General features: G+C 50.1%; 3 protein-coding genes and 2 non-coding genes across 7 annotated transcripts in view; 2 read left to right on the top strand and 3 right to left on the bottom strand.

Moving 5' to 3' along the window:
- LOC144951365 (parathyroid hormone/parathyroid hormone-related peptide receptor-like) overlaps window positions 1-4156 on the bottom strand; it is a 69990-nt gene extending 65834 nt beyond the window's left edge. Inside the window, 1 exon segment of the mRNA XM_078881590.1 lies at window positions 2873-4156. Coding sequence (XP_078737716.1) covers window positions 2873-2950 — 78 coding nt within the window. The 5' untranslated portion in view covers window positions 2951-4156.
- Window positions 4157-6860: 2704 nt separating this feature from the next.
- Window positions 6861-6933, top strand: TRNAM-CAU (transfer RNA methionine (anticodon CAU)). The gene has a single exon. It is a non-coding gene; the product is annotated as a tRNA-Met (tRNA).
- An 8470-nt stretch (window positions 6934-15403) lies between these two features.
- On the bottom strand, window positions 15404-43798 carry LOC144951430 (transcription factor CP2-like). Of its 3 annotated transcripts, none has more exons than XM_078881673.1 (15): window positions 43516-43798; window positions 40468-40619; window positions 38159-38235; window positions 35717-35822; window positions 34716-34822; window positions 33168-33320; window positions 31358-31468; window positions 26190-26329; window positions 25799-25853; window positions 21201-21300; window positions 20753-20843; window positions 19448-19575; window positions 18923-19065; window positions 17150-17201; window positions 15404-16481 (listed from the first exon to the last, which is right to left on the bottom strand). In XM_078881673.1, exons 1-15 carry the CDS (start codon window positions 43635-43637, stop codon window positions 16444-16446), a joined length of 1575 nt encoding a protein of 524 aa, XP_078737799.1. In that variant the 5' UTR covers window positions 43638-43798; the 3' UTR covers window positions 15404-16443. The 3 variants fall into 3 exon arrangements, with proteins under 3 accessions (XP_078737799.1, XP_078737800.1, XP_078737802.1); XM_078881674.1 differs by having other exon boundaries at window positions 21201-21297; XM_078881676.1 differs by lacking the exon at window positions 43516-43798 and adding an exon at window positions 42421-42443.
- An 11801-nt stretch (window positions 43799-55599) lies between these two features.
- Window positions 55600-136353, bottom strand: LOC144951370 (CLIP-associating protein 1-like). The gene is made up of 39 exons (XM_078881599.1): window positions 136118-136353; window positions 121026-121104; window positions 119184-119287; window positions 118372-118463; window positions 117576-117651; window positions 115129-115229; window positions 111929-111993; window positions 111145-111291; window positions 109885-109961; window positions 107647-107739; window positions 105167-105312; window positions 104276-104411; window positions 103102-103172; window positions 100842-100901; window positions 99125-99202; window positions 97689-97847; window positions 95491-95549; window positions 93888-94058; window positions 92121-92222; window positions 91470-91655; window positions 90605-90703; window positions 89232-89294; window positions 87920-88029; window positions 86583-86606; window positions 84219-84493; window positions 83807-83870; window positions 81076-81239; window positions 80183-80261; window positions 77905-78048; window positions 77070-77216; window positions 75779-75888; window positions 73083-73214; window positions 72338-72479; window positions 71179-71497; window positions 69619-69812; window positions 69223-69351; window positions 67684-67890; window positions 63430-63546; window positions 55600-63282 (listed from the first exon to the last, which is right to left on the bottom strand). Exons 1-39 carry the CDS (start codon window positions 136301-136303, stop codon window positions 63205-63207), a joined length of 4785 nt encoding a protein of 1594 aa, XP_078737725.1. The 5' UTR covers window positions 136304-136353; the 3' UTR covers window positions 55600-63204.
- Window positions 126601-126731, top strand: LOC144951520 (U4atac minor spliceosomal RNA). Its single transcript, XR_013640509.1, has one exon. It is a non-coding gene; the product is annotated as a U4atac minor spliceosomal RNA (small nuclear RNA).
- Window positions 136354-144179: the final 7826 nt, after the last annotated feature.

Genomic DNA, 144179 nt, shown 5'->3' with positions numbered 1-144179 from the left:
TACTGCCATTGTCTTTGAAGGTTGCATTTCGGTCTGCCATCGCTTCCTTCCTGAGTAAAGATCTCAAATGCACCCCCCCCTCCCACCCATCCACCCACCCCCACCATTGATCCGTCGCCTCTAGATATACTCAGAATCGGACTATTTATTCAAACTGGTGGAATCCGATGAGCCGTAAATCTCTTTTCCACATCTTCTTGGTTCTTTCGGTAAAGTCACGTAGAAGGGAAATAATAAAATAATAAAAATAAAACGTAATAAAATAATTCTCACGACGTTTCGGCCACAACGCAAGCAGCCGTCCTCAGGTGAAGAACAGGTCTGTCGGGAAGACAGCGTCTGAATGAAACACCCCAGGCTTGGAGCGTATATTTAAGCTGGATTGGAGGGGGAAGAGCGCCTTGACAAAATAATTTGCATATCAAGAGGAATTTAGCATATTTATGGGAAATGCAGATATGGGATTAGTACTACTTGTGAAATGCGTAGGAGGTGGGCGGGGGGTTTCAAAGTCATATTATGCCCGTGCATTATGCAGGATTAGCAGCATCAAAGGGAGGGTATAGGGGTAGCATTAATGAAGGGAAGGAATGTTAATAGTTCTCCGATCGGGGCGGTAAGAACGTTGCAACGGCAAAACGACACAACAACACAACAGCAGTGCAAAGTACGGCAAAGGTAAACTAATCACTTTAAAAATAAATGTATATACTGTGTCATGAGGCCTCCTTTGCCAATAGCAAAATATAATAATAGTTTTTTTAACCCTTTTTTCTGGCAACAAGACTAACATCTTTTTACAAGTGATCATGTTTGCATCAAACCACAATACCTGCCGACAGAATGCAAACAATGTATGCATTGTCCTTGAAATTGATTGGTCCACACCGGAGACAGCTTTTCTTAGAGCCACACACAGAGAGAGACATAGATAGAGAGACACACACAGAGAGAGACAGAGAGACACACACAGAGACACACACAGAGAGACAGAGACACACACAGAGAGACACACACACAGAGACACACACAGAGAGACACACAGAGAGACAGAGAGACACACACAGAGAGACAGAGACACACACACAGAGACAGAGAGACACACACAGAGACACACACACAGAGACACACACAGAGAGACAGAGAGAGACACACACACAGAGACAGAGACACACACAGAGAGACACACACAGAGACACACACACAGAGACACACACAGAGACACACACACAGAGACACACACAGAGAGACAGAGAGAGACACACACACAGAGACAGAGACACACACAGAGAGACACACACAGAGACACACACACAGAGACACACACAGAGACACACACACACAGAGACACACACAGAGACACACAAAGAGAGACACACACACAGAGACACACACAGAGACACACAAAGAGAGACACACACAGAGACAGAGACACACACACAGAGACAGAGAGAGGACGCTGAGAGGCGCCAGGAGTGTGAACTGTTTACGAGCAGCTGGCAGCAGTCAAGGCGGCGATGACCCGGCCGCTACCGACTATTTCCCGAGCTCTGCTGTCCTCCATATACGAAGGTGTTACTACTACTATTACTACTACTATTACTACTCACTGAATCGCAATTGATACTATTACTACTATCTGTGTGTTTCTCTATCAAGGACCATCAACCCGTCTCGTATTCACCACCGCAGTGGATGGTTGCCTTCTAGAACTATTGAGGGGGGTGGTTGTTGCTGTTGCTGTTATAGAATTTGACAAATGTCCAGTGCCGGATTAAGCTAAGTGCGAGGCCTATAACATATGATGTTATAAAGGGGCCCTAAATAAAAAAAAACACGTAAATATTAAAACACATTTTTTTTACTTGCATAGCAAAGTCATTGTATTTTGTCGTTTGCTATACAGCCACGTAATACGAAAACCCGCTAACCTTAAACACCCGGTCGTTCATAAAAGTTGAAGGCGGTATAGTACTATAGTAATACAGCAAGTGCAGAATCACTGAATCGCAATTGATAGCTTCAAAGCATTTGGCGCGGGGCCCTTGAAAGTGCGGGGCCCGTAGCTAGTACTACACGTGTAGTAGCTACTACACGTGTAGTAGTAGCTACTACTACACATGTAGCAGCTACTACTACACATATAGTAGTAGCTACATGTGTAGTAGTAGTAGCTACTACACGTGTAGTAGTAGCTACTACTACTACACATGTAGCAGCTACTACTACACATACAGTAGTAGCTACATGTGTAGTAGCTACTACTACATGTAGTAGTAGCTACTAATACATGTAGTAGTAGCTACTACTACATGTAGCTACTTTTGCGACTGGGATAATCCGGCACTGCAAATGCCTCTTCTTTTCTTGTTGGTTTTCCTACCCCTGGGTTTAAGAATTCGTCAGCCACCGTTCCGTATGAGGGCATCTGCCTGTCTCGGTTAAGGTGCGCAAGACAGCGAGGCGTGTACACACACACACGTGTAGACACACGCGTAGACACGTGTCTACACGTGTGTGTATCGTGTGTGAACACGTGTGTACACACGTGTGTGTATCGTGTGTGAACACAGACGTGTCTTCACACGCGTGTACAACGGACAGTAGCCAGGAGCAGCAGCATCAACAGCTGAATCAACGGACCCATCATAATGAGACTATTTATTTATACTCGAAGAGTAATCCGATGAGATATGAAGCGCTTTTTTTTTTATCAGACGTCCAGGTAGGGGCCACGGGATGTCAGAACTTTACAACAACAAACTTAAAAACAGGATGAGGGTGCAAATCACAGACGAGGTAAACAAATCACTTAAAGCACATTTACAAATCCGACTCAACTCACCACATGGGTGAAGGTAGTTCTACTCACCAGAGCAGCAACAACGGAGTGTGAGAGACGCGTCAACTCCAGGATGAAGATCGTGTTGAGGATCATCTCAGCTCTCATCTTGTGTGTCTTCCTTTCTTCCCGAAGCCGCCGATGTTGTCTCTCCCCCCGGTGAGAAAACGATGATGATGATGATGGTGGTGGGGTTTCGTATTTGGAGCGGACCTCGGGCGAACTGATCTTCGTCTTCGTAAGACTTCAACTTGTGAGTCGAGGAGATGTTGAGCGTGTGTGGCTTGTGCGGATATCCCGAGTCCACGATGTTTATGTGTGTGTATATGTGTGTGTATGTATGTGTATGTATGTATGTGTGTATGTGTGTGTGTATGTGTGTGTATGTGAGTATGTGTGTGTATGTATGTGTGTATGTATATGTGTATGTATGTGTATGTGTGCTATATGTGTGTGTATGTGTGTATGTAAATGTGCGTGTGAGAGAGAGAGAGTTTAGATACGTAACTTGTCCGGTGTGATAGCGGCTGGTCTCCCCAATCGTCGCCGCATTTGTCCCTGGAAGGAATCGCCCGTAACAGTTGTCGCTTCTTGACAACGCCGATGATGTCGGGTCAATTAAGGAGCCGATCCATCTCGGCGTGACTCACACACGCGCACGCACGCCCACGTCAAAAAAAAATACAATAAAAGTCAACGATGTCTGAAATCATCTAAAAATTAAAATAAATTCAATCAGATCCGTAGCAGGAAATCCACCGCCCGCCACCAAAAACAATGTTAGTACGTAGTTTAAAAAAAGCTGAATAAATGTGAAATAGAATATATTTATATTCGATATAAAATAAAGATACAGGGTGCAGCCCTGCAATTCCCTTGCTACAGGCGTTAATTCCGTCCAGGAGAAGGACGCTGCACATCCACCATCTCCAGGACGAGATACTGAATGGAGCCTCTGTCCGAGTCTTCAGTGCGCGTGTGTGTGTGTGTCTGACACCGCACACACCGATATATACATATGAAATATACCATTCACAGATCTGTAGACATAGCCATACGCCACGGTAATATCCACATCAGTGTCGAGCGAACTCCAGCCGACAAGCGCTTTTAAATGCAATCGAGCTCAAGGCATCCAAATTTGCGTAAAAGAGCCTGCTGCTTTACAAGTGGTTAGAATAACAACAACAACCTGGACTGTTGTTGCTGCTGCTGCTGTTGTTGTGTGTGTGTGTGACTCTCTGTCCCTGGTATGAGAAGAGCAGGGAGATCGAGAGCCGAGCGAAGTGGCGTTCACACCGCGTGTGGTTTAAAGTCTCCAGGGCTGCTTGGGTTGCAGACGCGTCGTGGTTGGATCTGGGAGTCATTGGGGGGGAGGAGGAGCGGTGGGGCAGTGGTTAGCGCCGCGCTGCAAAATCTTCGGCCGACCACGCGAGTTCGATTCCCGCTTGCGGCCACAAGTCCTGGGCATCCCCCACTAGGTCGACTCAGCCTTAAACATGAGTATCCTTGTGCAGTGGGTAATACACATCGCCGCAAGGGAGACAAAGGCAGCCCCAGGCGTGGTTGCTGTTCCACCCACCCACATCGTGTGGTGCCACAGAAGCCGGCCTTCGTAGGTGCTCGCTAACAGCACTTGCCCCGACGGTCCTGTCAAGGCTATACGGGAGATCTTTGTCTTTGTCGTGGCATTGCTTAGCGCTGCGCTGCAAAATCGTCGGCCGGCCACCTGAGTTCGATTCCCAATCACGGCTACCAGCACCCCCGATGACGATTATATCTTGAACCGGTCCTGGGGCCTCCGCCTAGGTCGACTTAGCCTCAAATGAGGTGGGTTAACATCGGGGAGACAAAGGCGGCCGGGCGTGGCGTTCGCCCAACCCATCCTCCCTGAGTGTGCCATGGTTGGCCTTCGTAGTAGCTACTACTACACATGTAGTAGTAGCTACTACTACATGTGTAGTACCTGCTACTACACATGTAGTAGTAGCTACAACATGTGTAGTAGCTACTACTACACATGTAGTAGCTACAACATGTGTAGTAGTAGCTACTACATGTGTAGTAGCTACTACTGCACGTGTAGTTGCCACTCGCTAACAGCACTTGCCCCAACAGTCTGTTCAGTGCCGGATTATCCCAGTAGCAAAAGTAGCTACATATGTAGTAGCTACCACTACACGTGTAGAAGCTACTACTACTGCAAGTGTAGTAGTGGTAGCTACATGTGTAGTAACTACTACATGTGTAGTAGTAGCGACTACATATGTAGCTACTACCACATGTGTAGTAGCTACTACTACTACTACACTACTACTACACGTGTAGTACTAGTAGCTACTACACGTGTAGTAGCTACAAATGTGGTAGCTACGGGCCCCGCACTTTCAAGGTCCCCGCGCTATGGGGCCGTCCATAAATGACGTCACGCACCTAGGGGGAGGGGGGGGTCAGACATGTGTGACGATGTGTGACGAGGGGGTTGAGAAATGTGACGTCACATCAAAATGCGCAACTTTAAATTAATATAGACAACACGTTCTACTTAATTCAATAGACTTTATAATAAATGTTTTCTCCTACAACATCAGAGTGCAGCGCCACATTAAATACGTACTACGATGACAATAGTTTAAAGCGATTTGAAGCATGTTTTATTTTGGGGGGGGGGGGCAGAGCTTTGTGACGTCATATTTGAGGGGGGGGTCTGACTTTTTGTGACGCCGTGTGACGATGGTGGGGGGGGACAAAAATCGTACAAAATCGCGTGACGTCATTTATGGACGGCCCCTAAATGCTTTCAAGCTATCAATTGCGGTTCAGTGATTCTGCACTTGCTCTATTACTATAGTACTATACCCCCTTCGACTTTTATGAACGACTGGGTGTATAAGGTTATTGTAGTGCGTATTTAATGTGGCGCTGCACTCTGATATTGTAGGAGAAAACATCTATAAAAAAAAAAGTATATTTAATTAAGTAGAACGCGTTGTCTATATTTATTTAAAGTTGCGCATTTTGATGTGACGTCACATTTCTCACCCCCCTCGTCACACATCGTCACAAATGTCTGACCCCCCCCCCCCCCCCCTATGTGCGTGACGTCACTTATGGACGGCCCTTTATCATTTGGACATTTATCGCAGAAAAAGTATCTAAATAGTCTAACGGACGCGCGCTTTATAAATGTGGCGGGGAAAACCCGGAGGACCCAGAGAGAGAAAAAAAATCCACGCGACCACGGGGAGAGAGGCACCAACAAACTCCAAATATACAGCAGCAGCAGCAGCAGGCGTCAGGGTCGGGATAGAACCCACGACCTCCTGCGTAGCTAAATGTTAGACAGTACATCTGTGCTACCCCCCCCCAGCCTTCACCGATCTGCAACTAAACACCAGCGTGACCCAAGTTTTTTTTTTTAATCAAACAATCCTCACCTCCCCTCTCGAGTACGGCCAATATGTTGCATTCCACAGGGAGAGAAATTTTCATGCAGCAAAACGTCGTGATTTTATTGTTTTTATTTTTTATTAATTTGAATTTCATTTTTTACCTACGTGGCTTTACCGAAAGAACTAAGAGTATGTCTCATTTTTTTCGATTTAAAGCTTTCGTGACCGCAGGGATTCATCTTCTTGGTTATTTCGGTAAAGTCACGTAGAAGGGAAGTAATAAAATAATAAAAATAAAATATAATAAAATAATTCTCACGACGTTTCGGCCACAACGCAAGCAGCCGTCCTCAGGTGAAGAACATGTCTGTCGATGAGACAGCGTCTGAATGACTCAGACTGAATGACTCAGACTCTGTCTTATCAACAAACATGTTCTTCACCTGAGGACGGCTGCTTGCGTTGTGGCCGAAACGTCGTGAGAATTATTTTATTATGTTTTATTTTTATTATTTTATTACTTCCCTTCTACGTGACTTTACCGAAAGAACTAAGAGTATATCTCTATCCAGCAGTGGATCGATTGACACAAATGGGGCTGCACATGACGCCTTTGGAGCGGAGGGGCCTCGTTGGCGCAGTAGGTAGCGCGTCAGTCTCATAATCTGAAGGTCGTGAGTTCGATCCTCACACGGGGCACTGCGATTATTTTTTTTATTTCAACATTCGCAGCAGCAACAGACGACGACGAGAGGCCGACGTTGCCCTCTGCTGGTCGCTTCGCCGCTATTGCAACCCCAACACGAACCTGTCGAACCATTTCGGGGCCAGTGTTCCCCCATTCTTCAATACATTTGAGCATATTCTTTGAGTACTCTCAGGTTTTGTCGGTAAAGTCACGTAGGTAAAAAATAAAATAATAATAGAAATAAAATAATAAATCACGCCGTTTCGATCGCAACATGAATTATTATATTATTTCTATTATTACTTTTATTAATTTAAATTATATTTTTTACCTACGTGACTTTACCGAAAAAACCTAAGACCATGAATCCTTGCAGTCACGAAAGCTTCAAATATAGAATTAATATTTTTTGGGTCTTTCTGTAAAGCCACGTAGATAGAAAAAAATATCACGACGTTTCGATCGCAACACAAGCAATCGTCATCGGCTGAAAATATTTTTACACCTGATGTTATTTTTTTTTCTATCAACGTGGCTTTACCGAAAGACCCACAGAGTATGGATTGCTGCAGTCACGAAAGCTTTAAGTCAAATGTTGGCCGTGTCGGGTGGTGACGGGTTTAATTCTGAAGGTCGCGAGTTCGATCCCCACACGGGGCACTGCGATTATTATTTTTAATTACAAGATTCACAGCAGCAACCTTCACACGTTTTCAGAGACGGGGGGGGGGGCTGTCACTTGTTAGACATCATCAGTGCGAGGGCCACCACCCTGGGCGGAGTTTGGCGAGAGGGAGGGGGGCACTGCCCCCCCGCCCCCGAAAAATAACTCAACACAGATATTCATATATTTATTTTCAATATAATAGAAGTTTTTTTGGGTGAGATCACGTAAATATATAAATGTGTCGTTAAAACCCGCCACCACCCGATACAGCCAACTAGTAAGGGGTTAGTGATGGGTTTTACCCTTTCAACTGGTACAAAAACGGACACCTTTATACAAGGCATCATGTTTGCAATAACCACAACACAGTCAAAATGCAAACAAAAAGAAACAACTATGATAATGATATGCACTGTCCTTGAAGTTGATTGGTCCACACCCGAGACAGCTTTTCTTAGAGCCTAGTTTCCAGTCGCAAATATGCCCGACTGTGAGGGCGGGCACAAGCCGGCGTGAGTAGGTTAAACGTTGAGTTTTATAAGGGCACCACGGGGTGACCAGCCCCTCCCCACCCAGCCCCACCCCTCCCACCCAGCACGGAAGTCACGCAACTGAACTTTGTTTCGTCAAACCACTACCACGTGTTTATTAACATTGTTAAAAACATAATTACGATCGAGAACCCAAAGTAAAGGTTTAAGAATTACCGCCGACTTACACTGGCCCGGCTAAACCCCGCTTTACATCGGGGGGATGCGTTCCCGCGAGGCGCGACGACGTTGATCGAGACAACGTAAATCAAAAGGCGTTCATAGCGAGCGTGTCGGGCGGAGGCGAAGATGCTGATGAGAGGGTGGCGAGAAATGACGGGATGAGGATGTGTTGCCGGCGATGTGAGTGTCTGGGGGGGAGGGAGGAGGGGTGTTTCAGTTTGAGGCGTAGGAAAATCGGGTAGAGAGGTGTGACGGAATTTGCGAAACGACGTACAAGTGGAAAGACCTCAATGGGGGTGTTTCTTTAGGACCCCGACGAAACGTAGCGTGGAGAAAGCGGTCCAGAGATTTGCTTCTGCCGACATCGAACTCTGCCGGCCTTAACAGGTGCTCGCGAACGGCACATTGCCCCAACAGTCTGTTAGGAGGTAATATTGTGGGACTGCTTTGTCTTTGTGTGCTTATGTCTCTGTGCATGCGAGGCCAGTCGCCCTCCAACAACAACGGAGGGCAGAGGAGCGACGCTCACGAGCGGAGCGCCGTGCGGATAAAATAATGCAGCAAGTTGGCACAGTGGGGGGCAAGGCCGTAATTATAATATATTGGAGGGGTCACATCCCCCCCAATATTCAAATATGCTAAAAATATCCCAATATTTTGCAATTTAAAAAATTATTGCTATGCTATGTAAATAAAAAGAACAATTTGCTAAACCTTGGCCACAATATCTGGACTTGTCCTCATAAATCAATGCTTAGATTTCTGTTGATATGATTCTGGTTATGGTTGTACTTTATTAATCCCTAATCTCTGCCATTACATACAATGAAACAAGAAATGGTAAAAAAAAAGTTAAAACTTTTTGTAATACACCATTAGACATTGTTGTAAATAAATAAATAAAAGTCCATCCCATGTGTTAGTGCATTTTTAAATATTCTAGGCAGAAAAGGAGTTTTCAAATTTACATTTTTTTTCTGGGTTGGGACCCCCAGGACACCCTGGAAGATTTGCCCCCCCCCCCCCCCCCCCAATGTTGACTCCATGGCTACGGCCTTGCTGGGGGGCACAGCTGGGTGCATCTGCCTCGTCGTCTTGGTCAACCGAAGGCACCTGCAGGGTCTGTCCCGTGACCTCCTCCGTCAGCGAAGCCTTCGACACTTCACGTGGCAGCTTCAAAGTGCACCTGGCCTGGCACCGTCACCGCCACTTAGTGGCGAATGGCGCCTGTTGTTTTTTTTTGCTCGTGCCAACGTGCACCCTGTGTGGTGTGGTGTGTGTGGGTCTCGAGGTGTCCGACTACGCCACTGGTGGCTAGCACGAAGACATCTGGGAACGCGAATGGTGTTCAGTCCCTAACTCACCGCGTGCAGGTACAACTTCTTTCGCGCCGTACGTAGGCAACCGTGCTGTGACTCAGGACGCGAAACCGCTAACCCCCTTACACGCAATTCCTTTGCGTGCAAAAAATAATGAATGGGGTGAAGAAGAAAAAAAACCCACACACACGATCTCTGAATCGACATCGATTCGCAAATGCACATTTATATATATGTAAAAAAAAGTCGACAATTGGACACAGATTCTCTGAAAAATCTGAGACTTACAATGTGACCCGAATCGTTTTTTTTACACAGTACAATGTAACACAAACCATTCCGACGAGTGACAACTTCAGGGAAGAGGGCGGATAATTAATTGATTAGATCTGCCCCCAATGCATTGTAACCAGCCGGCCTTCACAATACAAATGTATTGGCATATCATTTTAAACGGTTGCACGTGACACCAAGTCATCTCTCCGTTTCTTTTTTAAACAGATCGGGGCGCGCCTTATACGACGCAGTTTAATAATAAAAAGTGCTCACACGTAACTCTTTCCTAGCGGCTGCCACTTCTCTCACTTCATTCTAGAGTTGAAGTTTGCGTGACTGCATGGATGCATACTCTTTTTTCTTCTTAGGTTTTTTCGGTAAAGTCACGTAGAAAGTAAAATAAAATAAAAACAAAATTCACGACGTTTCGGAGGCAACACAAGTCTCCGTCATCAGGTGGGACCGTCACAGCCAGATTAGCTGTATCAAGTGAGGCAATGATTCAAGATGTAATCACTTGATACAGCTAATCTGGCTGTGACGGTCCCACCTGATGACGGAGACTTGTGTTGCCTCCGAAACGTCGTGAATTTTGTTTTTATTTTATTTTACTTTCTACGTGACTTTACCGAAAAAACCTAAGAAGATAATTCCTTGCAGTCACGAAAGCTTCAAATCTAGAATGCATACTCTTTGGTTCTCGTAGGTGAAAAAATAAAATAAAAAAAATAAAATAAATAAAAATCACGTTTCGGTTGCAACACAAGCAATCACCGTCAGGTGTGACAACCACAGCAAGGAAATTTTCGCGATTTAAATTTTTTTCTTTAAATTTTTTCACCGACGTGACTTTACCGAAAGAACCAAAGAGTACTGCTCTGACTTTTTGGAGAAAACCGAACTTCAGAAGAACACAAAAAAAGAAACAAGCATGTGAGGTTATTGTTGTCGCAACGTTCCGAACGCAAGCTAAATCAAAACCCCCAAAACTCCACAAAACAAACGGCGAAATTGGCCGGAGCCACCCAAATAAAACACGCGATTCTTGTAAAGTATTTAGAATCGGTGTCATCTTCCTCCATCAAACCACAAGTCGCAGGGACACACCGCGCGACACCGTCCCAACGTTTTAAAAACACCTCGCGGGCCCTGCAAAATGTCTCTTTGCTGGACGAATATTTCTAAAGTAAGATCTACCGTGTACCTTCTTGCCAAGACGTCTGGCCCGCATGGCATAGTAGGCCAAATACCCTGACTAGACGGATGGGGGGGGGGGGCTCTTTGGAGCTCCCACGAGCAGAAGTCCCCTTCTGCCATCAGCAGCGGGCAGCGCACGCACGACATTGCAGGGGCTGCGCTTTAACCTTTTTAAATCCTTTATATTAAGTCCACTTGCTTGCTTGCTTGCGCGCTTACGAGCGTGCAAATCTTTCGGTCGTTTTTTAACCCACTTCCCGTGATCCAATCGAGCTGACATTTCGCACACAGACTCGTTGTGCGTGACAATTTATTTTCGTGAAAATAAATTTTCCTAAATTTTACACTTTTAGGATTTTTTTTTTAAATATTTAATTACCAATTGCTTAATGGTGGCAGGCAATCATCTGCCCCATAGGTGGCAGCCATCTCAAGCCAGAGGACGAGAGGACTCTAGACGCCCGTTTCAAAGACCAATGTGGGCTGGGTTGTGGCCCACTGAACACGCATATAAAGGATTTATAGTGAAAAACTTTGTTTTTACGGGTAAATTTTTTACATATACCGTGTGCAAGTCGTTACAAGACAATAAATTACAATGGCGAAGTGTTTCACCGGCCGAGCAACAGCAACTCGTATTCTTGGTTCTTTCGGTAAAGTCACGTAGAAGGGAAATAATTAAATAATAATAACATCATTATTATGTTTTATTTTAATTTTATCCTTATTTCGGTAAGTCACGTAGAAGGGAAATAATAAAATAAACATAAATTATTTTTTTTATAATATAAACTAAACATCATAATTATGTTTTATTTTTATAATAAAACATAATGATTGTGTTTATTTTATTATAATTATTATATTTATTTTATTATTTCCCTTCTACGTGACTTTACCGAAAGAACCAAGAATATGAATCCCTGCAGTCACGAAAGCTTTAAATCGAAAAATAGCAACTCACTTAATTATTAGGGGATTTTGCCGATTTGTGGATAAATTTGGAGGGGGGGGGGGTGGGTGGGGGGTGGGTGGGTGGGGGGGAGGGGTGGTGGGTAGGGGGGTGGGGGGGTGGGTGGGGGGTGGGTGGGGTAAATACTTTTTGAAAAAATATTCCATCATGGGTCTCAAATTTTGGACGGTCCGAAATGTCGCTTCGTTTCGGATTGACCCGGGGAAGCAACCGTCGTGAACGTCCAATCATAACGCGGCACCGCGTGCCCGCACAACAACAGGTGGTTGCGACGTCACGATGGTTGGTATGAATACTTTTTGATGGCACATTCGTATAGGTTACCACCCCAACAAAAAATAAAAAAATAAAATCGTAAATTGTCCTTGGAAGATGCAGAAATTCTCTACGTTTTCATAAATCCTGAAATCCCATCACCGTCGTCGTTTATTGCTGCGGTAGTTTTACTCCGTTACTCGGAAAGGGGAAACAGTGGAGGGGCTGGTGGGACTGGTGGGGCTGGACTGGTGGTGGGGTGTGGCAGTGCTGGATTCTGCTAGGAGCAAAAGTAACTACGTAAGTAGCTACGGGCCCCGCACTTTCAAGCTATCAATTCCATCTTCTTGGTTCTTTCGGTAAAGTCACGTAGAAGGGAAATAATAAAAATAAAACAATAAAATAATTCTCACGACGTTTCGGCCACAACGCAAGCAGCCGTCCTCAGGTGAAGAACAGGTCTGTCGGAAAGACAGCGTCTGAATGAGCAACACCAAGCTTGGCAGCTTAAATATAGCTGTTCGTCACCTGACGGCTGCTTGCGTTGTGGCCGAAACGTCGTAAGAATTATTTTATTATCTTCAATTTGTATTATTTTATTATTTCCCTTCTACGTGACTTTACCGAAAGAACCAAGAAGATGAATCCCTGCAGTCACGAAAGCTTTAAATCGAAATATCAATTCCGGATCAGTGATTCTGCACTTGCTCTATTACTATAGTACTATACCGCCTTCGACTTTTATGAACGAGTGGGTGTTTAAGGTTAGCGATTTGCCGTATTATCCGGCTGTATAGCAAATGAAAAAATACAATTACTTTACTATGCGAGTTTAACATTTGTGTTTTAATATTTATGTGTTTTAATATTTGTGTTATTTAAATTTAGGGCTCCTTTAGAGCATCATATGCTACAGGCCCCACACAATTAGCTTCATCCGGCACTGTGTGTGTGTGTGTGGGGGGGGTAAATAGACCAGCAGGCAGAGCCAGGGCCAACACAGCAGAACAACAGATGTATCCGCGACAAATTATTGCGGAACCATCCATGGGGGTGAACGATGACGACGGGGCAACGCGGCCGGAGCTATTTACACAGACCCAGCAGGACATCGGCGACGTTCAAATCGCCTGGGGCGCGCGGGGGGGGGGGGGGTGATCAGTACCCCCTAAAAAACTGAAAAATAATCATTGAACGTGGCACGTGACGTCTTGTGCCAGCTGCCGCCACCCCGCGCTGAGGTCGGTCGGGTTGTAAATAAAAACGTGTCACGTGACCCCTCCTCCAGCCCACACGGGCACCGCGGATGCGACGAGATGAACGCGGAGTCGCCAACGTGGCCAGTTTCATTGACACAGCAGCAGGAGCAGCAGGAGCAGCAGCAGCAGCAGGGGCAGCAACAGGAGCAACAGCAGCAGGAAAAACAGCAGCAACAGTAGCAGCAACAGCAGGAGAAACAACAGCAGGAGCAGCAGCAACAGCAGCAACAGCAGCAACAGCAGCAGCAACAGCAGCAGCAACAGCAGCAACAGCAGCAACAGCAGCAGCAACAGCAGCAGCATCAGCAGCAACAGCAGCAACAGCAGCAGCATCAGCAACAGCAGCAGCAACAGCAGCAGCAGCAACAGCAGCAGCAACAGCATGAACAGCAACAGCAGCATCAGCAACAGCAGCAGCAACAACAGCAGCAGCAGGAGCAGCAGCATCAGCAACAGCAGCAGCAACAACAGCAGCAGCAACAGCAGCAACAACAGCAGTAGCAGCAGCAGCAGCACCGCCACCGTCGTCGTCGTGGTCGGAGAGCGATCTCACGCCGTTTTTAAAATGTCAAGAGTGCCGCGTGTCGGGTGGAGGAGGGCTTTGCAACGCACGTTATATGTACCACGGATGACCCGACGGCCGTAGAAAATAAAACTCGTCGTGCATCTTCGACGGCGCTGTAACAAGACGGACAATCGTCGGTGCAGTGCCAGCTTAGTCCTGCGCGACCCAATGGACTGCGTCCTCCAGGACGGGCGAGTGATTTGATGAAAATAGCATCAGGAGCTGTATAAACTGTTAAACACAGTGTAAATAATAGTACGCGATGCAAAACGGGACAGCTGTATTTCAACCTCACGGCAATAACGGTGCCGGGTTTGCCGTATTACACCAGTGGCACCACACATCCTGAACCATCCCCAGCATCATCGACGAATACACACGGTGGGATACAACGCACGGAGCGGATCGCACACAAAATACGACCATCATGAACCCGTCCCGTCCACGCTGCAATAAAAACACGGCACCGTACCGCGGCGGTGCATACTGCGCACATCAGCGTAGCGCACGCGCTGCTCCGTAAGGTCTACAATTATTTTGTACATTCCACGTTGGTGAAAATCCAGGGTTCGGCCCGCGTCTTACCGCCGCGCGTCACTCGCCATGCTTTGCGTCCGGGGGGGCACACTCGCTCCCTATGTTGGCGCGCGGTCCGGAGCCCAAAATAGTGCAAGCCGGTCTTCAGTCCGGCTCCATAACCCACCTCCGGGGCTCCGCACCAGGGTTTGCCCCAGGAATGAGGGGGGGTTGACAAAAAAAATAAAACAATCTCGGCGGCCCCTCCTCGATGCGCTCTGAAGAACGGCAAACTCCCCGGACTCCGTCTCGTTTTAAGGCAATTCGTTGTTGTCATTGCCGGACGTTGCTTTTAGACGGCTTGTTTGTGCATGCTACGGTGAACTCCATTCGCCACCGTACGTAGCCAAACCGTGCCAATCGGAGGTGGGGATTTATTATTTTTTTGAACCCGGCTTGCGTTCGTTTTTTGTTTTCTCCAATGCAATAACAGCACGCACACAAACGCTGCCGGCACTGTTCAACAGCTGCAAGAATCGAGTCGCGCCTGGACAGGACGGGGGGTTTCCCCACTGGAGAGCAGGCAGAGTCTGGCAACGCAGCCACGGGCAGACGATGCCCTCGCCGTGGGCTCACGGTTTTAGCAAATTCCGACGGAGCTCACCGGTTCGAAAGTTGAAACAGCATGGGGGGTAAAGGTTTAGAAAATCCCATACCCTCCCCGCCCTCCCACCCGGCAGCCTCCGTCCACCCGGCAGTGTTGAATGGATTCTCCGCAGTCAAGAGCTCCCTTCATTCGGCAAATTGGCGGTGCACCTTCATCTTTTTGTTGCTGTTAACTCCGGCGAGGGCGGGCACGCACGAGACGCCAACGCAAAGTCGGTTGGCCGCTGTTGGCGAGAGTCGTTGCCGAGCTCACTGCAGACGCGTCGGCACGAAGCAGCCCCCCCTCCCCAAATCTCCTCCCGCCGCTCGCTTCCGGCACGTTGACAATCCGGTGGGGCTCGGTGCTACGTGCTAATCGCTCTGCTTTCCGCCGGTACAGGTCTCCTGTGTGTGTGTTCGGCGGCACTTGAGTGGTGGCTAGGAGATGTTAACCGCCTCGCCTGGTCTACAGGAGGCCGTGGGTTCGATCCCGACCCTGACGCCTGCTGTATACTTGGAGTTTGCGGTGTCTCTCTCTCATCATCACCACGTGGGTTCGATCCCGACCCTGACGCCTGCTGTATATTTGGAGTTTGCGTGTCTCTCTCATCATCATCATCATCACGGTGGCTCGGAGATGTTAACTACCTCGCCTGGTCTACAGGAGGCCGTGGGTTCGATCCCGACCCTGATGCCTGCTGTATACTTGGAGTTTGCGTGTCTCTCTCTCATCATCATCATCACGGTGGCTCGGAGATGTTAACTGCCTCGCCTGGTCTACAGGAGGTCGTGGGTTCGATCCCGACCCTGACGCCTGCTGCTGTACATTCGGAGCACGTAATGTCTTCTCTCTCGCTCTCCCCGTGGTCGCGTGGATTTTTCTTCGGGTCCTTCGGGTTTTCCCCCCTCCACATTTAGAATCCGCGTCACGCGTTTAGAGTGCTTGGCTGCTATCTGCTATGTCCACGTGATGAGTCACTCCGTTGAAGCGATCATTTGTTTGCCGGGTCGCTTCCGCAAAGGATCTACGTACAGCCTAGTTTTGCCTTACCTGGTAATATAAAAACAGTTTACGGTAACGACGACGGAGAGATGCCTTGCGCAAGTTGTTCCTGGACGAGGTTGCGGTCGCGGACTCATTTTAAGATGATGTGGTATCCCTCCGTGTTCTCCGCTGCAAGAGAGGAGGACATTGACACACGCGTTCCTAATTAGGATTAAGTGGTAAGGGGCAGTCCATAAATGACGTCACGCGATTTTGGACGATTTTTGAACCCCCCCCTCGAATATGACATCACAAAGCTCTGCCCCCCACAAAAAAAAACATGTTTCAAATCGCTTTAAACTATTGTCATTGTAGTGCGTATTTAATGTGGCGCTGCACTCTGATGTTGTAGGAGAAAACATTTATCAAAAAGTCTATTTAATTAAGTAGAACGTGTCGTCTATATTTATTTAAAGTTGCGCATTTTGATGTGACGTCACCATTTCTCAAACCCCCCCCCCTCCCTCGTCACACATCGTCACAAACGTCTGACCCCCCCCCCCGCCCAGGTGAGTGACGTCATTTATGGACGGCGTGAATATTTCCCGCCACCAGCGGCAACGTTCAAAACCGGCGGCCGGTTTTGAACGTTGCAAGGAAGGGGGGGGGGGGTTGAGTCAAGGATGCAGCGCGTGGGGTAAAAGAAAATGTGATGGGGAAAGGGAAGAGAGAGGTGAGCAGAGAATGGGAGAGATGAGAGGGCAAAAGGAATTTCTGTGGCCACGCACAAGCCGTGGAGGGGCTGATTTAGAGAGAGTTAGAGATGGTAATTGTTGTTGACGATTGCGAGGGGTTACCTTTCAGAGTGTCGAGGATGAAGCACGTCTCGTCCGGGATATTTTGTACCATCTGCAAGAACGCGGCAACAAGTCAATCGAGCGGCAATCCCACACAGCAGCCATCGGGCGCCCCCCTACTGTGAAGGACATTGGGGGGCAGGACCCCCCTGAAACAAACGAGCAACGAGACTCGGCAAGGATTGCGTGGGTGGCAGAGGTCGCAACCGGGTACCCGATACCCGTACCCTACCCGATACCCGTTTGCGACCCTGGTGCGGCCAGGTACGGGTACGGGTAGGCCGTGAGTCACTGGTGAGTCACCGTTTGTCACGCATTTCAGGTAGGATACGGGTACGGGTAGGGAACGGCTACCCATACCCGGCCGGGTACGGGTACGGGTACCCATTTGCGACCCTGGTGCGGCCAGGTACGGCTACGGGTAAGGAATCAAAACCCGTTTGTGACCTCTGGTGGGTGGACAAGCGCGTCGCCAAACTATATCCAGAAACGGGGTTTTGCTGGCTGGCTGGCTGGTGCACGGGACGGGTTCTTGCGTTACGCAACTGCCCCCCGCCCGTCCCACAATCTAACACCTCCTTCCCCCTCCGCCCCCCCCCCTCTCCCCTCCCCCCCACCCATCGTAGGAATGAGGAGGCACTTGCGATGCTCCGGGAGGGAGGGAGCTGGGAGGACGCGAGCGGTCCCCGAGGTAATTGGCGAATTTGTTTGAGAGGACATTTTTGGGATGAAGACGGCTCAGTGGTGGTCTCCGGATGTCCAGTTGGGGGGGGGCAAGGAGGGGGGGGGGGGGCAGGGGGTGGCCGGGGGGGGGGCAGGGGGGACACAAGAGAAGTTCCGATTACAGAATCGCTCTTTGCCGGGTCGTGGCTCTCCGCATGGCAGCGCCGGTCACATGGACCCTGCTCAGTCGGCGCTTCCCGCCACCCCCCCGTTCCCTGCCCCTCTCATCTTGCAGCCCCTCCTTCACCCCCCCCCCCGGCTCCCCATTCCCCTCCACCCCCCCCCACCCATTGCCCACCGACCGCGGATCCAGCGCAAACGCGTGGGCGGTGTTCGTCATTCAACGAAACGCGAACGCGGCGAGCGTGAACCCCACCAACTCCCCGATCGATCGAGAGAACGCAGATCGATCAATCGATCGATCCGTATTTGACCACATTCGCAATATTCGCCGTCTAATGAAGTGGGCGTCAAGCGATTAACAACGGAGGGGGGGGGGTTGCAGAGATGCAGAGACCCGACCGTGGAGACGTGGACTACCGCGTGCGTGTCCACAGAGCAGCAGGTTCACATGGGGGGGGGGAAGCCACATTTAACACAGCACAAATAAATAATGAGATTTTTTCAAATGAATTCCGCGGCAATTCATTAAATCGGGACATGCGGAGCAGGCGGGCGGGCGGGGGTCGGGGGTGAACCGATATACATACTCTTAGGTTTTTTCGGTAAAGTCACGTAGGTAAAAATAATTAATAAAAGATAAATATTAAAAAATAATAGAAATAAAATAATAAATCACGACGTTTCGGAGGCAACACAAGCTTCCGTCTTATTTCTTCTATTATTTTTATTATTTATCTTTTATTAGTCATTTTTTACCCACGCGGGCCCGCGGTAGCGCGGGCCCGTTGCAACGAATGAAATGGCGCCTCTCCCGTTCGGAGCCACTCCTCCGGCCGCGCGGTTCCCACGGTGTCAGTTGCACCGCCTGCACAGATCTCGGCGGCTAGCGGGGGGGGTGGTGGGGGGGGAGTGGGGAGAGCATCACACCTGGTCGCTGATGAGCACGTGGATGCCGGTAGGGCCCTGCCGGTAGATGTGCTGGATCAGGCGCGGGGAGATGTTGAACAGGGTGGCGAGCTTCTCCTGAAGCTCAGCGGCCGTCAGCTCCTCCAGGAACACCGCGTGGTAGACTGGAGGGAGCGAGCGCACACGCCGCGCACACGCCACGCACACGCACACGCCAAGCACACGCCACGCACACGCCGACCGCAACGTTACGGGGGCTATTTCCCGTCATCGTCGTCAGCCACTCGCTACCCGCGCGCGTCGCGGGGGTGAAGTCCCTCCCCCCCAAGCCGCCACCGCCACTCCTCATCGATCCCGCGACGCGACCCGTCCCAACCGAACGATCCGACCTCGTCGCTCCACCTCGTCTCGTACGCACGCCCGCCCGTCCCCCAACGCGCGCGCCCCAAACGAAGGAAGTTGTCGTTTTGTTCGTGTAACTCCACACGCGCCATCCGTCCCGGCGACCCCGACGACCCCGGCACGGGCGGGCGAGGTTCAGCTCACCGTAGATGGCGCTGTGCGGGGGGCCTCCGTTTTCGGTGACGGCCTGCGAAGGCTGCGTCTGCGTCGCAGCCTTCTTGGAAGGCTGGGTCTCCTGGCACACGTACATGGTGAGGCGCGGGCGCACAGACCTGCACGCACAGGAGACACAAGATCGCCCCCCCGTGTAGGCTTTTAACGGCAGCGCAATCAACGAAGACGGCGGTCACCGCATCTCGCGCTCTCAGACGCGCTTCTGCGGCCGTCTGGAACGCTCTTCCTTCCGATATTAGGAAGCCACTGGAGCTGTGCAACTTTTAAATCATCATCTCGATTGACAAACTCATTTCTTTGAAGTAGTTTTTTGTGTTTGGTTTGTTGTCCTTCCCCCTCGCCCCCGAATAGCGTCATTGGCTACGTACAGTGCGAAAGAAGTTCAACAGACAAATATCCCCCGTGAAGCCTTAGCAGACTGTTGGGGCAAGTGCTGTTAGCGAGCAGCACCTATGAAGACCGGCACGGCACACGAGGGGGTGGTGGGGGGGGGGACTGTGGCCAGAAACAACGCCCGGCCACCTTTGTCTCCCCAGTGATTGATGGCTTACACACAAACGCACACGATTGGGCAATTAGCATGTAAATGTTTCAGCATTGGGATGTGTGGCCAATGACAGTCTGAAATTGAACCCAGGAGATTCTCGCCGCGAGTATTCCCACTCTGCCCCATTGTTCCGCCCAATGAATTTACGTTATTATTCATCATCATTATTACAGGGTGTCCTCTACTTACGAACTTTCAACTTAAGAACCTTCAGAGGTACGAACAAAGCTGTCCGTATGTCCAGTTGCAGCTGTTCGAACTGATAGTCGTAAGTTCAACCGCCGCGCAATAGATGGCGGTGGTGGCATCTACATCTGCAGAACGTGAAGAACCAGTGGCATCTACATCTGCAGAACGTGAAGAACCAGTGGCATCTACATCTGCAGAACGTAAAGAACCAGTGGCATCTAAATCTGCAGAATGTGAAGAACCAGTGGCATCTACATCTGCAGAACGTAAAGAACCAGTGGCATCTACATCTGCAGAACGTGAAGAACCAGTGGCATCTACATCTGCAGAACGTAAAGAACCAGTGGCATCTAAATCTGCAGGATGATTATACAACGTTTAAAGCCATCCCCCGTATTCAGTGTACAAGCCGTACAACGTGTTTGGAATCGACAGCAGGAAAGTTGGACTTACGAACAAAATCGACTTACGAACAGTACCTCTGGAACCTAACTCGTTCGTAAGTGGAGGCGTCCCTGTGTTGTGAAACAAGTTGTTACCTGGCCTTGACGGCATTGTAGAGCCTAATGCCATCGGCTGCCCCGCAGATCTGGACGAGGTCATCTCGAGACAGCTTGAGGAGGTCGGCACCTGCACGCGCGGCGATCCGGCACAGCAAGCGAGAACATTTGTTATTGCGCGCTCTTACACGAGTCCAGTCCATCGCGAACGTGCACTGATCACACGTTGAAGTGGGCGGGCTCTTTGAAGCAGCAACAACAACGTATCGTATCGTGGTAATCCTAAAATGAAATCGCTAAAGCTACGTATCACGCATGCATTGAACGTACAGTATCGTACCTCGTTACGTCGCTGCGTTTATACCTGCCGCGCGAAATTACAAATATTTAACAATTTTGCCGTATCGCTTTCGCCGTCGTAAGATCGAAATATCGTAAGTCGGACCCCATCGTAACTCGGGGACTGTCTGTATATCCATAAACTGACCTGTGAAGTTGGAGAAGAGGCGACTGAAACTGGAGAAACGGTGTTGGTGCAGCCACTGCTGCATCTCTTGGATGGTGGCCGTAGGTGACAGCTTCTGCTGCTGCCAGGGACAAGTTGCAGACGTAGAATCAGAATGTGTGTACACACACGGGAAGAGTCCGATGAGCGACACGGTAGAACCCTTCCTAACGAGCACTTCTGTTAGCGACTAAACGCTGAGCGACGGGCCTCCCTAGAGCCCAATGTGTCGTGTATAGTAGTGTAGTGTATAGTGGTGTAGTGTATAGTAGTGTAGTGTATAGTAGTGTAGTGTATAGTAGTGTAGTGTATAGTAGTGTGTATTAGTGCAGTGTATAGTAGTTTATAGTAGTGTGGTGTATAGTAGTGTAGTGTATAGTAGTTTATAGTAGTGTAATGTATAGTAGTGTAATGTATAGTAGTGTAGTGTATAGTAGTTTATAGTAGTGTGGTGTATAGTAGTGTAGTGTATAGTAGTTTATAGTAGTGTAGTGTATAGTAGTTTATAGTAGTGTAGTGTATAGTAGTTTATAGTAGTGTAGTGTATAGTAGTTTATAGTAGTGTAGTGTATAGTAGTATATAGTAGTGTAGTGTATAGTAGTGTAGTGTAGGTAGTGTATAGTAGTGTATAATAGTGTATAGTAGTGTAATGGATAGTAGTGTAGTGTATAGTGGTGTAGTGTATAGTAGTGTAATGGAAAGTAGTGTAGTGTATAGTGTAGTGTATAGTGTAGTGTATAGTAGTGTAGTGTATATTGGTGTAGTGTTTAGTAGTGTAGTGTATACTAGTGTAGTGTCTAGTGTAGTGTATAGTGTAGTGTATAGTGTAGTGTATAGTAGTGTAGTGTATATTGGTGTAGTGTATAGTAGTGTAGTATATAGTGTAGTGTATACTAGTGTAGTGTCTAGTGTAGTGTATAGTGTAGCAGAGGTGTGGACTCGAGTCATGTGACTTGGACTCGAGTCAGACTCGAGTCATGAATTTGATGACTTGCGACTCGACTTGGACTTGCATAACAATGACTTTGTCCCACCTCTGTAGTGTAGTGTATAGTAGTGTAGTGTATATTGGTGTAGTGTATAGTAGTGTAGTATATAGTGTAGTGTATAGTGTAGTGTATAGTGTAGTGTATAGTAGTGTAGTGTATAGTGTAGTGTATCGTAGTTTATAGTAGTGTAGTGTATAGTACTGTAGTGTATAGTGCAGTGTATAGTAGTGTAGTGTATCGTAGTGTATAGTAGTGTAGCGTATAGTGTAGTGTATAGAGTTGTGTATAGTGTAGAGTAGTGCCTCCATAAGAGCCCAATGTGTTCGCTTACCAACGTTTCCCCTGTTAATGACGGGCAGTTGTAGGTACAATAAATATTACTTAACACATTGATTAACCGTGTTTATTTTAACATTGTGTTGATGTTGTTAGCATCTTAATGTATCAATATCCATTGCTTAAATATTATAAAGTCCGGTTTTTTTGGGGGGGGGGGTAAAAAGGGGTAACTTTCGACGCTACCAGAACGAACTACGCCTTTAACGTGCATATCCTAAACTCGCTTAAGCGACCAAACATCGCTTGACGATCGGTTTCGTGGAACCAATTACCGTCGTTAAGAGGGCTTCTACTGTCAAGCTCTTGTTCACAGATGTCCAAGCAGAGGCACGGGGTCAGAACAATACAAAAACACGACAGCAGTTCAAAGAACAACGGTGAACAAATCATCTGCGAGCACACACGATCGAGATATTGCTGCAGAGTTTGGTAGTACATGTTGTTCACGCCGTTTATTGTGAAAATTCGGTCACAGTTCCCGTGACCACCGTTTCATTGCTTTTATGGCTTTATTTTGGTGATTTTCGAAAAGTTTTTTGGTTTGGCCATGTTTGTTTGTTGTAGTACAGAGTTAGACTGATGGCCTTAATCTAAGTTGTCTTGTGGTTGTTGTTGTTGTTTGACTTGCATCCCACTGGGATTTTTGCACATTTTTGTGTACGGTGCTTTTTCTGCAATATTTTACTGTCTTTTCTTGGATTTTCTGTTTGCACTTAAGTCACATATTCACTTTAAGATGTTTTTTGTTCATGTTTTTTTTTTTTGTTGCGGTTGCACCCGATTCAAGAGCCGAACTGCAATTTAATAGAAAGTTTTTTCAGGAAACAATCCTATCTGCTATAAAAAAAAACTTTCAACATGCATTGAACGTATCGTATCGTGGTAACCTTAAAATGAAATCGCTAAAGCTACGTATCATACATGCATTGAACGTATCGTAACGTATCATATTGTACTCTACCCACCAAGATTCTGTCCGTCGTCTGCAAACTTGAACGCTGTTAGGTTGTTAATGGCAATTTTGTCATATCGCTACCGCCATCGTAAGATTGAAATATCGTAAGTCGGATCCCATCGCAACTGGGGGACTACCTGTATATGTACGCATGGAGGTAACGTCGAACTTATTTCGCACCGTACGTAGCCAACCACGCTAAGAGAGGAGGTGCGGGAGGAAGACAACAACCTACGCCCAGGCTTAAGGCCTTCGTGTTTTCCTCTGCCAATGACGAGCTGAACTTAACACACACAAAGGATCGTCATTTGCTGGGGGAATCCCAATTCGGTTGCAGAATCGATCATCCCTCCTTCCGCGTCCGCGCAGTCATGTTTACACAATCTGTCTGGAACGTTCTGTTCAGCCTTGCTTGTTCTATTAGTGTAAAAGTTCAGTGAACATATATATACAGGGACTCCTCTACTTACGAACAATTCGACTGACGAACTTTCAGAGATACGAACAAACCTGTCGGGATGTTCAGTTTGCCTGTTCGGACCGAGAGTCATAAGTTCAACTGCCTTGCAGTAGATGGTGGCGGTGGCATCTACATCTGCAGAACTTGAAGAACCAGTGGCATCTACATCTGCAGAACGTGAAGAACCAGTGGCATCTACATCTGCAGAACGTGAAGAACCAGTGGCATCTACATCTGCAGAATGTGAAGAACCAGTGGCAACTACATCTGCAGAATGTGAAGAACCAGTGGCATCTACATCTGCAGAACGTGAAGAACCAGTGGCATCTACATCTGCAGAACGTGAAGAACCAGTGGCATCTACATCTGCAGAACGTGAAGAACCAGTGGCATCTACATCTGCTGAATGTGAAGAACCAGTGGCATCTACATCTGCAGAACGTGAAGAACCAGTGGCATCTACATCTGCAAAACGTGAAGAACCAGTGGCATCTACATCTGCAGAACGTGAAGAACCAGTGGCATCTACATCTGCAGAACGTGAAGAACCATTGGCATCTACATCTGCAGAACGTGAAGAACCAGTGGCATCTACATCTGCAGAACGTGAAGAACCAGTGGCATCTACATCTGCAGAACGTGAAGAACCAGTGGCATCTACATCTGCAGAACGTGAAGAACCATTGGCATCTACATCTGCAGAACGTGAAGAACCAGTGGCATCTACATCTGCAGAACGTGAAGAACCAACGGCATCTACATCTGCAGAACGTGAAGAACCAGTGGCGTCTACATCTGCAGAACGTGAAGAACCAGTGGCATCTACATCTGCAGAACGTGAAGAAAAAGTGGCATCTACATCTGCAGAACGTGAAGAACCAGTGGCATCTACATCTGCAGAACGTGAAGAACCAGTGGCATCTACATCTGCAGAACGTGAAGAACCAGTGGCATCTACATCTGCAGAACGTGAAGAACCAGTGGCATCTACATCTGCAGAACGTGAAGAACCAGTGGCATCTACATCTGCAGAACGTGAAGAACCAGTGGCATCTACATCTGCAGAACGTGAAGAACCAGTGGCATCTACATCTGCAGAAGGTGAAGAACCAGTGGCATCTACATCTGCAGAACGTGAAGAACCAGTGGCATCTACATCCGCAGAACGTGAAGAACCAGTGGCATCTACATCCGCAGAACGTGAAGAACCAGTGGCATCTACATCTGCAGAACGTGAAGAACCAGTGGCATCTACATCTGCAGAACGTGAAAAACCAGTGGCATCTACATCTGCAGAACGTGAAGAACCAGTGGCATCTACATCTGCAGAACGTGAAGAACCAGTGGCATCTACATCTGCAGAACGTGAAGAACCAGTGGCATCTACATCTACAGAACGTGAAGAACCAGTGGCATCTACATTTGGAGAACGTGAAGAACCAGTGGCATCTACGTCTGCAGAACGTAAAGAACCAGTGGCATCTACATCTGGAGAACGTGAAGAACCAGTGGCATCTACGTCTGCAGAATGTGAAGAACCAGTGCCATCTACATCTGCAGAACGTAAAGAACCAGTGGCATCATCATCTGCAAAACGTGAAAAACCAGTGGCATCTACGTCTACAGGAGATTATGTAACTTTTAAAGCCAGTTCCCGTGTGAAGTGTACAACTTGTTTGGAATCGATGGGAGTAAAGTTGGACTTCCGAATACACCTCTGGGACCTAACTCGTTCCTAAGTAGTCACGTCCCCGTACTCATTTTCCGTGAAGTCACAAACGATTCAACGCGATCTTACGTGCGGGATTTCGGTGTGTTTCCTACGTTGGAACGTACCTCGAGGATGGCGTTATTGGACACGTCGTTCTGATGGTTTGGCGATGAGCAGTCACTGCAAGGCAGGCGGACCAACAACAAGCACCACACCCCCCCTACACGTGAGTTGCGCCCAAGAACTTTCGCAGACACATCATGAACAAAACCACGTTCCCCCATACTCTTTGGTTCTTTCGGTAAAGTCACGTAGGTATAAAATAAAATAGATCACGACAACCGGTATTCTCCACTAAGTGTCGGTGATGTCACCGCGGCACTTGTGCCAGGCCATGTGCACCTTGAGGCCACATGAAGTGTCGAACGCCCGCTGGGAGGTCACGGGGCAGACCCAGGTGCCACGCACACACACCACACACACACACCACACACACACGCGCACACACGCACACACCTGTCGTTGACGACGAAGGTGGTGGCTGCGGCGGAGGAGGTGGCCGGCTGGAAGCTGCTGGTGGCGGCCACCGTCGTGGTGGTCGTCGTGGTGGTGGTGGGGCTGTTGTCGAGGTACGTCGTGTCTGGCCACGGCGAGCACTGTCCGTCGAGCAGCCCCAACAACAACAAAATAAACAAAGCGGCACGCGCACAGAGGAGAGACGGCGAAACGTTCAATGACATTCAACGACGACGTTTGCCAACAACAACAACTCGCAGAAGCGAGACGCGAAAGTCGCACGGCCACTCGCCGATGTGGGACCGTGGCCAGTTGCGTTAAAACGGTCCTGCAAGCGTCGTTCTTTACGTTCTACCGAATTGCACGCAGAGCCGCTCTGTCAAACGACTGCCGAATGGAGGCCGTGCCGGTCGTGGGAGTCGTTTGACCGCAACGGCCGGCGCGGCGAGGCGTGGTCATGGCGGGGAGGGGGGGTTGTTTGGCGGTACTTCACCGTGCTGCTCGGTGTGGGTGGGCGAGGGGGGAGGAGGAGGAGGAGGGGGCCACAAAAATATCGTGTTCGGATGTCACGCGCGCCACCGATGCGATTTGTAATGCCGCATTATAAATCGCTGCGTGCGTGCCGTTCTTAAAACACCGATTCAATAACCAAAAATTAAAGGGTTTGACGTTATTCATCAAGTGCCGGCCTTCTTGCATTCCCACGTAAAACATCGTCAACACGCGGCGACGAGCGTTAAGAAATGCGTTCCGACAAAAACGGGAGCTGTGCCTTCGTGCAGTGCAACAATTGAACGGGGGACACGGAATCGCTGGGCAAGGTTCACAATTGCCTTGGGAGACTAAACGCTGTCGCTTGGCCTGGCCTCAAGGGCGCCCTCTCAGATCGTGAGCCACATTCGCGAGAGGCCACGGCTACAATCAATAGGCGCTCTTCGCTAACGATTTATTTCGCGCAAACTGACTGCGTCTCGACCGTTGTGGATTCTGTTGCAGGAATATCTCCCAATACGCGGCACTAGTCGCGTTATTATTTTTTCGCTTTGCACGATAAAAAAAATCAGCTTCGTGCAGCATTACATCATATTCTCCGGACTATAAGGACACTTTTTTTTTAACCCCACGTTTTAAAAGTAACATTTTATGATAATAATAATAAGTGTCAAAGAGTGTGGCGGTGACGCTGCACAGCATTCGCTCGCTCTCCGAGAGACGGAGAAAGAAAGAACGGCACGAGAGGCGGGAGCGGGAACCACGATCACGCGGGAAAAGGAACGCAGCGGCTGGAAAGGTGTATCGGGTGCTACCAGCAATCGCCCAAGTTCTGCAGTCCTCTAGGAAAAAAGTTGCGTGGTTGGCATCTTATGCGATCCGGTAGGTGTGTCGTGTGTGTGCGAACAGAATTGAATAACTTTATTGAAACAAACTTTACGGTGCTGTCGTACTTTCCAGAGTACCTCATAATCCAGAGAACACGGTAATTATTTTCAGGCCTTTTTTGTTTTTCTCGCATCCCCCAGTTGTAGAATTAACAAACACTCCAACTGCCGTATCGACCGCGTGACCAAAAAAAAAAAAAATCGCTGACAGCGGAGAGACGTGCGGAGAACGCCTTCCCGTCAAACCGAGCGCCGAAAATTTCAACCCGCTAGATTTTTGTTCCAGCAACGTTCCGCGCCTTGCAACGTCAAAGGCACGGCAGAGAAGGCCCTGCAAGTGCCCACTCGTGCCACTGCTGGCAGAAGGGCCACCGCCCCCCCCCCCCCCCTTCCACGGTGAGGCAAAGGGAATTGTGGGGGACTGTGCCTTTATCTCTCACCGCTTAGCCCGGCTACTGGGTGATAAAGACCTGCAAGCGAGTCATGGCATTTATGATTAAACTATCATTTAGATTTCAGCGGGTAAGTCCCCCCAACTGTTTGAGAAGGGACCCTGGCTCTCGCAAACGATAGCTCGCCGAGACGTAGCCGACGGTCGTGCGGAAATTTAAGAGCAGCCAAAAACTCTTAAGCGCGTGATGTCAATTCTAAAATGTGGAGGGGAAAAACAGGAGGACCCGGAACAAAATCCACACGACCATGGGGAGAGAGAGAGAGAGACGCGCAAACTTCAAATATTACAGCAGGCGTCAAGGGTTGGGATCGAACCCACGACCTCCTGCATACCAGGCGAGGTAGTTAACATCTCCTAGCCACCACGGAGCCCCATTAACCTCGTTATTAAAACCTCGCCGTCCATCCTGGCACAGTCCGCTCGGACACGGTCAACGGAGCGTGGCCAAACCGCACGGGCACAGCTCCTGAACACCCTTCAACGACCCAAGGTGCTTCCGATCACAAGCCAAATAAAGTGTCAAGTGTCGTATAATGAATAGGAAGGTGGGGGGGTGGTGGGTGGGGGGGCGGTGGGGGGCGGTGGGAGGGGGGGAAGGGGAGGGGGGGCTTACAGAACTGCCTCGCTTTGCATGATAATCCCCGACTTCGACTAGCATAGTCCTCTTAGTCGATTTTTTCAGCTCATTCTCATGCGCGTCTCCACCATTAGTGCTGGCCCGTTTCATCTGGAGACACCAGACACCACCGCACAGGCAAGCAAGGTAACCTGACGTCATCGATGCACCTCTTTGTTGGTGATAGAGCGCCGGAGGGTCGCTGCGCGGACCTCCCCCCCCTCCCCCAATCCCGATTTAACAAAAAAAGTAAAAAAATAACACGTTGGGTTATGTCGCCACGCGGTGAGCGGTCGTTGGTGTGATCCCTGGCGCGGTTACCGTGGCGATGTCTACGTCCGCTGCGGACGTCGACAACGCCTCCACAACGCCTCCGCGTAGGGATGGGTTTGAGGATTTAAAAAATTTTGGGGATTAAAAAAAAAAACTTTTCGGTACCATTGCCGCTTTTGTCACGTGGGGTTTTTCCCACGACCGACTCGAAATTTTATTTCTTTCGGGTTGCACCGTCGCGTAGGTACGGCGTACAGTTGCTGTTTTTACACGATGGCCCTCCAACCGCCCCGGACAAGAGCCCATCGAGTCGAGTTGTCACGTCGCGTGGGCAAATGCGTGCCGATTGATTTGGTTTTACCGGCAAAAAGAAACGGAATGTCGCGTTTCAACACTGTGCGTGGGCAAACGTGCTCGACCGAAAGCCTGAGTCCTCGCGAGCACCGAAAGATGGTGGGTGCGATTTCCCGCAGAGCGCCAAGGAAATTTTGACCGTTTTCCAACATTCCTCCTCCCCTCCCGCAGTTTTGCTGGTAAGCCAAATCAATTGGCACGTTTTGCCCCGAAGCTCCGATAAGCAGTTTGGCGAAGTACGGTGCGCCATAGGAGTTCAACGTACACACACGCGACATCTCGATTTCATTGGCCGTGTCTCGCTGGGTGGTGGATGGATCATAGTTCACAATTTTGTATTTTCCCAGGTAAGGCCAATCGATGCTGCGTGGCTCTTTTTCAGAAGCGGCCCGGCCACAAATGATAGCTCAACCAAGCGGCTTAACATCACTAGCAGCCAAATACTCTGAACGCGTGCTTATAACTGTGGAGGGAAATAGCGGAGGATGCGGAGAAAAGTCCACACGACCACGGGGAGAACGTGGAAGCCCCAAATTAACAGCAGACGTCAGGGTCGGGATCGAACCCACGACCTCCTGTATACCAGGCGAGGTAGTCGACATCTTCGCGACGACACAACCCAAAAGAAACTATTTATAAAATCACTTACTTGTTTATTTAATATTTACATACCCGCACGTCAACAGCATCGACGTCACGTGCTTCTCCACCACGTTTTTGGCAGGAAAAAGCGCAGACGTCAAATCCGGATTGCGGACTGATCAGATAGCAAACCCCCCCAAAAAAATCAATACAATATTCTACCGTTTTAAAGCTTTCATGACTGCAGGGATTCATCTTCTTGGTTCTTTCGGTAAAGTCACGTAGAATGGAAATAATAAAATAATAAAAATGAAACATAATAAAATAATTCTCACGACGTTTCGGCCACAACGCAAGCAGCTGTCTTCAGGTGAGAACAGGTCTGCCTGGGGTGTGTCATTCAGACTCTGTCTTCTCGACAGACCTGTTCTCCACCTGAGGACGGCTGCTTGCGTTGTGGCCCAAACGTCGTGAGAATTATTTTATTATGTTTTATTTTAATTATTTTATTATTTCCCTTCTGCGTGACTTTACCGAAAGAACCAAGAAGATGAATACTCTACCGATCGTTCCAAATTGTGAGATCCAGTCCAGATTTTCGAATGAACCAAAATCGAAAAACACATCCCTACAATGTGAGGAGTGCAAGGGGTGGGGGGGGGGGGGTCACCCCCACAACCATACTTCCCCAGTTCTGGCTGAGGAAGCCTAGCATGCGAGTGCATGGTTTTGGAGGGAGAAGTGGGGGTAAGCGGTGTGATGGGGGAGGGGTGACAGGGGGGGGGGCAGGGGGATGATCACATGGGATGGGAGGGAACTTGCAGGCGACCGTCTTGAAACTCACCGTGGCTTCAGTCTATACGCAACTACAATTCGTTCTTTTGTGGAGCCCCATCGCTCAAATTAATGAAACGCACGCACTTTTTGGTCCAGTACGTCGCTGGCGGGTCCCGAATAACAAAAGCGCTTGAAAATATGTAACAGCGCGAGGTTATCTTCTTGGTTCTTTCGGTAAAGTCGCGTAGAAGGGAAATAATAAAATAATAAAAATAAAACATAATATAAAACATAATAAAAGACAGCGTCTTTCCGACAGACCTGTTCTTCACCTGAGGACGGCTGCTTGCGTTGTGGCCAAAACGTCGTGAGAATTATTTTATTTTATTGTTTTATTTTTATTATTTCCCTTCTACGTGACTTTACCGAAAGAACCAAGAAGATGAATCCCTGCAGTCACGAAAGCTTTAAATCGAAATTTTACGAGGATTGAGTGCCACCGCTTCACTGCCGCCCACCGCGATTCATAAAACTCACGGCATGCGATCGTCGTCACTTTGTTTTTTACCGCCGATTTCAAAGACGCTGGGCGCAACTCGAGCGTTAGACTGGAACTAAGCAATTCAATGAAATCGGGTCCATGGACTAAAAGAGAACTTCTGTACTCGACAAGACAAATGAATAAATGTAAAAAAAAACGGGGAGGGGAGGGAGCAAGAGTCTGCGGCCTCACCTCTGTGAGGATGGTGGTGTCGTAGGACAGCTGGTATTTTTCCTTCTCCAGCGGCGTCCGTTTCTCCATCTTATCGCGGTCCGTCTTTTGTTTCCTATCCGCACCTTTCGGCTGAGAGGTCACAACGATCAGACGCGGGGGGGGGCCCATTGGCCAAACACACAGAGCTCGACAGATCAATGGGTGTCCTTGCCCCCCCCCCCTCCCCCAACCGCGGGGAGGGGTGGGGGTGGTGGGACTGCCGCAACGTAAGTTTGGAACGACGTGCACGTACAGACGACGCGTATTGCATTTTGACGTGAAATTATACGGATTCGTGGCGAGCCAGACTTTAAAAAAGCAAACAATTTTTTATTTTTTTTATTTTATCAGGTAAGGCCCACTGAGCTGTGTAGCTGTTGGCCATCACAAATGATAGCTGAACGAGAATGTGGCTTATCACGTGGAAATCTGTAGTCGCAGGCAAATACTCTTAACAGCGTGTTTCTTAATCTCGGAGGGTAAAACCGGAAGACCCGGAGAAAAATCCATGCAACAACAGGGAGAGAGACACGCAAACTCCGAATATACAGCAGCAGGCGTCAGGGTCGGGATTGAACCCACGACCTCCTGCATACCAGGCGAGGTAGTTAACATCTCACCACGGAGAGAGACACGCAACTCCGAGTATACAGGGCATTGTCAGGGTTGGGATCGAACCCACGACCTACTGCATACCAGGCGTGGGAGCTAACATCTCCTAGCCATCACGGCGCTCCTTGTCAGCAAGCCGGGACCAACTTCTCCCATGCTACGAGTCCAGCGACACGGGATTTTTATCGCTTCACGGGCAATCAGAAATCGGAAGATCGATACCTCGCTGATCTCGTCAAGGAGCATAAACCATCGTCACGCAAACTCCGCTCATCCTCGCAGCAGCAGCAGCGGCTTTGGCTAACCCACGGACAAAGAGGGCCGTCTGGACCGCTCTTCCATCCGATACTAGGAAGCTACTGGGAGCCATGCACTTTTCAATCACCTCGATTGAAAACCAATTTCTTTAGAACTGCTTTTAGTGCGTTGGTTTGTTGCCCTTCTGCCCCCCCCCACCGCACCTCCGATTAGCTACGGTTGGCTACGTACGGCCCGAAAGAAGTTCAACACACGTACACACACCGCACCTCCGATTAGCTACGGTCGGTTACGTACGGTGTGAAAGAAGTTCAACACACGTGCACACACCGCACCTCCGATTAGCTACGGCTGGCTACGTACGGCGTGAAAGGAGTTCAACGCACGTACACATACCGCACCTCCGATTAGCTACGGTCGGCTACGTACGATGCGAAAGAAGTTCAACGCACGTACACACACCGCACCTCCGATTAGCACGGTTGGCTACGTACGGCGTGAAAGAAGTTCACCGCAACTTGCATACTGCGGCATCGCCGTGGCGCAGCAACCTTGGTACGGCATGGCGGAACGCCCGTGGGACAGAGGTTGCAAACGGGTTTTGATTCCTTACCCGTACCCGTACCCGGCCGCACCAGGGTTGCAAATGGGTACCCGTCAGGTACGGGTAGCCGGGTATCGGGTAGGGTACGGGTATCGGGTACCCGTGCATTACCCGAAATGAGTGACAAACGGTTAGTGACCAGTGACTCCCGGCCTACCCGTACCCGTACCCGGCCGCACCAGGGTCGCAAACGGGTACCCGTACCCGGCCGGGTAGCCGGGTATCGGGTAGGGTACGGGTATCGGGTACCCGGTTGCGACCTCTGCCGTGGGACACCGACGACGACGCGGACGCGTGGCGATGTGCCGCGGGCACCTTGAAGACCTTGACTTGGCAGCTGGCAGAGTGCAGGTGCTCCGTGTACTCCCCGCCGTCGTTCTGCTTGAACGTGTCGATCTGAACGCGGAATGGCACTCCCTTCTCGCCCCCGTGCTTCCGGGGCGTGAACTCCGTGCTGATGCAGTTCACCTTGGCGGCGGGGCACAAACGACAAAGGTCTTTCACGGAATTGTCGGGGCAAGTGCTGTCAGCGGCTAGCGCCTATGGGGGCCGAGTCGACCTAGGGGAGGCCCGGGACCCGGTTCAGATAATCGTCGCCGGTGTTGGCCTTGAGCGGGAATTGAACTCGGGGTCCCACACCCGCTCCCGGGTGTGGTGCTGGCCACCTACCCCCTCGTGTGCCGTGCCGGCCTTCATAGGCGGTGCTCGCTAACAGCACTTGCCCCAACAGTCTGTTAAGGCTACACGGGGGATCTTTGCGGCGGCGCACACACACACACCAACGCGGGTGGTGCGACTAGCGATGAAATACGACGCAATCAAAATTTATTACAATTTAACGATTCACGGGAGGGGGCAGTGGGGGGGGTGATGGGGGCAAGAGAAGGCGGGCAGAACCGGCGTCAACAATTGTCCAACCTCTGCGGTCCTCTGCATATTAAGTCGCTATCGGCCAATTAATGAGCGCGTACGTGCGGGATGAAACCAGGGCAACCGGAGAAAACCCACGCGTGTGCGAGGGGGAAACACTCGATCACACACAGGCGGAGCAGGTCTAGACCACATATTTGCTCCACTGCCTTCTAGCGGCGAGCCAGGGTACGGGCAACATCACCGACGCCCACAGTAAGGCCGTTTTACAACATCCGTGCGGCCAGCCCGCGCTGCTACCACCGCCTCCACAACGCCTGGATCGCATGCAGCCGCGTAGCGACCACCGCCACCGCCCGGCTATCCACCACCGGATGACGGGCCCTCCCCAAACGGAAGGTGGACCCCCCGAGGTTCTCCTCCGTAGCAGAGGTCGCAATCGGGTACCCGATGCCCGTACCCTACCCGATACCCGGCTACCCGTACCCGGCCGGGTATTGGGTAGGGTACGGGTACGAGTACCCGATTGCGACCTCTGGGATGAAGCCATGTTGCAGGCGCGGGTGGGTTGATTCTAGGAACTTGAATTGTGAGAAGAGACAAGACGTTGGGAAATGAGTGACAAACGGTGACTCACCAGTGACTCACGGCCTACCCGTACCCGGCCGCACCAGGGTCGCAAACGGCTACCCGTACCCAGCCGGGTCACTCATTTCCCAACGTCTTGTCTCTTCTCACAATTCAAGTTCCTAGAATCAACCCACCCGCGCCTGCAACATGGCTTCATCCCAGAGGTCGCAATCGGGTACCCGTACCCTACCCGATACCCGGCCGGGTACGGGTAGCCGGGTATCGGGTAGGGTACGGGTACCCGTTTGCGACCCTGGTGCGGCCGGGTACGGGTACGAAATCAAAACCCGTTTGTGACCTCTGCTCCGTAGTTGCTTCTGTCGACGCGTGTCAAGGCGAGGGCCGCGTGGAGCCTCTTCCCACCTGGATGAAGACGGACGAGCGCTTGGCAGGGTCCCACAGAAACTCCACGGTGTTGAGAAGCGTCGGGTTTGCCCTCGGGTCCACGATGCCCACGGACATTGGCATGTCTGTGGGCAGAGGCGTTCATTTTATTTCGAGAGGCGTAGTAGTGGCGCCATTCTTTTTAAAGGCATCGTTACTCACCGCGGAGAACCGTAGCGACACGACCGCCGCTCTACGATAGCCGGAGCCAACACCGTGCCACACGCGCCCTCCCCGCCCCACATGGCCTTGTGGGAGCCTCCGTGGCGATAAAAAAAGTTATTTAATATTTCTTCCCGTTCCGTTCCCATGACGTACGTACAGGCACGTCATCGCAACGGGGTTGAGATGCTCACCACCGTGCGGGCTGCGAGGGTAGGAGATACTTGGGAGGACGAGAAGCTTTTGACCATATCGTGACTGCAGGAATTATTCTTTGGTTCTTTTGGTAAAGTCACGTATAAAGATAAAATAATAAATTAAATTAAATACTAGCATACGCCCCCCCCTTTCTCTATTTAAGGCCTCGACACAGAGGCGTAGTTTCTCTTTGTGCCTATGTTTGCTCTCTCTCTCTATGTATCTCTGTGATATCTGTCTGCTTATATGTCTGTCTATGTTTCTGGTTCTGTGTTTAATCTCTCTCTCAAATTTAGCATTCTCAGGAAGAACGTAATCAACCAGATAGGGTGTTGACTGTTATGTTATCCGACTCTCTGTTGTGTTACATTACATTTCTAAGTATACTAGATTTGTGTTTATATTTAATTTATACCTGATGATGATTGCTTGTGTTGCAATCGAAACGTCGTACGCTAGTATTTAATGTAATTTATTATTTTATCTTTATACGTGACTTTACCGAAAGAACCAAAGAATAACTTTTGACCATACTTAACCCCGTGAAAAGATACACGTATAACAAATAGAAAAGCCACTGCATACATAGATAGGCATGAGCGCGATCGCGCCGGGCTCACCGATATCGAGGATGCGATCCCCAGGACGATTCCACTTCCAGCTCTCCAGCTGCTGGTGCTCCGTGTACTGCAGACGGCGGTCGTGAAACACGACGCGCACGATGCTCTGCCAACGCCAGCGGGAGAGAGAGAGAGAGAGACGGCGCCGGTTTGACGGTGGTGCGAAGGAGCGGTCACGGCGGACGCAGCGGGGCGCGCGTCGCCAGTTTAACGCGGGAGGCTTTTGGCGACCAATAGCAGCGGGTTTAACGACGCATTATATTCACGCGATCTAACCCCCCCCCTCCCCCCCCCCAAAAAAAACCCCCTCTATTACGGCGTGCGTAGCGTTCACAGCCAACACGAAGCGTGCACCGACCACCGCTGACTTCGTGCTGTCATTATTTATCGCTTGTTTACACAGGGATAGCTTTGTTGGGTCTCAAGGCTCGGAGATGTTAACTCCCTCGCCTGGTATACAGGAGGTCGTGGGTTCGATCCCGACCCTTACGCCTGCTGTATACTGGGAGTTTGTGTGTCTCTCTCATCATCATCACGGTGGCTAAGAGATGTTAACTCCCTCGCCTGGTATACAGGAGGTCGTGGGTTCGATCCCGACCCTTACGCCTGCTGTATACTGGGAGTTTGTGTGTCTCTCTCATCATCATCACGGTGGCTAAGAGATGTTAACTCCCTCGCCTGGTATACAGGAGGTCGTGGGTTCGATCCCGACCCTTACGCCTGCTGTATACTGGGAGTTTGTGTGTCTCTCTCATCATCATCACGGTGGCTAGGAGATGTTAACTCCCTCGCCTGGTATACAGGAGGTCGTGGGTTCGATCCCGACCCTGATGCCTGCTGTATACTGGGAGTTTGCGGTGTCTCTCTCATCATCATCACGGTGGCTGAGATGTTAACTATCTCGCCTGGTATACAGGAGGTCGTGGGTTCGATCCCAACCCTGATGCCTGCTGTATACTGGGAGTTTGCGGTGTCTCTCTCATCATCATCACCACGGTGGCTGAGATGTTAACTATCTCGCCTGGTATACAGGAGGTCGTGGATTCGATCCCGACCCTGATGCCTGCTGTATACTGGCATCGTCTGCTGCTGTTGTAAAACTCACCCAAACTGGATACAAATTGAGCAATCATTGGAAGGATGTTATTAATTCGAGATTTGAAGCTTTCGTGACTGCAAGGATTCGTACTCTTAGATTTTTTCGGTAAAGTCATGTTGGTAAAAAATAAAATAAAAAATTAATAAAAATAATAATAGAAATACAATAAAAAATAAATCACGACGTTTCGGAGGCAACACAGTAAGTCTGGCTGTGACGGTCCCACCTGATGACGGAGACTTGCGTTGCCTCCGAAACGTCGTGATTTATTCTTTTCATTTCCATTATTACCTTCATTAATTTTTAATTTAATTTTTTACCTACGTGACTTTACCGAAAAAACATAAGAGTAGGATGTTATTAAGCAGGTAAAACCTGAGCTGCTTTAAAGTTTGCCTTCATATCCGCATCTCCAGTTTCTTACTCCCGTCACTTGCAAATTTGCCGTGCATGTCGAGCTTGCAGATTTCCACTCCCCTCTCCCCACCCCACCCTCTCTACCCCGTCTACTCCCTCCTGCCTCATCTATATAACCCCTTGTTTACTAGCAGCTCTTTTGCCCACTTCATCAATTGTTTCTTTTCGATTTAAAGCTTTCGTGACTGCAGGGATTCATCTTCTTGGTTCTTTCGGTAAAGTCACGTAGAAGGGAATAAAATTATAAAAATAAAACATAATAAAATAAAATAATTCTCACGACGTTTCGGCTACAACGCAAGCAGCCGTCTTCACCTGAAGAAAGCAGCCGTCTTCAGGTGAAGACGGCTGCTTGCATTGTAGCCGAAATGTCGTGAGAATTATTTTATTTTATTATGTTTTATTTTTATTATTTTATTACTTCCCTTCTACATGACTTTACCAAAAGAACCAAGAAGACAATTGTTTCTTGCTGTGCTTGTCCCACCTGATGACGGACGCTTGCGTTGCGCCCGAAACGTGGCGATTTAATTTATTTTAATTTATTTTATATTTTATACCAACGTGACTTTACCGAAAGAACCAAAGAGTAAGCTTCATAGCTCATCGGATTCCTCCTCCAGCCCAAACAAAGATGCCGATTCTGGTAATAAACGATGACGACGATGTCACCGACGTCACCATCGTCATCAATGACGATGCTTGGGGTGCCACGCGTTATTCGACGGCCACGTCACGGCACGGCGCCAGCCAACGCCGCGCGCGAGCGGGCAGCTGCCGACCCACGTTCAGCCGGTGATCCGTTGGCAACTGCGCGCCTGTGGCTGCCTCTGTGCAAGGGGACACCTGGGGGTTGTGTCAAAGCAACGTCATCGAGCGAACCGCCCCGCGGCAATGACATTGGTGCGTCCGCCGCCCCCCCGCACCTTGACATATTTGCCGTTGATCTCTGGGAGTTCTCCCATCTTCCTGTTATCCAGCATTCTCAACTCGTACGACTGACCTGCCAACACACGGACACACGCGCGCGCGCCACACACACACAAGGGTATGACGGTGGCGTCAGCGCTCCGGACGCGGACAGAAGCGTGTCCAAACATCGGCGCGAGCCGCAATTGCGATGCCCGTCGAGCGTCGGCGTGGTTTCCTGCTCAAACGAACAGCGGGACGGCGCCGATCTCCCGTTGGAGTTTCCACATTCCTGCGGCGGGTGCAAGTGCATCCGAAGGACGACCACTCCGCAATTCCGAAGATTGCGAGTTCAAATCCTGGTGGTCGGGGGAGGTGGAAAGGGGCTCGACTCGGCACCATCATCTCTCTCCCTCCGGAGTCAACACAACGAGCATCCACACGTCGGCGAGTCAGCGGTGGTTGTCCTACGGCTAGACTCGCCGCGGACCCCCCCCTCCTACCGCCCCCGCCATAGGAACGTCGAGTTTCCGCCACTGGCTCAAGAGGAGAGAAATTTGCTCTGACTACCCCCCCCCCCGTCCCCCGACGCCGGCAGCACGCGAGTCTGGTCCGGCTGGGGCGGTGACGCGGACGTGCCGAGCGGGATCCAGCGGAAACCGCAACGATGCAATGTGGTCCGCTCCACCGGGACAAGGACTGAAAGGGGGCGACCGTCGTTTGCGCGAACTCTGGGTCGCTGTATCGCGGCGGACGGAAAACGTGTGGGCAAGACTCTTAAGAAACGCGCGTTCGAAGATTGAGTATCTCTGGCTCTCTGCTATAAATTTCCACGCGTGAAAAAGCCACTTCTCGTTGGGATATCATTTGCGATTGCAAGGTCACTTCGGAAGAAGAGCCACCACGTGGGTCAAGTGGGCCCTTACCTGGTAAGATAAAAATAGATTTCAGTTTCAGCATGTTCACCTACGAACCACCACCGGAGATCCAAACGCCGTTCGGTAAAGCGTCGGCACACATCCCGACCGTCGCATATCCACCCCGACCGATTATATTACCTGCCCACACCGAGTGCGAGGTTGGCTACGTAAGTTGCGAAGGAAGATCAGCGCACATGCATACATCGCTGTGGTCATCCAGACCAGAGCGTACAACATACAGCGACGCAATGCCCGGTCCCACAGATACGAAGGAGGCATCACGGCGACACGTTGCTCCGCTGCGCTGACAGCGGTTGCCTGGCCCGATCACCCGAATGTGAAATGTGTCGTTTTCTTGGTTCTTTTGGTAAAGTCACGTAGAAGGGAAGTAATAAAATAATAAAACATGATAAAATATTTCTCACGACGTTTCGGCCACAACGCAAGCAGCCGTCCTCAGGTGAAGAACAGGTCTGTCGAGAAGACAGCATCTGAATGAGCTGTCTTTCCGTCTGAATGAGCTGTCTTTCCGACAGACCTGTTCTTCACCTGAGGACGGCTGCTTGCGTTGTGGCCGAAACGTCGTGAGAAATAGTTTATCATGTTCTATTTGTATTATTTTATTATTTCCATTCTACGTGACTTTACCGAAAGAACCAAGAAGATGAACCCCTGCAGTCACGAAAGCTTCAAATCGAAATTTAAATGTGTCGTTGTTGCGCTGTAGACGCAGCCGTACCAAGAGATAAGAAGAATCGCTTGTGACGATTACTGTACACAATCTGCAACTGCAATCGACCGTCCCAGCCAGGTCTGCCGTGAGCCACCCAAACGCCACACACACACGCACGCGCTTGTGTGTGTGTGTGTACGTTGGTAGGAACGGCCCCCATGGGGCATTGGGATGGGTTGGTTGTGGTTGGCGTTGGGTTTGGGGCTGTGGCTAGGGTTGTGGTTGTGTCTGGGGTTGTGGCTGGGGTTGTGTCTGGGGTTGTGCCTGGGTTTGTAGTTGTGTCTGGGGTTGTGGCTGAGGTTGTGGCTGGTGTTGTGGTTGTGGCTGGGGTTGTGGCCGAGGTTGTGGTTGTGACTGGGGTTGTGGCTGGGATTGTAGTTGGAGAAGTGGCTAGAGTTGGGGTTGTGGTGTGGTTAAGGTTGTGGTTGGAGTAGTGGTTGGTTTTGTGGTTGGGTTGTGGTTGGAGTTGTGGTTGGAGTTGTGGTTGGGGTTGTAATTGGGGTTGTGATTGGGGTTGTGATTGTGGTTGGGGTTGTAGTTGAAGTTGTGGTTGCAGTTGTGGTTGTAATTGTGGTTGAGGGTGTGGTTGTGATTGTGGTTGTGGGTGTGGTTGGGGGTGTGGTTGCGGGTGTGGTAGTGGTTGCGGTTGGAGGTTGTGGTAGTGGTTGCGAACCTTGGTTGAGGTAGGTGAGCGTCTCGTCGTGGAGCTTGATGGCGGGCGACGTGGCGGCGCACAGCACGTACTGGAAGGGGGGCTGCTTCGCGTCGCTCTCGCTCGACAGGTTCGACTCCTCCTGCTTGAAGATGGGCAGAGCCAACACGTCGCTGCAACATGTAGCACGGCGGGGGGCAAAGTGGGGGGGGGGGGGGAGAAAGTGGTGGGGGGGGGGGAGAAAGTGGGGGGGGGGGGGCGGTAGGGTGAGAGGGGGAAGACCAACGCACAGCTGAATTAAAGATGGGACGGCGATATTATCGTCGAAATTATCGTCGATATTATTGTCGAAATTATCGTCGATATTATCGTCGAAATTATCGGCAAAATTATCGGCGATATTATCGGCGTTACCGCGACCTTCCACGGTGCCAGCTGACGACTCCGCAGAGAGCGAGCGAGCGAGAGGGCGAGCGTGAGGGCGAGCGTGAGAGCGAGCGTGAGGGCGAGCGTGAGGGCGAGCGAGAGGGCGAGCGAGAGGGCGAGCGTGAGAGCGAGCGAGAGAGAGTGCGAGCGAGCGAGAGGGCGAGCGAGCTAGCGAGAGAGCGAGCGTGAGGGCGAGCATGAGGGCGAGCGTGAGGGCGAGCGTGAGGGCGAGCGAGGGGGCGAGCGAGGGGGCGAGCGAGGGGGGCGAGCGAGTCTTCCTCGTTAGACACCTCCTGCCGCTGGGGATGAGCAGTGAAGCCATTGTTGCTCCACCTGTTTACAGCCACCCCTCCCCTCCCCTCCCCCACCCCCTCCCCTCCCCTCCCCCACCCCCTCCCCTCCCCTCCCCCACCCCCTCCCCTCCCCTCCCCCACCCCCTCCCCTCCCCTCCCCCACCCCCTCCCCTCCCCTCCCCCACCCCCTCCCCTCCCCTCCCCCACCCCCTCCCCTCCCCTCCCCCACCCCCTCCCCTCCCCTCCCCCACCCCCTCCCCTCCCCTCCCCCACCCCCTCCCCTCCCCTCCCCCACCCCCTCCCCTCCCCTCCCCCACCCCCTCCCCCACCACCTCCAGCTCCCGACCCTGAGCCGGTGGTGGAAATTACACGTTCCTATGGCGAGGGAAAAGTCAGACACGCTTCCTTGCTTCGACCTCGTGCCGTAGTCACCCCCCAGCTCTCCCTGCAGTGTCTCCCTCATGCCGTGGTCAACCCCAGCTCTCCCTGCAGGCTCTACCTCATGCTGTAGTCACCCCCAGGCTCTACCTCATGCTGTAGTCACCCCCACCTCTACCTCAGGCTGTAGTCCACCCCCAGGCTCTACCTCATGCTGTAGGCTCCGGCCCCCAGCTCTACCTCAGGCTGTAGTCCACCCCCAGCTCTCCCTCATGCTGTAGTCACCCCCAACTCTACCTCATGCTGTACTCCATCCCCAGCTCTCCCTCACGCTGTAGTCACCCCAGCTCTCCCTCATGCTGTAGTCACCCCCAGCTCTCCCTGCAGGCTCTACCTCATGCTGTAGTCACCCCCAGCTCTACCTCATGCTGTAGTCACTCCCAGCTCTCCCTGCAGGCTCTACCTCATGCTGTAGTCACCCCCAGCTCTACCTCATGCCGTAGTCACTCCCAGCTCTCCCCGCAGGTTCTACCTCATGCTGTAGTCATCCCCAGCTCTCCATCATGCTGTAGTCACCCCCAGGCTCTACCTCATGCTGTAGTCACTCCCAGCTCTCCCTGCAGGCTCTACATCATGCTGTAGTCACCCCCAGGCACTACCTCATGCTGTAGTCATCTCAGCTCTCCCTGCAGGCTCTACCTCATGCTGTAGTCCACCCCAGCTCTCCCTGCAGGCTCTACCTCATGCTATAGTCACCCCAGCTCTCCCTCAGGCTCTACCTCATGCTGTAGTCATCCCAGCTCTCCCTGCAGGCTCTACCTCATGCTGTAGTCCACCCTCATGCTGTAGTCCCCCCAGTTCTCCCTGCAGGCTCTACCTCATGCTGTAGGCCCCGGCCCCCAGCTCTAACTCATGCTGTAGTCACCCCAGCTCTCCCTGCAGGCTCTACCTCATGCTGTAGTCCACCCCAGCTCTCCCTGCAGACTCTACCTCATGCTGTAGTCCATCCCAGCTCTCCCTGCAGGCTCTACCTCATGCTGTAGTCCACCCCAGCTCTCCCTGCAGGCTCTACCTCATGCTGTAGTCCACCCCAGCTCTCCCTGCAGGCTCTACCTCATGCTGTAGTCATCCCAGCTCTCCCTGCAGACTCTACCTCATGCTGTAGTCACCCTCATGCTGTAGTCATCCCCAGCTCTCCCTGCAGACTCTACCTCATGCTGTAGTCATCCCAGCTCTCCCTGCAGACTCTACCTCATGCTGTAGTCATCCCCAGCTCTCCCTGCAGACTCTACTTCATGCTGTAGTCATCCCCAGCTTCCCCAGCTCTCCCTGCAGACTCTACCTCATGCTGTAGTCACCCCCAGCTCTCCCTGCAGACTCTACCTCATGCTGTAGTCACCCTCATGCTGTAGTCATCCCAGCTCTCCCTCAGGCTCTACCTCATGCTGTAGTCACCCTCATGCTGTAGTCCACCCCCAGCTCTCCCTGCAGGCTCTACCTCATGCTGTAGTCCGCCCCAGCTCTCCCTGCAGGCTCTACCTCATGCTGTAGTCACCCTCATGCTGTAGTCCACCCCAGCTCTCCCTGCAGGCTCTACCTCATGCTGTAGGCCCCGGCTCCCAGCTCTCCCTCAGGCTGTAGTCACCCTGATGCTGTAGTCACCCCCAGCTCTCCCTCATGCTGTAGTCACCCCAGCTCTCCCTGCAGGCTCTCCCTCATGCTGTAGTCACTCCAACTCTCCCTGCAGGCTCTACCTCATGCTGTAGTCACCCCAGCTCTCCCTGCAGGCTCTCCCTCATGCTGTAGTCACCCCAGCTCTCCCTGCAGGCTCTACCTCATGCTGTAGTCACCCTCATGCTGTAGTCACCCCCAGGTCCACCCCAGCTCTCCCTGCAGGCTCTACCTCATGCTGTAGTCACCCTCATGCTGTAGTCACCCCCAGGTCCACCCCAGCTCTCCCTGCAGGCTCTACCTCATGCTGTAGGCCCCGGCCCCCAGCTCCTGCCCGATGCCCGACAGGCTCGAGTCAAAGTCGTGCGCCAGCCCCGACTCGATGGCCTCGTCAGGCAGCGGCAGCTTCAGCGTCCACGCCATGGCGGGGGAGGTCGCCTGAGGCCTCTCTCGTGTCTCGCTCCCACACCCCACTCCACCTCCTCGTCCACCACCTCGTCCACCTCGCTCCGTCTCCGCGCGTCTCGCTCCCTCACCCCGCCTCGTCCACTTTAACTCTTCTCTCGCCGTCTCTCTCACCTCACACCTCGTCCCCCCCCTCCCCTCGTCCCCCCCCTCCCCTCGTCCCCTCCCCTCGTCCCCTCCCCTCGTCCCCCCCCCCCTCGTCCCCCCCCCCCTCGTCCCCCCCCTCCCCTCGTCCCCCCCCCCCTCCCCTTGTCCCCCCCCCTCCTCCCCCCTCGTCACCCCTCCCCCCTCCTCCTCGTACCCCCCCTCCCCCTCTCGTCCCACCCCCTCCCCTCGTCCCCCCTCCCCTCTCCTCGTCCCCCCCTCTCCTCGCCCCCCCCCCCCTCCTCCCCCCCTCACCCTCCTCCCCCTCGTCCCCCTCTCCTCGTCCCCCCCCTCCCCTCGCCCCCCCCCTCCCCTCGCCCCCCCCCTACCCTCGCCCCCCCCTCTCCCCCCCTCCTCCCCCCCTCACCCTCCTCCCCCTCTCCTCGTCCCCCTCTCCTCGTCCCCCCCTCCCCCTCGTCCCCTCTCCTCGTCTCCCCCTCCCCTCGTCCCCCCCCTCCCCTCTTCTCTCTCCTCGTCCACGACGCGGCGATGGCGCCTCCAGGCCTCTCTCCTCCCGCCTCCCTCTCCTCACTACCGCCGCCGCCGCCGCTGCTGCTGCTGCTGCCTCCTCTCGTCTCACTTATTCACTTGTCTCTCTCTCATCTCTCCCTAACTCTCGCGTGTAGCCGCAACAACAACAACAACAGCAGCAGCAGCAGCAACCATCGGGGATTGTAAACGACCCAACGGCTGCGTCGCGCCAACGAAAACAGCAAATAACACGCGGCCCATTGACCAGCAGCGAGCACATGGCGGAACTCTGTGACGGCGTGACGTCGTCGCCGTGGGCGGGGCTAACGTGAAATATGCTAATCAGCTCATTAACAGGACCCTGCGGGGTGGGCTGGTAGGAATAATACTTAGTACCGATACAGGGATATCGACCGGGTATAGAGGAGTTAAAGAAAAAATTACTGTATTCTGGTGTAACGTTAATTGAAAGTGTTTGTTTTGACAAGAAACGCTGTGAGATTTAAAGACCCCCCAACACCACCCTCAATACCACCCCCCACCACCAGCCCCCACCACCACCACCCACCACCACCTTCTGCACTAGGCCTCGCGAAGCCTGCCGCACTAGGCCTCGCGAAGCCTGCCGCACTAGGCCTCGCGAAGCCTGCCGCACTAGGCCTCGCGAAGCCTGCCGCACTAAGCCTCGCGAAGCCTGCCGCACTAGGCCTCGCGCCGTGCTTTTCGTGCACAAATAAGGCGATTAAATGTATCTCGTCTCTGTGTTAATAAATGTTTCTTGTCTCTGTGTTAAAAAAACGTGCTGTGTTTCAGTAAAGTAATTTTTTTTTTAATAAACGTGCTGCATTTCATCTCTGTGTTAATAAGCCTGCCGCACTAGGCCTCGCGAAGCCTGCCGCACTAGGCCTCGCGCCGTGCTTTTCGTGCACAAATAAGGCAATTAAATGTATCTCGTCTCTGTGTTAATAAATGTTTCTTGTCTCTGTGTTAAAAAAGTGCTGCGTTTCAGTAAAGTAATTTTTTTTTAAATAAACGTGCTGCGTTTCATCTCTGTGTTAATAAGCCTGCCGCACTAGGCCTCGTGAAGCCTGCCGCACTAGGCCTCGCGCCGTGCTTTTCGTGCACAAATAAGGCGATTAAATGTATCTCGTCTCTGTGTTAATAAATGTTTCTTGTCTCTGTGTTAAAAAAACGTGCTGCGTTTCAGTAAAGTAATTTTTTAAATAAAGTGCTGCGTTTCAGTAAAGTAATTTTGAAGCGAAGTTTAAAGTTTTGCCGTGATGCGCCGGAAGCGACGGCCATCTTGTTTAATTCACAGATTGCAGGGGGAGCGGGCGGCCATCTTGTCGGACAGGGTCATGCCAAGTGTTTGCAGTAGGGGGCGATGTTGATACACGGACGGACGGACGGACAAACGCGGACGGACAAACGCGGACGGACGGACGGACAAACGCGGACGGACGGACGGACAAACGCGGACGGACGGACGGACAAACGCGGTTGGACGGACGGACGCGGACGGACGGACGGACGGACACATTAATCTATTGGTGGTCTGGTCCACTTCGTTCCGACCAGTATAATATTATAATTATGCCATTGTAATATGCTAATCAGCTCATTGTAATATTGGAATTGCCTCATTGTAATATTATAATTGCGTCATTGAAATGTTATAATTAACTCATTGTAATATTAGAATTTTCTAATTGTAATATAATAAAAACATGTACTATTATATGATAATTGTTTTTTCACCCTTCTATCTGGCAACAAAACTGACACCTTTTTTACAGGGAATCATGTTTGCATAGACCACAATACCTGCAGCCATAATGCAAACAAAAAACATCACTGATAATATATGCACTGTCCTTGAAGTCTCACATGGCTTGGACTAGATGACACCATGTGAGACTAGGCTCTAAGGAAAGCTGTCTCGGGTGTGGACCAATCAACTTCAAGGACAGTGCATACATTATCAGAGTTATGCTTTTTGTTTGCATTATGACTGCAGGTATTGTGGTCTATGCAAACATGACTCCTTGTAAAGAAAAAAGGGTGTCAGTTTTGTTGCCAGATAGAAGGGTAAAAAACCAATTATCATATTTTTCACTGGCAAATGAGGTTCCAATGATGTACTATTATAATTTTGCATTGTAATATTATAATTAGTTCATTATAATATTATAATTGTCTCATTGTAATATTATAATTTTAGGGTTGTGATATTATAATTGTAGCATTGTACTATTATAATTGTAGAATTGTAATGATAACATTGTAACATTCTAATTATAACATTGTAATAGTATAATTGATAACGGTATAATATAGTAATGGTTCCCAGTGGCTTCCGATTATCGGAAGGAAAAGAGCGTTCCAGACGGCCGCGGAAACCCATCTGAAAGCGTCGCGCGATGCGGTGACCGCCGTGTTTGTCCGATTGGCTGAGTCAAAGACGCTACCACGAGGTTTGCGATGCGAAGTCGAAGTCATCGTGAATCAAACTTGATTACTTCCCGCCCCCCCATGATTCCATTAACAAAACGAACAAATTTCGATTTAAAGCTTTCGTGACTGCAGGGATTCATATTCTTGGTTCTTTCGGTAAAGTCACGTAGAAGGGAAATAATAAAATAATAATAAATACAACTATTAAATTCTGACGACGTTTCGATTGCAGCACAAGTAATCGTCATCAGGTGTGAAAACCACAGCAATAAATTTAGAATAAAGTGGGCGTTTTTTCTTAACGTCACTTTTTTCAAATTTTCTGGGTGCTGCTCGCTAACAGCACTTGTCCCAACAGTCTGTTGTTAAGGCTACACGGGGGATCTTTGTCTTCTTGGTTCTTTCGGTAAAGTCACGTAGGCATAAAATAAAATAAATCACGAAGTTTCGGGCGCAACACAAGCGTCCATCATCAGGTGGGAAAGCGTGGTCTGCTGCTGATGCAGACTGTTTTAAAAACTGTTTTAAAAATTGTTTTTAAAAAATCATGACCCATCCATGTCATCATAAGGTGGGAAAGCATGGTCTGCTGCTGATGCAGACTGTTTTAAAAACTGTTTTAAAAATTGTTTTTAAAAAATCATGACCCATCCATGTCATCATCAGGTGGGAAAGCATGGTCTGCTGCTGATGCAGACTGTTTTAAAAACTGTTTTAAAAATTGTTTTTAAAAAATCATGACCCATCCATGTCATCATCAGGTGGGAAAGCATGGTCTGCTGCTGATGCAGACTGTTTTAAAAACTGTTTTAAAAATTGTTTTTAAAAAATCATGACCCATCCATGTCATCATCAGGTGGGAAAGCATGGTCTGCTGCTGATGCAGACTGTTTTTAAAACAGACTTTTTAAAACAGTTTTTAAAACAGTTTTTTTAAAACAGTTGCATCAGCAGCAGACCATGCTTTCCCATTCTTAGTTTTTTTCCGGTAAAGTCACGTAGCTAAAAAAATTTAAATTAATAAAAATAAAATGATGACATGGATGGGCCATGATTTATTTTATTTTCTACCCACGTGACTTTACCGAAAGAACCAAATGGATTCCTGCAGTCACGAAAGCTTCAAATCACAAACAGAGCAGTCGACGTTTTCATCAGGCTCACCGTAGGTACGTGCTGGCGTGCTGCTGCTGCTGCTGAAGGTGGTGCTGTTGGTGCTGCTGCTGCTGCTGTTGATGATGATGATGCAGCATCATCAGCTGCTGTTGCTGCTGAGCATGTGTGGAGGTGGGCTGCGCGTACTCATCGTGCCACAGCATCAGCTTGGAGAGCCCCGGTGGTCCCTCCATCACCGCGTAATCTCTGACAACGACGAAAGCCACGCGCGTCATCGGTCAGTGCCAGTGCCGGATTAAGCGAAGTGCGGAGCCTGTAGCGTATGATGTTATAAAGGGGCCCTAAATAAAATTAAAAAAAACACGTAAATATTAAAACACGAATGTTTAACTCGCATAGCAAAGTCATTGTATTTTTTTCATTTGCTATACAGCCAGATAATGCGACAAATCTCTAATCTTAAACACCCATTAATTATAGATTTGAAGCTTTCGTGACTGCAAGGAATCATCTTCTTAGGTTTTTTTCAGTAAAGTCACGTAGAAAGTAAAATAAAATAAAAAACAAAAATCACGATGTTTCGGAGGCAACACAAGTCTCCGTCATCAGGTGGGACCGTCACAGCCAGATTAGCTGTATCAAGTGAGGCAATGATTCAAGATGTAATCCCTTAAAAGCGAGTTGAGGGGGGAGGGAGAGGGAGCGGGGAGCTCATCAGACTATGGTAGCCAATGAAAGGAACGTATCGGGAGGGAGGGGGGGCGAGGCCAAAAGGGTGGGCGATGGACGTGGAAGCGCTTGTGCCCAAGCGGCCAATTACTGCACACGCCAACACCATTGTGTTGGCGTGTGCAGTAATTGGCCGCTTGCGCCCCCCCTCCCTCCCGATACGTTCCTTTCATTGGCTACCATAGTCTGATGAGCTCCCCCCTCCCTCTCCCTCCCCCCTCAACTCGCTTTTAAGGGATTACATCTTGAATCATTGCCTCACTTGATACAGCTTAAACACCCAGTCGTTCATAAAAGTCGAAGGTGGTATAGTACTATAGTGATAGAGCAAGTGCAGAATCACTGAACCGGAATTGCTAGCTTCAAAGCCTTTATCGCGGGGCCCTTGTGTGGTGCATATGTAGTAGCTACTACTACATGTGTGGTAGCTACTGCTACATGTGTGGTAGCTACTGCTACATGTGTGGTAGCTACTGCTACATGTGTGGTAGCTACTGCTACATGTGTGGTAGCTACTACTACATGTGTGGTAGCTACTACTACATGTGTAGTAGCTACTGGCCCCGCAACTTTCTAGGGCCCCGCGCTAAATGCTTTCAAACTATCAATCGCTGTTCAGTGATTCTGCATTTGCTCTATCACTATAGTACTATACCGCCTTCGACTTTTATGAACGACCGCGTGTTTAAGGTTGGCGATTAGTCGCATTATCTGGGCTGTATAGCAAATGGAAAAATACAATTACTTTACTACGCAAGTAAAAAATGTATGTTTTAATATTGATGTTTTAATTGAGGAAGGACCCCTTTATAACACCATATGCTACAGGCCCCGCACTTTGCTTCATCCGGCACTGACCTCAGCTGCTGGTTGGCACAAACGCGCTACGAACCCCCCGGCCACCGGAGTTCAGATTCACGCTCACAGCCACCACCAAGCGGTTGAAGATTATATGCACCCGGTCGAGGCCCCCCCCCCCCCCCTAGGTCGACTCAGCCTTAAAAATGAGTGGGTAAAAATGTATTTAAAAAAAAAACCCATCCCCGATGGGGAGATACAAATGCGGCCGGGGCGTGGTTCCGGCCACCTCCCTCCCATCTGACCCTTCGCGTGCCGTTCCAGACATTCACAGTGGCTGCAATTCGCTCACAGCACTTGCCCCCGCAACAATCTGTCAAGGCTACAAGGCACTGGTGGTGTTGGTGGTGGTGGTGTTGGTGGTGGTGTTGGTGGTGTTGTTGGTGGTGGTGTTGGTGGTGGTGTTGGTGGTGGTGTTGTTGGTGTTGTTGGTGGTGTTGGTGGGGGTGTGTGGTGTTGGTGGTGTTGGTGGTGTTGTTGTTGGTGGTGTTGGTGGTGGTGTGTGGTGTTGGTGGTGTTGTTGTTGGTGGTGGTGTTGGTAGTGTTGTTGGTGGTGGTGTTGGTGGGGGTGTGTGGTGTTGGTGGTGTTGTTGGTGGTGGTGTTGGTGGTGGTGTTGGTGGTGGTGTTGTTGTTGGTGTTGTTGTTGTTGGTGTTGTTGTTGTCGTTGTCGTTGTCGTTGTCGTTGTTGTTGTTGAATATTTGCCATTAGACTCTGCGTATCCGCTTGCAAGTGCTTCTGCCAACGCCACTGACGTGCCTCACGTCATGCTGCTGCTGCTGCTGCAGCTGCTGCTGCTGCCCGGTCTGCAGCACGTGCGTCGGAGTCGTGGACGCCGCGGCCACCGCTTCTCCCGTGCAGTGCTGTCCGCCGTCGGCGTAGGGCGCGTGGCGGTGTTCACCGCGCACGGGACGAGCCCTGGGGCGCGCGGAGTCCTTGGGCTGCCACTCCGACTCCGAAGCCGAAGCCGAGAGACGCGACCACTCGCCACCGTCCCTCCGTGCCACCGCGTGGTCCGCGCGCTGAGGCCAATCGCCCCGCGCGTACGAAGAGGTCGACGCGGATGATGATGACGCTGCTGTTGCATCGCTGCACTGCGCAACGCCGAGCGACGGCTTGCGGAGGCCTTCATCCAGCAGTGGATAAATCACGGCTGCTGCTGCTGGTGGCGACGGGGTCGGCTGGTGACTCATCATTCTCCCCAAAATCCAACGTCGAGTTCCAACAGCGGCTGGTTAATTCCACGTCCCCAAACTCTCTCACTCTCTCTCATACTCTTAGTTCTTTCGGTAAAGTCACGTAGGTAAAAAGAATTAAATTGAAATTAATAAAAAAAATTAAAATACAAATTAAAAATCACGACCTTTCGGAGGGAACACAAGTCTCCGTCAACACAAGTCTCACTCACTCACATCATCATCATCGTCGTCGTCGCCGCCGACGAGACCAAACGAGTGTCCAAGAGGAGAATTTCCAGTCCGTGCCGGGAGCTTTTATCGCAGGACCCGTTTCTGCCGTTGCATCACCGCCAAAGCTGAGACGCGTGGGCCCACGGCATTGTCAGCTGTGACCTCACCTGGCCCGCTGGAATAAACCGGCAACAGGTGCCCCCCCCCCCCCCCCGGTGACCATCGTCCCTCTGCTTGGAGCGGAATGATCCGCCGAGAACCCGGAGAGCGCCGCGGCGTGTTTACCCTTCAACAACCACCACGGCCGGTGATACCCGCAACACCGAACACGACCCAGATGCCCAATGTGGCACTTCGCAGACTGTTGTGGGCAAAGGAGGGGTTCGGGTGGAAGTTATCGAGTAAGCAGCAGCAGCAGCAGCACCTATGAAGGCCCGGAAGGGCACACGAAACGGGGGGGGGGGGGGGTGGCCAGCACCACGCCCCGACCGTCTTTGTCTCTCCCCAGTGAGCGATGTTTACTCCACGCCGCATCAGGTAATTCATTTGAGGCTGAGTCGACCTGGGTGAGGCCCGGGACCGGTTTTCGACACGTGTGCGCCTGGGCTGCGTTTGTAGGCAGGGAAATATTTCCACAGATCGTCCAGAGAATTCTACTCAAGCGGCTGGGTGAGAAGTCAAGGGGGCCCATCAGAGTGACCCTGGGTGTGACCCTGGGTGTAGAGTGACCCTGTGTGAGTGAGTGACCCTGGGTGAGTGAGTGACCCTGGGTGTGAGAGTGACCCTGGGTGTGTGAGTGACCCTGGGTGAGTGAGTGACCCTGGGTGTGAGAGTGACCCTGGGTGAGTGAGTGACCCTGGGTGAGTGAGTGACCCTGGGTGAGTGAGTGACCCTGGGTGTGTGAGTGACCCTGGGTGAGTGAGTGACCCTGGGTGTGTGAGTGACCCTGGGTGTGTGAGTGACCCTGGGTGAGTGAGTGACCCTGGGTGGGTGAGTGACCCTGGGTGTGTGAGTGACCCTGGGTGAGTGAGTGACCCTGGGTGTGAGAGTGATCCTGGGTGAGTGAGTGATCCTGGGTGTGTGAGTGACCCTGGGTGTGTGAGTGACCCTGGGTGAGTGAGTGACCCTGGGTGTGAGAGTGACCCTGGGTGTGTGAGTGACCCTGGGTGTGTGAGTGACCCTGGGTGTGTGAGTGACCCTGGGTGTGTGAGTGACCCTGGGTGAGTGAGTGACCCTGGGTGAGTGAGTGACCCTGGGTGTGAGAGTGACCCTGGGTGTGTGAGTGACCCTGGGTGTGTGAGTGACCCTGGGTGAGTGAGTGACCCTGGGTGTGTGAGTGACTCCGGGTGTGTGAGTGACCCTGGGTGTGTGAGTGACCCTGGGTGAGTGAGTGACCCTGGGTGAGTGAGTGAGTGACCCTGGGTGTGAGAGTGACCCTGGGTGTGTGAGTGACCCTGGGTGAGTGAGTGACCCTGGGTGAGTGAGTGACCCTGGGTGTGAGAGTGACCCTGGGTGTGTGAGTGACCCTGGGTGTGTGAGTGACCCTGGGTGAGTGAGTGACCCTGGGTGTGTGAGTGACTCCGGGTGTGTGAGTGACCCTGGGTGTGTGAGTGACCCTGGGTGAGTGAGTGACCCTGGGTGTGTGAGTGACCCTGGGTGAGTGAGTGACCCTGGGTGTGTGAGTGACCCTGGGTGAGTGAGTGACCCTGGGTGTGAGAGTGACCCTGGGTGTGTGAGTGACCCTGGGTGTGTGAGTGACCCTGGGTGAGTGAGTGACCCTGGGTGTGTGAGTGACTCCGGGTGTGTGAGTGACCCTGGGTGTGTGAGTGACCCTGGGTGAGTGAGTGACCCTGGGTGAGTGAGTGACCCTGGGTGTGAGAGTGACCCTGGGTGTGTGAGTGACCCTGGGTGAGTGAGTGACCCTGGGTGAGTGAGTGACCCTGGGTGTGAGAGTAACCCTGGGTGTGTGAGTGACCCTGGGTGTGTGAGTGACCCTGGGTGAGTGAGTGACCCTGGGTGTGTGAGTGACTCCGGGTGTGTGAGTGACCCTGGGTGTGTGAGTGACCCTGGGTGAGTGAGTGACCCTGGGTGTGTGAGTGACCCTGGGTGAGTGAGTGACCCTGGGTGTGTGAGTGACCCTGGGTGTGTGAGTGACCCTGGGTGTGAGAGTGACCCTGGGTGTGTGAGTGACCCTGGGTGAGTTCGTGTGCTGATAGGGAGCGGTTTGCTGCTTTCTGCTGCATTCCCAAATGAGCAAAGATTGTGATGGCTTTCGATTAATAATTCCTATATTTTGGGTCAGATGGCGCTTTCCCCTGGCACCTCCGAATGATCAGACGACTGCGTGGCGCTTTGCGAGTGAAATTAAATCCTAAGATTTGGCCTCCTGCAGGGATTCATCTTCTTGGCTCTTTCGGTAAAGTCACGTAGAATGGAAATAATAAAATAATAAAATAAAACATTATTAAATAATTCTCACGACGTTTCGGCCACAACGCAAGCAGCCGTCCTCAGGTGAAGACCAGGTCAGACGCTGTCTCCCCGACAGACCTGTTCTTCACCTGAGGACGGTTGCTTGCGTTGTGGCCGAAACGTCGTGAGAATTATTTAATGATGTTTTATTTTATTATTTTATTATTTCCATTCTACGTGACTCTACCGAAAGAACCAAGAAGATTTTGCCTCCTTTTGAAAAATAAAAAAAATCTTTTTTTTTACCTTTCTGGCAATGCAACAGCCACGGGGTGACCAGCCCCTCCCCACCCAGCCCCACCCTCCCCACCCAGCCCCACCCTCCCCACCCAGCCCCACCCTCCCCACCCAGCCCCACCCTCCCCACCCAGCTCCACCCAGCCTCTCCCCACCCAGCCCTACACTACACACCACACTATACACTACATTACACTATACACTACACTATACACTACACACCACACTACACAAAACACTATACACTACACTATACACTACTATACACTACACACTAATATACACTACACTATACACTACTATACACTACACTATACTAGTAACTAACTGGCGTTTTGTTTCCGTAACAAATCCCTTACTAATTGGCCGTGTCGGGTGGTGGAGGGTTACGACACATTTACACTTACGCCATCGAACCCAAACACCTTTATTGTGAACAATAATATTGGTCGCTAAAGTCCACCGCATGTTAATACTCTTCACTACTAACCGCCTGTCACTCCCCTCCCCTTCACCTATTTTAAATCTCCTCCTATTCTTACCTCTCCCTTCCCTTTCCTTTAAGATCCTACTTGCTTGACTACCCGGCTTCGCCCGAGACTTGGATTATTGTCTTGGATTAATACACGGCCTACGCGGAGGGTGAGGATGCGTGACGTCAGCAGGCACACTGCGTGACGTCGGCAGGCACACTGCGTGACGTCATCAGGCACACTGCGTGACGTCGGCAGGCACACTGCGTGACGTCGGCAGGCACACTGCGTGACGTCAGCAGGCACACTGCGTGACGTCAGCAGGCACACTGCGTGACGTCATCAGGCACGCTGCGTGACGTCGGCCGGCACGCTGCGTGACGTCGGCAGGCACACTGCGTGACGTCGGCAGGCACACTGCGTGACGTCATCAGGCACACTGCGTGACGTTGGCAGGCACACTGCGTGACGTCATCAGGCACACTGCGTGACGTCAGCAGGCACACTGCGTGACGTCATCAGGCACACTGCGTGACGTCAGCAGGCACACTGCGTGACGTCATCAGGCACACTGCGTGACGTCAGCAGGCACACTGCGTGACGCTGCCGCATGCGGGTGACATCACAGATGTGACGTCACCGCTCACTTGCCGTGCAAAATATATCCATTATTGCGCCCACTCCCCCCCCGCCCCCCAAAATACAAAAGTCTATTTTTATACTTTGTGCATTGTGTACAGTCGGGAAGCTGCCCACATGCCAAATTTCAAGTTTGTAGCATGTCGGGAAGTATTCTAAACATTTCGAACAGACACGCACATTCACACATTTGCTTTTCATATAGTTTTCCAGATCACAGCAGGGGAAGGGGGGGGGGCATGCCCCGCCCCCCACTTGCTGTACCCCGACTGAATGAACGCATAAGACCGTGCGAATAATCACGTGATGGGTCGCGCAAACGGTGCTGTCATTTCTATCCTTTGGCGCGGAGAGAGACAGACAAGACATCCGAAAGAGACAATGTTTTAGGTGTCTGCGTGTTACCGGTGTGGTCACGTACGGACACTTCTGTGTGTGTGTGCGCGCCCCAAGGGTGGTGCTGTGGTTTTCCCCGGCGAGGAAAAGGGGTGGACCGACGCGATCGGTACGTGACGATGTGGAGCTGAGTGGACTTGCCGAAGACTGTTGTATTGTATCAGCGATATCAGGATCGGCCTCTGCGGAGGAGGCTCGTGAAAGGACGCTGTTACTGGACAATTGGGAGCGACGATCACAACAACGAGCGGAGTGCCGGGCGGCTAAAACACAGCAAGTTGGCACAGTAGGAAAAGCACAGGTGGTGTATCTGCTGGTCTTCTCAGTCAACTCACAACACCCTCGTCTTTCCCGTGACCTCCTCCGTCAGCGAGCCTTCGACACTGTCGGCTCAAGGTGCACCTAGCCTGGCACAAGCGCCGCGGTGACGTCAACGTCACTTGGGTGGCGAATGACGGTTCGCTGCTGCGGTTGTGTTTTAAAAAAAAAATATAAAGCCAGAGAGAGAGACCGTGAACAAAGACAACGTGATACGTAAGAATTTATTCTGTACAAATACAGAAATTAACGCCCAAGTAAGTGTGTGTGTGGTGTGTTGTTAAATAACCTGGAAGATAGCTGTTGAACCCAACTATTGCGCAGAGGTCGCAACCGGGTACCCGATAACCGTACCCTACCCGATACCCGGCTACCCGTACCCGGCCGGGTACGGGTACCCGTTTGCGACCCTGGTGCGGCCGGGTACGGGTAGGCCGTGAGTCACTGGTGAGTCACCGTGATTGTCACTCATTTCCCAACGTCTTGTCTCTTCTCACAATTCCAAGTTCCTAGAATCAACCCACCCGCGCCTGCAACATGGCTTCATCCCAGAGGTCGCAATCGGGTACCCGTACCCTACCCGATACCCGGGTAGCCGGGTATCGGGTAGGGTACGGGTACCCGATTGCGACCCTGGTGCGGCCGGGTACGGGTAAGGAATCAAAACCCGTTTGCGACCTCTGCTATTGCGGCAACAGGCATGAACAGGTCCGACAGGAAGAACCCACTGCACATGAAGCACTCGCCATTGCAACCCGTGTGATGCCCGCACACGGAGCAAAAAGGAAAAAAAAGAAGGCAGAGAAATTGTAAATGTTGTGGGTTCACTCTCCAACACACAACCGGTGGTTGCTGTGCTGGTGACGAATTGGCCACGTGTTGTTTCACGTGACAAGCCCTTACTAGTCGGCTGTGTCGGGTGGTGGCGGGTTTAACGACACATTTATATATTTACGCGATATAACCCCAACCCAAAAAAAAAACCGCACCTCTTGTGGAGGCAGAGAAAGTCGAAATGGGGCGGATGAGCTGGCCACGAAGGTCACAGCAAAATAAAATAAATCTGTGCTTTATATTACTTGGGTATTTCGCTATTGTCAAGTAGAAAGGTTCAAATAAAAGAACACATTCCTGATGACGACCGCGTGTGTTGCGATGGAAACGTCGTAGTTTTTTTTGTTATTTTCTTTGAACCTATCGACGAGATTGTAGATTTAAAGCTTTGGTGACTGCAAGGATTCATACTCTTAGGGTTTTTCGGTAAAGTCACGTAGGTAAAAATAAATAATAATTAAATAAATTTCGACGTTTCGGAGGCAACACGAGTCTCCGTCTTCAGGTGGGACCGTCACAGCTAAATTTACATTCTGATAAGCTCCCCCCCTCAACTTGTATTTAAGAACTTGCATCTTGGAATCCCTGCCGCACTTGATGCAGCAAATCTGGCTGTGACGGTCCCACCTGATGACGGAGACTTGTGTTGCCTCCGAAACGTCGTGATTTTTTTTATTATTTTATTTCTATTATTACTTTTCATTTCATTTTTTACCTACGTGACTTTACCGAAAAACTAAGATTATGGTTTGGAACCATTGGCCCAACGTTGGCTAGTGATTTGGAACACTTGACGCAACGTTGGGCCATGTTTACTGGGAGGCGGCCACTTCACCTCACCAATGTGTGTTTTTAAATCCTTTATATTAAGTTCACTTGCTTGCTTGCGCGCTTACGACCGTGCAAATCTTTCGGTCGTTTTTTAACCCACTTCCCGTGATCCAATCGAGCTGACATTTTGCACACAGACTCGTTGTGCGTGACAATTTATTTTCGTGAAAATTTTTTTACAAAATTTTACACTTTTTAGGAATTTTTTTTTATATTTAATTACCAATTGCTTAATGGTGGCAGGCAATCATCTGACCCATAGGTGGCAGCCATCTCAAGCCAGAGGACGTGAGGACTCTAGCCGCCACGCATATAAAGGATTTATAGTGAAAAACTTTGTTTTTACGGGTTAATTTTTTTCATTGAACCCATCCATGGTGAAGTATGGTCAACCAAGCTGCATGGACATGGCGTGGAATGGGATTGACAAAGGGCTGTATATAATTTAAGTTGTTGCGGTGAACTGTGACCTATTAGGACGAGAAATTGCCGTTCACGTTAATATAAAAAGACGCGTAGTTTGTTCAAACCTTATTAAAACTGTGAGCGTGTATTAATTTTCTCTGCCTTTTTGTGGAAAGAAAAGGTTGGAAAAGGACCGTGGCCTTTCGTGGAACGGACATTAATCGGCGATGTAACGTCATTGTATTACGAGTCCATGAATATAAAATCCAATAGTTTCTATGCATTGATATAGCAACTTAGTTTTTTTTGCTAATATTCTACAGTGCACAGCAAGCTACGGGGAACAACATTGTATTGCGTTACATTGCTACGAATGTCGGCCTGCTCATACAACAATTACACGAGCTCCTTAAAACATCCGTGAGTTTGCAGCCGTTTCGTTTACGTCTTGAGCGTTTCCAACGTCATATTGCTATCGTTAAGTCCAAATCTCGATCACGGAAGCTTGGGAAGGAGGGAGGATGGAGGAGGAGGAAAAAAAGTAAGCAGCTGTAGCTTTCCATTTATAAAAACGTAGAATTAATTTACGTGACTGAAATGGGCATACGAGGCTAAACGTGTTTTCACCTTCATGTCTACAAATGTACATTAAACTTACAAAACAGAAACGGCAGGGAAATGTAACTACCACGCAGTCGCCGTGCGACAATTATACTTCGCAGAATGCACGTCCACTAGCAATCTCCGCGTCTCAAAACCCGGCGGCGGCGGTTTTCCGGCTTCCTCCGGCAATGTCTCCGCGTGTCCACGGCAGAAGTCGCAACCGGGTACCCGATACCCGTACCCTACCCGATACCCGGCTACCCGTACCCGGCCGGGTGTACGGGTAGCCGTTTGCGACCCTGGTGCGGCCGGGTACGGGTACGGGTAGGCCGTGAGTCACTGGTCAGTCACCGTTTGTCACTCATTTCGGGTAGGGTACGGGTAGGGAACGGGTACCCGTACCCGGCCGGATACGGGTACCCATTTGCGACCCTGGTGCGGCCGGGTACGGGTAAGGAATCAAAACCCGTTTGCGACCTCTGCTCCACGGGGGCGGAAGAAAGTGGCCGTCAAACCGGAGCGCCACGCGCGCGACTCTCTTTCCGCAACGGCGCGACCACGTCGGAATGATCGACAAGCAACGGGTGTTTTCACAGTCGTGTAAGGAATGTTTTATAAACCGAGTCAACCGGGAAACACCACGTGAGCGGCGGAATGTTCAACGGCAAACAGACGTTTCGGGCTCTATCTCGCCCACAAAACACTGGACCCCGAAACAAGACACGAGCGCGGAGGGCAATAAAAAAAACTGCCCGGGACCGGAACACGCAGACGCACGGCGCTGGGTTTCCGTGCGTGTGTGGAGTGACATCGCGGATCACCGAGGGGCGCGTTTCTCGTAGCCGACGCAGATTGAAACAACAACAAAAATGTTAAATCGCAAGACGGGGGAGAGACGGCTTCGGTTCCTAATTACACGCGGGGGATGGATCACGAAGCTGCGGGGATAGAAACGCGTCGATGAGGTGTGGATGAGGTGCGGATGAGGTGCGGATGAGGTGTGCATGCGGAGTTTGCAGGGCTACCCCCCGCCCAGAGTTTCGTGAAGTTCCAGGGGCTGGAGGCGCCTCAGTGAAGATTAGCGGCATGGTCACAGAGGTTCGTTGTGAGCCCTCTAAATAATCTCTCTCTCGGGGGAGGGGGCCCCAATGTCCGAATTTTTAACCTCTTCAATGCGCGTGCGTTCTCGGCGGCCCCGTTAGGTAAGGTCGCAATGATGACATAGAGCAGCGATGAAGAAACTTGTGGCCAAGCGCGCGGTTGCGTGCCTGCCTGCCTACCTGTGGAATGCTCACGACAAGTGTTGCGGAATAAGGTTGAGGGTAAGTAGACGTGAGTGGAGGTTATCAAACATTATATTTCTTGTACACATGGGAAAGGGGAGGGGGGGGGTGTGCATTGTGGGGTAAAAATGTGAATTCGGTGGTCGGTGTGATTATTTTTTTAGTTAAAATGCCATTCTAAAAATGTTGTAAATGACCATACATGTGTGTGTGTATATATACGAATTCCATTTTTACAAAAGCATTACGAATATCACTCTTGGTAAAGTTATCTATAAAATACTCCCATTAAATATCTAATTTTAAAACGGATGATACCCCCCCCCCCCACCATCTCTGCGTTTAAAATCACTGCGATACTTCACATTAGAATCATTGCGTATCATGTTTTTCTTTCATTATCCTAGCTCCCCCCCCCCCCCCCCAATAACAATTTTTCTTATTTCGGAGCATTTTTACAACTCTTGAGAATGACCACATTTGTTCGGGGGAAAAGGGGTGGGGGGGGGAAGAATTGAAACCGCGCGCAAAACTACGTGACGCAGTTTCGCTTGCTTCGCACTTGGCTGCACGTGGCGGCGTGGGGGTGAAGGGCGGGCAGAGGGGGCTGGGGGCGTGCGGGGGAACGGACGCCCCTTGTGCTCGGCCAACGCGTCGCCGCAAGAACCCATCCGTCATTATAAAACCGCGGCGGCGGGGACAGAGACGATTCGTGGCGAAGGTTGAGGCGCTCGCACGCCGATCGGAACTGTCCGTCGCCCCGCGGCCGTCGCGGGTCGCCGGGGTTTGAACCGCTTGCGGCTCTCGACACTCGGAAAACGTCGGACCGCGCGCGCAACGCAAATGTTCGTTCCGCCGAGCGGAATTAAAGACTGACGACGACGATGATGATAAGCCTCTAAGCGCACAACGCGAACAAAAAAAACCCTAACTCTACGCGCGCGATTTGCCGTGTTATTTAGTTGTCATCAAAACTGCGGTTAAATGTTACCCTGAAACAATGACTGCGTGTGCTCGGAAGTCCCACCTTCGTGGAAGTGTTCACGATTCACCCACCCCGGCGGTTCTATGAATCGCTGCGATTCAGGGTTCATATTAAGTTTTAAAAATGTTTTTTGTTGTTTCAGTTCTAAATCAACGCGAATGTAAGTGGCCTCCAGTGATTGCAGCCGTCACGTTAATCTGTTAAATGCAAAATACAGAGGCGGTAGTCCACATGGCCCCGGCTGTAGCGTGTCCACAAGCTTGCCGCAGAGGCTCGTGGTTCGACTCCAGCGGGCCGCCCTGGTTAATACTGCGGTCGTATTAATCTTAAAAAAAGATGCAACGCCCTCGGCTCTCCTCGCTCACGGTTAGGACGTAATGATATCCCGTGATATCGCTCACAAGAGTTGGGCCGTTGCGTGCCGTTGTCATGGTTCCAAGAATTTTGCCAAATTAACCACAAATTAAATTCGCTGGGAAACGTATCGCGATGGTCATCGCCGAATGCGAAACCTCGGCGGGACCCTCCTGAAACAAAAGACACTTGAGACTCGGCGAGGCCTTCCCCGGATAAGCAAGCGTAATTATTATAATTATTATAATGATGATGCTACAAATAGTGATACGTCAATGCTTAACCGCACGCGATCGGGGGCGCGTGTCGTCACACCTCTACTGCCACACTGAGTTAACGATGAATACCAGGGCCTCACCAGTTCACTCCTAACTACTCGTGGCTATGTACATGTAACAGCCGAGAACGACGCAGCTCTATGTACACGACCGAGCACCGCGCACGCGTCCCTTGCTGCCGATGTGCGGCGAAGCGAAGCGTGATTAACGTCTATGTACAATGCTCAGCAGGGACGGCGTGGAAAGGTGACGCACGTAATATAAAACACGCACGCACGCACGGCTCTCATCTCGTAGATGCGTCACTGGGGGGGGGGAGACAGTGACACGGCCCTTGCGGTGTGCGCCGCCTTGTTGTTGGCAGAGCTTCACGGCTCTTCGAATCACAGCGGACGCCCCGGTTATTTTTGTTTGCGCGCAGCAAGCGAAAGAAATACCACGTTTTCCCCCCAACTCCCCAGCGCACACTCCGATTAGCACGGTCGGTTGGCTACGTACGTCGCCAAAAGCAGCTCGACGCATGCGGGGACGTTAGCGATCGCCCCGAGGGCAAGGCTGCCGTTGCGTTACGGAGTCTACGGTGCGCACGTTGCGAGAGGTGACACGGCAAGTGACTCAAGTCGGGATTACGCGCAGGAATCGCCACACCCCACACCACCCACTCCCTCTTCAGGAACCTGGCAGGTTTCTCCTAAAAAGAAAAGTCACGTGGCTCGGCGAGGCTTTCCTGGGTGAACAAACGAAATTATTACGGCGAGTTAACTGCCAGGGACGAAGTTCGATTTCGTATTTCAATGTATTGGGGGGTTTTTAAGGCATTCAATTGTTCATCGGCTAAATGTGCCGATTTTTATTTAACGATAAATGTAATAATTCTAAACACGAACCAACGAATTTCCATTTCCATCCATAAAACCATTTTAATGGAAGTTATTTTTACACTTTTACGCCAAAGTGACGCCAACGTTGACATCAAAATGATGTCACGTGATGGCACTTGTCGCGAAAAAAGCGCTGAAGTGACATCACGTGGCACCACAGTCTGAGACGCAACGAAGAACAATGTTCACTTTTATCATTCTCCGAAAAAAAAATAGGGAACGCATCCCAAGTACCTAGGCCGTGTCCTGAGCTATCCGGACTTGGTCTGCAAGCTTTGTCAATCGTAGCGTTGACTTTTTCGCGACAGTAATTGCACGCCCTTACGGCACTCAGGTGATGTCGTGTCCGTACGGTCTAATATTACGTCGACGCAACGACAAGCTATGAATGTGACTTCAAAGTCTTTTTCTTTTCGTTTCTTTGCTCGTTCACAAAGCTTCAAACTTGCAACGGAGAACGTGCGACAGAACCTAGGCTATGCGTCTACGACATAACAGCTGTCCCGTCAACCAGATCGCGTCTTCCGCTGAAAGGGCTATGAACAATACTGCCACGCGGCCTTTGTGAATAACAATCGCAGGCACTCAGCTGCTGGGCACAGGAGCGGTGTTGAATGCAATGCGTTAGGGTGCGTCTTGCATTGTGAACTTTACAAGGGCTCCAACCAACATGGTCTTCGGTTGTTCATACAGAGGGTAAAAAGCACTATCATTCCTATTATTTGGTAAGTTTCAATTGTGGCTGTCAGACCACCCGCCCGCCCACATGGCGATCCTGTCAGAATATCCACTACTGTACAGAAATGTCTCTATCTTGTAATTAAAAAAATCACGCGTGAACACACGACAACAACAGCCGCCATTCGCCAATAAGTGGCGGTGACATCGCCACGGCGCTTGTGCCAGGTTAGACGCACTGCACTGTGAGGCCACGTGAAGTGTCGCAGGCTCGCTGGCACGAGGTCACGGGACAGACCCAGGTGCCATGGGTCGACCGATCCGGAGCGAGGCCCCCTACACACACACACACTGGCTGACACACGCTGCTAGAAATGAACCTGTGTATACGTGGCAGGCTTTTCGCTTTTACACTTTCGAGGTGGGAACAACAACGGACGTTACAGCAGCGTTCCTGCCGAGTCCTGCAAATCGCAACTTTTTTTTTTTTACAGATTGTCACTCGAAACGTCACCCGACACTTGACTCTCGGCCGTGGGGGCATCGAGGGGCTAACGGCGTCTCCCGTACGGTCGCGCATTTGCCATCGGTGACGGCAGTGGGGGTGGCGCCCACCAACGATTAACAGACAAATCATCGCGGCCGCCCGAGGAAAGGCTTCTCGGTCGCGAAGAATCTTCAGCTGAGCATGGGGTTGTCGCACTCGGCACTGCTGTTCTGAGCGGCTCGCTTGATGTACAGGTTGAGCAGCTTCATCTGCGGAGAGAATGGACGGGCGGCGGGGGGTTAAACGTTGCGAGGTTTCGGCAGCCTTGACCAAAAGTTCACGTTTTGACGATTTTAATCAACTATTTTTACTTTACCGGCTTCACCGCCCGCCCACGCCCGGCCGCACCCCCTCACCTTGCTCCCCGTGAGCGAGCCCAGGTAAGGCTTCAGCTCGTCGCCGACGACGGCGTGCACAGCCACCAGGCAGAAGACGCTCGCCTTGCGCACGCTGCTCTCCGCGTTGTCGTAGCCCTGCGCGTCGCGGGGACGAGAACGGCACGCGCGGTCAGCACAATTTGTTGCGATGAACAAAAAAACGATCAAACGTAAGTAATTCTCGGGTCTTTCGGTAAAGTCACGTAGAAGGGGTGTAATAAAATAATAAAAATAAAACATAATAAAATAATTCTCACGACGTTTCGGCCACAACGCAAGCAGCCGTCCTCAGGTGGAGAACAGGTCTGTCGAGTAGACAGAGTCTGAATGGCAAGCCCCAGGCTTGGAGCGACTATTTAAGCTGGGATGGAGGGGCGAAGAGCGCCTTGACAAAATAATTTGCATATCAAGAGGAATTTGGCATATTTATGGGAAATGCAGATATGCGATTGATACTACTTGTGAAATGCGTAGGAGGTTTGGCGAGGGGTTTAAAGTCATTATGCCCGTGCATTATGCAGGATTAGCAGTATCAAAGGGAGGGAGTAAGGTTAGAATTAATAAAGGGAAGGAATGTTAATAATATGGCGCCGCAGCAACTAATATGCTTATAGACTATACATTGCACTATTACACTATGTTTTATTCTACCCAACTGATCAACCACAATGATATACGATTTCAACAACAGACATGATTCCTTGCAAAAAGGTTTCTGTTTGATGTTTTAACATCTTCACACCTCCTGTTTTATTGCCATAAAGGGTCAAATCTATTTTTATAAATAAATAAATAACCACATTTCGATGTAAAGCTTTCGTGACTGCAGGGATTCATCTTCTTGGTTCTTTCGGTAAAGTCACGTAGAAGGGAAATAATAAAATAATAAAAATAGAACATAATAAAATAATTCTCACGACGTTTCGGCCACAACGCAAGCAGCCGTCCCTCAGGTGAAGAATGAAACACCACCAGGCTTGGAGCGTATATTTAAGCTGGGTTGGAGGGGGGAAGAAGAGCGCCTTGACAAAATAAAATCAAGAGGAATTTAGCATGTTTATGGGAAATGCGTAGGAGCTGGGCGGGGGGTTTCAAAGTCATATTATAACATGACTTTGAAAGAATAACATGACCGAAAGAACCAAGAAGATGAATCCCTGCCGTCACGAAAGCTTTAAATCAAAACGTAAGTAACTAGTTCATTGCAGTATCCATACCGCACCTCCCATGCAGTTTTGAGATGATTACCCCGCAATGGTTAGAATCTGCGTACGCCATCTTCGTCCCACAGTCAATAAACACGCTGTTCTTTTAAAGGAACGGGCCAAGCATCCTTAAACTAAACTATAAACGTTGTATTTTACCAGCTAAGGCCCACTGAGCTATGTAGCTCTTATTCAAAAGTGAACTGGCTATCACATTTTGATTTAAAGCTTTCGTGACTGCAGGGATTCATATTCTTGGTTCTTTTGGGGAAATAATAAAACAATATAAATATAAGACATTAATGTTTTATATTGATATTGTTTTATCATTTCCCTTCTGCGTGACTTTACCGAAAGAACCAAGAATATGGCTATCACATATTATAGCTCAACAAAGTGGCTTATCATCATCACAATTTAAAGTAGCATTCAAATACTCGATAAACACATGATGTTGATTCTAAATGTGGAGGGAAAAACCGGAGGACCCGGAGAAAAATCCACGCGACCACAGGGAGAACACGCAAACTCCAAACGTACAGACGTCAGGGTTGGGATCGAATCCACGACCTCTTGTACACCAGATACATTTATAGAGCATCTTTCGTTAAAGGCGTTTGAACGTAGTTTAAAAAACAGTATAATGCAATAATGATTTAGATATATGTATGTTGAACTGCTTTAGCACTGTATGTGTGAGTATGTGGGTCTCTATGCGAGTCTGTGAGTCTCTGTGCGAGTCTGTGGGTCTCTGTGCGAGTCTGTGGGTCTCTGTATGAGTCTGTGGGTCTCTGTGTGAGTCTATGGGTCTCTGTGTGAGTCTGTGGGTCTCTGTGCGAGTCTGTGGGTCTCTGTGTGAGTCTGTGGGTCTCTGTATGAGTCTGTGGGTCTCTGTGTGAGTCTATGGGTCTGTGTGTGAGTCTGTGAGTCTCTGTGCGAGTCTGTGGGTCTCTGTGCGAGTCTGTGGGTCTCTGTATGAGTCTGTAGGTCTCTGTGTGAGTCTATGGGTCTCTGTGTGAGTCTGTGGGTCTCTGTGCGAGTCTGTGGGTCTCTGTGTGAGTCTGTGCGTCTCTGTGTGAGTCTGTGGGTCTCTGTGCGAGTCTGTGGGTCTCTGTGCGAGTCTGTGGGTCTCTGTGCAGGTATGTGGGTCTCTGTGCGAGTCTGTGGGTCTCTGTGTGAGTCTGTGGGTCTCTGTGCGAGTCTGTGGGTCTCTGTGCGAGTCTGTGGGTCTCTGTGTGAGTCTGTGGGTCTCTGTATGAGTCTGTGGGTCTCTGTGTGAGTCTATGGGTCTCTGTGTGAGTCTGTGGGTCTCTGTGCGAGTCTGTGGGTCTCTGTGTGAGTCTGTGGGTCTCTGTATGAGTCTGTGGGTCTCTGTGTGAGTCTATGGGTCTCTGTGTGAGTCTGTGAGTCTCTGTGCGAGTCTGTGGGTCTCTGTGCGAGTCTGTGGGTCTCTGTATGAGTCTGTAGGTCTCTGTGTGAGTCTATGGGTCTCTGTGTGAGTCTGTGGGTCTCTGTGCGAGTCTGTGGGTCTCTGTGTGAGTCTGTGCGTCTCTGTGTGAGTCTGTGGGTCTCTGTGCGAGTCTGTGGGTCTCTGTGCGAGTCTGTGGGTCTCTGTGCAGGTATGTGGGTCTCTGTGCGAGTCTGTGGGTCTCTGTGTGAGTCTGTGGGTCTCTGTGCGAGTCTGTGGGTCTCTGTGCGAGTCTGTGGGTCTCTGTGCGAGTCTGTGGGTCTCTGTGCGAGTCTATGGGTCTCTGTGCGTGTCTATGGGTCTCTGTGCGAGTCTGTGGGTCTCTGTGTGAGTCTATGGGTCTCTGTGCGAGTCTGTGGGTCTCTGTGCGAGTCTGTGGGTCTCTGTGCGAGTCTATGGGTCTCTGTGCCAGTCTGTGGGTCTCTGTGCCAGTCTGTGGGTCTCTGTGCCAGTCTGTGGGTCTCTGTGCGAGTCTGTGAGTCTCTGTATGAGTCTATGGGTCTCTGTGAGAGTCTATGGGTCTCTGTGCGAGTCTATGGGTCTCTGTGCGAGTCTATGGGTCTCTGTCTGAGTCTATGGGTCTCTGTGCGAGTCTATGGGTCTCTGTGCGAGTCTGTGGGTCTCTGTGCAGGTCTGTGGGTCTCTGTGCGAGTCGAGTCTGTGGGTCTATGTGCCGGTCTGTGGGTCTCTGTGCGAGTCTATGGGTCTCTGTGTGAGTCTGTGGGTCTCTGTGCGAGTCTGTGGGTCTCTGTGGGAGTCTGTGGGTCTCTGTGCCGGTCTGCGGGTCTCTGTGTGAGTCTATGGGTCTCTGTGTGAGTCTGTGGGTCTCTGTGCGAGTCTGTGGGTCTATGTGCGAGTCTCTGGGTCTCTGTGGGAGTCTATGGGTCTTTGTGCGAGTCTATGGGTCTCTGTGCGAGTCTATGGGTCTCTGCGAGTCTATGGGTCTCTGTCTGAGTCTATGGGTCTCTGTGCGAGTCTATGGGTCTCTGTGCGAGTCTGTGGGTCTCTGTGCAGGTCTGTGGGTCTCTGTGCGAGTCTGTGGGTCTCTGTGCCGGTCTGTGGGTCTCTGTGTGAGTCTATGGGTCTCTGTGTGAGTCTGTGGGTCTCTGTGCGAGTCTGTGGGTCTCTGTGGGAGTCTGTGGGTCTCTGTGCCGGTCTGCGGGTCTCTGTGTGGGTCTATGGGTCTCTGTGTGAGTCTGTGGGTCTCTGTGCGAGTCTGTGGGTCTATGTGCGAGTCTCTGGGTCTCTGTGTGAGTCTGTGGGTCTCTGTGCGAGTCTGTGGGTCTCTGTGTGAGTCTATGAGTCTCTGTGTGAGTCTGTGGGTCTCTGAGTGAGTCTATGGGTTTCTGTGTGAGTCTGTGGGTCTCCGTGCAAGTCTGTGGGTCTCTGTGCGAGTCTGTGGGTCTCTGTGCGAGTCTGTGGGTCTCTGTGCGAGTCTGTGGGTCTCTGTGCGAGTCTGTGGGTCTCCGTGCAAGTCTGTGGGTCTCCATGCGAGTCTATGGGTGTCCGTGCGCGTCTATGGGTCTCTGTGCGAGCCTCCGCGAGAGAAAGCGGGGAAACCTGGAGGAGGCCGGGGATGACGTCGGGCAGCAGCTGCACGAGAGCGTCGCGCGAGATGCGCTCGGAGGCGCGCGTGAGCATCTTGATCGCCGCCAGGTTGATGGGGAAGTCGGCCGTCTGGACCACGGGGCTCAGAACCTTGACGCTCTGCTCGGGCGAGATGGAGCACACCAGCGCCGTGGCCGCCTCCTCTGCCGCACGCAGCACCTGGACGGAACGACGATGATAACGACAGCAACGATAATTATAAATAATTAATTCTAGATTTGAAGCTTTTCGTGACTGCAAGGATTCATATTCGTAGGTTTTTTTCGGTAAAGTCACGTAGGTAAAAAATTAAAATTAATAAAAGTAACAAAAAAAATTACGACGTTTCGGAGGCAACACAAGCTTTCGTCTTCAGGTGGAACCGTCACAGCCACGCTTGCTGTATCAAGTTCCACCTGAAGACGGAAGCTTGTGTTGCCTCCGAGACGTCGTGATTTTTATTTTATATTTTATTTTATTTCATTTAAATTTTTTACCTACGTGACTTTACCGAAAAAACCTAAGAATATAAATAATTATAAAAACGACCTGGACAGCATCGCACAGTTTCCGCTCGCTCTCGAAGGCCGAGCGATTCGAAAGGCGCGAGGAGGAATCACAGACGAAGCCGGCAAGGGCGGCAGCAGCCACTGGGCCGGTGAGCCGACGACAGCAATTGTCCAAGCTCTGCGGTCCCCTGCATATTCAGATGTTCTTAGGCGATGGATGGGCGTTCATGCTCGTGGGAGGAAGTCGGGAATACGTGTGCGACGCCGTAAAGATGGACACGGATGTAGATTAATCCACCCGCTAATACTCCCTTTCTTTGCAGCGCAAGACCAATGTGACACCCACGAGTGCGACCGAGGATAGCGCAATGTGAAAAAAAATGTGAAAATAATTAAAAAATTTGTTGCAACTTTACAAAAACGCTGCAGTATTACGATTATGACACCCGCAGTTATAACCAGGGGCAGCCACTCGATTCGAACTGCGAGCCTCTGCGACAACGAGCGGTACCAGCTGGGGACGAGCGTCAGAGGTCGCAAACGGGTTTTGATTCCTTACCCGTACCCGGCCGCACCAGGGTCGCAAACGGGTACCCGTACCCATACCCGTACCCGGCCGTACCCGTACCCTACACCCGTACGGGTATCGGGTACCTGATTGCGACCTCTGAGATGAAGCCATGTTGCAGGCGCGGGTGGGTTGATTCTAGGAACTTGAATTGTGAGAAGAGACAAGACGTTGGGAAATGAGTGACAAACGGTTACTCACCAGTGACTCACGGCCTACCCGTACCCGTACCCGGCCGCACCAGGGTCGCAAACGGCTACCCGTATACGTGACTTTACCGAAAGAACCAAAGAGTAATTCCTGCAGTTATGAAAGCTCCAAATTCAAGATGGGTACCCGTACCCGGCCTGGTACGGGTAGCCGGGTATCGGGTACCCGGTTGCGACCTCTGACGAGCGTCACCGCCCCCGCTTCTCCCTGGGGGGGGGGGCTCACCTCCTTCTGCGGGTCACGGTGCGCGTCCAGGATCTTCATGATGGTGAGCTCGGCGTAGTTCTTGAAGCGCGACGGCTGCGTCCTCAGGATTTCACGCAGCACGCGGAGAGACAGCGCGCGGATGGACGGCTGTGCGGGCACGTGGGGAGAGCGGGCACGTGGGGTGCGCGGGCACACACGCAGGGCAGTGCTGTTAGAAAGTTTTCTACCAACGGCACATCGGGGGGGGGGAGGGAGGGGGGCGGGCATCGACACGACGCGTTGCCTCTCCGTCTGCGGGGTCCGTAGGCGCACCGGGAGGGGCACGCACGCACACACACACACGCACACACACACGCACACACACACGCACACACACACGCACACACACACACGCACACACGCACACACACCCACCTCGCTGTCCACGAGAGCTTCCAGGAGGAGCAGCAGCACGGTCTTGAAGTGGTCGTCCCAGAGCCCCATGACGTTCTCGCGCGTGACCTTGAGCAGCTCGAGCAGGGCCGCCTGGCGCTCCTCCACGCACTCGCCGCACTCCGACAGCTCCCGCAGAAGCTCGGCAACCTTGTCCCCGTGCTCCAGCGGGATGTCTGCGACCGGGCGACAGGGCGAGGGGGGCGGCAGCTCTCAAGCCTCACGGCAACAAGAAAGGGACCTGGGTCAGAGGTCGCAAACGGGTTTTGATTCTTTACCCGTACTCGTACCCGGCCGGCACAAGGGTCGCAAACGGGTACCCGTACCCGATACCCGGCCGGGTACGAGTAGCCGGGTATCGGGTAGGGTACGGGTATCGGGTACCCGGTTGCGACCTCTGGCCTGGGTTCGATTCCCAACTCGGGCGCCTTTCGCGCCACCCCACCGCCCGCATATTCTCCCATGTATGTTGAATTTGCTCGATGCAGCTTCGTCTGGTGCAGAAGTACCCCCCCCCCCCCCCCTGTGTGCCCCTCTTGCTCGTCTTGTATGTTCGTACGTATGTAGAACTTATTTCGCACCGTGCGTAGCCAACCGTGCAAATTGGAGGTGCGGAGAGGGGGGGAAAGGACAACAAACTAAGACACAAAAAGCAGTTCTAGAGAAGTTAAGTTTTAAATCGTGACGATTTAAAAGTGCATAGCTGCAGTGGGCTTACTAATATCGTAGCGGAGCCACCACCACCGCCGCCGCCACCGCCGCCCGGCTATGCGAGAGTAGAGAGAGCTAGAGGACAACTCAGCGGGCAAGGCCCCGTGCCAACGAGGGTAAAAGCGCGGTGGCGAGATGTTAACTACCTCGCCTGGTATGCAGGTCATGGGGCTCAACGCCTGCTGTGTATTTGGAGTGTGCGTGTCTCTCTCCCCGTGTTCGTGTTGATTTTCCTCCGGCTCCACTTTTGGAATGAACGTCACGCGTTTAAAGAGTGTTTGGGTGCTATACAAATTCACACGATGATAAGCCATTCGTGACTGCAGGGATTCATCTTCTTGGTTCTTTCGGTAAAGTCACGTAGAATGGAAATAATAAAATAATACAAATAAAACATAATAAAATAATTCTCACGACGTTTCGGCCACAACGCAAGCAGCCGTCCTCAGGTGGAGAGCAGGTCTGTCGAGAAGACAGAGTCTGAGGACGGCTGCTTGCGTTGTGGCCGAAACGTCGTGAGAATTATTTTATTATGTTTTATTTTTATTATTTTATTATTTCCATTCTACGTGACTTTACCGAAAGAACCAAGAAGATGACAAGCCACTTCGTTGAGCTATCATTTGTGACAGCCAGCTCGCTTCTGAAAAAGAGCTGCATAGCTTGGTGGTGCCTTAACTGATAAAATAAAAAATAGTTTCATTTAGTTTTAGCACAACAGGGGGGGGGGGGGGGGGGGGACGACACAACAAACAAGGCGATCGGGGCCCAACAAGTCCCACCCTCGGGCGGTCCCCGGGCACAGGACGGGCGAAAGAGGCGATTGCGCACCATCCTGAAATTGCTCGATGTCGTCGTCGAAGATGGCCTCTCGCAGGGCGGATTTGTTGAAGGTGGCGGGGGATCCGCCAGGGGCGTGGTTGCGGGAGCTCGTCAGCAGGCCGTGCTGCGACGGAGTGTTGAGCAGCGACGTCTTGTTGTCGAGCGCCGGGCGGCCGCAGTCCGTGCCGTCCGGCACGTGGTTGTGGTGGTGCTGGTTGTGGTGGTGCTGGTTGTGGTGGTGGGGGATGCGTTGCGGCTCGCTCGAGCACACGGCCGGCGCCGGAGCGGAGGAGGAGGACGACGAGGAGAGTCGTCCGTCGCGGGACAGCTGCGAGTCGCACACAGAGAGGGTCGGAGGGGACGGGTGACGGTTCGCTCCGCCCGGCGATTCGATCGAGCGCGCAATTCGATCCGGGGTGGATTATCGGAAATATCCTGTGAGGCTTACAAAGCTCAACCGCGGAGCGACTTTGGTGACGACGTTTTGCGCTGCACGAGCGGCGCAAATAGCACGTGTCTTTAGTTATAACGGAGAAGGGGACAGCCATGCCGCAATAGTCGAAAAGTCCAAGGGACGAGATTAAGGAAGAGAGAAGAGGAAGGCTCTCCCTCTCACCGCCGCCACCACTTCCACCGCCACCGCCACCACCACTCCCACCGCCACCACCACCACCACCGCCACCACTCCACTCCCACCGCCACCACCACTCCCACCGCCACCACCACTCCCACCGCCACCACCACCACTCACAGTGCCACCACCACTCCCACCGCCACCACCACTCCCACCGCCACCACCACCCCCACCGCCACCACCACCCTCACCCCCACCACCACCACCACTCCCACCACCACTCCCACCACCACCACCACCACTCCCACTCCCACCACCACCACCACCCCCACCACCACCACTCCCACCACCACTCTCACCCCCACCACCACCACCACTCCCACCACCACCACCACTCCCACCACCACCACCACTCCCACCGCCACCACCACCCCCACCGCCACCACCACTTCCACCGCCACCACCACCGCCACCACCACTCACAGTGCCACCACCACTCCCACCGCCACCACCACTCTCACTCCCACCACCACTCTCACCACCACCACCACTCCCACCACCACCACCACCACCACTCCCACCGCCACCACTCACAGTGCCGCCGCCGTCTCGCTTGATGGGTTCAGCGGCGTCCTCCTGGCTGCGGAAGCGGAAATTCTGGATGGCCTCGGTGACGCCGCGCAGCGAGCTGTAGATGTCGTCCGAGTTCATGTTCTCCGTGTCGTAATCCGGTGCACTGCACGCCAAACCACACCAAGCCACGCCACACCAAACCACGCCACCACCACGCCACCACCACGCCACGTCACGCCACACCACGCCACCACCACGCCACCACCACGCCACACCACGTCACACCAAACCACACCACGCCGCACCACGCAACGCCACGAGCTGGATCAAGCCATGGCATACAAGTCAAAACGATCGCCGTTAATCTCCCCGACAGGTTTTGGGTTGTGCTGGGTTGTACTCCGGCACGACGTCTGACGTCTCTCGCTCCACGTGCCGCCAGCTTTGTCGAAGTTATAAATTCGCTTTCACGCGGCACAAACCCAAAACGCATCGGGGCACCTAGACAGCACAACCGCTGCTAAGAAAACCTACAAAGCGACGCTAAGCATTTATATTTCTAGCGACAGGGCGTGACATAGCGATAGAAGCTTTTAGTTGCCGTCCAACATCTTAGCCGACGACGACCGTACCTACTTAGTCCAGCCTACGACAACTACCGACGCAAGGGGCGAGCGAATGGAGCAAGCGGTTAAAGCGTTCGCGCTCAGCAAAGGGGACAGCCACAGGGAGTAACCGTTAGGATTGAGGTTAAGACCGGCGTTACCTGGGCGAGGAATTTCGTCGCAAGCCACAGCTGTAAGAGGGGGTGGTGCTGGGGGAGGGGTTGGAGGGCGTTTGGCCGGGGGAGGGGGCATGCTTTACCAGCCCATTGACCGCACCCCAACCCCAGGGGCGTCTGGAATTAGGGACGCAGGCAAACACCCCGGTGAGAGATGGAAGGGGGGGGGGGTAGAGAGAGAGGAAGTCAAAAGAGGCAATGTCAACGCAGGCAAGGTCGAGGGTTATCAACGGTTAAGGGGGGGGGGGGGGGGACGCAAGCATGGCGAGGTACAACCGGAGGAAGATGTTAAGAGACGACAAGGGGGAAAACGCATTTGCAGATCAACACAAATGTAGGCCTTTTTGTTACCGAAAGAACCAAGAACATGAATTCCTGCAGTCACGAAAGTTTTCAGCATAAAAGAGTGAGTTTGGTCCCTGCATTTATATAGCAACGAAAGCCTCGCCGAGCCTCCGGGTCCTGCTGATATTTCCAAGTAGGGGCCCCATAACCGATTTGTGTTTTCAAATCAATTAAACGTGGCAAAAATTTGGACTATGACACCGGCAAATGCTGTTAGCGAGTAGCACCTATGAAGGCCGGAACGGCACACGAGGGGGTGGGTGGTCAGCACCACGCCTGGCCGTCTTTGTCTCCCGAGTGGAGATGTTTTTACGCACCGCACCAAGGAATAATTTGAGGCCGAGTCGACCTAAGGGAGAGGCCCAGGACCGGTTCAGATAATCGCCACCGATGTTGGCCGTGAGCGGGAACCGAACTCGTGTCGCCGGGTTCGTAGCGCTAACCGCAACACTGCCGCGCGCAGACATTGCGTATTTCTCACGGTCAACACGCACGGGTGGCAATTCACCAGGGCGGCTGTAGCTCCGAGCCGAGAACCGCACCACACCTGACCATTCTAGATTTGTTTAGCTTCTTTTTTCACACGCTGGTTTCCTGCTTTAAGTTTTACCCACCAAGCAACGTAGCAGGAGGCTGTTTCTTCCTGACCTGCTTTTTTGCATTTACCATCTACATGGCAGAGGCGCGGTCCCATTAGCAGCAGCCGCACTTTAACAACTCTGGCCCCCCCCCCCCCATCAGCGAGTCTACATAACAAAGGCTCAGTCCTTTGTTATGTAGACTAGCCTTAGCTTTAGCCGCACCAACCTTACCATAATAATAAAAAACTCCTATCCAGGGGCCTGCCCTGGCTCCTCCCCCCTCAACCAGTTTATATATACGGGGTCGGATCTCTTGGAATTTCTCATTTCCTTGATACAGCTATCGTGCTGTGACGGTTCCACCTGAAGACAGAGGCTTGTGTTGCCTCCGAAACGTCGTGATTTTTATTATATTTTTTATTTAACTTTAATTAATTTTACATTTTTACCTACGTGACTTTACCGAAAAGAAAAAAAACCCAGAATATCACACCTGACCAGCGGCGCACACGCTAGCGCAGAGGGGCCCTGTCAAGACCTGGGGTCGATAACAATCGTCACCGTGCCATGTGCAATGAGACAATTACAATGGTAAATTACAATCGTAATTGCCATTTCAGATGACGCCAGCTGCCGCAATTGTTCGTGTAAAGAGGCTTGTACGTCATGAGCGATGGAACTCCAGTCCTCTCCGAACCGCGTCACGCCAGCATTACCTTACGCCGCTGCCGAAGGCTCAGCGAGGCTTTCCTGGATGGTTGTGCGTGTGTACGCGTGTGTACGCGTATACGTGTGTGTGTGTGTGCGCGGAGAGTGGTGGTGCAGCGATTGGCGCACACTGTGCCACGAACGTAGCGACCGGGAATTCATTTCAGCGGTAATGATGTGAAACCGGTCCCGACCCCCCTCAAGGTCTACAAAACCACAAATGAGGACCTGCTGTCGTGTCTATGTTAAACTTCTTTCGCACCGTACGAAGCCGATTGTAGCTAATCGGAGGTGCGTAAACAGCAGAAATAGGGAGACACAAGGTGGCCCGGGGTAATTCTGGCCACAACTCCTCTTCATAGGTGCACCGTGCCAGCCTTGATAGGCGCTCGCTAACAGCACCTTGATGCGCACAGTCTGCGTGGGATACACGGGGGGTACCTTTGTTCATTTGTGCAGATGACCGCATGCACGTGCGTGTGCGTGCGTGCATGTGCGTGCGCGCGTGCGCGTGTGCGTGCTTGTGTGTGTGCATGCATGCGTGCGTGCGTGCGTGCGTACGTGGGTGCATGCGTGCGCGCGTGCATGCATGCATGTGTTCGTGCGTGTGTGTGTGCATGCGTGCGTGTGTGCGTGTGTTCGTGCGTGTGTGTGCATGCGTGTGTGTGTGTGTTCGTGCGTGCGTGTGTGCGTGTGTATGCATGCGTGCGTACGTGCATGCATGCGTGTGTGCGTGTGTGTGTGTGTGCATGCGTGCGTGTGTGCGTGTGTGTGCATGCGTGCGTGCGTGGGTGCATGCGTGCATGCATGCGTGTGTTCGTGCGTGTGTGTGTGCATGCATGTGTGCGTGTGTGTGTGCGTGTGTGTGCATGTGTGCATGCGTGTGTTCGTGCGTATGTGTGCGTGTGTGCATGCATGTGTGTGTTCATGCGTGTGTGCGTGTGTGTGTGTGCGTGTGTGCATGCGTGCGTGTATGTGTGCGTGCGTGCGTGCGTGTGTTCGTGCGAGCGTGCATGCGTGTGTGCGTGCGTGTGTGTGTGCGCGTACCCAAGGGACAACGAATCCTGGGACGACGCGCTCCCTGGAGATGTCAGCGGCCGCGTCCGCCCTGTGCCGGACTGCGACGAGGGGCGGTGCGCCACTCCGCTCGCCCACCCCTGGCACGGCACGCGACACCGTCGCCACGTCGGTGAACGCCGCGGTCACGGCGGCAACGACGACGACGGCGTGACCCCCGACCCCCCCCCCGTCCCCACCCACCCTGCTCAAACCCGGCGACGGTGAGCAACTCGATTACACGGCGAGGGTCGGGGGGGGCCGTTGAGCCGGGGTTGTGGGAGACTCCACCGTGCCACAGTTGGCAGCTTGTCTCTCTCTACATCCGGTGACCATTACCGACTTGCCACGACGTGGCGCGTATTTTTTTATCATCTCTCGTCGGGAGGTTTATTTTGTGCCTACGACGGAATTGCCCTCAACTAACCCGCGTGCGGTCAGATCTCGCCTGGTTAAACAAAAATGAACAGGACACTGGGAGCTGCGCACGGATGCCAAACTGGGTTGCGCACTGCGATCCCCGCGTGTGCGCATTGGGGGCGGGACTCGGTGCCTACCAAGCAGAGGTCGCAACCGGGTACCCGATACCCGTACCCTACCCGTACCCGGCCGGGTACGGGTACCCGTTTGCGACCCTGGTGCGGCCGGTTACGGGTACGGGTAGACCGTGAGTCACTGGTGAGTCACCGTTTGTCACTCATTTCCCAACGTCTTGTCTCTTCTCACAATTCAAGTTCCTAGAATCAACCCACCCGCGCCTGCAACATGGCTTCATCCCAGAGGTCGCAATCGGGTACCCGTACCCGTACCCTAGCCAGGTATCGGGTAGGGTACGGGTACACGTTTGCGACCCTGGTGCGGCCGGGTACGGGTACGGGTAAGCAATCAAAACCCGTTTGCGACCTCTGCTACCAAGGGGACATGCTAAGGGTGCCCACGTGATGCCCCCACGTGGTACCTGCGAAGAGGACATGCTAAGGGTGCCCACGTGGTACCCCCACGTGGTACCCCCACATGGTACCTGTGAAGAGGACATGCTAAGGGTGCCCACGTGGTACCCCCACGTGGTACCCCCACGTGGTACCCCCACGTGGTACCTGCGAAGAGGACATGCTAAGGGTGCCCACGTGGTACCCACCCCCCCCCCCCACGTGGTACCTGTGAAGAGGACATGCTAAGGGTTCCCACGTGGTACCCACCCCCCCCCCCCCCCCACGCGGTACCTGTGAAGAGGACATGCTAAGGGTGCCCATGTGGTACCCACCCCCCCCCCACGCGGTACCTGCGAAGGGGACATCCCCGCGGCACGGATGTGCGAGTTCAGCAGCTTGGTGGCGGCGGCCTGGAAGGTCTTGGGGAGTGCGCCGAGCAGCATGGTGAACTCGGCCGTGTTGAGCTCAAACAGGGAGATGAGCACCGTTTGCGCCGCCTGCGATCCCCACCGAGAGACAACGACCACCGCCCCCCCCCCCCACCACCACCCCGTAGAGATTTAACAGAGACGAGGCTCTCAGAGTATAACGAGACAAAGATCCAGATTTGAAGCTTTCGTGACTGCAAGGATTCATGCTCTTAGTTCTTTCGGTAAAGTCACGGAGGGAAAAAATGAAATTAAAATGAATACAGATATTTTGCTGTGACGGTTTCACCTGAAGACGGAAGCTTGTGTTGCCTCCGAAACGTCGTGGTTTTATTGTTTTATTTTTATTAATTTTTATTTCATTTTTTACCTACGTGACTTTACCGAAAGAACTAAGAGTATGAGACAAAGATCCCCCGTGTAGCCTTAACAGGCTGTTGGGGCGAGTGCTGTTAGCGAGCAGCACCTATGAAGGCCGGCACGGCACACGAGGGGGTGGGTGGCCGACACCACGCCCGGCCGCCTTTGTCTCCCCGGTGGCGATGTTTACACATCGCACCGGGTACTCAATGTAGGCTGAGTCGACCTAGGGGAGGCCCAAGACCGGTTCAAATAATCGTCACTGGTGTTGGCTGTGAGCGGGAATCGAACCCGGGCCGCCAGGTTCGTAGCGCAGCGCGTCGACCGCTGCACTACTGCTCCCCTAGACGTACACACACACACGCACGCACAGAGAAAGAGAAAAAACATCGCTCACCTTCCTGATGTCGGAGCTCTTGGGCTCCGTGGTCCAAGTGATGATGCGAGACATGGCGAGCCGCGCCTCGCTCGAGTTCACAAAGTCCGTGGGGTCCATCTGCCGCGATAGGCTCTCGATGTACTTTAGGATGGCGATCTTGACCTGCGGGCAGCGCGGAAAAAGAATCATTATAATTGCGGAACGAGGAATGATTTTTCGCTTTCAGGTCGGGTAAGAACACACCCAGTTGTGAAAGATAACAACAACAATAAAAAAAATTAACCCGTAAAAACAAAGTTTTTCACTATAAATCCTTTATATGCGTGGCGGCTAGAGTCCTCTCGTCCTCTGGCTTGAGATGGCTGGCACCTATGGGTCAGATGAATGCCTGACACCATTAAGCAATTGGTAATTAAATATAATTAATTTTTTCCTAAAAAGTGTAAAATTTTGGAAAAATGTTTTCACGAAAAAAAAGGTATCAGTTTTGTTGCCAGATAAAAGGGTAAAAATTTGTTTTCATATTATTTCTTCTGGCAAACGAGGTTCCAATGGTGTAAATGCTTACCCCGAGCTCTCATACTCTGATGGTGCATTGTCTTTGAGTTGTGCGCCTTTTGGCATCATCTGGTCCAACACCATGTGAGACTAGGCTCTAAGAAAAGCTGTCTCGGGTGTGGACCAATCAATTTCAAGGACAGTGCATATATTATCAGAGTTGTGTTTTTTGTTTGCCGACCGCAGGTATTGTGGTCAATGCAAACATGACACCTTGTAAAAAAAGGTGTCAGTTTTGTTGCCAGATAAAAGGGTAAAAAACCAATTCTCATATTTTGCTACTGGCAAAGGAGGTTCCATGGTTATTTTTCATTGCAAAAGATTTACGTGCTATAAATGAGGCCTATTTCTCCCCAAAAAGCATCACAGGGTACATCACATTTTTTTTTACATTTCTGAGAATTTACAACAACACCACAAGACATGTGCCTCCCGGCTCTGGAGACCACCTGGAGAAGATTCCAGGCACGCGTTGACAACGATGGCAAACAAGTGGAGAGTCTTATCCCCTCCCTTTGATGCTGCTAATCCTGCATAATGCACGGGCATAATGACTTTGAAACCCCCCGCCCACCTCCTACGCATTTCACAAGTAGTACTAATCCCATATCTGCATTTCCCATAAATATGCAAAATTCCTCTTGATATGCAAATTCTGTTGTCAAGGCGCTCTTCCCCCTCCAACCCAGCTTAAATAGACGCTCCAAGCCTGGGGTGTTTCATTCAGACTGTCTTCTCGACAGACCTGTTCTTCACCTGAGGGGACGGCTGCTTGCGTTGTGGCCGAAACGTCGTGAGAATTATTTTATAATGTTTTATTATTATTATTTTATTATTTCCATTCTACGTGACTTTACCGAAAGAACCAAGAAGATGAGTCTTTACTTTTTGAAGCTATTAACATTACATTTGTTATCCTGTTACAGTGTATTATCCGTTCTTTTTCCTTTAAAAACGACAGTCCCACGTAAGTGTTAAATGTTTGAATCACCCTGTATGTTTCCTTCCAGGGCCACACGCCGTTCCTATGATCACTGTTACATTTTCTTGGTTCTTTCGGTAAAGTCACGTAGAATGGAAATAATAAAATAATAAAAATAAAACATAATAAAATAATTCTCACGACGTTTCGGCCACAACGCAAGCAGCCGTCCTCAGGTGGAGAACAGGTCTGTCGACGGCTGCTTGCGTTGTGGCCGAAACGTCGTGAGAATTATTTTATTATGTTTTATTTTTATTATTTCCATTCTACGTGACTTTACAGAAAGAACCAAGAAGATGAATCCCTGCAGTCACGAAAGCTTTAAATCGAAATTCACTGTTACATTGTTTTTATAGCTTTATTTTGGCGATTTCGAAAACATTTTGGTTTAGCCATATTTGTTTGTTATAGTAACAGAGTTAGACTGATTACTTTCATCTCAATTGTCTTATGGTTATTGTATGACTTGCATCCCACTGGGATTTTTGATATACGGTGCTTTTTCCCGGAAGACTTTGCTGGATTTCTCTGTCGCGCGTCGTCACTTTAAGATGTTTCTTGTCCGTGTTTTTGTTTGTTGCGGTTGCACCCGATTCAAGAGCCGCATGGCTCACAGGGCTATACCTAATACATGAACTGAAAATTAACTGGCTGATGAGCGTACGGGTGCCCGGCTCAACCACGTGGGGCGGGGGCCCCCACATTGCGAGGCGCGATAATAATTTTAAAAAATGTCGAAGCGTCCCGTTTACAAACCTTGAGGCTCGGGGTCTGTGCGTGATCCACGATGAATCGCATCAAGATGCTGAACTGCTGGTCAAAGGGAAACAAGGTCCTGCAATGCAAAGTAAAAATATAACGCACACACGAATTAGGAAATAATAATAATGATGATGATGATTCTATTTCTCTCGTTATTTATGTACAGTAAGGTCTCAGGATTACGCGGACCTGCTCGTACACGACCCCCACCCCCACCCCCCCGATTCGTGCTCGCACTTTGCAACTCGTTACTTTGGCTACTACACGCACGGGGCGGGAAGCGGAGGAAAAACCACCCCGGCCATCACAATAAAAGGCAGATGAGAACCACCGCCTCGCCACTCATTTTCAACAAAGAAAACCACCTCCTTGCCATTCAAAATAAAACACATTCCTGCGGAGGGAGCTGGTAGGAACGTTGGGTTGCTCGGTCAATGGTCAGGGTCAACGGCGGCGTGGTGTATTGCGCAAATATGCCCGACTGAGAGCGGGCACAAGCCGGCATGAGTAGGTTAAACGTTGAGTTTTATAAGGGCACCACGGGGTGACCAGCCCCTCCCCACCCAGCCCCACCCCTCCCACCCCACCCAGCCCCTCCCCACCCAGCCCCTCCCCACCCTCTCTACCCAGCCCCTCCCCACCCTCCCCACATAGCCCTTCCCCACCCTTCCCTCCCCACCCAGCCCCACCCTCCCCCCCCAGCCCTTCCCCACCCTCCCCTCTCCACCCCTCCCATTTTTGGATGCACGACGGACGGACGGACAGAATAATCCCCTGTGGGCTGGTGTAACCAGGAGGTTACTACCAGTAAAAAGAGTACTTTGTGAGTCAATCCGACAACGACGACGATGACAACGACGACAACAACAATAAACCACGGAGCTGACCGCGTGGTGTCGAGGGCCTTCTGCAGCTTGGCGTGCACGGACACGAGCAGGTCGGCCCCCGTCTTCTTCAGCAGCTGGGTGAGCAGCACGGAGAGCCACTCGTGCAACTCGTTGTGGTGGACCGCCACGAACTCCACCAGGGTCTCCACAAACAGGCTGAACACCTGCACGCACGCGACGCACGCGACGCAGCCCGGCATCGGTCCCCGCGCCTCGTCATCGCCGCCGTGCGCGCTTCTAGGCGGCCGTCTGGAACGCGCTCTTCCTTCCGAGAGTAAGGAAGCTGCTTTTAAGTCATCTCGATTGTAAAACTCACTGATTTTTTTAACTGATTTTTGCGTTTAGTTTGTCGTCATTTCCCCCGCACCTCCGCTTGGCATGGTTGGCTACGTGCGGTGAGAAAGGCGTTCAACGTACATACGCTGCTGTTTACTACACTGCATTATACACTACACTACTATATACACGACTATACAATACATCAAATTAATATTTATTTACAAATTTTTGCTCGTCTTGCAAAACACTCGCAGACCAAGTTACTCGCAATCCAAGGTTTTTACTGTGCATACATCGTCGTCGATGACTCAATACTGACACCGCGCCCCACCCGTTGCAGTACACCCCGAGGTTGCCGTGCGATAGGGGACCCCCCCCCCCGCCCAAGTGGCAAAATCACTGTGCGGCACAAGGTCAGATAAGCAACGCCGGCCTGCAAGGCGGCATTAGTCCGCCCATCGGGGGCTACGTCTGCAGCGTGGATGTTCTCAGTTCGAAGCAAATGGCCGGTCATTTGAGAAAGTTCGTGACATTTTGACATCTTCTTGGTTCTTTGGGTAAAGTCACGTAGAAGGGAAGTAATAAAATAATAAAAATAAAACATAATAAAATAATCCTCACGACGTTTCGGCCACAACGCAAGCAGCCGTCCTCAGGTGAAAACCAGGTCTGTCGAGGCGACAACATTCAGACGCTGTCTCCCCGACAGACCTGGTTTTCACCTGAGGACGGCGCTGCTTGCGTTGGTAGCCGAAACGTCGTGAGAATTATTTTATTATGTTTTATTTTTATTATTTTATTACTTCCCTTCTACGTGACTTTACCGAAAGAACCAAGAAGATGAATCCCTGCAGTCACGAAAGCTTTAAATCGACATTTGGACAGTTCGATAAACTGTGATCCCACGACACTCTGCCAGCGGACCCCGACACCTCACCAAGGCAACCGATCACTCCACGGACTGCCCAGTCGCGCTTCGTTGCAAAAACACGAACGCTAGTTCGCGAAAAGAACGGCGCTGACGCGACGCCAAAAAGAACGGATTGGTGGCACTTACTCTCTGTTGAGGATGTCGGGACAGCGACGCATGGAGAGAAAAAAAAGACATACGCACAATACTGATGAGCGCACGAGACCAACACAAGAAAAAGACACGCAACAAATAATTACGAACGCAACCACGATGCGTCCACAGCACTCGGGAATTGAGAGGCAGTGTACCCATGCTGCTGTGCATGAGAGGGTCGTGATGGCGTGTGCATTACGAGTCAGTTTGCGTTGGCCACCTAAGGCGCCACCGTCATATTTACACGCGATCATATTAACAGGTAAGGTCCATAAGCTTGTGTTGCCTCCGAAACGTCGTGATTTTTATTTTATTGAACTTTTATTAATTTAAATTTTTTACCTACGTGACTTTACCGAAAAAAACTAAAAATATGAATCCTTGTAGTCACGAAAGCTTCAAATCTAGAATTAATGCCCTCTACGGGGAGGAATTCCACCTATCTGTTAGAGTTTTTAACAGACGAGACAAGAAGTCACAGCTTCTCGAGACGCTGGCCTTCCTCAAGAGATGCCGAGATAACAAGGTAATACCCATCACTTTCACACTCACATCCGCTGCTGTGTCCTCACCGCCGCACCTTACCATAATAATAAAAAGTGTGCCGTTCCTGGCCCTTCCCCCCTCAACCATTATATATACGGAGTGGTATCTTTTGTGATCTCTCATTTACTTGATACAGCTGTCGGGCTGTGATGGTTCCACCTGAAGACGGAAGCTTGTGTTGCCTCCGAAACGTCGTGATTTTTATTTTATTTTACTTTTATTAATTTTAATTTTTTACCTACGTGACTTTACCGAAAAAACATAAGAATATAGCTATACAGCAAGTTTTTTGGAAGAGACCCATCACAAACGACAGCTCAACAAAGTGGGCTTATCATCATCAGGTGTAAAGCAGACAAATACTCCAAACGCGTGATGGTGATCCTAAATGTGGAGGGAAAAACCGGAGGACCCGGAGAAACATCCACGCGTCCACGGTGAGACAGTCATGCGTCAGGGTCAGGACTCACGACCTCCTGCATACCAGGCGAGGTAGTTAACATCTCCTAGCCACCGTGATGATGATGAGAGAGAGACATGCAAACTCCCAATATACAGCAGCAGGCGTCAGGGTCAGGACTGAACCCACGACCTCCTGTATACCAGGCGAGGTATTTAACATCTGCTAGCCACCGTGATGATAAGAGACATGCAGACTCCAAATATACAGCAGGCATCAGGGCCAAGATTGAACCCACGACCTCCTGTATACCAGGCGAGGTAGTTAACATCTCATAGCCATCGCGGGTTGCCTTGTAGCAACCCTCCTTAGACGCAGGGATGGAGCCGAGAGCTCGTGTCCATCGTGTAACCGCATGGAGCAGGCCGGACACTGTTTACCTTGCTGTGAGGATCTGAGAACATCCTGGAGAAGATTTCGCAAAGCCTCTTCATCTCGACTCGACTGCAAATGCCCAAAAAAGAAACGAACGCACGAGAGAACGTAAAGCAGACATCGAACCGGAGAAATACAAAAAAAAATACGGAGCAGTGTGCAAAGGTTACTGGGTAATGCGTCACCCGGTCATCCATTGTAAAATCCGCACCTTAACGTAAGTTTGTGTTATCATTGTTGTTGTCATTGTTGTTGTCATAGTTGTTGTCATAGTTGTTGTCCTGACCACTCTCAGGTACCAGGGTCATTGTTGCTGTCCTTACCACTCTCACCCGAGTCAATTGTTGTTGTTGTCGTTGCCCCCACCACTCTCACCCGAATCGTTGTTGTTGTTGTTGCTGCCCCCACCACTCTCACCTGAGTGGCCGATGGCTCTTGAGGATGTTCTGCAGGCCCATGAGTCCCTCCTTGCGCTCCGCCCAGTTGGGGCTGGCGCAGTGGTTCAGCACCTCGGCCACATCCTCCGCCGGGCGGGCACCCAGCACCGTGCCCAGGCCGCCGACGCCGCCCACACCGCCGCCGCCGCCGCGTGAGCTGTACGAGCGATCCGAGCACATGCTCGAAGTCTCGCTGTTGGCGTCGTCGTCCGAGCCGAGGCCGTAGTCGTAGCGCTTCCGAACCGGCTTCCGCTGCTGCCGCCGCCGACAAGGGATCGTTGTTCAAGTTCCCCGGGGGGTGGAGGTGATCGGAAGCAAATCGTCGCCGCGATCGCAAGAGGGGGGTGGGGGGGGGGAAAAAGAAAAAACGGCTCCCTCGTGAAGACGCGGGTCACCCATTTACGGTACCGGTTTTTGCCGGGCCAGCCCAGAGCCGTAGGCCGGTTGCCTCCAACTTTCTGGCATAGGAACCGACCGTCTAATCCGACGCGTCCAAGTATGTTAATGATTTTTTGTGGGCTATATGCTTTTTGGGTGTACACGTGTGAGGTGTACGTGACCTTTATTTATAACCAGGGTCAACAAGCTCATTGGGACCAACGAGGACAAGCCGCTTCGCGTTGAGCTATCATTATGATAGCCAGGTTGCTTCTGAAACAGAGCTGTGCAGCTCAGTGTAAGAGGTTTTTGGGTTTGAAATGTAAATGATGTAGGTTTACTCTCAAACACAACGGTGTGCTGAACTAGTAACGTATTGGCATGTTTTTTACTTTTAAGTGACAAACTTTGCTGATTGGCTTTGTTGAAACAGATGATTGGCATGGCGGGTTTTAAGGACACATATATATAACGCGATCTAACCCAAAAACCTCTATTATGGATAATATTGGTCGCGAAAGCCTACGTGTTGGGCCTCGCCTGATAAAATAAAATAAAAGTTTAGTTTAAATTACACGAACGAAGCCGGGATTCCGATGTGTGCCCGTCAGCTGTAGCTGGCGAGCAAGCGCACGGCTTTCCGGCTGTGATGCACGGGTCAGAAACATCGGACGATGACCAAAACCGAGAAAGAAAACACAAAAAAAATCATCTGAAATGTGCGCACCAAAAAAATAAAAAGCGTGCGACGAGACGCATGGCCCTCATTTTCACCGAGCGAAAAGAAAGCGGAACGCGTGGGATCTGGGGAACGAGCGCTAAACGACAAACATTACGGTGTGGGTTCGGATAAGTGAAGCGAGCGGAGCTTGGACAGGGACATGTCACGGCCGGACGGGACGATGGGCAACGGTGGATACCCGACCATGGAGTGGCAGCCGAAGGAGAGGGGGAACGTGCCCGAGAAAAGGCCCGCGGCGGTGAGATCGGCTCGGGGTGCGAAAGAGAGAGAGAGATGAATGGTGGCATCAGCCAGACAAACCGTTGGCATCACAGCACTGGTTAGAGTTGGTATCAGTCAGACCGATCGTTGGCATCACAGCACTGGTTAGGGTTGGCATCAGTCAGACCGATCGTTGGCATCATAGCACTGGTTAGGGTTGGCATCAGTCAGACCGATCGTTGGCATCATAGCACTGGTTAGGGAGGCATCAGCCAGACCGATCGTTGGCATCATAGCACTGGTTAGGGAGGCATCAGCCAGACCGATCGTTGGCATCATAGCACTGGTTAGGGAGGCATCAGCCAGACCGATCGTTGGCATCATAGCACTGGTTAGGGTTGGCATCAGCCAGACCAATCGTTGGCATCATAGCACTGGTTAGGGAGGCATCAGCCAGACCGATCGTTGGCATCATAGCACTGGTTAGGGTTGGCATCAGCCAGACCAATCGTTGGCATCATAGCACTGGTTAGGGAGGCATCAGCCAGACCGATCGTTGGCATCATAGCACTGGTTAGGGTTGGCATCAGCCAGACCAATCGTTGGCATCATAGCACTGGTTAGGGAGGCATCAGCCAGACCGATCGTTGGCATCATAGCACTGGTTAGGGTTGGCATCAGCCAGACCAATCGTTGGCATCATAGCACTGGTTAGGGAGGCATCAGCCAGACCGATCGTTGGCATCATAGCACTGGTTAGGGAGGCATCAGCCAGACCGATTGTTGGCATCTCAGCACCGGTGACATCGGCAGGGTGAGAGGGCTTTCATCCAGAAATTGAGAGACAACAGCTGATGCTAAAGACAATGACGATGAATGTAAATGCAAACACCGAGTTGGCGCACGCAAAAGAATGAAGAGCGCGTTCTCTTGCCATCAGACAAACCATGTGAGAGCACAATCACGATTACGACGATGGCCTCGCGCTGCTACGTTTAAAGCCAAGGGAATCCAGAGCAATACCTTTCTGATGGACACTCTGAACAGCTGAACGCAGCAACCACAACGGGAGGTAGAGGTTCAGTGAAGAAAGAGCAAGGTCGTTCACATTATGCACACCAAGCCGTGTGCCCGGGGGTCAATAAACGTAGACAGATCTGGTCTCATGCACGCACACACACAGCCACCTTGATTATAAAATGCACCACCCAACTTTGGCCTTGCTGACATCTGATGATGCTGGGTGTAATCTCCAGAGTTCGCTTTTCAGCATGACGGGATCCGCAGTTCTGACATTTAAACCCACACGTGACGCTAACCCCAATATAAACTAATTACGAATCACCATTGGAACCTCCTTTGCCAGTAGCAAAAAACGATCATTGTTTTTTTTACCATTTTATCTGGCAACAAAACTGACACCTTTTTTTTTACAAGGAGTGATATTTGCATTGACCACAATACCTGCGGTCGGAATGCAAACAAAAAACACGACTCTCATGATGTATGCACTGTCCCTGAAATTGATTGGTCCACACCCGAGACAGCTTTTCTCAGAGCCTAGTCTCACATGGTGTTGGACCAGATGAAGCCAAAAGGCGCACAACTCAAAAAAAATGCACCATCATAGTATGAGAGCTCGGGGTACTCAGATGGTGCATTGTCTTTGAGTTGTGTGACTAGGCTCTGAGAAAAGCTGTCTCGGGTGTGGACCAATCAACTTCAAGGACAGTGCATACATCATCAGAGTCGTGTTTTTTGTTTGCATTCCGACCACAGGTATTGTGGTCAATGCAAACATGACTCCTTGTAAAAAAGGTGTCAGTTTTGTTGCCAGATAAAAGGGTAAAGAACCAATTATAATTACGAATCGTTATTTTAAATTGTACGCTCGGCAATGTGTCAGTGGGATGAACACGCGTCCGTTCGCCAAACGGAGCAAAGAAACCCCACGCTCCGAAACGTTTTTGCCGACATCAAACTCCAAGAAGGATTGGAAAGCTGCAGTTTATTGGTCAAATATCGTGGGCAATTGTGTTAATCCTATGCGATATATTTCATGCTGCAAATCACAGCCAATTACACAACAGCCAAAATAATATTAATAACAACCATCGCACAAAGACGGTCACTGCATCGCGCGCTTTCAGATGCGCTTCTGCGGCCGTCTGGAACGTTCCTCCTTCCAATATTAGGAATCGACTGGAGCGATACACTTTTATATATAAATTGAAAACGAATTTCTTTAGAACCACGTTTTCTGTTCAGTTTGTTGTCCCTCCCTGCAACACTGTTGGATACGTACCGTGCAAAAGAAGTTCAACATACGTGCGTAACAATACAACAAAGCGGGCACATACCAGGGCGTCCGCAAAGGCAGCTTCGATCTCCGGGCTGGTGTTGAGGACCCGCATGGCGTGCAGGGAGGGCGGAAGGTAGGCTGCCTGATCCAACCCAAACCGGTCAGCCACTGCTCACACACGATGAGGGGCGCCACGGACACGACAGGCACGCAACCTCCGCAGTCAGCATCGCTCCGGTCAACTTATTTAGGGTTAGTTAAGGGTTTTATTTTGTCTTCTTGGTTCTTTCGGTAAAGTCACGTAGAATGGAAATAATAAAATAATACAAATAAAACATAATAAAAAAATTATCACGACGTTTCGGCCACAACGCAAGCAGCCGTCCTCAGGTGGAGAACAGGTCTGTCGAGAAGACAGAGTCTGAATGACACACCCCAGGCTTGGAGCGACTATTTAAGCTGGGATGGAGGGGGGAAAGAGCGCCTTGACAAAATAATTTGCATATTTTATAATGTTTTATGTTTATTATTTTATTATTTCCATTCTACGTGACTTTACCGAAAGAACCAAGAAGATGAATCCCTGCAGTCACGAAGGTTTTACTTTGGCGCAGGTGTCATAAAAAAAGAAAACATTGGCCAATAAATGCTCTTTTTCGATGGCGCACATGTAGTTTCAGAATCAAGAATGTTTCTTGAGAACTGGAGGAATCGGATGAGCTAGAAAGTTATTTTTTTTCACAGATGTCCAGTAAGGGGGGGGGGGGGGGCGCGGGTCGGCAAGTAACATTACATTACAAAAACCTGGTTACAGCAACAACACAAAAAAGTAAACAAAACAACGCAACAACAAGGGTGCGCGAACAAGATCGGAATGGCAATGCCGTGCATCTAGCATCACGGTACAAGCAGCGCAAGATTATCTGCCGATGCAGAGCGTTTACATCACGTCTGATCTCAAACATTTGAAAGGGCACACCCAGTGGCAGATCTCCAGATCGGCACAAGATGACTCAGAACTTGGCCTGCCAGTAGGTGGTGGGGGGGGGCGATGATTGCTATGCGTAATTTATTAACTTTTGGTAAATTTTGACCCTGACAAATCTGCATGTAGATTTGCATATAATTTCGGCATGCGAAATGATATGCGTTATCATTTTTCACACACGGACGGATAGGGCGCGACCCCTGCATTGCGCGCGGCTTAAACCCACCGCGATCGATGGCATCGTCGATTGCCCATTGAACACAACGAGCGTCACGAAAACGGGAAGTGAAAGTGACGGACAGCGATGTGGGGGAGGGGAGGTGGGGGAAGAGGCGGGTGGAAAGTGAAGCAGTGTCTGGCAAAGGGATTAACGACGCGTCACCTGTTTTGCGCAGTGAGTCGGAGGGGAAGAGAGAGCTGGTGGAGTGAGAGTGCCGTTGAGACACTGCAAGCAGAGTGTGCTGGTTAAAATAACGCCGGCAAGGACAGGAAGCAGGAGGGGTACAGGGCAGCGACATTGTTGGAGAAACAGCAAAGAGCCAGGCAAGTGAAATCAGACGGCGTGCCAGTCGCCAGACAGCGGTACGGGACAGAAATACCAACACTCGCAAAGGCGTGCTCATTCGCGGACAGCATGAAGGCACAACTTCCCACCATGTTCTCAAGTTTGCTTTTGTTTAACCAGGTGGTGAGAACTCAAGAGACCAGGATGAGTTTCATTCGCAAGAGTGACCTGGGGAGGGGGGGTGGGGGGGCATTAGTTTGACAACAGGGGGCGATGATTTCTGCTGTGTATCGAGTAAAATGCGGTGTTATTTTCGGACTGACGCCGGGACACGATGGGCCTGCTCTTGCGATCTTTAACGTCCACCTTGAGCGGAGCAGACGGCGCGTAGTGCGCTACTAACACCACGGCTGTGACAACCCGCTCTCGTAACCAGGGGGGCGGCCGCCGGATTCGAACCGTGAACATCTGCGACAGCAAGCGGCGAGCGAGCCAACCCGCTCGGCAATGTCAACGCGAGCCACGTGGCCACACCACTGAGCGTACGATGATCTTGGCCTTGTCTGCGCCACCAGCCTGACACAGCTGAATGTGTGGCCGTGTTACTGTTTAGACCACCAGCTCAATGGGGTGGGGGGGAGGAGAAGCGGGGGGGGGGGTCCCCATCGTACGAAGGAAAGGCCTCTCTGTGTTTGGCATCCGGGGTCGAAAGGGCCAACGGTGAGCGTTGATAAACGAACTGTCCCGACTAACGAGGACGAAACCGGACAGCCGTCTCTTTGGCTCACTGCTGCCCGTTGGGATAGCCTCATCGTCAACTCTACTCAAGTTGGCGATGACCTCTTGACCGCGGCAGAACTCACGGACGCCGAGGAGAGACAAGAGTAAAGAGAGAGAGTGCCTAGGAGCTTCCCGCCGTGTGTGTGTGTGTGGGGCGGCAGTGCAGCGGTTAGTGCGGGACACCACGAACCCGGCGACCCAAGTTCGATTCCCGCTCACGGCCAACACCAATTATGGTTATCTGAACCGTTCCTGGCCCTCCCCTAGGTCGACTCAGCCTCATTGCCACGAGGGAGACAAAGGGGGACGGACGTAGTATTGGATACCCACCCCCTCGTGTGCCGTGCCGGCCTTCACAGGTGCTACTCGCGAACAGCACTTGCCTCAACAGCCTGTTACAGGCTACACGGGGGATCTTTGTCTTTGTTTGCTTGGACCGCACGGTCGGGCGAGGGCAGAAAGCAACTCACCAAGCGCAGAGAATCCCCGCACGGGGCTGGCGTCCCGGCTGTTGTCCCGACTGCAGCCCTGGCTCATGCTCGGTCGTGGGATGCGGCTCCCACGCGACACTGCAAATAACCACCGGTGCGATAGCTTAGGAACAATAAATGTAACAATGGCAGCACGAATCAAGAGGTGCGAGGGACTAAGACGAGCGGAAAAGGCGGCAGCCGGGTCCGTGAGCCAGCGCCACATTTTCCCTCTAAGCTCTGCGGTCCTCTACATATTAAGGCGTTTACAAATACAAAAAATACCACTCCGATGACGAATATTTTTGCGACCGATATCATCCCCGCAATCTCCCACCCCCCTGTTCTCTTCGTTTCCTTCCAAAATCTCTTGGCCTTATCCCTTACCAATGTTCCCATCTCCTGGATCACAGCGCTGCGTGCTCGTCACCAAAATAAAAAATAAAAAACTATTGTCCCTCCCACGTTGCACACGAAACCAATCGCCAATTAAACAAAAATAATACAAATCCGCGAGTTACGAACATAGACAGTAAAACCTTGGATTGCGAGTAACTTGGTCTGCGAGTGTTTTGCAAGACGAGCAAAATTTTCAAATAAATATTAACTTGATAAACGAGCGAGGTCTTGTAATACGAGCAGTATGTGTATACGCTTTGTCTGCCGAGCGTCACGTGATCACAACTGATGTACGAGTGCTTTGATGTACGAGTGCTTTGGATCACAAACACGTTTCCGGAACGAATTATGCTCGCGATCCAAGGCTTTGCTGCACATCATTTTTTTCACGACCGTCCACTCGTCTTTCACCGACAGATGTTTGAACGACGGCGGCCTCCGTGGCCAAACCCACTCGAGGACTCACGGCGCAGGGAGCGACTGGGGCTGCTGTCGCGGCTCCCGCCCTGGCTGCGTGGCACGCGGTGCTGCTTGCGCGCCGTGCCCGGTGACGGCACCACGGGCACTCGCTGCGCCACCCGGCCCGGCACGGCGTCCGCGGCGCTCCGAACGGCGCCGGTGACGCGGCCCGGCGACCCGCACCGGCTCCCGGCTGCGACAAAACACGCGAAGGGCAGGGCGGCAAAAAAACGTTATCTCCCTCGCACCGGTATGCAGGAGGTTGTGGGTTTGATCCCGGACCCCTGGCGATGCTTACCTTTTCTCTACGGTGCACTCCTATCGGTTTTTTTTGTATTGTTTGATGTTGTAACTCGGTGACCCGTCCATACTGGCCAACTGTGAAAAAGAGCTTCATGGCTCATCAGATTCCTCCAGTCTAAAGAAATAATTCTGATTCAGATCAATATTGAAATGTGGATTTGACACCGCTGGTTAAGTTCTGTGAACGGCAAATCTGCAGCAACGCTTCAATGCCCATACGAGCAGGAAACCACTTGGACTCCAACTTGACGATGAGAAAATCTCCGGCAGGTGCTTTGTGCCCTCGGCTTGACGCCCACCCACCGACGTCGTCCACCCGGTGCGGTGCGTACACCCGGCGCTGAAAGAGACTCACGCTGTGACTGGGACACCTTGGCGCGCGTCCGCCCCCGCGCGTCCGTGGGGGTCGCCGGGCTGCTCATGGCCCCGCAGGTCGAAGGTCGCGACCGCACGCGGCCTGGACGATCGGAAAGGGAACGCGCGCGCACGCACGTCATGTCGCCGCGTTTTCAATTGCCGCCCACCGTGCCGTGCGGCGGTGGCGCGACGGTACAGCGCACCCACACGATCACACCTTCCTTCGGTTTACGACATCTCAACCGTCGTTGACTGTCCCCCCCCCACCCCGCCCGCCGCCCCATCACCAAATTGCTCTCGGCAAACGTGAAGTATGGTGAAGCAACACTCACGACCGAAACGGCGCGTGCGGAGGCCAGCCATCTTAACAAGGGGCCGTTCATATTCTTAGGTTTTTTCGGAAAAGTCACGTAGGGAAAAATTTTTAATTAATAAAAGTAAAAATAAGTAGAACCCGTAAAAACAAAGTTTTTCACTATAAATCCTTTATAAGCGTGGCAGCGAACTTAATATAAAGGATTTAAAAATATATTCGCCTGTGGAGGACGCGGGGATCGATCCCGCGACCTTTGGCATGGGAAGCGAGGGCGCTACCAACTGCGCTACTCCGCCACGGCCTGTGGAGGGGTTACGCTCTGGGCTCTTACACTCTGACGTTCAGCTAAAGCCATGAATGCGTTCTATTTGAATATATGTAAAATACAATTTTTTTGCCTAAAAAGTGTAAAATTTGGGGAATTTTTTTTCACGAACAATAATTGTCTGGCACAACGAGTCTGTGTGGAAAATGTCAGCTCGATTGGATCACGGGAAGTGGGTTAAAAAACGACCGAAAGATGTGCACGGTCCTAAGCAAGCAAGCAAGCACGCAAGCAAGCAAGCAAGCACGCAAACTTAATATAAAGGATTTAAAAAAATCACGACGTTTCGGCCACAACGCAAGCAGCCGTCCCTCAGGTGAAGAACAGGTCTGTCGGAAAGACAGCGTCTACGTGACTTTACCCAAAAAACCAAGAATATACTTAACAGAAGTGTAACTATTCGGAGGTGCGGGAGAAGGACCTACATAGATAATAGAACAAAAACATCCTCCCGCATTGCCAGTAATGCAACGGAGAGTTGTAAAACGCCGATACAAACGAGACAACATTGCAACTGCAGAGGCACTTTTTCGATGTAAGCACAGAAGGGGCCGTTCATTATTATTACCGTTACATATATTTAAACATACGGCCCGCGAGGCCAACGGAGGCACCCCGCGCTAAAACAATGTTTGGAAGTTCAGAGCTGGTATGCCCGTGCATAATGCACGAGCATGACATGACTTTAAACCCCTCGCCAAACCTCCTACGCATTTCACAAGTAGTACCAATCGCATATCTGCATTTCCCATAAATATGCTAAATTTCTCTTGATATGCAAATTATTTTGTCAAGGCGCTCTTCCCCCCTCCATCCCAGCTTAAATATACGCTCCAAGCCTGGGGTGTGTCATTCAGACTCTGTCTTCTCGACAGACCTGTTCTCCACCTGAGGACGGCTGCTTGCGTTGTGGCCGAAACGTCGTGAGAATTATTTTACTATGTTTTATTTTTATCATTTTATTATTTCCCTTCTACGTGACTTTACCGAAAGAATCAAGAAGAGGCGCAAGGAATTCACTAAACCCGTCGCGCACGGCCAGCGAAGGAGCGCCGCACGGATGTCCGACCTCCCTTCGCACGCGCGCCCCAAGACGTGCGACCGCGTAAGAACGGCGGACCGACCGAGCGTGGCGGAGGAGGAGACGGGTGCCGGCACAGCGAAGGTCTTGCGCGACGAGGCGCAGGCTGCGGCGTTCACGTCCATGTCGCTGCGTGAGCGGTGCAGGCCGGATCCCGGCGTCGCCGCCGCCGCCACCGCCGACGACCGCCGCCTCGCCGCCGAAGCTGATCCGGCTGGGCCACGGCACGTGGCGAGGAGAGGGTCGGCGTCAAACTTTACGCTCGGCGCGGGAACCTCACCGTGTCCCGCACGGATTGATACAGCGCCTTAGTCCCAAGGCGCGTCACAACGATCGTCAAGTTGCACGCAAGGTGATAAGTGGCTTAAGGCTTTCGTGACTGCAGCAGGGATTCATCTCCTTGGTTCTTTCGGTAAAGTCACGTAAAAGGGAAATAATAAAATAAAAAAAATTCATAAAATACAATCCTTACGACGTTTCGGCCACAACGCAAGCAGCCGTCCTCAGGTGAAGAACAGGTCGGTTGGAAAGACAGCGTCTTATTTTTATTATTTAATTATTTCCCTTCTACGTGACTTTAGCGAAAGAACCAAGAAGAAGGTGATAAGTGGTTAAAAGAGGGAGCGGGCTTGTTATTAAGAGTCGTGGTGCAGTTGCGGTGACAGGAGGAAAGGTGGGAGTGGTTAAGGAGGGGTTGGGGTAGTGATAGGGGGAGTGATAGGAGTGATAGGGGTAGCGATAAGGGTAGTGAGTGATAGGGGTAGTGATAAGGGTAGTGATAGGGGTTGGGGTAGTCATGGGGGTAGTGATAAGAGTTGGGGTAGTGTTAGGGGTAGTGATAGGGGTAGTGATAGGGGTTGGGGTTAGTTATAGGGGTAGTGATAGGTGTTGGGGTAGTTATAGGTGTAGTGATAGGTGTTGGGGTAGTGATAGGGCTTGGGGTAGTGATAGGGCTTGGGGTAGTGATGGGGGTAGTGATAGGAGTTGGGGTAGCGATCGGCGTAATGATCAGGGTTGGGGTAGTTATAGGGTAGTGATAGGGGTAGTTATAGGGGTCGTGATAGGGTTTGGGGTAGGCCTGGTCGTAGCTGGAGGGCGTAGGGCAGGGAGTAGCAGTAGCAACAGGATGGGCAGGGAAGGAGAGATTGGGAAGTTATAGTAAAGATGATTGCTAAGGTGCATCTTCTTGGTTCTTTCGGTAAAGTCACGTAGAAGGGAAGTAATAAAATAATAAAAATAAAACACAATAAAATAATTCTCACGACGTTTCGGCCAAAACGCAAGCAGCCGTTGTGGCCGAAACGTCGTGAGAATTATTTTATTGTGTTTTATTTTTATTATTTTATTACTTCCCTTCTACGTGACTTTACCGAAAGAACCAAGAAGATGAATCCCTGCAGTCACGAAAGCTTTAAATCGAAAAAAAAAAAATGCAAAGGTGTACTCCAGCGGAAGTTGGTTCCAGTCAAGGGGATCAAGCAGGGAAAAGAAACGAAAGCGTGACTGGGCGCTCACCGTGCACAAGGTAGACATTGAGACAAACGGAAGGACAGACACACGGACGGACGGACGGACGTGGGCCGAGGGACAAACGCAGCGGATGTACGAATGCTTTCGACCTCGGTCGACGCTCGCGAGAGATGCACCTTGTGATGCCGGGACGTCGGCTTGCCGAACGGGGACGCGCTTGGGCATCACCACCCTCCTGCAGGAACAAAACGCACACCACACGCGCCACCTTACGCAATTATCAAAGGCAAAGACGAAGGATCCCCCTCCAATAGCCTCAACAGACTGTTGGGGCAAGTGCCATTGGCAGGTACCAGCACCACGTCCGGGAACAAAACGCACGCCACACCATGCATTTATCAAACACAAAGATAAAGGACAGCCCCCCTCCTATAGCCTCAACAGACTGTTAGGGCAAGTGCCATTGGCAGGTACCAGCACCACGTCCGGGAACAAAACGCACACCACACCATGCAATCATCAAAGACCAAGATAAAGGACCCCCCCCCTCCTGTAGCCTCAACAGAATGTTGGGGCAAGTGCCGTTATCGAGCACCAGCATCACACCCGGCCGCCTTTGTCTCCCCATGTTTACACATCGTACCAGGTACTTGTTTTGCGGCCGAGTCAACCTAGGGAAGGCCCGGCACCGGATCAGATAACCGTCGCTGGTGTTGGTGGCCGTGAGCGGCAATCGAACTCGGGTCGCCGGCGTGTTCGTAGCGCAGCGCGCTAACCGCTGCACCGCCGCTCCCCACACCACATGTAGAACGCACATTCCAGCTGGACACTTAGAGCTGGGATGACGGGTCGATTAGGACTATGAGTCAACTCGGCCGCCCCCACGCATTCTGCCTCCCGAAGGAGAGAAACTCGCCAAAAAAAACCCCACACACCCCAGGCTGATGATGCCCATGATGTCGTCAGGCCACACCCATCACCTCCCATCTAGCGGCACACATGGGGACGGAGGTAATCTTTTTTTCCCTCCTCCAATAGCCACAGCCCTCCTCCTCCACCCCCCCCCCCCCCCCTACAGCCCCCCTACCCCCCAGATTTAACTGCAAATTCAACCGTTTTTAATTTTGTACGAACGCGAAACGGAGCCGTGCCAAACCACTTCAAACTAAAATTAAACTGGTGCAGATGCTGTCTCCATGACAGACCTGGTCTTCACCTGAGGACGGCTGCTTGCGTTGTGGCCGAAACGTCGTGAGAATAATTTGATTATGTTTTATTTTTATTATTTTATTATTTCCATTCTACGTGACTTTACCGAAAGAACCAAGAAGATGGTGCAATAATTTTTTATTTTGCCACGTAAGGCCCACTGAGCGAAATAGTTCTTTTTCAGAAGTGATCTGGCTATCACAAATGAGAGCTCAACAAAGTGACTTATCAGGTGTAAATTTACAGTAGCAGCCAAACACTTTAAACGCACGTTGATTTGAAAATGTGGAGGGGGAAAAACCGGAGGAACCCAGAGATAAATCCACGTGACCATGGGAAGAGAGGGAGAGAGAAGGCAAACTCCAAATATTCAGGCGTTGTCAGTGGTAAGGATTGAACCCATGACCTCTTGTATACCAGGCGAGGTAGTTAACAGCTCGCCACCGTTGGCGAACTTGGGGACACATGCCAAACCAAAAAGGACAATCCACGGTAATCCTGCATAATGCACGGGCATAATGACTTTAAACCCCCCGCCAAACCTCCTACGCATTTCACAAGTAGTACTAATCGCATATCTGCATTTCCCATAAATATGCTAAATTCCTATTGATATGCAAATTATTTTGTCAAGGTGCTCTTCCCCCCTCCATCCCAGCTTAAATAGACGCTCCAAGCCTGGGGCGTGTCATTCAGACTCTGCCTTCTCGACAGACCTGTTCTCCACCTGAGGACGGCTGCTTGCATTGTGGCCGATACGTCGTGAGAATTATATTATTATGTTTTATTTTTGTTATTTTATTATTTCCATTCTGCGTGACTTTACCGAAAGAACCAAGAAGGTGAATCCCTGCAGTCACGAAAGCTTTAAATCGAAATTTAAGGACAACTGTTTTCGCAAATACTGCATTAGCCCCGACAGATGCCGTTTGGCTTCCGTGCTGACGATTTTATTCCTTCCCCGAGGACAAGCGCGCACGTCAAAAGGTGCAACTCAATCCGTGCGTGCGCGACGGCGATATTCTTAACCTGCTTCAAGCGGCCGGAGAAAAATCCACGCGACCACGGGGAGAGAGAGACCGAGAGAGACAGCGCAAAACTCCAATTGCACAGGCGTCGTCAGGGGTCGGGTGCGAACCCACGACCTCGCGTGCACCTCACTCACGTGAGGCTCTCCTGCGAGCTGGACGCGGAGCGGTCGAAGTGGGAGTTGGAGGAGCTTTGCAGCTGAGTGCCGCTCAGCAACTTCTGGTACTTGGGCTCCAGCGCCGTGTAGAGGGCATCGGACTCGGAGGGGAAGTGAGTCCGGAAGCCCCAGTACGCCCTGTCGCGCAACAGAACCGTCAACTCGGTTAACGTCTGGGCCTTTGTACACGTGAACCGAGCGTCACGACGAACGCCGACTCGGTACGAGCCGTTCGTCCTTCGCAGAATCTGATGTTTTTTTTAATGAACTACAGTAAAGCCTTGGATTGCGAGTAACTTGGTCTGCGAGTGTTTTGCAAGACGAGCAAAAGTTGTAAATAAATATTAATTTGATAAACGAGCGAGGTCTTGCAATACGAGCAGTACGTGTACACGCTTTGTCTGCCGAGCGTCACGTGATCACAACTGATGTACGAGTGCTTTGGATTACAAGCACGTTTCCGGAACGAATTATGCTCGCAATCCAAGGTTTTACTGTATATATAGGCCTGTGTGTCTCGGGAGGCAATTATTTTCCGCCTTACGAGTTCGGCTGTGGGGTTTGGAGCGCCAATAATGACTTAGTAGGCACATTCTTGAGTAGCAAACCTGGCCACAGCCATTGCAAGTGAATGTGGTGGGAAGCTCCATATTTGTATTTACCAGAATCTACAATGTGCATTCAACACACGCACTAAAGAAATGTTTTGTTGACAATGATAACATTTGTCAATAACCCTAACCCTTGAATGACCAAAAATATATAGATAAAAGTTGACAGTAATGGCCCTTCTACATTGCAGATCTCCTGCTTATTGATGAATTTTCATAGTTGATTTTGGGTTAGGTCAGGCGATGCGTGGCCTAACCAAAAATAATCGACTGTGGATCGTAACACAGGCAGCAGAAACCGACGTGTTAGTAGGTGAATAAACGTACGGCTACATGCCCACCCGTTCAACAACCGAGGACTCTGTCGTAACCTCTCTCGTTGACCTCTGCTCAATCTTCTTTCTTTGCTGCTGTCTCTGTCGTCTGAAACGACCTCCTGCTTCTCACTGACATCGTGTCGAGTCCAGCCTTAACACTCTTTTCTCTCACAATGACCGACTGTGGCCCATTCTCGTCCCGAGTTGCCTTTTCCTTATCTTGCGCGCAATCGTCGGTGGCCAAAGACGAGACCGACACACTAGCAAAAAAAAAACACTTCAGAACCCGGCTTTAGCCGCAGCCGTGGGTTGCGTTGGCATTCGAACCCAGGATCTCAGTGGTCCGAAGGCCGCGTCTCTTGACTTCTGATCCAGACGATCAGCCAGCCGTGACCGCATCGTAACCCCAGGGCATCGCCGACGACGCTGGACCGATCACGCGCCAAGCGACGCCCTCGTTTGCCCGTTCCGCACAGTCCAAACTTACTTCCTGGCCTCCGCCCTGGAATCAGCATCAGCGTCGTGCATGCCCTTCTTTATGGTGTCCGACAGCACCGTGACATGCCTGGTGGAAAACAGAGGAGGGGGGGGGGAAGGGTAAGAAAAATACGCTCGGGTTTTACGCGGGGCCTCCCCGGCGCGCGTGCTCACTCGTCCTCGCAAGTATTTAATCACCATTGGTACCTCATTTGCCAGTAAAAAATATGATAATTGTTTTTTTACCCTTTTATCTGGCAACAAAACTGACACCTTTTTTACGAGGAGTCATGTTTGCATAGACCACAATACCTGCAGTCATAATGCAAACAGAGAACATATCTCTGATAATGTATGCACTGTCCTTGAAGTTGATTGGTCCACACCCGAGACAGCTTTCCTTAGAGCCTAGCCTCACATGGGTTGGACCAGATGACCAATCAACTTCAAGGACAGTGCATACATTATCAGAGTTATGTTCTCTGTTTGCATTATGACTGCGGTAGTGGTCTATGCAAACATGACTCCTTGTAAAAAAGGTGTCAGTTTTGTTGCCAGATAAGAGTGTAAAAAAACAATTATCAAGTATTTAATCGGCGACGATAAGGGTAACAAGAAACTCGCCAACCCCGCAGTGAGCGGCGTGGGGCAGGCCTTCATCCGGCAGTGGATAGTAGAAAGGGCTGCACGCGTGTGCGTGCAAAACACACGAGCAGTGCCTCTCTATATGTCAGCACGGCCACTTGGCTCAGCGGTAGAGCAAGCGGCTCACAATCGCAAGGTTTGCGAGTTCACAATCCTGGTTGGCCGCTGACTCGCGCACAATCACGCCTCTGGGGTGTCGATAAAATGAGTACCACTTTGCGTGGAAGTCAACAGTGGTTGTTCCCACGATTAGGTGTGCCAGCGCCGTAAAAATGCGGAATTTCCACCACCGGTTTACAGGGCTGTAAACGGAAGATGAGCAACATTGCGTCAATGCTCATTAGAGCAGAAAAACACATTCCTGCGGAGAGAGCTGGTAGGAACGTTGGGTTGCTCGGTCAATGGCCAGGGTCAACGGCGGCGTGGTGTATTCCGCAAATATGCCCGACTGTGAGGGCGGGCACAAGCCGGCGTGAGTAGGTCAAACGTTGAGTTTTATAAGGGCACCACGGGGTGACCAGCCCTCCCCACCCAGCCCCTCCCCACCATCCCCACCCAGCCCCTCCCCACCCTCCCCTCTACAGCCAGCCCTACCCCTCCCATTTTTGGATGCACAACGGACGGATGGACACAATAATCCCCTGTGGGCTGGTGGAACCAGGTGGTTTCTACCAGTATTACAGATATTTATGTTGAAATTCTTTCGCACCGTACGAAGCCAACCGTGCTAATTGGAGATGCAAGGGAAGGACAACAAACTAAACACAAAAATCAGTAAAAATACATTATTTTCAATCTAGATGATTTCAAAGTGGCTTCCTAATATCGGAAGAGCGTTCCAGACGGCCGCATCTGAAATTGCGCCATGCGGTGACCGACTTTGTTCGATGGTGAGCCAAAAGGCGGCGCTGCGAGGATGACCGGACTTCGCGTGATGCTTCATGCTTCTTGACGAGATCAGCAAAGGTATTATGGCATGGCGATCCAGAGTTAGAGAAACGTTGAACGAGCCAAATGACATGAGCAATCCAAACGTGGCCTCCCGACTATAAATCATCGGGCAAACTTTCATAAAGACTTACCGCTCAAGTGAGCTGATCTGCCAGACTTGTAGCAACAGGTCCATGAACTCAAAACATCTCCTTTACGAAACAAACCACAACAGATCACACCGAGTCACAACCGAAGAAATCAAACGGAAATGACAGCTTACGAGCCCTCTTCGATGCATTTGCATGGAATTACATTTTCACGTAACGAATCAACACGACGAGAAATCTCGTTGCTCTTTTATCCCGACCGTGGCTATCGGTGTCAACGTCTCGAGACGAGGTTATCCATTGGGAACCCTCGCGCAGCGACGCGTCATGGAACGGGGCTACGGAAGTGGATGTCGGAGAACTACCCTCCGAGATCCCTTCCAGTGAACTTCTGATCCACACAGTGATAGGAAGAGTTGTGGACTTCCTCCAGTATTTGCGGAGTAGCAAACACAAATATCGTCGTGCAAGGGTGGTCGGAGTCAGACTGTTAGTGTAGTGTTAACAAATGGTCCATAGCAGAGGTTTTTTTTCGGGTTAGATCTTGTAAATGTGTCGTTAAACACGCCACCACCCGACACAGCCAATTGGCGTGGTTCGTCACGTAATCCTACATCTACAATTCGAGTTGTGGGTTTGCTCTCCAACACACAACCGGTGGTGCTGTACTAGTGTAATGGGTTCTGGAGACACTTGTAGAGGTAACTTCTTTATTACAATACAACACTCCAACAGTCCTGATACTCTGTTACAGCCTAGGTACACAGCCTAGATACACTACTCTGGCTACGCTCTGGGGTCCTCCGGCTGCAATAGTAACGAATTGGCCATTTTCTGTTTACGTGACAAACCTTACTAATTGGCTGTGTCGGATGGTGGTGGGTTTAACGAGGCTTTTATATTTACACCATCCAACCCAACAAAACCTCTATTATGGATATTGGTCGGGAAAGCCTACTACGTGTTACATTAACAAACGGTGTTTTAACATAAAAAGCCCTCACTGGGCCTCAGCGCATCTATGTTATTAATTCACCAGGAAAGGGCCATTGTGTATATTTTACACAATGCCGCTGTAACGCATTGTCCAAGCCCCCCACCCCAATGTATTCGTGGAGCGGTCTTGCCGAGAACACCTGGCAACCCAACGGCATTTTCCAAACAGGCCCAAACAAACGCTGCTAAACACAAAAGCGGGCTAATGCAGCTCGAGGTTAGTGTTGTTTTGGTAAATAAACACAACCATGCCGCGGTATTTATTTAACTATCTACGCGCACATTCATTATTCCCCACGCAGAAGATGCCCGGTTTTTATCTGCCCCGAAGCTCATGGTCCACCCTAAACCGCATCCAATGCACAAACCATCGCAGATGAGCGTACCCGATGCCCAAATGGAAAACTCTCCAGTGTGCGACTGTGGTCGTCCAGAACAGACCGTACAATACATAGCGACGCAATGCCCGATCCACAAATACCATGGAGACGTAACAGCGATACACTGCCCCTGACGCGGCTGTGTCTGGGATTGACCACCTGAATGTGAAATTGCCTTTGTTGCTCTGCATCTACATCAGTGGTTCTTAACCTGGGTTCGATCGAACCCCAGGGGTTCGGTGAGTCAGTCTCAGGGGTTCGGCGGAGGTCAAGACACACACCCGACTCATATGATTGTGCACCAGTAAAACATATACCTATGTTTTGAATTTGAAAAAATCATATTTAATTTTTCCAATTAAGAAGGGTTCGGTGAATGCGCATATGAAACTGGTGGGGTTCGGTACCTCCAAAAAGGTTAAGAACCACCGATCTACATCAATCCATACGAAAGAAGAGGATTCCCACAATCCACCGAGAAAGCATGCGATGTACACATTGCACTACTTTGCCATCAGACATGTTGTTGTTTGACTTGCATCCCACTGGGATTTTTGCACACAGCGTTGGTGCACGGTGTTTTTTCTGCAATATTTTTGCTGTCTTTTCTTGGATTTTCTGTTTGCACTTAGTCACATATTCACTTTAAGATGTTTTATGTTCATGTTTTTGTTTTTTGATTGTTGCGGTTGCACCCGATTCAAGAGCCGAATGGCTCACAGGGCTATACCTAACTTGAACTTGACTCAAAAGTTCGACAAACACACAACCGGACCGCTGGGCCTCTGCCTCTCCACGCGGCAAAAAACTAAAATCGAACGGACAATGTCCTCAGCCAGCCTGCGTCCGGCATCTGCACGGCGCGGCCAGGCAGGAACCACGTGGCGGTGGCGACGGCGTCGGAGGGCGGCAGAGGAAAAGCTCACCGTCGAACGGCCACAGACTTGGAAGAACAGTTGCTGGTGATGAGTGGGATGAGCCGCGCCGTGTGCGTATGCTGTCGGGAGATCACAAGGAGGCGAATGTTCTCCAACGAAATTTGCTCACCAGGTAAAGCCCCCCAACCCCCTTCTCACTGAGCTGCTGTGCCACTCCTTTTCAGAGGCGACCTAGCTGTCTATAATAATAATAATAATAGTTCAATTTGTAACGCGCGCAAATTTGCAGACGTAGTGGCCGCAACTCAGAGGCGCGGAGCCAAGCTCAGAGTCGCTCGAAAACACGTGGGTTGTAGAGGTGAGTTTTTAAGTCTCTCTTGAAAGAGGCGATTGAGGTGATGCTGCGAATGTGCAGAGGGATATCGTTCCAGACTGTTGGGGCTGCCACCGAGAAGCGGCGCATAGACATTGTATAGACAGCTTACGAGCTCACCAATGACTGCTCGGCGAAGCGGCGTATCATCACGTGCAAGTTTATAGCGCCCTTAAACGATCTCAACGCGCGACGCCGATTCCAAATGTGGAGGGATTAAGCGGAGGGCCCGGAGAAAAACCCACGCGACCACGGGGAGAACTTGCAAATCTACAGTTATACAGGCGTCAGGGTCGGGATCGAATCCACGACCGCCTGTATACCAGGTGAGGTAGTTAACATCTCGCAGGGTCAGGATCGAACCCACAAACCTCCTGTATACCAGGCGAGGTAGTTAACATCCCGCAGGGTCGGAATCGAACCCACAACCTCCTGTATACCAGGCGAGGTAGTTAACATCCCACAGGGTCGGGATGGAACCCGCGACCGCCTGTATACCAGGCGAGGTAGTTAACATCTCGCAGGGTCGGGATCGAACCCACAAACCTCCTGTTACATTCCTACACGCACTCAACTGTTAAACCCTTGTAGATTTGAAGCTTTCGTGACTGCAAGGATTCATACTCTTTGGTTGTTTCGGTAAAGTCACGTAGGTAAAAAAATAAAATAAAATAAATGAAAACAACTAAATGAAATCACTGATTCAATTTATTTGTCACCGATGTAATTCAAACTAAATCACTGATTTAATTTAGTTGTTTTCATTCATTTCATTAGATTTTTTACCTACGTGACTTTACTGTAAAGACCACAGAGCCTGTAACACCCTTCCCGTTCAAGGGCACTCACGCGTATGATGAGGCGGATGGCAGCCACCCCGGAGGTAGCCATGACCTTGGCGCTGTTGGGCACCAGGTTGAAGAGCGTGGGCATGAGAGTCTCGGCACAGTGATCGAACCGGTTGCCCAGCACGGTTGAGAAGTACCTGATCACGCGCCAGCCGCGATTGCATCCTCGTTACAACAGTGCATTGCACGCGCGGAACAAGCCAATGAAAAGGACACGGGATACACATTTAAAGACGAAGATCGCATGTATAGCCTGAACAGACGGTTGGGCCAATTGCTGTTAGCGAGCAACACCGATGAAGGCTAGTCATGGGTGGTCGGCATCATACGAAACAGTGAACACAATGGGGAGATGGATAAGTCGACAATAAACATCCTTCATTGATCCGATTAGATGACCCATCAGCCCCTGTGGCCTTCTGTGTGTGCATAAATCCAGCAGCATTGATTCAGGACAAGCAAAACTCGAGATGTTCACAGGCAGGGACCTCCTTTCTTTAGGATAACAATCAAGAGTGTCGTGTTTTTACACAACCCTATCAACCCCACGGCATTGATTCGGCACAAGCAAAACTCTGGACCGGCGTCGAGGATGAGCGTCTCATCAGCAGACTCAGACTTGCTTGGATCAGTGGGCGGCGAACTGCCAGATATTTACAAGGAGGTGACCCTCTCTATCTTTACGATCCAAGCTCGACGCAGAAAACGATACAAAATAACTCTCCACAACGGCGCTGGCCAACGCAATTCAACCCAAAAATTGCAAGCGGGGGGGGGAGAGGGAGGAGAGGGGGGGATTTTGCGTCTGGCAAAAAACGGGGAGGCGACGACGGTGGCAGCACAGACGGACGGACGTACGGGGGGGCGGGCGGGCGGGTGAATAGAGCCGTACCCGAGCGTGATGCAGGCCTCCCGCACCACCTGCGAGCGCAGGTCTTTGGCCGACAGCTTGAACGCCGGCTCCAGCAGACGCAGGTGGCCGGGGAAGGAGTCCTGCTCTGCCGCTCCCGCCAGCAGCAAGCCCCGCAGCTTCTTCAGCTGCGCGCAAAACGACACGGAACGACACGCGAGGGATGGGGGGGGGGGCGATTCGCGCGGGACAGAGAGGGGGGTCCTGGTTTCTGGCCCATGGGCCGAAAGGGGAGGTCTGGGCACCGTAGTAACTAGCTATGTTGGAAATTGTTACAAGTGTCCACCGTTAAAAAGTGTCCACCGTGGCAGTGTCCACCATCAGGGGCGGTGTGTACACCGTCAAGGGCAGTGTCCACCATCAAAGGAAGTGTCTACCATGGGTAGTGTTCACCATGGGCAGTGTCCGCCATGGGCGGTGTCCACCATCAAGGGCAGTGTCCACCATCAAAGGAAGTGTCTACCATGGGTAGTATTCACCATCATAGGCAGTGTCCACCTTAGGTGGTGTCCACCATCATGGGCAGTGTCAACCATGGGTAGTGTCCACCATGACAGTGTCCACCATGGGCAGTGTGTACCATGGGTGGTATTCACCATGAGTAGTGTCCATCATCATGGGCAGTGTCCACCATCATGGGCAGTGTCCACCACCATGGGCAGTGTCCACCATTGAGGATACTGCTTATGGTACTATTACCATTCTGCCTCCCTTCCAAGAAAGACTACCGTATAAAAAAAGGAATATTCTTAGAGACAGGTGCTTTATCAATAATTTATAGATTAAAAAAAACATGCGTACATTAAGTGATTTGCACGCCCCAGATGAATGTTGACATTTTTTTTTACCATCCTTAAGCGCGGTTACATTGGAGAGCCAAGGTCAGCATGATTGGATGGACGACGAACGGGGATGAAATCAATGTTTGCTGGGCAGAAGCCTGAAGATCGCACGAGATGAGCCGATATGCAGTTGTACGCCTGGCTCCACACAGGATAAAAAGGCCGAAACGGACTGGGCGGCGTTTATCGTGCGGAGAAATGAGACCGTGGGTCAGAGGTCGCAACCGGGTACCCGATACCCGTACCCTACCCGATACCCGGCTACCCGTACCCGGCCAGGTACGGGTACCCGTTTGCGACCCTGGTGCGGCCGGGTACGGGTACGGGTAGGCCGTGAGTCACTGGTGAGTAACCGTTTGTCACTCATTTCGGGTAGGGTACGGGTAGGGTACGGGTAGGGAACGGCTACCCGTACCCGGCCGGGTACGGGTACCCATTTGCGACCCTGGTGCGGCCGGGTACGGGTAAGGAATCAAAACCCGTTTGCGACCTCTGCCGTGGGTGCAGTGGTGGTGTTAGCGCCGTTCATATAGCGCAAGGCTACCAGCACGAAGGCGCGATGGTTCAGGAACAGTCTGCACCTCCGATTGGCACGGTTGGCTATGTACGGTGAGAGAAAGAAGTTCTACGTAGATACACGCACCTCCGATTAGCAAGGTTTGGCTACGAACGGTGCGAAAGAAGTTCAACATCTATACATACTTCTAGATTTGAAGCTTTCGTGACTGCAAGCATTCATACTCTTAGGTTTTTTTGGTAAAGTCATGTAGGTAAAAAAATCAAAAATAATACTAGAAATAAAAATGATAGAAATAAAATAATAAATCACGACGTTTCGGAGGCAACACACACAGATAAATTCACTTGACAGTAAATTTGGCTGTGACGGTCCCACCTGATGACGGAGACTTGTGTTGCCTCTGAAACGTCGTGATTTATTATTTTATTTCAATTATTTCTATTTCTATTATTATTTCTATTGTTTTTATTATTTATTTTTACCTATGTGACTTTACCGAAAAAACCTAAGAGTATCTATACATACGTACAGCGCGGTGCTGTGATTATCATGCGTCTTCACAACTGAGTAATTTTCAGGTCAATTAATACAAATCATAATTGATTTCTATACAGCGTCACTCACGCAAAACTGTATCTCAACAATGCTGCACGAGACAACGGCAATACAATTTAAATAAATTATTGCATGAATGTGAAGCCGTACAGTTTAACCCCATGTTCTTGTACAGGCAAACTGAGTTTTCAGGTCCATACGGCGTACAGCCGTTTCAATACGGGCAACATTTTTTCTGTCTATTTGTTTGTGTTTCTCCCTTGTGGTGGGACTTTGCAGGATGAACGTTGATATTTACAAGGGCACGGGGTGACCAATGAGGTCTGAATTGGTCTGTGATAAGGTACTGATAAGGGGTTGACAGGTGTCTAATTGCGTCTCGCAGGACACACAGCGCAGCTAAACCAAGGCCGACTCAATCAGCCATCCGGGCCTGCGGCACGGGATAAAAAATCCGGGCGCGGTGGTGACGATCGTCGCGAACAATCCCGGAGTGAGGGGTAGGTGCGGCGTTGATGCGCGGCGCAAACACTGGCCACTCTCACCGCTGCGACGCGCTGCTCCCAGTCGTTCTTGTCGTCGCACAGCACGTCACGGACACCGCTGATGGACTCCTCCAGCTCCCGGCTGGAGTGCACCTGCAAGACCGCAACCTCCAGTTAGCACGGTCGGCTACTTAGGGGGCGCGGAAGCAGCTCAACGTACGTAGGTACGTGCGTGGAGCCATTGGTGGTGTCTAGCAACATAGGTGGTGTCCACCAACATGGGTAGTGTCCACCATGGGTAGTGTCCACCATCATGGGCAGTGTCCACCATCATGGGTAGTGTCCACCATCATGGGCAGTGTTCACCATCATGGGTAGTGTCCACCATCATGGGTAGTGTCCACCATCATGGGTAGTGTCCACCACCATGGGCAGTGTCCACCATCATGGGCAGTGTCCACCATCATGGGCAGTGTCCACCATCATGGGCAGTGTCCACCATCATGAGCAGTGTCCACCATCATGGGTAGTGTCCACCATGGGTAGTGTCCACCATCATGGGTAGTGTCCACCATCATGGGCAGTGTCCACCATCATGGGTAGTGTCCACCATCATGGGTAGTGTCCACCATGGGTAGTGTCCACCATCATGGGCAGTGTCCACCATCATGGGCAGTGTCCACCATCATGGGCAGTGTCCACCATCATGAGCAGTGTTCACCATCATGGGCAGTGTCCACCATCATGGGTAGTGTCCACCATCATGAGCAGTGTCCACCATCATGGGTAGTGTCCACCATGGGTAGTGTCCACCATCATGGGCAGTGTCCACCATCATGGGCAGTGTCCACCATCATGAGCAGTGTCCACCATCATGGGCAGTGTCCACCATCATGGGTAGTGTCCACCATCATGAGCAGTGTCCACCATCATGGGTAGTGTCCACCATGGGTAGTGTCCACCATCATGGGTAGTGTCCACCATCATGGGTAGTGTCCACCATCATGGGTAGTGTCCATCATGGGTAGTGTCCACCACCATGGGCAGTATTTACCATGAGCATTGCCTACCATTGCAGTATTCACCATCATGGGTAGTGTCCACCATCATGGGTAGTGTCCATCATGGGTAGTGTTCACCATCATGGGCAGCATCCACCATGAGCAGTGTCTGCCATGGCAGTATCCACCATCATGGGTAGTATCCACCATGAATAGTGTCCGCCATGGCAGTATCCAACCAATGACGCTACTGCTTAGAGTACTATTACGTACGTACATACGTCCATCCGTCCATCCGTCCGTACGTCCGTCTGTCTGTCTGTCTGTACAAGACTGCCTCCAGCAGCACGAGCGAGTGTGAGGCCACGGGCTTCACACCCCGCGCCGTTTATAAAGTTGCACTTAAACTAACGTGGGGGGAGCTCCTTTCACACACGACAGGGTTACGTTAGTCCTCCTCGAACAAATGTACACGGTGGAAATGGAAAAGGCTTTGACCCTTTCTGGCAAACGACGTTGTTAAGTTTTTCAAGCACCAAACAGACACCTCTGCCACAAGGCATCAAAAGTCTGCATTGGCCACACATACGCGTGGTGAAACACGCAAACCAAACGTGCCTTTGTCACGTGCGCATTGCCCTACAAAAAGATTTGCATCTGCCAGAGATAGCCTCCTGCATGGCCTTGTCTCTCACCGGTGCTGGAGGGCCAAGGCCACCAAAAGGCGAGCAGTACAAGAACAATGCAAATGCCAAAGCTTGAATAGCTCGACTGCAAGGATCCATACTCTTTGGTTCTTTCGGTGAAGTCACGTAGGTGAAAATAAAATAAATTAAATAAAATAAACAGTGAAAACAACGAAATTAAATCAGCTCGGGTTAAGCAGCTATATTTACGGGACCCTTTTTTCCCAGTACAGTAAAACCTTGGATTGCGAGTAACTTGGTCTGCGAGTGTTTTGCAAGACGAACAAAAGTTTGTAAATAAATATTAACTTGATAAACGAGCGAGGGGTCTTGCAATACGAGCGTCACGTGATCACAACCGATGTACGAGTTGCCTTGATATACGAGTGCTTTGGATTACAAACACGTTTCCGGAACGAATTATGCTCGCGATCCAAGGTTCTACTGTATCAAGATGATAAAAAAAAATAAACGGCTGCTTCTTACACTTCTCCAACAACAATAACAATAATGAGAGACAGAGAGAGAGGAGGCGTTAATACAGGGAGGTGTTGTTCAAGCCCCTCCCCCCAAAGATGCGTCAAGTTCACGCGAAGCCTCGGATGACTCACGTGGACCAGAGCGACTTCTTCAAACACGCGTGTCAAGTCGTCCTCGTCCACAGCACCGGCTCCTTCCTTGGAAGCCGCTGCAAACGGTCGACCGACACGGGCACTCGCTTCAAATCCTCTCGCTCGATAATAAACGAAAACCATTTTTTTTATTTCGATTTAAAGCTTTCGTGACTGCAGAGATTCATCTTCTTGGTTCTTTCGGTAAAGTCACGTAGAAGGGAAGCAATAAAATGATAAAAATAAAACATAGTAAAATATTTTTCACGACGTTTCGGCCACAACGCAAGCAGCCGTCCTCAGGTGTCTGACAGACATGGTCTTCACCTGAGGACGGCTGCTTGCGTTGTGGCCGAAACGTCGTGAGAATTATTTTATTATGTTTTATTTTTATTATTTTATTGCTTCCCTTCTACGTGACTTTACCGAAAGAACCAAGAAGACCATTTTTTTTATTTTACTAAGCAAGGCACAACTGAGCTATGCAGATCTTTTTCAGAAGAGACACTGGCTGCCACAAACGATAGCTCAACGAAGGGGCTCATAGTGTGGACATTTATAGCGGCCGAATGCTTTAAATGCGTGATGTCGATTCTAAACGTAGAGGGAAAAAAACCAGAGGACCCGGATACAAATCCACGCGACCACGTGGAGAGAGAGAGAGACACGCAAACTCCAAATACACAGGTGTCGTCGGGGTCGCGATAGAACCCACGACCTCCTGTATACAAGGCGAGGGAGCTAACATCCCGCCACCATGGTGCCTTTCGGCGGGCAATTACGTCAGCGCCTCGTCGCTCCGGTCGACGTGACTCAGAGGTCGCAAACGGGTTTTGTTTCCTTACCGCACCAGGGTCGCAAATGGGTACCCGTACCCGGCCGGGTACAGGTACCCGTTCCCTACCCGTACCTGTACCCTACCCGAAATGAGTGACAAACGGTGACTCACCAGTCACTCACGGCCTACCCGTACCCGGCCGCACCAGGGTCGCAAACGGGTACCCGTACCTGTACCCGGCCGGGTACGGGTACTCGTTCCCTACCCGTACCTGTACCCTACCCGAAATGAGAGACAAACGGTGACTCACCAGTGACTCACGGCCTACCCGTACCCGTACCCGGCCGCACCAGGGTCGCAAACGGGTACCCGTACCCGGCCGAGTACGGGTAGCCGGGTATCGGGTAGGGTACGGGTATCGGGTACCCGGTTGCGACCGCTGACGTGACTTCACGCGTCAAGGCCGGTCGCGTCGCCCGTACCGGCAGGGGTCTTGCTGAAGGCGGCGCTGGAAACCCGGGCTGAAGAGGAGGCGGTGGCGCGCCGAGGAGCCGGGGTCCGGGAAGAGGTGGAACTGGCAGAGGAGGGGCGGTTCCCGTCCACCGAATCGTCGTCCTCGAAGCTCTTGCCTGGCAAAGATAAAGGTCCCCTTTAACACGTGGTAGGCTTTCGCGACCAATATTATTCATAATCAACGTTTTTGGGTTTAGATCGCCGCGTTATTTATAAATGTGTCGTAACCCTCCACCACCCGACACGGCCAATCAGTAAAAAAGTGTCACGTTGACAAAAGACAAAATAGTTCACTGCTTTAGCCCACCGGTGTGTTGAAGCGTGAAACCACAACATTTACAATGTTTGAGTAATACGACGTTTCACTGGTAATTGCATCCAGCATCATCGGGCAATTCGCCAGAATGGTGAGACTCTGCTCTGTCTCCCGTTCTTATACAGAGCAGCAGCACTCAAATTGTAATTGTTGTGGTTTCACGCTTCAACACACCGGTGGGCTAAAGCAGTGAACTATTTGTCTTTTGTCAACGTGACACTTTTTTACTGATTGGCCGTGTCGGGTGGTGGAGGGTTACGACACATTTATAAATAACGCGATCTAAACCCAAAAACGTTGATTATGAATAAAGGTCCCCGCGGGCGTAGACTTTAACGGACTGCTCGGGACAGTCGGGAATTGAGCCCAGCCCTTCTTTGCGGTGGGGTGGTGGGAGGGGGTAAGTGTACATCTGTAGCCATCCAACTCTCTCATACCTGCTGTAGCAATCATGGTGCCCGAGCTCTGAACTTCATCGAATCTGGCGAACAGGGAGTTGAGCCTGCAGAGACAGCGTACACGTATCTCGTCGTGTAAATGTAACACGCACAAAGGACTTTCGCGACCAACAGCGCGATTCTGGATTGGATAATATCTTGTCGTGGGATCGCGTAAGTGGAATGCGTGTCGTGCACCCTCTCGTCGTCCGCCAGAGGTCGCAAACGGGTTTTGATTCCTTACCCGTACCCGGCCGCACCAGGGTCGCAAATGGGTACCCGTTCCCTACCCGTACCCTATACGAAATGAGTGACAAACGGTTACTCACCAGTGACTCACGGCCTACCCGTACCCGGCCGCACCAGGGTCGCAAACGGCTACCCGTACCCGTACCCTACCCGATACCCGGCCGGGTACGGGTAGCCGGGTATCGGGTAGGGTACGGGTATCGGGTACCCGGTTGCGACCTCTGTCCTCCGCCCAATCGTTTCACGCGTGCCGGTCGCTCTCCAGCAACACCGACGCTGCCCTGGCAGGCGAACAAATCGGCGCGTCTGTTTATCGCGCGACGACTTTATTTTAAATCGGCTGCGCGCGGGCGGAGGAGGGTGGTACGCCGCACATTTTGCTTAACGCAATCCGACCCAAATAAAAATTACCAATTGCGAATTCTCATCGAGCGAACAACGTCCGTGACGTAGCAGAGGCGTTCGTTAAACCAGCGCACGTGTCCCCCCCCTGAAGACGATATCAGAGAGTACACGTTGAGGCCACGTGACCAGCGAGGCTGGCAGCTGAAGTATAAATTGCTTATTATTATTAGTAGTAGTATTTGTCCTTGACAATAAAACATGATAACAGATTTTCACCCCTCTGCCCGTTCGCTGCTGGGTCAGCTTTATTGTTTGGTTGATTACACTGGTCAACAAAAAAATAAAAAAAAATTCTGGCCTGGACTTTTGCAGCTGTTTTAGACTAATTTCAGGGTGCTGATTCCAAATCTGATCTCAGATTTGCTCTATCACATCTCATTCTTATGCTATCGGCATACCCCATTTTCATAGATTTTACCCGAAATTAACTCTGTCACTTATGATTGCAAGTTGTTGCGAGTCAGTGACTGCTTTAGTGTTAAAATATGGTGCTGTATTTTTAGGATAGTGTGTTTATAATATAATTTTACGTAGATAGCCACATTTATATAATATTTTTATTGTGCAGTTTTAATTGAAAATGCAATATTTGATATCTCAAAAACCTGATGTGATAGACAAAAACTGATTCCAGATTTGGAATCAGCACCATGCATTGCCGCGGTGCAAACTTTCGGTCTGTGATGCGGCGGGCGGAATAAAAACACCCACACCGCTGTTCCTGTCCATTGGAGGATCGCGAGCGATGGGGTTAAAGCGTGGGCACTCCCGCCCCCGTGGAAGAGTAGGCCAAATACCCGCCTGAGCGGCGTATCGAGGGCTTATTGCAGCGGACACCCTTCCGCCAACAGTGGCGTGAACAACCAATTTCAGGGCGGAAACTTTCACTTTGCATGCTGTGATTTCTCTACTTAATGAGCAGGTAAACAAATGCAGTACTGGAGACTAAATACATTCAACTCGTGATTCATTGGCTCCCGTATCTAGGGATGACGACACTGATAATGAATTAATGAGCTCGCGTATCCAGGGATCGCGACACGAATAATTAATAAATTAGGTCACGTTTCGGGGGGAGGGGGGTGGGCGGGTGAAGACGCTAATAATTAATTAGCTGGCCTATCCGAGGATGACTGACGCTATTTCTAGCAATCCGACCACAAGCAAGGCAGCCGGGCGAGACGTCGTGCAGCAACAACGGCAACAACACCGCCGTCAACTACAAGCCACGACTCCTTGGCGCGACTCTGTAGATAAGAGTTCAAGTTCATTTATTAGGTAGAGCCCTGAGAGCCATTCGGCTCTTGAATCGGATGCAACCGCAACAAACAGAAAACAAAAACAAGAAACCATCTTAAAGTGACAATGTGCAAACAGAAAATCCAAGAAAAGACGCAAAATATTGCAGAAAAAGCACCGTACACCAACGCTGTGTGCAAAAATCCCAGTGGGATGCAAGTCAAACAACAACAACAACAACCACAAGACAACTTAGATTAAGGCCATCAGTCTAACTCTGTACTACAACAAACAAACATGGCCAAACCAATACACTTTTCGAAAATCACCAAAATAAAGCCATAAAAGCAATGAAATAGTGATCATAGGAACTGTGTTAGAGAACGAGCGAGCGAGAACTTTCCAAGAAACGAAACGGGAGCGAGCGAGCGTGCGTGGAGAGATCAAAGTGGCTGCGAGGGGGGGGGTGCTGTGTGCGTCGCGTCGCGTTAGCGCACGGAAAAGTGGGTCACGCGTAAAGAGTGCACACGAGCTCGGAGCGAACGCACGAGGCGCGCGCACACACACACGCACACACGCACGCACACACACACACGCACGCACGCACGCACACACACACACACACGCACGCACACACACACACACGCACGCGCGGTCCTGCTCTTCGTGAAAAGGGTTCTAAAAATAAACCTTTTAAAGGGTGACCACCTCACGATGCATCCACAATAAAAAAATTAAAAATTGTTCGCAAGGAAAAACTCATTTTCAAGAGGACCCAGTATGCGGTGCACCGTTTAAGCGGTGTCTTGAATGTGCGGAAGGATACTGGAGTGCACAGAGAAACCCCCGCTGACACGACGGAGTAACGCTCAAAATGTGCAAACAGATGGCTTCACGAACCCACAATAAGCACTGAGATCTCTTGGCAACTCCCAATCCCCCCCCCAGCTAGGCTAAATGTTACAATAATTGAATGAGGATGGGTGAAGGTGAATTGCACTCTAAGATAATTTCCGAAAAGGAGTGTGACTCCATTAGGCACAAGGAAGCCATGGAGAGAAGTAATGTGTAAACTAATCGGCTTGATAAAGGCAGAGCAAAGAGTGCTCACAATCTGTCATTCGATTGAGAACCACTGAAGGGACCTAAGGATTCAAGTTTATAAATTTGGCTGAGCGGGTGAGTGAGCGAGTGAGTGGTGGGTGAGTGAGTGAGTGAGCGAGTGAGTGGTGGGTGAGCGAGTGGGTGGGTGAGCGAGTGGTGAGCGAGCGAGTGGGTGGATGAGGGAGCGAGGGGTGTACGCGTACCGGGCCTGGTGGATTCCCTTGCCCTTGGCCAGGTCGGCGCGAACTTTCTCGCCGACGTGCCGGTAAATCTCCACCAGGCTCCCCAAAGCTGCGTCCCGCACCTGGGTAAAAACAAATCCACGTCCACACGGCGGAGGGAAAAAAAAAGCCGTTACGAGGGCAAAATACGTTCGATATTTTACAACAGTCGTCTTAGGGTTGTTTTTTTTTGTTGTTGTTTGTGTAATGACCAGAAAACGAAAGGGGAAGATGGATTTGCGCGTGTGCATAAACTTGCAGGTGTTTCCTCGTTACAATGTCATCTTTGTGAGCCAGGCCACCCTCGCAAATGAGACCCCGAAGCCTGGCCTCATTCACTTCCCGCCTGGTTGCATGATATCAACTTTAACGGTTACATTTCTGTAGGGGTTAATTTTATTGTTTCAACACTGTTCCATTTTTGCACAAGTAAACAAGACGCTCTCGTAAACATGTTCTGCTGTCGAAACGTTGATCGCTCACTCCACCGTTGAAAAAAATCGGCGTTGATGGCCTTCGTAAATTACTTAAACCGGCGTAGATGAACAACAACGGCGCGGATTTTCGTGGTTGTGCCATACGGCTCTCCGGCTGTACCGTGCTTAGCTCGCGACGACGCCCGACGTTTCTGTCGCGCGCCGAACCGAGGAGTTCAGCCGCCTAAGAAGCCGTCCCAGGCAAAAGCCTTGGCGCGGAACGTCGGACATCGAAACGCTCGTCACCAACAGACGGCAGGTGCCACAGGTCACGGGCACGGGCGCCGCAGCGAGCTACTAATCTACGCGACCACACCCAGCACGAGCAGGCATTTCAGACGCCACTTCCTTGCTGATTAGTGGTGTAAACCACTAATCAGCAACCCCATCACGCTGCGTCGGCGGGCGGTCGAATGGGTGCGACTTCCCATCGGATTACGAAAAGCAGCGACGTGAACCCTCCACTGTGTCCACCGACACCAGACTGGGAACGAAGATAATTTGCGCTCACGCAGCCCCAGGAGCGAGATCTGCCGGTGGTGGCCGCTGTTAAGCGTGTTGACCAATGGCAGCGCGGCCATCTGACCGAGGCGACAGGCGGGATCAGGGGAACACTTCTTCCAGCAGGTCGCACGTTACACCGCAGAGACGGCAGCGATCAAAGAAGTCGACGCGAACTAATACTTTGTAAGCTGACGCTCGTTACACACACACACAAAGTGTTTGCAACAAATTAACCGCAATACCTCGCTGATCCCATCACACCAACTCCGGTCATCCTCACAGCTGCAGCTTTTGGCTAACCATCAAACAAAGACGGTGGTCACCGCATCGCGCGCTTTCAGATGCGCTGCTTCCGCGGCCGTCTGGAACGCTCTTCCTTCCGATATTAGGAAGCCACTGGAGCTGTGCACTTTTGAAATATTGACTGAAAACCAACTTCTTTGGAGACGCTTTTTGTGTTTAGTTTGTTGTACTTCCCCCGCACCTCGAATTATCACGGTTGGCTACGTACAGTGCGAAAGAAGTTCAACATACGTGCATACAATACAAACTTAATTTGGAGCTTTCGTGACTGCAGGAATTACTCTTTGGTTCTTTCGGTAAAGTCACGTATAAAAAGAAAATAATATATAATAGAAAATAATGTAATTTATTATTTTCTCTTTATACGTGACTTTACCGAAAGAACCAAAGAGCATACGATACACTTTTTTTTTTACGCGCACAATATTTCACGGATGGAGATGACCGTTGAATCTGAGGTGCGCAGCCAAACTAGGTGGTCGTTTGAATGCCAGGTTAGAGAGAGGGTGGGACCTTTGACCCTTTCCCGTTTCCGAAACGTCTGCAAGTTGGCAGGGTGGGGGGGGGGGTCCCGTTCACCGCTGAATCTCGGAAAGGGGCCAGTGGAACAGCGTTAATTGTATTTGGAGAGGCGTAGTAGCACCGCTGTTTTTAAAGACATTGTACTCACCGCAGAGAACTGTAGCGACATGACCGCACTCTGTGATAGCTGGTGCCAAACTGTGCCACACACCCTCCCCGCGGGGCCGAACGGAATCAGAAGAATAACTGATAACGTAGACTTACACGTCATCGGAACAGAATCAGAAGAATAACTGATAAATAACGTACAAGTACGTCATCGGAATGGAATCAGAGGAAAGGGTTAAGTGTCTCTTAAACGTCGGTGTAGAGTGAACGCTGCTGCTGCTGTTACTACTGCAGACAGCGGGGGCTGCCACGCAGACAGAGCAGAGCGCCAGGCAGCGAGGCTCCCAGTCCTTGGCGTAGAGAGGAGGGAGGTTGCAATGGGGGAGGAGCATGTCACAGACGGCTGCAGCTTGAGGAGGCCGTCGTCCGGGAGTCGAACGATCGTGGCCGCTGCCGCCGATGATCAAGACGATCGGTGATGAAGTTTGATTTTAAACCCCCAGGAAGAGGGATTACCTGGCCATTGGCGTCCTCCAAGAGGCTACACAGAAAGGGGACCATTTTGCTGAGGGTCAGGCACTTGGCCCCAAACCTGAAGAAAACAAAACAAAAACCAGAATCATCACAAAATGTTAAGTAACGAAACAAATAAGCGGTGAGCGTGCCTCTCTCCCCCCAAAAAAAACGTGGAGGTCATTTTTTTTTTTCTTCCCACACATCCCATCAAGCTACACGGTCTTCAGGGAGATGATTGCTGAAACTTGTCCCAGGGTTTGCCTGTCGCAAACCAAATTTATGCTGCTGTCAAAATGCCCTCCCAGAATGCGGTGTGGCCCGTTGGGATCCGGCAATGAGAATTAAAATGTTACAAATATTACGTTGCAGAGACAAACATGGGAAGGCGGCGGTACTGTTTGTCCGAGTATTTATTTCGCTCCCGGGAAGCAACAAGATATCACGATTCGTAATTGCTTTATTGGGTCAAATCGCGTGAATAAAAATGCGTGTCGCAAACAGCAACAGGCATCGTCAGCGTCGGGATTGAACCCATGACCTCCTGTAGACCAGGCGAGGTAGTTATGATGTTTTATTATTTATTATTTAATTATTTCCCTTCTACGTGACTTCACCGAAAGAACCAAGAATACAAACATACAGCAGGAGTCAGGGTCGCGATAGAACCTACGACCTTCTATATACCAGGCGAGATTAAAGAAAGAACCGAAGACTGTCCCAAAAATTACGAAAACCCCCCGTGAACGTGGGAGAGGGGAGCGCGGGGGGGGGGGGGAGGTTGCGGGCGGCTACGTACGTGCTGACGGTGGTGGTGAGGCACAGGCAGGTGCCCTCCCGCACGCGGTTGTTCTTGTGCTTGAATCCCGGCACCAGTCGCTCCCAAACAAACTGGAACGGGTGGAGAATCGACCCCAACAGTTACTCGGATTGGGACCGCACGCAGCTGAGTGCGCCCAGCGGGGGCTACAACCGCGTCACCTTCCTCCATGATGGCGCCAATAACAAATGTAATACATTATTGTTCTTGTTGTTGTTATGATTAGCAAGCTCATCATTATCACTCGATATCTTGCTGGTTGTATTGCGACCTACGTAACAATGACTGTAACTATGATCCGTACTGTGTAACATTTGTACCGTCACAGGACGCCCATGAAATTCGGGCTCAAATCAAGATTGAAAACTCTTTTACTCAGAAATGCTTTTTTGTGTTTAGTTTGTTGTCATTCCCGCCGCACCTTCGATTAGCACGGTTGGCTACGTACGTCGCGAAAGAAGTTCAACATACGTACGTACATGCGTATACTGTCAGCTGATTGGGCACCTCCAGCTGAAATAAATAAAATCTAAAAGGCTAAATCCGTATACGCGGAATCCCGTTCAGTGACAAAAGATGCAATCTGGTTCTTACACGGTGTAACAAGATTTAGCCGATGGGGGGGCGGGTCTCATCCTGACCATTGAAGAACTGTACTTAAAAACACACACACACACACTCGCGCACGACTGCATACAAGTTGCGTTCCACCCTCGAGAGATCAACAAAGGTGAAACGTTTCAATGAACAAGTGAAAGAAAGAAAAAAACATTTTAAGAAAGAAGAAATACCTGCGGGGGCGCGCATTGCTCCATCAGGGCGAGCAGGAGGGTCTGTGTCTGGTCTCGAACCTGGTCCTTGGTGTCTCCGAGCCGGTCCAACAGCACGGGCACAACTGCCGCACGAGGACAAACACACAACCGTACACCTCAGCGTCGGCAACAAAAAATAACTGGTAATTAACTTACACACCTGGAGGCCCCAGCGGGGTAATTTTAGCCTCGCTACAATTCAAACGCCGAGAGGACGTGCGGCGATGGGATGTTCACGGAATTTCGATTTAAAGCTTTCGTGACTGCAGGGATTCATCTTCTTGGTTCTTTCGGTAAAGTCACGTAAAAGGGAAATAATAAAATAATAATAAATAAAACATAATAAAATAATTCTCACGACGTTTGGGCCACAACGCAAGCAGCCGTCCTCAGGTGAAGAACAGGTCTGTTGGAAAGACAGCAGACGTTGTTTTATTTTTATTATTTTATTATTTCCCTTCTACGTGACTTGTTCCCGGAACTTTTTAAACAATTTCCCCGGGAATGTCCTCGGCGAGGGAATTACGTTTCGGTATTTTGCGCGCGTGTTCCTGCCAGGTACCACTGGGATATCCAGAGCGTGACAAATGGATGGATGGTCGGACAGACGGACAGACACATGCAAATGATTTACGTGTATATATGGAGAGAGATGAGTGGCGGTCACCCCTCCAAACACTCTCCAGGCTCCAAATCACCGGCAGAAGTCGCAACCGGGTACCCGATACCCGTACCCTACCCGATACCCGGCTACCCGTACCCGGCCGGGTACGGGTACCCGTTTGCGACCCTGGTGCGGCCGGGTACGAGTAGACCGTGAGTCACTGGTGAGTCACCGTTTGTCACTCATTTCCCAACGTCTTGTCTCTTCTCACAATTCAAGTTCCTATAATCAACCCACCCGCGCCTGCAACATGGCTTCATCCCAGAGGTCGCAATCGGGTACCCGATACCCATACCCTACCCGATACCCGGCCGGGTACGGGTAGCCGGGTAGGGTACGGGTACCCGTTTTCGACCCTGGTGCGGCCGGGAACGGGTACGGGTAAGGAATCACAACCCGTTTGCGACCTCTCATATTGGGTCGTACATAGGCTGCACCCACTGAAAACCACTGGTGAACGCTGTGGAGTTCTGAGGTTCTGAGTCAAAGCCTCATTGGGGGCTCTGTTCTGCCAAGGAAACTGTGGCGGCTTCATCATCAACCGCTTCTCAACGGCCACCGCTCGCCGCCTGCTGTTGCTGCTGCTCGCTAACGCTTCATCCACACGCGGGAGGAGAAAGATGACCCCACGGGGCAGGGACCGCGGCCACCCGAACCACGCAACGGACCACCAACGTCGCCAACAACTAAGTTGATAATGGTTTTTTTACCCTTCTATCTGGCAACAAAACTGTGCGCCTTTTGGCGTCATCTGGTCCAACCCATGTGAGACTGGGCTCTAAGGAAAGCTGGCTCGGGTGTGGACCAATCAACTTCAAGGACAGTGCATACATTATCAGAGTTATGTTTTTTGTTTGCATTATGACTGCAGGTATTGTGGTCTATGTAAACATGACTCCTTGTAAAAAAGGTGTCAGTTTTTTTTGCCAGATAGAAGGGTAAAAAAACAATTATCATATTTTTTTACTGGCAAATGAGGTTCCTATGGAACAACGAAGTTCTACGCCCGCTCTCAGGCGGGCTGGGCAACATTTAGTCGCGCTACTCCAGAAGCTATCGTCACGTGGCTCACAAACGTAAACCTGGAACGTATAATTTGCACGCGCGTACACCACAGGCTAAAAGAATAATGTGCACATGCCCCCCGAAAAACTCACTTGATTTGAGATGGTTTTTGAACTTCTCTTGTAAGCGCTCTGCCAACACAGCCAGGACGTCCATTCCCAGAAGACAAACCTGTCAAAGAAAAGCAGTGGGGGGGGGGGGGGGTTGTTTTTTTTTCTCTACACAAACAACAAACATAATGGGACAGAGAAAAAATTATCTCTGCAACCGCCAAATGGGACAAGCACGCACAAAGCATCATTATCTCAAGGTTTCTCTCGGCCCATTAGTACTAGCCGAAGCCTCTTGCCAAGGATCTGTCTGTACAAAGCACTGCCATCCACGTCTGCACAAAAGGTTCATTACAGAGCCGATGAGGATATAGGGTGGCGGGGTAGTGGCAGGGTGGCAACACTGGCGCCTCACAGCAAGAAGTTCCCGGGTTCCATTCTCAACTCGGGCACCTTTCTGTGCGTAGTTTGTATATTCTCTCCCTTTCCGGCGTAGGTTCTCTCCGGGACTTTTTGGTGACTTCCCACAAGCAGCAGATTAAAAAAAAAGCCAAACAATATGACTGGTATGGGCCAAAACATCATCCCAACGCTGAAAAGTCACCGAAAAATTACACAAAATGGATTATATCCGGTAACATCGCCCCCGTCCCGTGAATACTTGCTAGAGACTCTCTTGAAAAAAGTTTGAATAATAACAAATAAAAAATCCTGAAAAATTCCCACACAGTGCTTTTAAGTGATTGAGTAGATCGTGATTCATGTTGCAATGGCGAAGGAGCCACTACCCAAATCGTTACCTTCTTTAAAAATATCTCTTTTTCCCTTTTAAGGCCAAAGTATTATCGACGGATGTGTTGAGTTTGTTGCTGTTGTCGATTGTGCTTGTGCACCACTGCTAACGCAGTGTCAAATCATTCTATTACCTTGGTTCAAAATGCATAGGGGGGGGGGGGGAAGGGGGCGGGAGGAAGATACACTTGAAACTATATTTTTCCTCGAAGGTCCAGGAAAGCCTTGCCGAGTCTCAGGCCTGTTGTTCAGAATGGGTCCTGCACTGAATTCGATGCTTGGGCCCGCTCCGTTTATACTTTTAAAAGGTGTTCTGCGGGTGCGATGATTCTGGAGGATCTACATCATTAGACCTGCTTTGCCAGTACCAAAATATAATAATAGGGTTTTTTTCTTCCTGGTTCTTTCGGTAAAGTCACGTAGAAGGGAAATAATAAAATAATAAAACATAATTAAATACGATTCTCACGACGTTTCGGCCACAACGCAAGCAGCCGTCCTCAGGTAAAAAAACAGGGCTGTCGGAAAGACAGCGTCCGAATGAACACCACCAAGCTTGGCAGCGTATATTTAAGCTGGGTTAGAGGAGGAGAGCGCCTTGACAAAGGAATTTACATATCAACAGAGGAATTTAGCATATTTATGGAAAATGCAGATATGGGATTAGTCACTACTTGTGGAATGTGTAGGTGGTGGGGGGGGAGGGTCTAAAAGTCATATTATGCTCGTATATTATGTAGGATTAGCAGTAATAAAGGGAGGCCAAAACGTCGTGAGAATTGTATTTTATTATGTTGAATTTGTATTATTTTATTACTTCCCTTCTACGTGACTTTACCGAAAGAACCAAGAAGATGAATACCTGCAGTCACGAAAGCTTTAAATCGAAAAATAGGGGTTTTCCCCTTTTTTTCTGGCAACAAAACTAAAACCTTTTTACAAGAATTTGCATATCTGCATTAACCACAATACTTGCGGTCAAAATGCAAACAAAAAAACATACTATGATAATATATGCATTGTCCTTGAAACTGATTGGTCCACACCAAGGGACGGCTTTCTTTTGAGCCTCGACCCAATTGGTGCTAGACCAGAGGACGGCAAAAGGCGTACAGCTCAAAGACAGCAGCACTATCAAAGTAATGAGGGCTCGGGGTGAGCATCTACATCATCAGACCTCCTTTGCCAGTGTAGGGGTGTTAGAGAGAGAGCCGTTATGCATGGCAGCTTATGGGAAACAAACACAGTGGGCGGGGCTACGTGAGTGCACGGGGGGGGGGTGCTCTCAACGACGTCCGCACCAGGCAGCCCGGGGCCCCACCCCTCAGCGGGGGATGTGTCAGAGGGCTCGGGGCAGAATGTTAAAGCTAAACCAGTGAAGACCGAAGATCGTCTAGCTAGAGCCCTGGACTCCCCTGGGACGCCGCCCTTGTCAGGGCCGCGCAGGACCGAGCCAGCGGCGTGGTCCCGAGAACCAGAGCTAGTGCTCTGGGACTCCGGGTACCGTAGCCCGACTTACCAGTGTCGGGCCAGACAGCCTCCCCTAGCCCGTTAGTGGAGGACTAGGAGGTAGGTCAGAGATAGCTAGCAGTGTATTCCCAGCTAGCCGGGTGAGGGGGCCGATACCCCCTCTAGTATTGTATGTCCACAGTTGTGACTACTTGTACGGAATAAATACGTGTGCCTCACCAACGGTGTCCAAGAGTCATCAACGGTACTTCACCAGTGCCAAAATATAATAATAGGGGTTTTCCCCTTATTTCTGGCAAAAAAGGAGGAAAACCCTATATATTATATATATTATCATAGTATATTTTTTTGTTTGCATTTTGACCGCAAGTATTGTGGTTCATGCAGACATGAATTCTTGTAAAAAAAGGTTTCAGTTTTGTTGCCAGAAAAAAGGGGGAAAAACCCTATTATTAGATTCTGGAGGACACTATCACGCATAGCCTTCTTCTTTCATATGGCTGCTGATGAAGGTGCAACAACTACAATTTCAAATTCACGTGGTCAAACCCAGATAACCGTATCAGGGGAGTAGTGTATTATCATCACTGTGATGTCTCCTTCGTATTTGTCGATCGGTCATTGCGTCGTTATATATTGCACGGCCTGTTCTGGATGACCACAGTCACACACTGGAGAATGTTTAATGTTATAAGAATATAATCATGCAGAGATGAACCACCTTCTGTACCATAATCTCCCAGTCACCACCTGACAGCCAAGCTGGTTTTTTGGGAGTGTCTCAAATTCCTGTGTTTCACCACAACCCTCGGCTCCTACGCGTTGCATCACAGCTGTGCATAGCCACCACACCTAGGCCACCGGACCCTAAAGATGCCAATGTGTGTGTAAAAATTGTGGGTTAGAGTCCTAATCAAGGGTTGACTCAACCCTTCAATCCCCCAGGGTATTTTTGTGTTTAGTTTGTTGTCCTTCCCCGCGCCTCCGATTAGCACGGTTGGCTAAGTACGGTGCAAAAGAAGTTCAACATTAATCCGTACGTAATAAATACAGGTAGTCCTTTACTTACGATGGAGATGCGTTACAACGAAAATATCGTAAGTCGAAGATGGCCTAGCCTACCCAGAAGTCTTAAAGAATGGTGATAATTTAGCAAAACAGAGCGATTTACAGTACCATACTGTAGAAACTATATACTGTATGTATTTATTAATTAAAATACTGTATTGCACAATAAAATGTAAAGTAAAAAAAACAAGGTAAATTCTATATGCACTGCAATTTAATAGAATCCTATCTGCTTTAAAAACTTTTAACATGCATTGAACGTATCGTATCGCCATCGTAAGATCGAAATATCGTAAGTCGGACCATCGTAACTCGAAGGCTATCTGTATTTGTGTGCATGCTTTACCACAAGTATGTGTGGTTAATGCAGACTTGATGCCTTGTCATTTTGTGTTTGAACATCTTAACACCTCCTGTATTCATCTTCTTGGTTCTTTCGGTAAAGTCACGTAAAAGGGAAATAATAAAATAATAAAAATACAACATAATTAAATAATTCTCAAGACGTTTCGGCTACAACGCAAGCAGCCGTCTTCACCTGAGGACGGCTGCTTGCGTTGTGGCCGAAACGTCGTGAGAATTATTTTATTATGTTTTTTTCATTTTTTTCATTTTTTTCATTTCCCTTCTACGTGACTTTACCGAAAGAACCAAGAAGATGACTCCCTGCAGTCACGAAAGCTTTAAATCGAAACCTCCTGTATTGTCGCGGGGGATTGAGGGAGGGGCCATGGTGAGTGTGTGGGCGGGCTGTGGACTGGGAGGCATCATTGTGAGGAACGGGGTGGGCCCCTCCCCCCCTCCCCCCCCCCCCTCCCTCCCCCCACGACTATATAATTCCTCGTCACAGCCATCTCTTAGACACACTTAAGCGGTTGTGCTTTCGCTACGTTGTCCCCACCTGAAGAAGGACGCTTGTGTGATTTAATTGACTTGTTCTCATTTCATTTATTTTTTCACCTACGTATGAATCCTTGCAGTCACTAAAGCTTCAAATCTAGAACCTCCTGTATCATTGCCGTTTTTTTTCCTCATCTTGATTCTGGCCAAATAAAAAATAAAGGTCCCATAAATATAACAATGAACTCAACATTTAAATTGGGATGAATCGATTAGGAAAGTGAGCATGCAGTACCGCGCACTTCCAACAGAGGGAGCAGCGACAGGTGAAGATCCGATCAATGAACGCACGCCCAGACCTGTACCGTATAGGCAGTGGGAGGCAGTCGCCCTCCAGCAACAACGGAGGGCAGAGGAGCGACGCTCACAACAACGAACGCAGCGCCGGGCGGATAAAACACAGCAAGTTGGCACAGTAGCGGGGGGGGGGTACAGGTGGTGCATCGGCCGGTCATCTCAAGTCAGCTGACCCATGACGCCTGGGTCTGTCCCGTGACCTCCAGCCAGTGGGCGTTCGACACTGTCACCGTGGCCTTAACGTGCACGTAGCCTGGCACAAGCGCCGTGGTGACGTCACCCGCCACTTAAGTATGTACGTTGAACTTCTTTCGCACAGTACATAGCCAACCATGCTAATCGTAGGTGCGGGGCAAGGGCACACACATGCATCTTGAAGGTAGACATCTAACGATGCACATGCACAGTATATGAATATGTTAGTCTACTGCAATCAAATGCTTGCTTGCGAGTGGACTGTTAAAGATTGTTAACGATTTGTCAAAATGTTCCGTGAGGCTCACGGCATGAGAGCCGTAGGCAATAACGAGGCTGTTTGCTACGATAGAACGTCGGTCGATAGGTTGATGGGATAGAACGCATTTGCTTGATAACAGAAAAACTAATGAACATTAACACATTTGTAAAACAAAATGCATTTTTCCTCTTTAAAAAATAAATTTAAAAAAACGTATTAAAACTTTTTATTTTATTATATTTGCGCATAACTGCCGACGCAGCATGCCCCAAAAAATAGAAGCGTTATATTTTATTCATAGGCGGAAAATAAAAATTGGCATTACGTTCATACAAGCCACAGCTTTAAACTCGCTTACGCCCACGCAGCCGACCACGTGGGGCGCCCAACGCGCCGGCACGCACCGCGGTGCATCACGGGTGAAACTAAACTTAACACATTTACGCTGCAAAAACTTCACGAACGGCAAACACCACCGCTAAAAAAAACGACGCCACTATTGTAATAATAACGTTGTACAATAACTCAGAATAAAAAAACTCTCATTTTTTAAACCAACTAAATTCGAGTCCCCATAGCGTTCGTGTACAGCGTCGCCATGTATAGCTCCCGAGCCATCGCGGTTAAACTTCAACCGTCCTTGTCTTGGGGGGAGCCGCTGATCGAGGATCGTATAGTGAGATCAGCCGTGCTGACACCCGACAAACAACACTCGAAGCACCGCCCGGCGATTCTGCTCGGTCAACGGTGCAATTTTTGGAACCAATGTTCCCCATTTCGCTTTTTTGTAAAATAAAAAAGCTTTGAAAGAAAAGAATCACCACCCCGCCCACACCACCCAGTTGCTCGCTGTTGGGATACCGATGTTGGTTAATACTGGTAGGAACCTCATGGTTACACCAGCCCACAGGGAGGGCTGGGTGGGGAGGGGGGAGGGCTGGGTGGGGAGGGGGGAGGGCTGGGTGGGGAGGGGGGAGGGCTGGGTGGGGAGGGGGGGAGGGCTGGGTGGGGAGGGCTGGGTGGGGAGGGGGAGGGCTGGGTGGGGAGGGGGATGGCTGGGTGGGGGAGGGGGAGGGCTGGGTGGGGGAGGGGAGGGCTGGATGGGGAGGGGGGGCTGGGTGGGGAGGCAGGGGCTGGGCGGGGAGGCAGGGGCTGGGTGGGGAGGCAGGGGCTGGGTGGGGAGGCGCATGGCAAATTTGCAGTTTGTTGCATGTCGGGAAGTACGCTAAACATTTTGAACAGACACACACACTCATTCATTCACAACTTTGTCTTATATATAGAGATTACTCCCTGCTCCTACATTTTGCATGAGCATATATCATTCGTGCGTTATAAAATATAGAATACAATTCCTTATAAGGGAAACAAATACCAATGAATAACAATTTAATTATTACCAATCTATTATATAATCACAATACCCTCCCCGCCTCAAATCACTGCACTAGAACGAATTAAATTACGTCACCCTGCTGCTGCTGCTGCTCTATTTAAGACCGGGAGCAAGTGGAGGGCTTCACCATTCTGACACAAGCCGGCGTGAGTAGGTTAAACGTTGAGTTTTATAAGGGCACCACGGGGTGACCAGCCCCTCCCCACCCAGCCCCTCCCCACCCCAGCCCCTCCTCACCCAGCCCCTCCTCACCCAGCCCCCTCCTCACCCAGCCCCTCCTCACCCAGCCCCTCCCCACCCAGCCCCTCCCCACCCAGCCCCACCCTCCCAACCCAGCCCCTCCCAGCCCCTCCCCACCCAGCCCCTCCACACCCTCCCCACTCAACCCCTCCCCACCCAGCCCCTCCCCACCCAGCCCCTCCACACCCTCCCCACCCAGCCCCTCCCCACCCATCCCCACCCAGCCACTCCCTCCCCACCCAGCCCCTCCCCACCCAGCCCCTCCCCACCCAGCCCCACCCTCCCCACCCAGCCCCTCCCCACCCAGCCCCTCCCCACCCTCCCCACCCAGCCCCTCCCCACCCAGCCCCTCCCCACCCAGCCCCTCCACACCCTCCCCACCCAGCCCCTCCCCACCCAGCCACTCCCTCCCCACCCAGCCCCTCCCCACCCAGCCCCTCCCTCCCCACCCATCCCCTCCCTGCAACGGACGGACGGACACAATAATCCCCTGTGGCCTGGTGTAACCAGGAGGTTCCTACCAGTATGACTTACCACTGCTGTATTTTGGAAGCAAACAGGCGGTGGTTACAAGACCAGACCTGTTCCTGGCCACCGCTGGCTTAGAGGTGAATATACAGCGGTGGCTGTCCCGAGCGATTCACCCACCACTTGCCAGAGGGTCCTGCCTATTACTCAATAGCGGCTACGAGTGGGAACTATTCATATGCCTATTTAAAATTGGTCACGAGAATTTTTTTTTATTGTATTCTCATCAGGCCCCAATGGTGTTAAGTGCAGTCTTCAATCCTTCATCACGATATCTCTGTCCTCTCGTGTGCTATGAAGGGTCATGGCCTGAAACGTCAACTTTTACAGGATTAGATATCTGCGGCCTCAGCGTTACATTGATGAATGTGCTGAGTTCTAGTGATGGTACTTGTGCAATGCAGCGTCACACACTAATATCAGAGCATACTGTTTGGTTCTTTCGGTAAAGTCACGTAGGTATCAAATCAAATAAATACATATTTTTGTTTCTTTTTAATTATCAAAAAAGAAATTTTATAAAGATTATTTTTTCTTTTTTATAAAAAAAAAATATTTTATTTTATTTGATAACTACGTGACTTTACCGAAAGAACCAAATAGTATGGAACATTGCAGTCACGAAAACTTAAGATCTAAACTAATATCAGAGCATGTTTTTTTTGTGTTTGCATGTTCACCACAAGTGCATGTGGCTAATGCGGACATGATTCCTTGCAAAAGGTTTCAGTTTGGTGTTATAACATCTTAACACAACTGTTTTATTATTGCCAGAAAGGGAACAACCTATTCTTATATTTTGATACTGGCAAGGGAGATCCCATGATGTAGCTGCTCAGAATGAGCTCTCAATGCCCTGATAGTGGCATTTGTCTTTGCGCTGTTTGCCTTGTGGCCTTGTCTTCTGATCGAACACTGTACGAGACTAGGCAATACCCTTTTATCTGGCACCAAAACTGACACATTTATATAAGGCATCATGTTTGCAATAACCACAACACAAGCAGTCAAAATCTAAAAAAAAGAAACAACTCTGATGATGATAATGATATGCACTGTCCTTGAAGTTGATTAGTCCACACCCGAGACAGCTTTTCTTAGAGCCTAGTCTCCACTGGTGTTGGACCAGATGACGCCAAAAGGCGTACAACTCAAAAACAGCGCACTATCAGAGTATTGAGAGCTCGGGGCTAAGCATTTACACCATGAGACCTCCTTTACCAGTGGCAAAATATAGTGATAGCTTTTAACCCTTTCAACTGGTACAAAACTGACACCTTTGGTGTTGGGACGTTGAATGTTGTCGCTGATCCCACTGCGGTCCAACACCATGTGAGACTAGGCTCTAAGAAAAGCCGTCTCGGGTGTGGACCAATCAATTTCAAGGACAGTGCATATCATTATCAGATTTGTGCTTTGTTTGCATTTTGACTGCTTGTGTTGTGGTTATTGCAAACATGATCCCTTGTATAAAGGTGTCAGTTTTGGCGCCAGATAAAAGGGTAAAAACCTATTACTAGATCTCGCTACTGGCAAAGGAGGTCTCATACTAATAGGGGTTTTCCCCTTTTTTCTGGCAACAAAACTGACACCTTTTGCAAGGAATCATGCTTACATTAACCACAATACTTGCAGTCAAATGCAAACAAAAAACAATACTCTGATCATTTATGCATTCTCTTTGAAACTGATTGGTCCACACCAGAGACAGCTTTCTTTAGAGCCTAGTCTCATATGGTGTTCGACCAGATGACGCAAAAAGGCGCACAGTTCAAAGACAATATGAGACTAGGCTCTAAAGAAAGCTGTCTCTGGTGTGGAGCAATACGTTTCAAAGACAATGCATCATATACTGCCAGAGCATGTTTATGTTTATTACATGTTCACCACAAACACATGTGGTTAATGCTGACAGGATTCCTTGCAAAAGGTTTCTCTTTGGTGTTTTAACATCTTAACACAACTATTTTATTGCCAGAAAAAAGGGTAAAACCTATTATTATATTACCAACTAGCTTGTTTGACCCTGCCATAGGAATGAGGAACTTCGACCCACTCACTGGCTTTCACAGCTGTAGATAGGTGAGCGTTCATTCCCATGCGAGTGTGGGAAACCACGTTTCTGTACGGTACAGTACCACCCACGGTTACTTTACCGGCGCTAATCTGATTCCCGCTACGTGTTCATGCACTTAATGCTACTCAAGGCATTTTTTTCCTACGCAAAGACGTTTAGTTATGGATTTCCTTGAAGCGGACACGTCTAAATCACCGAATTGTTTTAGTTTTCACGAGGCCACATGCCTTTGCTGGCCCTTGACGTTAAGGGCCCCGTGCTGGCTAGGAGATGTTAACTTCCTCGCCTGGTATACAGGAGGTCGTGGGTTCGATCCCGACCCTGACGCCTACTGTATACTTGGGAGTTTGCGTGTTCTCCCCGTGGTCGCGTGGATTTTTCTCCCTCCACATTTCAAAGCGTGCATATAGAGTATTGGGCTGCTGTAAATTTCCACACGCTGATGAAGCCACTTCGTTGAACTATCATTTCTGATAGCCAGGTTGCTTTTTCAAAAAAAACACACGTAGCTCAGTGGGACTTGCCATGTAACATAAATAGTTTAGTTTTAATTTTACAATGGCATACGTGTAACTAAATCCCACTGATGAAGTTGGTGATACTGCTGCTGGTGATGATGCTGGTGATGATGCTGGTGATGATGATGCTGCTGCTGATGCTGATGCTGGTGATGATGCCGATGCTCGTCATGCTGCTGATGCTGCTGATACTGCTGATGATGCTGCTGATGCTGCTGCTGATGCTGATGCCGATGCTCGTGATGCTGCTGATACTGCTGATGCTGATGATGCTGGTGATGTTGCTGGTGATATTGCTGGAGATGTTGCTGAACGCACAACAGCAGCCCACCCCTCTACCCCCCCCCCCCAAGTCTGATGCAACGCACAACTTCCAGTAGAAAATTAACGGACTCTGAACGCTCGTCAGAAAGAAGGGCTCACTGTTTGGAAAATCCACTCAGGCATTCATGCATTTATAAAATACTCGCACCGTATTCTTCAGATCATAAGACGTTCTTTGTTCTCTCCCTCTATTTTAAAATAAACGTTGGAAGCGCGTTTTATAAGCCGGTAAAACTGTGCGTGCCTGCGCGTGCGATGATAATTTTCTAACGTTATTGAGACCAGATACACGTTTTGGGGCTTCGTCTTACTTTCCGTAGCGTCATGCAATCCGGAGAATACGGTACTACGCTCACCGCATTTCAGAAACACAACCTATGTTTAGCCTGGAGGAATCCGATGAGCTATGAAGCTGTTTTTTTCACATATGGCCAGTATGGGCGAGTCATAAGGCAAGGGAGAGGCAAATCAGCAGTACCACTCTAATCGTTTATTCGAAAACGTCTGACCAGCGTGGAAGAGCAGGTGAAACTAAATACCCTCTCCAGAGGGGCGATCTCAAACGGAGGCTTCTCCACCCAGCAGTGGCATCAGCAAGTGAGGTCAATTAACCTCTTGTTTCTACATCCGATCTTCGATCTGTGGCGAATTCCACCACTGCTTGAGCTGTGTTGCCACACGAGCCCCGCGGGACTTATCTGAAGATATGTGGGGCAAGCAACTGCCAAGAACGCTCGGTGGGCCATGAACATCGGACGATATTCGAGGGCGCCACGGTGACCAGATGTTAACTACCTCGCCTGGTATACAGGAGGTCATGGGTTCGATCCCGTCTCTCTCTCTTATCTCTCCATGGCCGCGTGGGTTTTTCTCCACGTCCTCGGGTTTTTCACACGTTTAGAGTATTTGGCTGCGATACATTTCCACGTGGTGATGATGATGATGAGCCACTTCGTTGAGCTATCATTTGTGACAGCCCGGTCGCTTCTGAAAAATAGCTATATAGAAGTTCAGTGGGGCCTTACCTGGTAAAATAAAAAATAAAGTTTAGTTTTAGAGTTTTTATATCGGACCTGCTAGAGGACAGAGGTCGCAACCGGGTACCCGATACCCGTACCCTACCCGATACCCGGCTACCCGTACCCGGCCGGGTACCCGTTTGCGACCCTGGTGCGGCCGGGTACGGGTACGGATAGGCCGTGAGTCACTGGTGAGTAACCGTTTGTCACTCATTTCGGGTAGGGTACGGGTAGGAAACGGGTACCTGTACCCAGCCAGGTACGGGTACGGGTACCCATTTGCGACCCTGGTGCAGCCGGGTACGGGTAAGGAATCAAAACCCGTTTGCGACCTCTGCTAGAGGACCACCGGTTATTCACAAGAGAGGACGATCGGGGTGCTCTGGCATGAGAGCTCAAATCCAATCCTCTAATATGACCCCACAAACCACGAGGTATAAATGTGTTTTTGTGTAAATGCTGCTCAGCAAAGTCTCTCCCTTGCAAAGGGAGAGAACACAACAAGCTTTCATATTGAATCTTTCCTTACGCAACTTAGGAACGTAATCGTGAAGAAACGGCATTCAAATGGAAAAAAAGGTTCAAGCACTAAGTGTACGTAAGCCCACCTTCTCTTCCAACACGTCTGATCAACGTGGAAGAGAAGACCAAATACCCCTTTGGAGTTCACTCTCGAGGAGACTCTTCCGCCAGCCGTGGCGTGAGCGAGCAATTGCAGGGCTGCGCCTTGACCTTTCATTTAGGTTTCCTCCAACAAGAAAAACATTAAATTGGCAAAACATTCCAATTACTGGAGTCTTTCCAAACAACTCCTGCGAATCCGTGAGGCTTTTCTGGATAAAGTACCAAATTATTATTATGATGATGATGATAGAGAACGTTGAGATGCGTTCGATGCTTTGCAAATCAAACCAATAAGTTTTAAATGGGATTAATTTCCACCTTGTGATACAAATGCCCATTTCCTACCAGACAAAAAACACTCCCAGAGGAAAGCCATTACTCAAGTTCTTTTTAAAGCTTTACAATGCCCCATAAACCTCATTGTTTAATGGAATGTATAAGCAAAAAAAAAATTGTTGCTTTGGCATGTAACATTTTATTGTGTTTTTTTACTCCACGCGGAATTTCATACTTACATAGTTCAGAAAACAGTCATTTGCAACAAACAAAAAACTTTACAACAAAATGTACACATTATGTAAAAGCACGGAGAGCTACGTGCTTGAAATATTAAGACGCCACTGGAGCTATTCACTTTTAAATCTAGATTGAAACGTAATTTCTTGAGAAGTGCTTTTTGTGTTTAGTCTGTTGTCCTTCCCTCCCGCCGCACCTCCGATTAGCACGGTTGGCTACGTATGGTGCGAAAGAAGTTAAATACGCACTTACACTTTTAAATCTAGATTGAACGCCAATTTCTTTATAACTGCTTTTTGTGTTTAGTTTCTTGTCCTTCCGCCCACACCTCTGATAAGCAAGGTTGGCTACGTACTGTGCGAAAGAAGTTCAACACGCATACTTGCATACATCACGCCGATGAGAGACAGGAAGAGAGTCACAGGGATTAGAGAAAATATTTACAGGTTATGACATCATTTACACCGCTAACAAAAGGGAGGCTTGGCCAGGACATGTACGTCGTCGCTATGAAGGAGAGTCAAGAATTTTCATGGGAGTGGCAGCAAAGGAATGCACCGCGGTCTGACAGTGCTGTACGTCCACCAAGGAGATGGAGCGATTAAAATTAGCTCAGGTGCTGGGTGGATTACACTGGTCAACAAAAAAGAAAAATTCTGGCCAGGACTTTTGCAGCTGTTTCAGGGTGCCGATTCCAAATCTGATCTCAGATTTGCTCTATCACATCTCATTTTTATGCTATCGGCATACACCATTTTCATTGATTTTACCCGAAATTAACTCTGTCACTTATGATTGCAAGTTGTTGCGAGTCAGTGACTGCTTTAGTGTTAAAATATGGTGCTGTATTTTTAGGATAGTGTGTTTATAATATCATTTGATGTAGATATCCACATTTATTTAATATTTTTCTTCTGCAGTTTTTATTGAAAATGCAATATTTGATATCTCAAAAACCTGATGTGATAGACAAAAACTGATGCCAGATTTGGAATCGGCACCCCAAAATTACCTTAAAACCGTTGGAATATCTTGTGCCAGAAAAAGTGTGTTGACCAGTGTTATGCAGAGGGTGGATCGTGAGAAATGGCGACACCTTCGGGAGTCATCCAGCAGTGGATTGACCATGGCTGGTGATGACGAGGAAAGTAATATTTGCTTAGTCTCATTAGTATATTGCTAATTGTAAAAAAACAATTATCATATTTTGTTACTGGCAAATGAGGTTCCAATGGTGTAAATGCTTACCCCGAGCTCCATACTCTGATGGTTCATTGTCCTTGAGATGTGCGCCTTTTGGCGTCATCTGGTCCAACACCATGTGAGACTAGGCTCTAAAGAAAGCTGTCTCGGGTGTGGACCAATCAATTTCAAGGACAGTGCATACATTATCAGAGTTATGTTTTTTGTTTGCATTATGACTGCAGGTATTGTGGTCTATGCAAACATGACTCCTTGTAAAATAAGGTGTCAGTTTTGTTGCCAGATAGAAGGGTACAAAAACAATTATCGGTTTAATGGGTTATCAAGTTTTACTAACCATTTTATAAATGATCTATGTGCCCTCCACCTGCTGTACGGACAACATCGAGACGATAGTTGCATTCGTCCCAAACGCCTCTCAAAGTGTCTTCTTCCACTGAAGTCACCGCTGCCGTGATTCTGTTTTTGAGGTCTTCCAGATTAGTCGCTAATGGTGCCACGAAAACACGGTCTTTGACGTATCCCCACAAGAAAAAGTCGCAGGGTGTGATGAAATGCACGCTGCACTGCAATTACGGATTCAGTCTTGATGAACTGCAGAACGCAAAACGCCCCTTGTGTGTTGCGGGGTTGCCATCTTGCGAATAACTGTGGCTAGGGGCTGTTTGTGCGATGGGAGAGGCATCTATCAGTAATAATTTGAAACTCTATGCCCCTCTCTCCCTATGCATTGCCCCCCTCTCCCTATGCCCCGCCCTCTCTATTCCCCGCCCTTTCAAGTGGTAAGAGTTTCATTCATGGGCGGTTCGTGGTTGCAGAGATATAGCGATTTCAAATCGGGCCCATCTTTTTGAAACACCCTGTATTTTACTTCCACTAATTTGTTTTTGTATTCATTTATTTTGCTATTTGATCGAGGTCTAGAGGCTGTTCATGTGAATGAATTCTCACTTGGTTATACAGTTGATCATCGATTATCCGCCAGCTTAGGGGGGAAGGGGTTGCCAGGTTTTTAAAAACACCGGATAATCACTACATAATTTAAAATAGCTTATTTTTGCACATTCTTTGTGGAAGATAAGTGGCTTGTGTTGTTGCTCTGGAAACCGGGAGATCGATAATGGATGTTCGGTCACCGCGTTGATGGCATTCGTTGCGATTTATGACTTAACAGAGTGGGCCTCGCGAAGGCTGCCACCTTCCACTGCTGAATTGAGTTCAAAAGAACTCACAAACACCTTGTAACAGACCCAACGCAGAAGATCTCTGGGTTTGATCTTCCACGAAGCTCATGGTCCACCCGAAATCGCATCCACTACACAAACCATGGTGGTAGATGCGGATACCAGATGCACGAAATGGAATATGAAAAACTCTCCAGTGGCAGTGTGCAACTGTGGTCACCCAGAACAGACCGTAACAACGTATAACGACGCAACGCCCCGAGATCCCCAAACACGAAGATGGAGACATCACGGCGATACGCTGCTTCCGCTGCTCCCGACGCGATTATCTGGCTTCACCGCCTGGATGTGAAATCGCAGTTGTTGCTCTGCGTCTAGGTCAGCCGTACGACACGAAAGAAAGAAAGCTGCCGACGACGACAATTTGCGAAAGGCTCCGTTTCACCACATCGGTCATCGACCGCCGCCGCCGCCACCGCCACCAACACGGCGGCGGCGGCGTTCGCTGAGCGAGTGCTCACCTTGTAGTGGCTGGTGGAGACCCACGCCAGCAGGCCGTCGACGATCTTGTCCAGCGTGCCGGGGTCCGTCTCCAGGTCGGAAGAGCGCTCCGAGTCGCCGAAGTAATCCACGAGATCGGGCCCAAACTGCAGGCGCTTGCTCATGTCCTTTTGGAGGACGCGCTCCAAAGCTTGTTCCAGATCCATCGTTGTATCGTTTTTGAAAGCCGCCGCTAACCCCGCGCGCTACCCCCGCCCTACCCACCCCCCCCACCCCCCCGAAAACAGAATCCACGCAAAGGGAGACGGCTACTCTTTAATTAGTTACGACGTTTTGATGGCAGGCCGTGGGTTATATTCTGTTGGGGCACGCAAGGTACTACGCCGATATGTCCTTTGGTCAGATTTCAATTTGGTCTTCGTTGGCAATCCAGGCTCCGATCCATCTGCAAGAGCACACAAGAACAATTAAACAACGTGCTCTTATGGTATACACAACATACCTGTCAACCCTTTATCAGTGTCGACCCTATCACGGACCAATTCAGAGCTTATTGGTCACCCAGTGCCCTTATAAAATCTCAACATTCATCCTACGAAGTCCCATCACAAGGGAGAAACACAAATAGACAAAATTAAAATGTTTTACCCGTATTGAAACGGCTGTAAGCCGTATGGACCTGCAAACTCAATTTCCCTGTACAAGATGGATTGACGGACATGATACAAACAAGGTAAAATATATGCCTTGCAAATAACCGTCCATTGGGGCTATATTCCAACGCCGTAAACTAATTATGGTTTAATTAAAGCTTCACTTGTAATTACCAACAGAAACATCAACGCACAAACACTGCTTCTGATGGATGCAAATATGTAACGATGGTGCCAGTGTAGACGGTGCACAAAAACATTACGAAGCATTCTACAATTGCGGCAGTAACGCTGAAAGATGGTAGAGTAGGATGAAAAACAGCAGTTTCAATTCATGGCTTCTAATAAGGAACACAATGAGCTATTAAGACTGGGGTTTGAACACGAAGCTACGACGCTATTATATAACGCACAGGCTCTTAACGAGCATCATTAAAATATCCCAGAGTGTGGGGGAATGTAGGAAAGAGTGCTATTTCTCGCACATCGTTTTTTAATTCATGTGCAGCAAACCATGCGGCGTGAAAACGACTGTAGACACGTTTGAAAAAAAGAGCTTTAACGTCATCTGATTCCTCCAGTATAAATATTCTCACGTGGTGTGGTGTACCTCCTGGCCCCGCGTTTACACCCCCTCCTTCTTGCGACTTACAAATCGTTTCCACGTGACTGAATTATGGTGGTTAGGATTAGGGTAAGGGTTTGGCGAGTGGAAGGACTGATGCTAAAAATGAAGAGTTAGCGTCATTCGGGTTGGGCCACATGTACAAGCGTGTGCACACAGTTGATAATCGATTATCCGGCTGCTTCCAACTTTATCCGGCAATCCCAGGCTGATCCGGCGATCCCGGGCCGATCTGGCGAAACCGGCAAAGCCGCTCCAAAGGCTGAAAACCAGTCAGGTTAAAAGCACCGTGTGCGTGACCAAAAATAAAAGCTAGCTATGCTTGATTTCAGTGTTTAATATTAACAGGACCCCGCGGGGTGGGCTGGTAGGAACGAATAACCAAAGAATATAAACATAATGTATTATTACACTTGTTAAGCCAGGAAAGCCCCACTGAGTCAAAAGGTTTTTGTAGGGTCCTGCCAAGTGTTTGCAGTAGGGGGCTATGTTGATACATGGACGGATGGACGGACGGACGGACGGACAGACGGACGATATAATCTATTGGTGGTCTGGTCCACTTCGTTCCTACCAGTATAAACGGTACTCTATACACGACATGCAACCTTAATGAAAATACTGCACGTGTATATATAGATCAACCCATGATGCAGTCTTTCGAGGTTGGAGTGGAAAGTACGGTACAGTAAATTCGGAAACTTTTCAAAGCTAACTTTTTATTTTCGTCTATTCGTATGTTTATTCACGTCAATTTCACACAGTAAACAGATTTGAAACACTATGAAAAACGTACAAAACCTAAAAAAACGTAACGTCATGCAATAATGTGCAAAAATAATCTTATTTTAAATAATGGTTGAGGAGTGATTATCCGACGGTCTTTAAAATCCGGCACCCCCCCCTTGCCCCGAAGCTGCCGGATAATCGAAAATCTCCTTGTAGTCAAGGTCGTGATGAGATTCTTATGGTAAAGTTAGAGAAGTTAGGGTTGTTCGGCTTAAGTAGAACACTGGGTTGTCACGGTTGAGTTGAGATAAGGTTTGCAGGTTCGGTAATGAGGTCGTATGTGTGGTTTGCGTTAGGGTTTGTGAAGTGTTTATTTTATAGGCAGTGCTGTTCTGGAGGGCGTTAAGTTAGGAGGCACAGATTGTACGGTTATTTGTGAACTAGGCATAATAAAGACAGCCTTGTCAATGAATGTCATAGTCATAGGTCGTGTGTTACCGGTGGTGTGTGTTAGGCTTACAGGTACTGTATCGTTCCATTAGGATTACAGATATGTGTCAGTGTTAGTGTGGGAGTGCTGTTAATGTTAGAGGCTTTGTGTTCATGGCACACTATGTTATTATTACCAAGAAGAATACCGTCAGACCATGGAGTGTTGACGACTATCCCCCCCCCCACCCCGTACTATAACACACTGCTCGGTCATTCGCAGTGATGATAGAGGCAGCTGTATTGGTGTTACATCAGTAGCATCGGTATTACGGCAGTGTAATGTTCACGTACTGTTGTTCGTGAGCTGTATTAGTAACGCAGTGATTGTGTAACTGTGTAGGCAGTGTGTTATTGTGAGCCATGTTACATGGCTTTGCTGTGTTAGTATTACAGAAGGTTTGTCGCTAACACAGGTAGCCACAAGCATTGCCGTGTTAGTGTTACAGGGCAGTGTTGTGTTAGTATTACAGAAGGTTTGTCGCTAACACAGTCACAAGCATTGCTGTGTTAGTGTTACAGGTTAAGTCGCTAACGGTATAGTAGTTACAAACATAGGGTTACGAACAGTGCTGTGTATCACAGAAGGTGCTGTGTAAAGTAACAGGTATTCTATTACAGAGGTGTTTACCACATGCATTGTATCACAACGTAGGCAGTTGATGAGTCTGTGAGCCTTGCTGTGCACAGTGTTGCGACTGTGTTGGTGTTTGAACGTCAGTAACACGGGTATTGCGTGAGCGTCACAACCATGCATTGTTTTATATCATGACTAATAGATATTGTAATGGCAGTAGAGGTTGTGTAATGAGTATTTGTGAGCACTTGTAAGCACTGTAATATATCTTCATAAACATTCTGTTAAGAGTATGCTTGACACAGGAATCGTGAAATAGTGAAGGCATTTGCTGTGACAGCCCTGTTACATACGAGCAGTTATGAAGGGTTAGGATTCAACACAATGTCGAGTTAATGTTATATAGCCATTGTTGTGTTAGTGATGGTACTGGGTCAGTGTAAAGCATGCATTGTGTTTTTATATCATGACCAATGTTTATACAGTCACACCTCGGTATACGACCACCTTGGAATACGTAGAATTTGGTATACGTCGTGTTTTGACGAGAGACAAGTAAACCCGTAAAAACAAAGTTTTTCACTATAAATCCTTTATATGCGTGGCATCGGGGCGGCTAGAGTCCTCTCGTCCTCTGGCTTGAGATGGCTGCCACCTATGGGTCAGATGATTGTCTGGCAGCATTAAACAATTGGTAATTAAATGTTTAATTTTTTCCCCCTAAACAGTGTAAAATGTTGGAAAACATTTTTCACGAAAATGCATTGTCACGCACAACGAGTCTGTGTGCAAAATGTCAGCTCGATTGGATCACGGGAAGTGGGTTAAAAAACGACCGAAAGATTTGCACGGTCCTAAGCAAGCAAGCAAACTTAATATAAAGGATTTTTTTAAAAATGTCTTGGGATACGACGTCTTGCTTGGGATACGACGCGCTTGCTAGACCTTGTATGGGTCTGGATGAGTCACCGCGTACCCGCGTAGACCCCCCGATCACGACTTCTCCCCATCCTCACCACCATCCTCGTAGGCTATCAACTCCTCTCAGCAAGTGATGTTAAATTGTATTTTTATTTCAATTTATTTTAATTTATTTATGCATTTATTTTAATTTATGTATGCATTTTTAGTAATAAGTAGTGTCTCGATTATTTTATACAACCCCATTAATGTATAATATGCCGTATAAAATATAATTTCTTATACTCTGGAACGGATTATTTCCTTTCCATTTATTTCTTATTGGAAAAATTTGTTTGGTACACGTCATTTTCGGTCTATAAGTCCTACCTTCTGGAACGAATTAACGACGTATACTGATGTACCACTGTATTGTAATATGACAATAGAGGCTGTGCAGTGAGTATTTGTGAGGACTCTAACAGGCAGTGCTGTTAAGTGTTATGTTGGAATATTACTTCATATACATTCTGTGAAGATTACGATTGACACACGAATCGTGAAATAGTGAAGGCATTTTCCCTGTTACATAAAAAGCCGTATGAAGGTTAGGATTAAACACACAATGTCGAGTGAGTGTTATAACCATTGTTGTGTTAGTGACGGTATCGTGTTAGTAACAGGTATGGTTGTCGGTGTTATTCATTAATTTTGTTAAACCTGTCATTAGTAGTATATATGTGGAATATAATCATATAGGCAGTGTGATGACAGTGTTGTTAGTCTGACAGGCAGTGGTGTGGTATCGTCACACGCGTTGTTGCTATTGTGTGGTGATGTTCGGCGTACAGTACACGTATTGTTTTATTGCATTACTGATGTATCGTGCAAAGAATATCTCTGTAACAATAACAGGGCCCTTTCGTTTAGAAGTACTGTATTAGTGTGACGTTAGTAACACGGGTATTGTAACTAACGTTACACTAATATCACTCCTAACAGAATATGAGTTATTATAACTGATGTATAGTATTAAAGCAGATGTGTGGTATATATGAGCCCTGTTGCAGTACTGTTCGTGTTACAAGACATCGCGTTCGTAGTATAGTATCATTACTACTGTATATTACGTGATGTATTCTTAATAATGTTATAGGTGTGATGAATATCTCTGATCCCTGTTGAAAGCCATGCAATGTTAATGTTACAGGCAGTATTGTGTTAGTAACACAGTTATTGTGTCAAACGTGTCATCATATTGTAATACTCTAATGATCGAGGCAGTAGTGTGTTGTATCTATATGCCACGTTACAAACGTTGCTGTATATTCGCGTTACTTTGCAGTGTCGTGCTAATGCCAGTATTATAAGCACCGATGTACTGGATAGACAAACACAACAGCACTTGGGGCAAGCGCTGTTAGCGAGTAGCAGCACCTATGAAGGCCGGCCCATCACCAAGCCCCGGCCGCCTTTGTCTTCTCAAGTAGCGATGCTTACACATCACAACAGTTACTCATTTGAGGCCGAGTCGACCTAGGGGGAGGAGGTTACCCGGACCGGGGTTCAGAAAATCGTCCGCGAGGTGGAAATCGAACTCGGGTGGCCGGGCATCGCAAGCGGCGCTAACCGTTATCCCTCCACTCCCCTCACACAAACACAATCTATGTAATAAAACACCGTGTAATTGTAATACACGAGTAGTGTTAGGGGAACAGCGATGCGTGGTGGATTGTGCGTGCTGTGGAAGGGAGGAGGGGGGGTAGTGTACCTGGGCCTGGGAACGGCCGAGAAGGGGGCCCTCAAAGCGGCGGACGATCCTGAGGCCAACGCGCTTAGCAACGCGAGCGCGCGCAAAAATTAAAAATAAAAAGTCGCCGAAGCCGCCTTTAAATTTGTGTTGACACGACGACGTTTAAAAAAAAAATGTTGTTTTATATACGTATGTGGAAATATCTTTGGAGGCGATTTACAAGGACGCGAAAGCAAAAAAAAATACAGAGAGGGGAGGGATTTGTTACTAAAAAAAAAATAACGTGGAGACATCCACGGCGCTTCCGGCCAATAGCCCGCGCGCTGAATACGTCACTTCCGGCTCGGCCCCTAACTTCCGGAAGACGTCTTCCGTGAATAATAGGAAGAGAAAAGAAACGCGCGGAAGATGTCGTTTTCCGGGTATCTTAAAATCCGCGTTTTTACCGCGGATTTTTTTCAATATGTAAAATGAAACATATTCGAGGCAATTACCACCTGAGAAACCAAAACGCAGAAGATTTACGAAAATACATTTTAAAAAAGTAAAAATGTCTCTCTCCGCCGGCGAGCTTGTGCACGTCACTTCCTCCTCAGGTCTTCCGGAAGATGTCTTCCGTAAAGCGGAACAACAAAAAAACACGCGGAAGATGTCTTCTGGGTATCCTAAAATCCGCGTTTTACCGCGGATTTTTTTTTTCAATGTAAAAACCTCCCCGACGACCCGAGTTCGATTCCCGCTCACGCCCAATTTTTTTTTTTACGAAAAAAAAAGAAATATTTCAGGCGATTACAACCCGCGAAGACAAAACGCAGAGGATTTCCAAGAAAAAAGAAAATTTGCCCTCCACTTTTGATGCAAGGACTCCGACAGCGCGCTTCCAGCAAAGAGCCCGCGCCCTGAGCAACTTCAATTCTAGATTTGAAGCTTTCGTGACTGCAAGGATTCATATTCTTAGGTGTTTTTTCGGTAAAGTCACGTAGGTAAAAGAAATTAAAATTAATAAAAGTAAAATAATTTATTTTATTTTTTATTTTACTTTTATTAATTTTTTTTTTACCTACGTGACTTTTTCCGAAAAAAACTAAGAATATATAACTTCAATTCCTCTTCGATCCCTCTCTTCCGGAAGCGAACTTCCGTGCATGGAAGAAGAAGGAAAACAAACAGGCGGAAGATGTCGCCATCGGGATATCCTAAAATCCGCGTTTTACCGCGGATTTTTAAAAATCTAATTAAACACCTCCGCCCACCCGAGTTCGATTCCCGCTCACGGCCAATATATATTTTTTAAATCTTCCTGCATCTTCCCACAACTATCTTGCGCTCCAGTATCTGGTTAACCATGACCCACCTAAATTTCGATTTAAAGCTTTCGTGACTGCAGGGATTCATCTTCTTGCTTCTTTCGGTAAAGTCACGTAGAAGGGAAATAATAAAATAATAAAAAATAAAACATAATAAAATAATTCTCACGACGTTTCGGCCACAACGCAAGCAGCCGTCCTCAGGTGAAGAACCTGAGGACGGCTGCTTGCGTTGTGGCCGAAACGTCTGATGACGGCTGCTTGCGTTGTGGCCGAAACGTCGTGAGAATTTTATTTTATTATGTTTTATTTTTATTATTTTATTATTTCCCTTCTACGTGACTTTACCGAAAGAACCAAGAAAATGAAACATGACCCACCTATTCCGGATAATTTTGCTTTATTGACACATCCCCCCCAATATTCAAATATGCTGGTCCTGGGCTTGCACCCCACCCCCCGCTTGACCCTTCACCCCACGTGCAGTGACTGGTGTGGTGAAGTATGACCAAACAACCCCCATAACAGTCACGCGATTGGTAAGCAGTCATTCAGCAGTGGACTGCCACTGATCATAAAAAAAGAGAGAGAGGGGGTAGAGAGAGAGAGGGGGTAGAGAGAGGGGGGGGGAGTAGAGAGAGGGGGGGGGTAGAGAGAGAGGGGGGGGCAGAGAGGGGGGTAGGAAGAGAGGGGGTAGAGAGATAGGGGGGGGGAGCAGAGAGAGAGGGGGGGCAGAGAGGGGGTAGAGAGAGAGAGGGGGGGGTAGAGAGAGAGAGGGGGGGGGCAGAGAGGGGGGTAGAGAGAGAGGGGGGGGGATAAGGAGAGCAGAGCGAGAAATATTTTGTTAAATCTTTCATTAAAAAAGGGGGGGGGGTGGGTTTACATAAAGCAAAGCATTAAAAAAAACGAAATGATGAACGACGCAAAGTGCCGACTACAGCAAAAATCTTCTTGTTTCCTCTGATCGTAAAATATAAAAAAGACACAGTACTGTAAATTATAATTCTTGTTTTTTTTTATTCCAGCTGTTGCATACGAGTGTGCATACA

The sequence above is a fragment of the Lampetra fluviatilis genome, chromosome 62 (assembly GCF_964198595.1).
Source record: "Lampetra fluviatilis chromosome 62, kcLamFluv1.1, whole genome shotgun sequence".
Taxonomy (NCBI): Eukaryota; Metazoa; Chordata; class Hyperoartia; order Petromyzontiformes; family Petromyzontidae; genus Lampetra; species Lampetra fluviatilis.
Note: the sequence above shows the minus strand (reverse complement) of the source record. Positions and strands in the feature narration are given on the sequence as shown.

What these genes read in the sequence shown, in the direction of transcription:
- LOC144951370 (XM_078881599.1), bottom strand. Translation starts at nt 136,303, where the DNA reads ATGGATCTGGAACAAGCTTTGGAGCGCGTCCTCCAAAAGGACATGAGC. An exon ending in CAAAAACCATCTCAAATCAA is followed by an intron (nt 119,288 to 121,025) that starts GTGAGTTTTTCG and finishes CTCGTGCGGCAG; the next exon opens with TTGTGCCCGTGCTGTTGGAC. An exon ending in CAAGGTGTCCCAGTCACAGC is followed by an intron (nt 91,656 to 92,120) that starts GTGAGTCTCTTT and finishes GTTTTGTCGCAG; the next exon opens with CCGGGAGCCGGTGCGGGTCG.
- LOC144951430 (XM_078881673.1), bottom strand. Translation starts at nt 43,637, where the DNA reads ATGGCGTGGACGCTGAAGCTGCCGCTGCCTGACGAGGCCATCGAGTCG. An exon ending in GCTCGTCCGTCTTCATCCAG is followed by an intron (nt 33,321 to 34,715) that starts GTGGGAAGAGGC and finishes CCCGCCGCCAAG; the next exon opens with GTGAACTGCATCAGCACGGA. An exon ending in ACACCACCATCCTCACAGAG is followed by an intron (nt 26,330 to 31,357) that starts GTGAGGCCGCAG and finishes CTCGACGGACAG; the next exon opens with TGCTCGCCGTGGCCAGACAC.